We start from the raw sequence: 121896 nt of genomic DNA, 5'->3' as shown, positions 1-121896 counted from the left end.
GTTTGTTCACACACATTTCCCCCTTCGTGCTCTGATGATTTTTAAAGACACAAATAAACCTCAGCTACCTAACAGACACTCAAATCACCTTGTCAGACAGGTTCCTCTTCATTCTAGGTTTGATTCCACAACAACAGACAACTCAAACGTATAAACACTTGATTTTATTGTCAACAGAATAGTTGAATAAAGACGGTAATTATCTTCTTAATAAATGAAGCAGCGGGATATAAAGAGTTGTAATCAGGGTGGCCATAAAGTGCAGGTACAAACACTGAGTAATGACATTACGTGTAGCAGTGTGAACACACACACACACACACAATCATTTAAATTAGAACGGAAGAGTCAAGAAGGCCACACAGCATCCTTAAGGAGACTTTGTGGCCTGCTGACATAACTACTTCCAACAATTTGATTAACTTGCAACCGCAAGATGTAACTGGTCCCCACACATGAATGACAGCACGGGAAGAACATAACACTCGTGGTTACAAATTAATCAAAGTATGGCAACAACGTCTGTCTTGAGTCCACTAATTACTTCTCCGTCTAGAGGCAAGTTTGAGATATTTAAAACTGAAACAAAAACATCACCGATCAGGAGGGCCAGAGGGCGGCAGGCACTATATTTTCATGTTGCCACGCGCGCGTCAGTCCCACTCTCGCCAATGCACGATGGAGGATGTACCTCCATGTGATATCTTCCAGTACAGTATAAACATCCACCGGGCCTCAAGTTAAGAACTGAGAAGATTTTGATGGTCAAAGGTCAAGGTCTGTGTGACAGGCACACATCCTAGATGGACAGAACCATAAATGCAGTATTTCTACTTCAGTAAATTTGGAGCAAGTACTCATTTGTGCGGCGTATTATTGTGATTGAAAATTGGTTTTACACATGCTGACAACCAGAAGTCGTGACACATCTGACAACATGAACTGTGCAGCCTCACGTCACAACACACACGGGGAGAAAACGTTTTTGTTGGTATAAAAACACAACTGGACAACCTGGTGAATTTAATACTTGTGAGACAACATTACAAACGACACAGACAAAACCTTCACACAATTCTTCTTCCGTCTCAAAGCTCCAAACCAAATTACATCATGTGGTTCACACTCTTAGGTGAGTAGCGTATAAAAATAAACTTTATGTCACAAAGTGGAGGTGAGGTGATGAGTGTTTTCACTTGGTACGACAGGAAGGTCATATGGAAGGTAAAAATCCAGCAAAGCAAACCTCCAAAAAGATCTGTTCTCTGTTAAAACTTAAAAATCCCCAACAAAGTGGGATCTGAACTTCCTGCCATCCAGCTAAGATTTGTAGGGAAGACACAGGACACCAGTGAGCTTCTAAAGGAGGGAAACTATTGTGAAGTCAATGTTACTTGGTTTATCCTGGCTAACAAAGTGTTAGCAACTGACACACAAGTTTGCATCTCATCCTTGTTCTCAGATGTGGAGCAGATATTAAGTTGTGTGAATCAAAGTTTAGTGTTTAAACAAAATAAATTCCTGACCAAGATCCTCTAAAACGTTTTGGGAATTACACGCCCCACAACCCTGCTCTCCTCTGTGCTTCATTAGGGAACTAAGACTCATGCTCCTTAGTTTAGCACAACAAGTGGTAGTGGGTGGGAGGTGTTAGCATTCCTCCATCAAAAAAACCTCACTAAAATGGCCGGTAATGTTGGAATCATACCGATAGCCAGAACTACTTTGGCCAAAGGGTGAGGAGGACTACTTGTGGATAAACAGATATCCTGAACCTGATAGCTTCTGCTGGAAGTATGCTAACACTTCCCATCCACTTCCATTCATTCCGCTAAGCTAGCTCGTACTCAACTAATCTCTGATGGTCTGCACAGAAGAGGGAAGCGGCTCTCTACTCCCCTCCGGCTCAGGGGAAAGCTGGCAATAAGAACACTTCATAACAAGTTGGTGTTTTGCTTCGAAGTAACAAACGACAATTTTTTTGTAGTGGGGGAGATTTCGTGGCAGACTGAAATTTAAAAAAATAAAAGTCTGCACTGGATGACATTCACAAAACACTCAATAGTCACTTTCTGCTTGAGAACAGATGCTTGGAAGCATCGTTTCCTGGCCGCTAAAGAACCGCTTCTGACGAACCGTCTCAGCCAGAACTGAACCGCAATGGGCTGACTGACGTTCTCTTATCTTTGTGGGTTTGCACTTGGATATCAGCAAGACGAAAACAAGACTCCACAGAGAGGAGAACGTATACAAGTGTTACAAAAACTATAGTTGGAATTCAGCTGTAAAAAGTATGCAAGTACGTACACTGCTTGTGTGAAAGTAGGAATATTTAACAAAATAGCTCATACAAAACTTCGATACATGAAATTACGTTTAAAGCATAAATTTATGTCTGTGTTTATAAAGAATCAGTAAAGAGTCTGTGTTTCCTTAGGCCTAAATACTTTTATCTGAAAGTAAGAAGTAGAGAAATGGAAACACCTGAACCACTGAACTCGCCTGTTTATCTAAAAGGTAAAATACACCATATGATGTCTCTCTAATATAATCTGGTGATAAACCAGCGATGTTCACATTTTTCCCCAGACAAGAAAGTTTCCTCCACCTGCTGCTCCTTACTTTGGTCTGAGAATCCTACATTTCCCAAAAACCATTTTACTCCTCGTTCAGACACAAACCGCCACTGCAGTCTGGTCCATCGCCTGCTCCTGAGGGCTGTACTACGAAGCAAGATGAGGTCCGCGTTGATACAACATGTCGTCAAATTTCCGGGGAGAAGTCACTTCGCTCTAAACACTCTCCCTCTGAACAGAACCTCATTTCCAGCTCTGAACAGGCTTTGGTCCGGAGCAGGTTGGCTACCATTGGGATCTAATGAGGTTAAATGAGAGCCACTTTCATTAGACGGACAACTCTGGCTTTGCACTCAGCAAACCTTGCTTCGCCATTAACCTGACTTCGTAGTACACTCGTCAGCTGACCAGCAGCTTGTCAGCTGGTCAAACGCCTCATTTTCCACATGCCGACGTCTGGAGTCAGTGATTTTGTATAAAACGTAAACTGCTGCTGTTAGATGATCGAAACGCCCGCTGATCAGCCTGGATGAGAGGTTGTTTCAGACTGTTTTTTCCTGACACCTCGATCTGTGGAATGTCCAACTGAAACACTTCAGACACAGCAGTAGCCTGTTAGCTCCCTTGTTGCTTGTTAGCTTGTATTTTGCTACCACGCTCCCCTTGGTCAATCTGTAATCCATCGCAAAAGTCTTAATATTTCAACATAAAAACAAAGGGAAGGAAGCCACATCAGAGGACCTCCGGCGTATTACAGACTCGCCAGCTCCAGACGTCATATGTGGAAACGAGGAGTTACTCACTTTCTGCTCCATTTTGTTAATCTCATTTAAAGATACTGACATGTAAAAGTCACTATATGTAAACATGAAAGAGATCTGCTTTTTATGCCAAGGATTTAGCTGCACTTAAAATAAAGATGAGAATGTACGTCTCTGTGTGGTCACAGTTAAAGACGAGGATCTTAAAAGATGAACCATCATGTTTCTGTGGCTGAAAAGACCAAAATGCTTCACGTGGAAGACCTGTGTTCAACAAGGTTGTTCGACCATGAGCGGGACATTCAACCCCGACTTGGTGCCTTTCAGCTCCGCTAAAGCAGCAAATCCTTGTAGACACATTAACAGCAGCATAAAAAATTACTGTGTCATCAAGAAACAGCTGCACCACTACATGATGTTTTACCCCGGAAGTTGTTAAAAAAAAAAAAGTTTATGAAAGATCAATTATATCATTTTATGTCAAAAATTAACTTCGGAGAGGGAAAAACAAAAAGTCAGTATCACAGGATCACGTGGCTGACAAAAGCGATATCTGAAAGAGAATTAAAAGTAGAAGCCTCACAAAAATAAGCAGACACTCATTAGAAAGCTGCTCGGGTTTCATGTAGAAACGTTAATGCTGCATGCCCTGATTTACTGTATCAAACCAAAGAGGATGAATCAACTTGAAAGATTACAACACCCATCTTATTTGGAGTAAACAGGATGTACAAAGGTCTGGTTATAGAGGTAATAAAATTAGTTTTCTATAAACGTTTCTTGCAAAATGAGCATGATAACTGATGAGAGAACAGATGAATGAAAAGAAGAACTGGCATTAATAAAACCAAACCCCGGAGAGGCGGGGGAGAAAACACTTGGGTGTGTGCTGCCTGGAGGTTCACTCTTGCACTCGTCACTGGTCCCGAGCTTCATACAGAAGTTTGGCGGCCTGCGGAGGACATGGAGGAAGACGTGTGAAGCAGGACACCATGTCGCCACACTCTCTGTTCTTTCAAATGTCAAGAAATCTAAGACAATACCAGCAGAAATGTTGCATGAATACAAACTTCTGTGTGATTTTGTCCCGTCTCTTTGCTTGACGGGTTATTTTTGTTAAATGAATACTTCATCCATGTATTTTGTCTTTCAAGTACTCACAAAAGGGTGTCTTGAGCTCACAAAGACTTTCCTGCCTGCATCACTTCTTTGTGACTCCAGAATGCAGAACGAGTCAGCTGTGTATGTTTAGCTTGAAGCTAATGGAGACTGACAACTAAGAAAAACTACAGGAAAAAAAACCTGGATCCTACACACTGAAGTACATCAGATAAGCACGGGCAGACACGCTGGGTACGTACGGAGGACACAGGTGAGGTCTGGGGCCAACGTCTGAACAGCGTACGTGAGTACTCGGTTAATGTCACACAACCTAATTCAGTTCAAAACAATACAAACCACAGGCCATTCTGAAGTTCTTCCTGTCTGTAACTGATGTAAACAGAGTTAGCGATTGACCACTCACTGACTAGAAAGGCATCCCTCGCTGTTCCTCTGAGGTCTTTGGCAAACACTGGCAACCTGACCACTCTGGGGGGCACTACTTCTATCGTTTTTGCCAGGAGGTAAAAGCTGTTTTGTACATGGCTGTGATTAGGAAGAAGTTAATTCTGCGAGTGTGGAAACTGGACACTGCTCCCACACATGACTCGTGGTTGGGAGAAACAGTGAAGGCCTGACACTTGGAGAGAAAGAGGTTTTAGAATGAAGACCTGGGACCCGCCGAAGTATTCTACTTCTCTTTACAGTTTTTTTGGTTCAATTCTCTCTCCTGTTGAAATATGTTTATTTATTTACTCATTAACCTTTTTTAGGGCCTGAGCCTAAAGGTACTTCAGGTGGGAGTTAAAGATCGTTCTGACTGGTTCTTCTGCCAGGCGTTCCCAACAAACCCTCACTACTCGTTTGGGCCTGACAGGTCTGCGGGCCCCACGAACCAAGGCCCGGCCACCAGGCGCTCGCCTTCGAGCCCCCACCCCAGGCCTGGCTCCAGGGCGGGGCCCCGGTGCCCCTCCGGGCAGGGTACACCTTGCACTTGGTGTTTCTTCCACGAGGGGGTCTGTTGAACCGTTCTTTGTCTGGCCCTTTGCCTAGGACCAGTCTGCCTTGGGTGACCCTACCAGGGGCAAAATGCCCCCGACAGCATAGCTCCTAGGGTCACTAGGGCACTCAAACTCCTCCACCACGATAAGGTGACGGTTCCAGGAGGAGCCTATTGTGTTTGCTCGTTTTAAATTCTTTTCTCCATTTAATTTCAAAACTGTGGCTACTGGAATTTCAATCTTTTATCTGTTTTATATTTTGAAAGCAATGAACATAGATTCAGAAAAACTACAGCAATAAAAAGAAAAAAACAAACAAACACCAAAACTGACTAAAGCTGTCTGTTTACAACGTCCCAAGTGCATCATGCGGTATAATCCTCGTCTCCTTGATCAATCACTGTCATATTACATTCCCTTACTTTGCATGCGACTGTACGTGACTAAGCATCAGACGTAGTCAGCACAGAGACCGCAGAGCTTCACCTTGTGCATTGCAGCCAGCCATAACGAAGCCACCTTCTTGTCATCCGCTGCCTCCAAACGGAGCTGCTGGGCATCCTGAGAGCCCATTGGCTTGTAGTGGAGGAGCATGCCGCTGGCCCGCGATGTCCCCCCTGCGCGTGCACACACACACACAAACACAAACACACACAAAAAAAACCATTGAGGATGTTTCTTTAAGAACATTTATCCTGTGTTTGTGTTTTGTTTTCAGCTCAGACTGGATGAATATTTTAAGAGAGCAAAAATGTCAAGGAATCACTTCACTCAAATGATTCACCCTCATGAGCTTTGTAACACTGTTCAACCTGGACAGTATCAACAAGCCGCATGTATGCATGCGTCACACTCACACACACACACACACACACACACACACACACACACACACAACAAAGGCATGTCAGAGGATTAAGAATGAATGTAAAGGAGATTAGAGGATTCAAAACAAGAGAACACAAGCCATGAATATCCGTACATGAATCGTCTGTGACACAAAGCAAGGCCAACCCACCAGGCTCAACAAGTCCAAACAACTGTGACCACTGAGCTGGTTAAGTGAGCCGAGGGGTTCCTAATCTAATTACGAGCATGCATTAAAAGATGAGGCTGTGTTGCACCGCAAACGCAGAAGCCAAGAACAAAGTTTGTTTTGTTCGTCCTACAGCCCAAATGCAAAAGATAATCGATTCAAAAGGATAAGCAAACAGAGAAAAGCAGCAAAACTTCACATATTTGAATGCTTTTTTGCTTGAGAAGTAAATCAAGGAATCAAAAAAAAAAAAAAGGTTGATTGACATCAATTGACTAATTTCGCTCTGGTAAACATTATCAAAGCTTCCAGATGGACAATAATAACCAGAACCAAATCAGTGTCATCTTATTGATGATCTTCTGCTACAGAGCAGCGCAGGAATGAACCCACTTCCGTCGTATCACAAGTGAGATTCTTTCCAATGAGTTTTGGATTAAATGCCTGAAATAAGGTCTGTGGTTAACACAAGCTCCACATGTTTCAATGTTATACTCTTAAACACATCAAGCCACACATTTATTTTGCTGGTTTTTATGGGCCTCCAAAGCAGAGGTTGCTTCCCTCTGGCTGGTCAAAGACATTACACACCATGGAGCATGAAGCTTGGATGTGGTGATGCTGAAGTCATGCCTTCATGGTATAGTTTCTTCATAGCATGAAATTAGCTTTGGACCCCTTATGATTACATTTACGCTTTAAAATTCATGAAGGTGTTCTTCAATAGGGAAGATTATTGTGTGTTGAAAAACATTTTTTTGTTTTCCACAGGGTTTCTTTTCTGCAATAATTCAAAATACAGTGTAAAAATCCAACTGGTTTTTGGTCAAGGGAACTCATAGCAATGCTACCTTTCAGTTGGACTACACAAGTACTGTATATTGTCCCTGCGCCGCTCTATAGTGAAAAAAAACAAAACAAGCTAAACAACACCCTGCTGCTTTACACAAATATAAATGAGGGATGTTTTTAGGGAGCATCATGCAGACTGATGTGAATCTGAGAGATGGGATGATGACAAGTAACTCCACACAGATGGAGAGGTTGTGGAGCGCTAACCTTCAGAGATATAGTGACTGTCCAGCAGACTGGTGTAAGTGTGAACGTCATTCTCTGAGCCCAGAGGAAGAAGAAGAGCCAGGCCACCAGAGTCAAAGCAGCAGAGGAGAAAGAGTATTGGTGTTAGTTTAGGGATAATACCAAAAGAACTGTTAGTGGATCCACCTCAAAAAGAAGCTCCAGCACGGTGGGGGTTAAGAAAAGTGCCAACTTTTAGAAATGCTCTTCTATTCCATTGTCTCCGGACAAGGAGATGGATCCCCTTCACTCGTCTTACGCCATTAGAGAACTGAGACCCTCAGACACTAGCTGACTGCTTCACACACTGAAGAGCAGTAGGAGGGAAATGTTGGCATACTTTTGTTACAAGTCACACACTAGATAAGGCTCATGATTTTAGTTTACCCACAAGAAATCCTCCTCATCCTCTCCGACAAAGTTGGCCATGACTAGTTGCAGCAGTTGGTTTTCTAGGCATTAAAACATTTTGTTGGCCGAAGTTACAATGGAGCTTCTGAGGTGCTGCGTCAAATCACTGCGCCCAGTAGGAAAAGTAGTGCCAGCTGGGAGTCTGATTCTAAAACTAAAATGTTCGCAATGTTAAGCCGTTATTTGATAGCGAGTATTTTCCCCAAACAAACTTCTAATAAACTGTTTTGTGAGGATAGTGTATTTGATGACTTTTGACAGAGGTATGCTGACATGTCCCTTCCACCAACATTCATTGTGCTAAGCTAACTAGCAGTCAACGGGTTTCTGAGGGTCTGAGCAGGCTAATCCAGTACCGAGGAGAGGAGGGTCTCTATTTTCTTCTCTGGTTCTGAGGACGATGGACAACAAGCATATTTCCCGAAAAGTTGACAAGCACCTTTATGTTTTCTTTCTGTCACAACATGCAGCTGTAAAGGAAAAAAATAGCTTATACTGGAATGTTATTTATGGAAATATTATTTTGGAAGTTCTAACCTCCTGGACTTGTCCCATCCGTCAAAATCTGCATGCTTGAGATCCGAGACAATTCCACCTCAAAGTGACTTTCACCATCGAGGAACATGTACCTGATATTTGGGGCAGAAGAAGAACAAACATCTGGCTCATGTCTAAACGAACGAATCTGACATGTATAGGATTTCGTAAGGACGACAACTGGGGACAAAGCAATCAGATACAGAGGATGTTGGAATCACTGATGGTTTCAGTCTTTTTGTGGGATTGTTGTAAGAATGTAAAATCTCCAGCCTTAAAGTTTGTGTTCACCACAGCACATTCTTTAGCCAGTCTGTTTTTATAAACGGACTGTATTTATATAGCGCCTTTCGACCTTGGTGGTACACAACGTGCTCTACATTGCTGCCTCATTCTCTCTCACACACACACACACACACACACGCACCCCGCCACCCAAAGGAGCCAACCTGCTCATCAGGAGCAATTCGAGGTTTAGTAGTTTGCTCAAAGAAACTTTGACACTGTCGTAGGGGGAGTGAGAATCAATCCAGCGGTTATTTGACTTCCACCATTTGTCTGACACGTGCTATTGAACACAACATCCACTCAGGCTTTTGAACCGGGTGACTGTTTCCTGTTTCCTCACACAGTCTAGCGAGTCGTCTTTTCACCGTCTGTGGTTCAGTCTTTATTTCATCCAGAGCTAAAACCACAGGATGTACTCTACCTTGTAACGACGCCTTTTCATCATTTTTTCCTCCCAAATCGTGCCATGTTGATCCTACCCTGCATCCAAGCTGTCATGGTTGTTGCATCCTACCTTCTGCCGATCTGACGACCACATGTTTCCTTCGTCACATGTGGAGTTGAGGCAACATCTTTTCACGTGACAACAAGGTTTAATCAGCACATGGGAGGGTCATCCCAGTCCCACCGTCCCCCCCCCCCCCCCCCGAGAACAAGCACCCTGACGCAAATGGAGGCGCAAATGGGGCAAGCAGGACACACAACCTCATCCGGTTGCCCACAGCCAAATGTGTCAGATACCCAACCAAGCCAGAGGCAACACAGGGAACCGATCCAGGAAATGTATGCTTAGGTGGACACAGACCCGAAATCTTCAACCTGTTAAATGTGCTGTAAATAGAGGATTTCAAACTCACCTGTGGTTGTTGGAGAGGCGACACGTCATGGTTTCAGACTTGTCTGAGGTTCCCAGAATCACGACAAAAGTGCCGCCTGGAAACAGAAGACTCAACATGTAATCCAGAGAAAAGGCAGCACATCTAAGATTTTCAAGCATCCTGCAGACCAAATACACAGTGTTACTATATTTTACCATCAGTGGATCTTAAACTGTCAAGAAATTAGTTTTCCAAAGAGTTTCCACATTCCCCAGATTAATAGCAACAGACAAATATTTTCAAGAAAACAGATTCCTGGTTTATAATTTCCACCACCAAGGTGGTCATTCCTGATGCAGTTAGTTTGACAGTCAGCAGGAAGACGTGTCCCTACTCACCTGCCAGGAGGACTTTGAGCTGCTTGTCGTAAAACTCCATCTCCCTCTGTGACACCAGGCTGCACTCAGCGCACTGCCGCACTGGGTCCACAAAACACATGCGGGGCAGCGCCACCTTCTTACTGCAGCACTTGTCGCAGAAACATCTGCCGCAGCGCCGGCAGTGGTGCTGCAGGGAACACGAGTTACAGTCACAAAGATCGTCAGGTTAAACATCATTTGTCTCTCTGAGTTGATCGTGTTGTGAGGCTGGGCTACGTTAGCATTAGCTTGGTTTAGCTCACTTTCTTCAGGTGTCGGGGTAAGAGAGAAGCACGGAGACAAATTCAGCACTGAGGAGCTCAGTGAGTACTTTGATGTCCGTTCAGAAAAGTTGCTACTGAAGCACAGCATCAGCAACACTTCCACGTCACACTATAATTTTGAAATCGTTAAAACATAAATCAAATATTCACATCATTGTAAAAATGAAACTCATGTGACAATAATATGAACTCTAATGTATCACATACGCACCAAGGAGGACCTAATTAGAGAGAAATGGTGCTTGAAAAGTATCATTTACAGAATAAATCATTTTTAGTGAGGTATGTCAGAGGAAGTGCCTGAGCTGCAGTGGGTCTTTAAATGGCGTTTGACTCGCTTATCGAGCTCCAGCGGTTTGATGTCCTGAGTGCTGCAACTTGCTGTCCTTTTTTCCGTTTTATGATGAATCGCAATCAGCGATCAGGTTAGAGCCATTAGCGAGCAAGTATGGGTACTTTACTTTCTCTATAATATCAAAAAATGTGTCAGCTGTTAAAAAAAAAACAAAAAAAAAACTTCTTAATCTCTGGCTAACTGCTAAAGCGAGCTGCACTTTGTGTTTGAGTAAGTGAGACGAGTAAAGCAGACGGACCTGAGCACATATAAATGTTGGCCAGCTGACTTTTACAGATAATACTTTAAAAATGCTCAATACCGGCAGATACTGATGAATATAATCATGCATGCATAATAGTGATAATAAAAAAATACTTTGTTCAGTGTGTTCATAGTGATTGGCTTCATTTGGGAAAAACTGCATTTGTCAAATTCTTTCCCAAAATAAAAGTTTTGAACAGAGAGAGAGAATTTCATATGTTCTTTTTATAAAAAGCTCAAAAGCTGCTGAAGATAATTGAATCAATTGAGTCTTCCAACAAAACTGCAGTTACATTCTGGTTTATCAGCATATCTGCAGTTCCAGCAGTCAATCAAACCAAAGAATTTGCTTTCCAGAGTTGCACTGCGTGCAGGGAAACACTGAACCGGCTGTCTTCCAGCCTCAAGACACAAGACTGATTATGTCACAGTAGTCTCAAAAAGTCGACCGCCACCACAGGCCTCAGTGTGTCTCCTCGCCAAAACAAATGAACCCATGCCCGGAGAAGCGAAAACCATCTCCGCTTTCACGAAATGAAAGCCTGAAATTCCTCTGTAAAAACTTGTCTGGCCTCTTGACAAGAGTCTGGTTGTCCTCGTCATGTATATCTGGGATCTGTTAACACATTCAAAACAAAACAGACCTTTCTTCTGATGAAGTCGAACTTGGTGTCACACTGCATACATCTGGGGCACTGGAGAGAGGAAAAACAGGATGTTACACAACGACGGGATGAGCAACGAGCTTTCAAGATGACAGCAGCTTGAAAAGCAGTCTGACTACAACTCTCAGCGCGTGATTCTGTAGCTCAACTGACGTCATCGGTCGAATGATTAAAACAGACTACGTCTTGTTTCTGTAAGAGTTTCATGTCAACTATCATCTACCAAACTGGCATTTCAGCGACTGTGATGACAGTTGAAGATCCTGTTCTCATGAAATGTTGAGCTACTGATTCAGGAGAGAGGAGAAGCCAGGATTCTTACACAACTCTTATCGTGTTACTTAGTATCTGAACGGTTGACCTGATCGCACTTTCGCTTGTGTTTGTGTAACGAGGAAAACTAGAACTCCTGAGAGGCACGGCGATGTTATCCACATAGCGAAATTCGGCAGATCAACAGGCAGCCTGAGATGAACAATCACACACAGGAACATTGTCTTACATCCATTCAGCGACCCACAAAAGTAATTTCCCAACCAACATCTGCACGTGATTTTACGTCCGAGAAGACAGAAAACTGTTCCATTTCTGTGCGAATGTGGCTGCAGTTGTGAACTTCTTAAAAAAGCCAGTTTGCCTTTTTAAGTAAAGGAGTCATGTTTTTATATTTGCATTCACATTTCAAAAGGAATTGCATCTGACACATTTACCCTGGCACCCACACCTTTCCAGCATTTAACGCATCCAAAACTAAATTCTTTTGGAAAGGCTGTACATGTCATTTCACTTTGAAATCCCCCTGGACTTTGTTTAACCCTGAAAGAAGAGAAATGGTGACTTTTGGAATCCGTTTTGGTTGCAGACCCAAACACTCCCCTTACTGATGTGTGTAATAGAATGGTTTGATTTTTTTTTCTTACCTGTTTACACGTCTTAATGACATTTACGTGTTCGTCTTTTTGACATGTATTCACTTCTTCTTTTCCTATTAATAACTGATGGTGCAGGCTGCAGCATACTCATCAGTATTGCAGTGATTAATCAAGTTGCAGAGGGCACTTATTAACTTTGTTGGCTGTTTGCTGTCAGCAGGGGCAAAGTGTCTCTGGGTCTTTCTGACGGCAGCAAAGACAAACAGAATGTCCAGGGGGAACTGACTTCTCTGCCGTGCAGCAGAGCTAGCAGAGCAGCTCGGCCAGCTAGCTAAACACGACGAGCTAACGTTGGAGGCTGCTGTCACAAAACACACAGCAGCGCCAGTTTAATACTTCAACGAAGTCTAAGGGAGATAACATACGGACAATGTTGGGCTGCGTGTTTCAGGCGCAAAACTAGCTATTTATTTATTTGCCAGCCTTGCTGACCGTGTTTTCCTGCACCGCCCAGTTCGGGGGCCAACTACGTGCGATGTCCAGCAATGTGTCAAGCTGACCGCGGTCAGCTACGACACCGGATGTTCTTGACTGCAAATTGGAAATAAGAGTGACACATAACCGAGAGGGGGCGCATACAGCGACAGATTCAAACTTTAATTCCCATGTCGGCTCACGCATTCAGTATATTTGCTATCTTGGAGCCTTGGTGGCTTTTGTAGCTCTATTTCGAACAACATTAAAGATTATATTTAATATGTACCGTGCCAACTCAAACATAAATAAGAAACAAGTATGTTGCATAAACTCAATTTGCCGAGTATACTGTTCCAGCCAGCGGATTTATTTTGAAATCATCAACCGGAAATGCAAGCGTTCTCTCTGGTTACCTTGTCGCTAGTGTCCGAGCAGCTCTGTTAGCCTCTCACTGTCAAAAAAATCCCGCCGTCGGGCTCACCTCTTTATCCGGGACCCACTGCGGCTCGGACAGGGAGAATGGGCTGTTAAAGGCACCGTTTTCCGGCACCATGCGAAGGCCACTGGGGCTCCGGACCAGCTTCTTCCCATCAGGCACTGAAGACATTTTCCCAACAGCAGCTGTTTTTTCTGTCTCGCTGCTGTACATGCACGACCAGCATGGACACGCCCCCTGCTTGATTGATGGAGCCTTGTGCGAATGAGAGCACAGATTTTATGTGACGTTCAGTGGAGTGTTCGGTTTTTTTTCAGCCACACCCAGAGAATGGAAATCTTTATTTTTGCTGAATTGTTGAGCTTGTTAAACCACATACTCATGGACTGATACAACACAAATATTTATCAAAGTATATTCTTGAATCAGTTTCCACCAGAATATTACTGACTAACATGTGTATGTGAAGCAATCCTCTCAGATTTTTGAACTCATCTCTGGTTTTGGTTAAATGTCAAAAACTTTTCCAGATCTGGAAATTGCTACTTTAAAATCTGGTGATTTCTCCATGTTAGTGGTGATCGCATGAACACCCAAACAGACGCATCAGACTTTATGATGCTTTATTGAACACAAAGGCTGCAATTATTGATGACACCGAGGTACACTTCAAGATTGATTTTAAATTTATGTAATATATAAAATATTTATTAGAAAAAGAGTTATGTTTTCTGTCAGAAAGGGTACAATAATTGCTGCTACTACAACTACCACTGCCAGAGGACGACCACTGTTGCTATTAGCATTAGCACGATTAGTATAAAAATACAGCACTGTAGTTGTATTAGCATTATTCTTAGCATCATGAGTAATGTATTTTTATTCCCTTTAGCATTATGAGTACTGTATTAGTATTGTTTTAGTATTGGCATTATGAGTACTTTAATTGTTTTGGTATTATATTTGTATGGGCATTGTTCACATGATTAGTATAGTCTTGGTATTAGCATGAGTAGTACTTTCTTGGAATTAGTATTAACATTATTATTGTACTATTAAGATTATCAATACTGTTAGCGTATTAGCACTATTAGTTTTATTTTAGCAATATTGTTTTAAAAGTATTAGTAGGGTCCTGTAAAACATCAGTACTAATACTGCATTCATGGTATTTTGTATTAATATATATTTCAATATTTTCATTATGTTCAGGTATGTTGTTGGGTAGTTGTAAATGTTTTTTTTTTTTTTTATCGTGAGCTGCTGTTGTGACCACTCCTCATCCTCTGGTCCCTCTCTCTTTTTCACCCCCACCAGTCGAGGCAGATGGCCGCCCTCACAGAGCCTGGGTCTCCTGGGTGGCTCTGGCCCTGAAAAGGTCATTTTCCTTTGCTGCTGTCGCTCATGGAGAATTGTTTGGTGGCTTTAAAACAAAGACAGTGGTTCTAGAAATACTCACCTGAGGTGTCATGTGATAACTTTGCTGTTACTCTGGTTATGTATGATTAAAGGTGGGTTGACTTGAGGAGGAGCCCTTCCTGACAGAACACCTCTTCTTCTTCTTCTTCTAAACTTCACTCTTGTGCATCTTGTGTCGCTGCACGAAACACAACTAGGATGCCACGCGCAGCAGAGGACGCCACGATACTAAACTCAGCTTCTGCACGTCGGGTCAAAGGGAGAAACACACGACAGGAGAACCTTGAGAACTTGACCATTTTATTTGTCAAATACAGTTAAGCTGTTCAGTAACGTGCTGCTCAAACACTGCTCAAGTAAAAAAAAAAAGGAAAAGGAAAAGGTTGTCGTGGCAGAACATCAGCTTGCAGACAAACGTCCTCAATTACAGTGAAATTAAAGAGTTCAACAAGTTACACATTGTGTAGGTTTGCTGGTTATTTGCAGAAGCATCAGTGCTTTATTTATCTAATTTTCCTCCATACGCTGACCTCGTTCACACCCCGGTCAGAGGAAGAATCCTACACTGAAAACACGTGAATGTTTGGGAGAGCAACAGTTACAGCGGACATGTGAGCGCCAGTCTGACCCAGGAACAGCAGCTGGATGAATTCAACGTACAGTTTGTTTGAAGTTGTCTGTGTCCTACAAATGGAGCACATCCACTCCCCTGTTTAATAACAGTAATAATTTAATAAAACGTATGTTCAGAAGAAAAACGGGACTGCGGAGCGGGTTTTTGTGTGTAAAACTGGACCTCTGGACAGAATTCCTTCATTACTCCGCAGTGTTACAGCTCAAACAAGCTTCTTCCTGGAGCTTCAGGCTCGATCCCACGTCACTACACTGGCTACCAGCTTGAAACATGAACGCCTGAGACGTGCAATCCGCATTCTCATTGAATGTCTGGAGTAGGAGGAGTAAATGGGACGAAATTCCATCTTAATCCGAAGGAAGTGACACAAACCAGTTGATTTATGTTGAGAAAATCGAAGGTCCATGGCTGAGAATACTCTTCCACCAACCCTCCTCACATCAACACCACCCAGAGGTAAAGAGCGAGAATTACAATCTTAATCAGACAAAAAATAAAATAAAATAAAATAAAATTCAAGGACGGAACAAGTTTTTTTTGGTACCCCCACATGTTAACATTCCGCTCAGCAAAATCAGCCATAAAACAATGACAAATAAACGCCTGCAGGTGCGTTACAGGACAGATGAGAAGATTCTCTCCTGTGAGTCTCCTGACACCTGCAGCCTGCCGTCTGCCGAACGGCAACAGACGCACAAGGCCACGGTTACCATGACGATGCTTGTACATGGTGGCGGCGGCGGCGGCACACGCAGCATATGAACACAGCTGACATGGTGCGGATGGAGGGGAGCTCTGTTTTTACATGTTTGGATTGAAATTTTTGTTGTGCTCTGATTATAGAAGGAGAGAGAGAGAGGGAGAGGGAGAGAGAGAGAGAGAAAGAGGGAGAGGGAGAGGGGGAGAGAGAGAGAGAGAGAGAGAGAGAGAGAGAGAGAGAGAGAGAGAGAGAGAGAGAGAGAGAGAGGGGAAATCCTGGCCACAAAACTTTAGTTATAGTTGTCCTGTGACCAAAAGTTGATCAAACTGTGGGAGCCGGTGACATCATCATGCATTTAGTGTCTGATCTGATCTAAATGACCTGCGTGTGACTTTTAAGAATCTCAAGTCGTTTAATGTCAAAAATCTTACCTTGTGTGTGTTTTAGGGCTCACAAATCTTGACATTTTTTTAAACTGCAAATCAAGTTTAAGAAAAACAAACAAACAAACAACCTCATGTTGATATAGTTTATAGTTATATCGCCCCAAAGTTCAAGACAAAAAACTCAAAATGAATGGTGATGACTGCAGATATTTTAATCATTATGGCCTTTTTTTTCTTCTTTTTTTTTTTTTAACCGCTTCTTTGGGTTTGATCGTGTGTAATCTACCTTTAGGAAATGGGACTTAAAAGAAATCGGCTTGTGTGACCCTGTTGGGCCAGACCGTTCTCCCAGTCCATCCACACCACCGGAACCAGTTCATTTATGTGCCTCGTTACTCTGCTGAGCCTCTACAACAACACATCAACGACAACTAACGAGCAGACTGATCAACAGCCAACAGGAAGCTGCAACGCACCCCACTGACCTGTGACATCAACACACACTTCCCCGAGTCTAAAAGGATATTTATACAGACACACACACACACAAAGATCTCTACAACTTTGATTAAATTATTGCCAGCAGTGGAGGAATAAAGAACTATTCAGATGCCAAATCTACAGAAGCGGAGAAAGGAAGTATTTCTCACGACTAAATGAAGTTTTCTCATGACAACAAGTGAATCATCTTCATTCAATCCATCTCCGTTTACGTTCAGGGCCTCCACGTCTCTTATATTATGTTTTGGGAACCGACATTGTTTAAAAGAAGAAAAACAGGGGTGTATAATTACCAGGAATGAAACCTTCATAATGCAACCGTCCATTTTCGACCGCTTAACCGTTAAGGGTTGCGTGTGTGTGTGTGTGTGTGTGTGTGTGTGGGCTGACATTGGGCGAGAGGCGGGGTTCACCCTGGATGGGTCGCCAGTCCGTCACAGGGAGCCTTCATCATAAATTCTGTAATTAGGTCCGGATTTACAAATCAGAATCTCTGAGATTTAAAGCATCATCCAAACAAAAGCATATTGCACACCCCTGGAAAAAAAAGCAACCACGTTCAAACAAGAGAAGACAACACGCCGGCGCAGTAAACGCGGTCGTCACGCGAGACGTCACCATGTGCGCGATTAAATGCGAACTAAGGTCATTTATTTTGAAAGCGCTTTTACGTGAAATCAGCCTTTTTGTATCCCGTTCAAATGTACTTTTTATTAACAGTATTTTGCTATTTGGAACAATTTTTTTTTTTTTTGTGGTTTGATAAATTGTGTAAATATTAAACTTTATCATCTAAGTTTTGATCAGCTGTTAAAACTATTACTAAAACGTGACGTAATTCCAGTTCTAATTAACACTCTGGATCTACTGAGGCGAAACTGACACGGTGTTATACAGTGTTATATAGGCATTCATGAACTACAACCAGATAAATCCTACCATTAGAGACTTATACTTATTTTGGTTAAAGCAAATATATATTTTTTATTTGATATTTACTTTATCCTCTAAAAATGAATGTCCTTCTTGCATGACAATCTTGTCATTAAATAATTTACAGTTTGCATTTTTGTGGTTGCTTTTGCCCCAAAATCCCTTCGCTCACATGGTTAAGTGTTGTCGTGATAAACATCAGGAAGTAAACAACGTCGTAACCTCTCTCCGGCATGGATGATCTGAAAGGTGAAGCGATAGAACGTCAGTGTGGGACACTCCGGCCTCCATCCTGAGAACGTGTCGGTCGACCTTCATGTGCCAATGAACGCGCTGGTTTCTACTTGGTAGCAGCGGACTGTTCAACCTCGACATTTAAGGAGCGAGTGCTGACATTCTCAGTTTCAGACATCGAAAGGAACAGAAACATTAAAACATCACGTAGAACCGCAAATGTAAACATAGAACTTCATAACACAGATAGTTTAGAAGGACAGATGGTCAACTCTCTACTTCCTCAACAGAGCGGTGCAGGAGCCCTGGAACCCAGAAGTAATGGGCCTCGCTGAACGTGCGACTCCCTCGTCTCAAAGTCTGTGGCGCTTTGGTTAAATGCCTTCAATATGTTCACACAAATGTGTTTTAATGCTTTTTTTTCTCTATGAAATAAAATGTCAGTAAACACAGCACAAGTGAATTATTAAGTGTTTATTTGTCTTATTTGTCGTCACCCTCTTAAAATAAAATAAAATAAAATAACTGCCTGGGTCTCTCTTTTTTTTTACTTTTTGTTGCCAGTTGAACAAAAAATGACTCAGGTAATTATTTTAAGAAGGCGACAAAATGGTGGTTGCTAAAAAGAGACGAAACAATATGGCGGACGTCAAACGCAGACGCCTGAGGCCGGTTGCGTCGACTCTGACGTCGTGCGTCCACAGCGTAGGAAGCTAACGGTGACGAAGCAGACCATTTGATGAGGAGGATTTATTTTTTGGCTGTTTTTTAAATCAGGGCAATGTTTTTCAAATTACTCAAACTTGCATTTCATTTTCATTCATTCATTGCTGAGTAGAAGTTTTCTTCTTCCTGGGCCAGGCTTCCCGCCAAGCCTGTGGGACAAATGCTCTCTCGTGATCAGCAGGTGCTAACAGCTAAGTGTTAGCTCAAACATGACCTAGCTTAAATAAAAATTCTACTTTAACATTCACTGAACATGTGGGTTGTAATTATCATCTAATAAGAATGCCTGATCAATGTTTTAAGTGAATTTTTGTTATTTTGGGGTGAGTAGTTTTGTGGTAGTGAGTTTTTAGCCATTAGCCTTGTTGCTGCTGCTTAGCAAAGTTACTGATGCCAGTTTTTTGGAACCGTCGGGGGGGGGGGGGGTTTAGCTTCGCTACCATGTGTGGCGAGCATGGCAGAAAACACACGCCATTGTCTTGTCAAGTAATTGTAAAAAAAAACACACAAAAAAAAAATGGGGAGAGTATATGCTAGATTTCAAATTTGTCAACAAAATTTATGACATAAATGACCTTTTGTTCGTCGCAACCTCCGTTTTATTCCCCCACTGACTGCGATTCATTCTGCTCTGCTTTGAGCGAGTTGACCATCCGTCCTTACACACACTGTGGTCATACCTCCAAAGCTAAATATTCAATAAACACAGGACAGAGCATTTTAGGAAAAATTATTTGTTGTCTTTAGACCAAGAAGTCGTGAAGAGACAGTTTCCTCAGCAGGTTTCCAACCTTCAGTCTGATAGTTTGCAAACCTCAGTGGTTTCAAACTTGCCTGATAAGCTTCTTGTGGCTTTAATATTGCAAAAAAAAAATAAAAAATATATTTATATATATATATATATGTATATATATATATATATATATATATATGTTGTTTTTGGGGTTTTTTTGGATTTTCTCTTTGAACAAACGGTGCATTGAAATATTTTGTTGTATATCAGTTGAGTGGAAATCGGCAGAGGCAACAAGCAAAGCGGGTGTCCGAGCCTACAAACAAGACGTCATTGCTGGACAGAGGAGGCCGAACTGCTCTCATCGGTCAAGTTCAACTGGAAGGAGTGGTGGAAGGTTTCTATAAATATACTCAGCAGACATTTTGTCATCATTGAATCAAGTTTATAAGTATTTTTTTCTGTATGCCAAACATGAAGTTAGCATCAATATGGGTTCCCTGGACTAAAAGCCTGTGGGATTTCTGCCCAGGACTTTAGATTATTACAGGAGAGATAAACTCCATCGCAAACAAAAGTTGACGAGCCTTACATCCTTTGTTCGGTGTAGGTCATCTTCACAAACCAACACTTTTAATGATTTATTTTCTTAGGGGTGCAAAGCTAACGTTATGCTGTGGGATGCATACGACAGGACGCACGACGCCTCCACTAAGCTTTGCACTTCTTTTTTGTTTCGCTTGACAACAGGGATTGTCAACAAACTCTGTTGTGTTATTCAGACACTTTGTTTTCAAGACTCGTAAAAAAGTTTGACATACAGTACACCACGGCGGGATTTATGGTTATGCTTTATGCTGAAGTAACTGATCAATTATTTCAATCTTTTCTTCGTCTGCGGCTGTAAATGAGCCATGCAGGCTACATCGGCTACATTTTCTGTTAACAGTGCAGTTAATTAATGGGGAATTTCTGCAACGCTATGGATAAAAAAAATCTGTTTTTGGACTCAGTGAATGAAGGATGCTGGATAGCGTCACTGCTTGAACACTGACAGGTTCAATTGGTGGCTGAGATGACCAAACAGAGTTAAGGGGGTCCCAGCATCACACCGGAAGTGACCAACATGACCAAAGTCACACAGGATTTGTCACTCTTGATCAGAGCTGTTAATTGCCTGCGTCGAGAGGTCAGACATCTTCCCACTGCAGATGATAGTTGTGTTGTTGTTGTTTAGGCCAGTGAGAAAAGGAGCTAATTCAACTTTAAGTCAGTCGATCAGAGAGCAGCGCGGTGTTGGGCAGCAGCAGCAGCAGCAGGGCTGAACACGCGACGCTGCAGTTGAGCTTGACCAATGGGCTGATTCTTTTCCTGCTTTTGTTCAGAAGTTTTTGCGAAACTGAAACTCTGCCTTCGTTCAAGTGACAGGGTGTCATAAAACATTGGGGGGGGGGGGGGGGGGCATCACTCACACGAACAAAACAATTGTATACAACAAACATTCACACACACACACACACACAGACTTACACACTCAAAAATCCAGCAGGCCACCGTACGTTTCCATTCCTCTGCTCTGCGATATGTATTGATAAAACACCACAAAGAGCGCATATCTTGGAAAGTGCAATGAAAGATTAAAACCTGTACAGCGAGTTGGTGTGAAGTATAAAGTCACACATCTGAAGCTTTCACACACACGTCTATTTACAGCGAAGAGGGTCTGAAGGGTGGATGGGACGGCAAAGCTCTGGAGACCTCTCAGCCTCCGTCCTTCACCTCATCCGGAGTCAAAGACCTTCAACGCGCCAGGTCGGTGTGGCTGGCACTCAGGTCGCGACTTTTTCTCAGACGATTATTTCGTTCCTGGAGGACACGCAGTCAGAGGAAGTGGAATTAGGCACTGAACGATGGATTTGTCAACCAGAGAAATACCACAAAAAGTCAATGGTGAAGAGGTAAAAACACAACAAATGGGATTTTCTACAACAAATTCAAACCTCTATAGCCGACCAGGGGTGCTGTGAGCGAAATGCAGCATCTAGATGTGCTCACAGTGACAATGCTAATGCTAAGTTACACCGTCGGTGATGTTCGCCATTTCCCCAGCTAGCTGCTAATGTCATCGATGTTTGGTTGAATGCATTTTATGATGTCAGGTGGCCAAAAGTCAAAGTCAGGAAATCTGATGACGTTGTTGCTCTGTTGATTTAAAGTTGACACCCAATCGGAGTCTAAAGTTTCGCAACAACAGTGTTGACATAGAGTAATGGAGTTTCTCTGCCCAAACCCTACGTGCGCTAAATGTAGCATTAAAAAAAAAGATTTTGCTGAGGTTCCTCTCATGTGTCTTTGAATTTGATACGGTTCCATTTTAACGACATGAAAGTCTCATTACACATTGGGTTACAGATCTTTGTTCAGCTGCTCAGGATTTTCACACTCAGTTTTACTGCATGAAAATACTACAAAAAAATGATCAAAATATGGTTTAACATGTCACATCTTGAGCTTTATTTTCCATCTGATTGGCGTTTTTATACTCAAAGTAGATTTATAGCATAAAATAAACTGCAAAAGTGAGATTAACTATTCAGGTAATGAAATATGGCAATCAATGACGAAATGTCTTCTGATGTTATATTTTTTGGTATTAGAGAAATTCGGTCGGTGCCGTTAGGACATACGAACACTGTCATTGTGTTTGTTAGTGTAATTTATGAAGTTAGTCACACTCATGAGGTCACAGACAAATACACATTAAAGCCTCTGTGGATGCAGTTTCTAAAGACTCAGGAGGGAGAAAGAAACAAGGCGTCGCAGCAGGTCAAAAACATCTGCAGGAGGGCTTCATGGTTTGGTTCAGCCTGTTGGCGCACGGTCGGGTGGACCGATACTCAGATGAACGGTCAGAGCTCCATATTTTAAATGTACAGAATCATTAAGACTCTGGCTGTGAATTTGCGGCCTGCTTGGACTGATTCAAGGCTGCAGTTTGCCCACCTCATACTGTACACGCACACCTGCTTCTCCCTGGAACTCAGTGAAACAGCAGCTTTTACAGCTGATGTTTTAAGGTGCTGCAGAGCTCCATTTTCAGCTGTGATGCAACACTCACAAGATGATTTCGGTGCAAAATGAGCCTAAAAGTGCAGTTCACCCTGCATCGCTGAGGGTCTCCTGCAAGGGATGTTTGGATGACTTCAACTAAAGATCCTCTCAGGAGGAAGCAAACGTTCTCTCCATTGCAGAAGTTTAACTGTTGGTCGTAGTTTCAGGTTTCCACTTCACGTTTGTGGAGCTCCAACTCGTTGTGACGTCACCAGCCCTCCTTTTAGGTTCACATCGAAAATTCCCATTTAAGGTGAGCGGTCGTCGGTCCGTCATGAAGGACGAAATAAAATAAGACCAATTTCGCGGCTTCACTGGCAGAAAAGGTGGGGAGAAAAATAACAGCGTAGATTTCGTTTTGGTTCGTGTCGAACTGAAAAGAGGTGATTATCGTTGCGCTTCCGGGTGTTTCCCTCAACCACATTTAACCTGACATGTGGAAGTCATCTCATCGTACAATTGACTTCCGAATCCTTCACATTTTTTGAGACCCACTCAGTCAGATTCAAGACCAAAAGACACATTTTACTTCAAATGTAAGACTACAGGAGCCCTGTAGAAAACCCTCAAAATGGCCAGTAAATTCTCTGAGCCCATCAAAACTACTATTTCTTTACAAAGTGACAATTTTGTATTGTTAACTAATCCGAATCAATTAATTACTGGAACAGAAACTTGGGTCATTATTTATAGTACCTGTATATCAGCCTGGCCATTAGTGTTGAGGTCCTCTATCTTTAACTACATTTCTTCTTCCTTTATTAAGTTAATGGCAAATAAAAAATATTACTTAAAGTTACTTTAGGGGGATGTGATTCCTCAACTTTTTCCAAAATATAAGAACATTTAATGAACTTTATTTACACATATTCAATAATTTGTATGTGACAATCGTAACAAAATACGGTTGTTTTTCAGCCTCAGGAACTTTTCGGCATCTCATATGGATGACATTTGAATGTGGCTTTCATAAGACAAAACAGCTTATTACTTTTGTATTCCGTTCCTGTTTTTGGATGATTATTCTCCCTTAAAACATGGATTTTCATTTGCAAAAAGTGAGTGTCAAAATAAAAGTATTCTGTGGCCCACTGGAGGGCGCTCACGGCCCACCCAGGACCATGATCCAGTGGTTGGGAAACACCAGTTAGCCTTGTGGATGTTTATTTTAGTGATTCAGTTTTCCCGCCATCAGAAGAGCAAAAGACAAACCGGCGACCTTCTGCAGATACCTTTGGACCCTGCGTCCTGACATGTGGGCTCCTTACTTGGTAGTGGTCACTGGCAGCGTTGTCCGCCACGTTAAGGACCCCCAGTGAGCTGGCTCGCTTCAAGCTGCACCCACAGCGGCGACATGCAGGGAGATGTCAGTGAGGGGTGGGGTGAGGTGCAGGGTCAGAGGTCAGAGGTGAGGGGGGGTGGAGAGGAGTTTAGCTCAATGGAGGAGGAACACGTGTGTTGGTTAATGACTTCAACAATATTTCCACTCAAAGGTTAGTTTCAGCGTCAGTAGAAAACACAGTCACCTTTTCCCTCATGTTCTCTCTTAACATTACAACATAAAACATAGTTTTTTTTGACTGAATAAAATCATTTATCTTATTTTTAGGTAGTACTGTCAGTGGCTATGGCTGAAACATAGAAGAATGCCAGAAAACAATCCAGAGTTCAGTGAATCAGTGAAGAAAATGTCCACTCTAACAAGAACCTGTCTTCAATGGAAAATATGTTTAGCTTAGCTTTGCACAAACACTGAGGAAAGCTAGCCTGGTTCCGTCATCATTGTTTTTAACTTAAGAAAATGTCCACTCCAGTGGAAGATGTCTGCAAGGGAAAGTTCCACTTTTCTTCTGCTCATGTCCCTCAACTAAATACAGAGCTGGCGCGAGGACGCGTTTAGCCTAGCTTAGCATAAATACTGAGGAATGCTAAACTGGCTCTATTTAGTGTTGGCGTCGCTAAAGCTTGGTGCACTCAGATGTTCGTTGTTGTTAATTCAGTCGTTCATTCGATTTTTTTCTGAGTGCACAATCTGTTTCAACTGACATCAACTGTCACTGGCGAGCATACTCTCGTTTTCATTCATCCAAATTTACCCGCTTTCGTGTTAGCACGGGGCTAACCGGAAGTAGCCAGTGAATCCCACATATGGAACATTTAAGCTTCACATTAAATCTTACTTCATGTGATGGATGGTTCACTGTAGTTGGTTGGGTTATTAACTATTAACTATTCAGACTCAGAGTTAAACAGAGGTATCAATTATTGCTATTAGGTGCCACCAGAATACTTTCAAAACATGACCTAAATTTTTTGTATTTGCTGGTGGAAGAAAGGAAGAAGGAGCGTCCGTTTTAGGAAAAAAAAAAAAAAGTGATGATATCGAACTTATTTCACTGTTATGCACCCCCCCCCCCAAAAAAAACGTACAAAAATAAAAATCACGGTAGGTTGTAGGTTTGTGTCAACATACAGAACTTCAACATAAAATTCCACATTAAAATGGACATTTCTGCAGTGATTCAAGTTGACTGTGACCTGATCGGTCATGAAGGTGATGATGATGGCAGTGACACCGTTGTGTCACTCACCTTAAGGAGCCACAGAAAAGAAAAAACCCACAGAACACGAGAGTGGAAACCAGTGAGCACACAGATGAGGCATGCAAGTCCACATTCACAGGAGAACATTTATTCATAAATAAAATTCAAACAGCATAAAAGTCAGCCATGCAGACAAGTGTTCTTTTCAAAGTAAAATTCACGAATAAAGGAGAAAATAAAAATTCCAAAGCAGAGTCAAACTGAACTATATTTCAAACTCAAATGAAATAAATAGCCCAAAGCCAGAAACTGCAATAAATAGATGTAACTGTGAGTGAACCACATGCACAACAAGCAGAGAGGCATTTCAAAAGCAGACATTAGTAGTTTGTGTCTCCTTGCAGATGTTTGTGTACACGTCAGCCATCACAGCGGGTGAGGAATAGTTGCGTGTTTTCCCATTGCATTGAAACCATTCTGTTCCTGCACTGCTGGCTGCACAGCTTCTGGTGATGCCTTTAGTTTTATGCGCTTTAGGTTTGTTTACCCCAACAGTGAAATCACGACGACTGTACGGCCTTGAGAGGACTGAGTTTAAGTGTCCTACCACGTGGGAGCATTTTACAAGGTTCGTTAAAATTTCATTCCCTTTAGAAGTTTTTCGGTCAAGCAGGGAAACTTATTGCACCTGAAGGTGGACCAGATGTTGCCCTACAGAGGGAAAGCCCTAAATATGTCTTCTGACAACCAAATAAAGGTGAAGAAGGACTTAAATATGCAAGGCACGTGAGTAGATGTGGTCGGCAGCAGCAAGGCTTTAGGAAAGGGCATGAAGGGTATGATGCCAGTGACGCCCAGTGCCAGACGGAGGCCTGGTCACTGCGCTGGGCTCCTGCTGGGAGGAACAGTGGCAGCAGTGGTTTCACAAAGATAAAGACTGAGACTAAACCTTAAAACATTAACAAAGGTTGGAGCCGTGTTTCCTCAGTAACCATCAGTGACCAGCACCAAATAAAACACTAAAAACATATCAGTAGTCTGTCTGTCACCATGACGACACTGTCAACCATTCTCTCCTTGCTTTGAGCAGAGAGGTGTCGGAGCACCGAGTCCTGCCAACATCACAGGGCTGCTTCTCTGAGACTTTTTGAGGACTCGAGGACTAGCGACAAAGCGGCAGGTGGACCCCCGTATGAAGGACAACCTTCCATCATTGCCATGGTCTGGTGCCAGGTGAGAGTGGAGCAGGTTTTCTCTGCTATGAGTCAGGAGGACTCAGGTAGGGCTGGCTGTACATAAAGCCCTCTCTGAGGGTTCAGAGTGTTTCCCTTTTGTTCATCCGCGTGCACATTAGAAGGAATGCATAGTGATTCTGCTCGATAAATCGGTTCCATTTTCCTGTTCAGCAGATCTGGACTTTGATGCCGGTGGTTACAGAGTCACTCGCTGTTTAAAGCAGCGACAGTTGTCTGATGATGCGTGTGAATCCTCACCTTCTCTCCCCTAACCTGGAGGTGAGTGTCTGTGTCCATTTACAACACCTTCATGATTCTGGACTGAACCGAGGTGTTGCAAAACAAGACAGCAGGCCGGTTCTATTTCCCGCCCAATGCAACACCTTGAAAAATGTCTGGATTGGCCCGATACGTCCCTTCTAAAGCATTTGGATATTTTTCTGGTCATAAAACCCTCTCTGACAGCCAAACCAAAACCTAGAAATACGATGCAGCACAGTGAGGTAAAGTATGCAATAGGAGAAAAATGTGTTTGTGCCAGTGGGAGAAAGAAAGAAAGATCATTTCATGTGCAAACAGCCTCAGAGCCACTTCACCACCAGCAAAGTAGAGCTATCCCTTTTGTTTTTGGTTAGTATGCCAACCATCATCGTGCTAAGTGCTGGAGGGCCAGCTCCTTCCTCCGCAGTAAAAAAGGAGTCACCGTGGTCAGTTGAGTGTCTTGGCGTGGGGTGGGTGGGGGTTTGGGGATAGTTACCCGGGGTTTTTGGGCTCACTGTCTCGTGACGACCCACCGCCTTTCAGCTTGCGGACGAGTTTCTCGCTGCTGCGGCGGATCGATGCACGCAGTTTACTGAAGGAGCCGCTCCTCTTCAGGGAGCCAGAGCCGTCCTGATGGGAGACGTCAAAAGGTTACTCTCTCCTCTCTCTCTCTCACACACACACACACACACACACACACACACACACACACACTCATAATTATTCCAACATGCAGATAGTCAACAAGAGAAACCACCGCCTGTGGATTAGTGTTCCACCAAAGCTAAAACATGTCACCTGAAGCAGATTCTGCATGTCACTCAGTTTCTAATCTGTTAAACCGAGTTTAAACTTGGTCAACACCAGCAAACGATCCAAGATGTGCGTTATAAAGACACCGAGGAGCGTATGACTGCTCATGTTGGTGTCATTTTGGACATTTTGTGAAGCTTAATAAGTGCAATTTAGTTTCCAGTGAACAGACTGGTTGTACTTTTCTTTTTCTAAAGAAAAACTATGGAAAGACCAAAACCTACAATGTTGGTCTATCCCTCAATAGCGTCACGCACACTCAAAAATAAGAGATCCCAGTGAGAAGCTCAATGGGTGCACATCTGTACATTTATGTCAATTTTGGGATTTCATGGAATTTCTTGACCACTTCAACTTTAGCTGCTTTAAAAGGGAAAATCCAGGTATTTTTCAACCCGGACCACATTTATCATTTATCAGAAGGGCTGATGGAGACCAAAATTGTTTGAATTGTTCCTAAACTGAAAGAGTCTTGTAGGGGTAATAACTTAAACAGAAGAACAGAGGAAAATTCCTTCACCTTTGGTGCTAAGGAAATATTCATCAGTTAAAAACAAGCACAATCTGGAGTTCATTCGTCTGTCTGAACTACTTTGTTTCACTGGGTGAGGCGTGTCTTGTCACAGGGGCGTGGCTTTGTTAGTGGCCGTGGCTTTGTTAGTGGCCGTCACTGCAACCGCCCGGTGTTCAGAAATCCCCCGACCTCAGTGAGAGGTATAACTCCGATGTTTGGTAAAGCAAAACTAGCTGTTTGCATAGTAGCATAGCGCTCTCTGTCAGTTTAAGAACTCAAATAATATTGGTGCCTGTCATCATTCTGACCCAAAAATAGAGAAATAGTTGAAAAACCAAATATTCCTTTAGGTTCCAAATACTGTCCAGATAATATAGAATTATTATGTACTGCATCACCCATATTGGTCAAACACTGATACACAGACACTCAAATGCAACACAATCAAAAACGAGTTCTCACAATCTCATGTGCGAACACAATGCAGAGATGCAGACGATGTTCACGGCTGAGGGAATCCGTCTCTGTGCGACTAGCGGAGCTTTAAACGAGCTGTTTTTGTTTTAGTGAATCAACCCTCTGAAATAAAAGTGCGCTCCCTCAAAAAACAAGCATTCTGTATTTATGAAGCTGAGAGAAACGGACTGTGCGGCCTGTTGCAAACGGCGTTCTGTAACTTTACTTCTGTAAACGTGAAATATGGCCAAAGGGAGAGCCACTCTGTGTGCCTGAATGCTGAGCATTGCCGTCCTCTCATACAGTCAAAACTGCTTGACCGCTCTTTGTTCACGCCTTTTCTTCTTCCACTACAGGCTCGAGTTTCAGCTATGTACACATTTAAATCAATGATCTTTGCATGAACATGAGATGTTTTTTTTTCTGGTAATTTACAATCAAATCCAGTGAAGGGATCAAAAAAATGAAAGACCGAGACCTCTGGCTTGACAGCAGCTGTCTGGAAGTACTGATTCACATCCTGAAACTCTCGCCTCACAATCCACTGGATGGAGATTTTTGACAATGGCTCAACTGATACTTGACTACCCTCATTTATTTGCATTGAAAATGTGCTTGGATATGATTGGTTAACTCAATAGCAAAGCTTATTTGTGACAGACTACTATTCAAGGTTGTGCTACAAAAGCTGAAGCTAATTTGTAAAATGTAGCCTCATGCTTGGATCAGGTTCTCATTGACTGAGATGAACACTTGCATAACTGTTGTCCATCACACAGCTAGAACAGGAAAGGTGACCAAAAACATCTGTTTACAGACTGGTGAGCTGGGATAATCCACATCTTCATGATCAAGCTGTGTGCTCAGTGACCCACACACTTTGATTCGTGCTAAAAAGTAACAAACTATAGCCTGTGGTGTGACAGGTTGGTCCATTCAGTTGAACCAACACACTCGTACTAGTCCACAATCGTGCAGAATCTGGTATACTTCAATATGCCCCAGAGTTTGTAAAAAGATGCATTTGGTTTGTATTTGGTGGCAAACGAACGGCATCAGCTTCTGGCAAAATGCACGTGGCTGGCTCTTTCTGCATCCTAGAGTCACGATGAAGTAATGCCGGAAGGAAAAATGTTTTGAGAGCTTAAAATAAATGTTTGTGAGGACCTGATAGACCAAAAAAACTCTATTCTGGGTGAAGTACTGCTTTACTAAATGCTGGGTCGTGAAAGCGCTGAAGGAGGTCAGGCTGATGTTGATGTTCTCCAAACTTCCACTTGTCTTCCTGGCTGCTTTACTTCTAGTCATTCAAATAGTTTTGGACGGTTTTGGCGTGTCGCTGGTGAGAGGCATTAATGTTAAGAAAGCACACACAGAAGAAAGAAGGAAGACTCAAAGAGGCGGCAGACGCAGGTTCGTGTGAGTAAAGAGTCGAAGTTTTATTAGAAGTTAAGAAAGACAAACAACTGTAAGATGCACAAACAGGAAAGATCACGCAGGAGATTAGTAGCAGAGATGAGGAGGCTAATTCAGTTCAAACATTTCCAACAAATGCAACATGGTTTGTTCACAGCCCACCCCGCTCCCACCCCCCACCCTGACGTCTATATACACAGTCATATACAGAAGGTGGAACAGGCTGGATGCACAATGGTGGGGCTCCATATCAAACCTCCTGAAAACTCTCTAAACGTCCCTTGCGCTCCATATTTATTCCTGCTGGACGTGTCACAGCGCGCGGAGCCTGTCATCCTAACATGTCCTCCCGATGACATCACACCACTTGTCGGTCACAACAGATGAGCGAAGGAGTGACACACGAATGAGTAATTTCAGAGCAGAGATCTACAAGCAGCTGCGTGTACTCTTGGTGCGTCACGATCATGCTGATGAGCTACACGGATGTTATTTACAGCTTCACTCACTACGAGACGTCAATCACCACTAATGAGACCATGATGAACTATCGAGGTGGAGGGCGGAGAGGCGAGGTGATATCAGAAGAGTTGATCGTGTGATGATGATGACGACATCAGCAGGTTGCTTTTTCCAGTCCAATCACATGTTGTGGGTTTGGTACTGTAGCGAGCAGATTCTTGATAGTCTGACCTCCTTGTGCATTAATCGTGAGCTTAATTCAGACAAACTCAGTGAACGACGCGCTGCGAATGAAACGTTTGACTAGTAACTCTTTCTATCCTGATCTGCTGGAATCAAACTGATCAGTTCTGGTCCATAAATTCACCCCACAAGGCAAATGCTCAAATTGTAGTAAAGCTAGCTTTATTACAGACACTAACAAATATTAATACTTTAATAGCTGTCAACGTGCTTCTTATTATCATCTCCATTCTTCTACAATCTCGTTTGTCTACAAAATGCCAGAATATTGGGATTCCTGGGATGGCATCTCCTACTGACATCAATCCTAATCCTGAAGATATTCTGTTGCCGATCCTGTGTGACGGGGACGAGCTCCAAACCTACATTTTTAATATTGTAATTAAATGAATGTACATGAAGATGAATCACATTTTCAACACCATTTTTTCTGTTGCATTATAGAGCGCCAAAGGCATGAGATATTTTTGTAGTCCAACAGGATATTGTAGTAGTCCAACCAAAGCTCGTTACATTGGATTTTGGATTGGAAAATAAACTCTGAGGCGGACATGAATGAGATTTGCTGGGTTTGTTCAGCAAGATCATCTTCATGGGATGAACACCGCTTCTATGATTTTTTTTTTTAAAATGTAAATGCAATCGTTGGAAGGATGGGGCGAACATTAGGCTGTAAAGGAGCCCCGCGGACGCATGATTTAGCTTCAGACTTTTTCTGTCGTCAGTGTGTTGACATTTAATGCCACAACCTCTGGAGTCTCATTGAGCCGCTCATAATCAACCACCTTTTTTAAATGATGAAAAGCTTGAAAATTCACAAGTGCAGTACCTACTGACATATGTTGTGGCAAAGAACACAACTCTAAAACATCCTCAGCTTGTGTTACGCAAAGACCTTATTTCAGACATTTAATCAAAAACTCACTGACTCAGACACGAGGGAACCAGATGCTCAACGACGCCAAGGTACTTCTGGGTTTTAGGACTCATTCCTGGCCAGCTCCACTACGGGTTTCAGTCCTTGATCTTGCATTTCATTTTATTGTCTGGATATTGTGTTTACTTGTCTGAAAGCTGCATTTGGACTTTTATTGTAACAGCATTTATCGGGCATCATCCCAGTTTACATTTCACTAACAGCTGCAGAGTTTTTGAATTGTCCTCTGTCTCCAGACTGAATGTGTCGCTGTGGGTGTGTCAGGGCCATCGCGTGAAAGCTTCAAAAACGGCCGATTTTAAATAATTACATAATGTTTTTTGTTGTTTTTTTTTGGGGGGACTTTTTTCTTAGAGGTCAAACTGTTTGAATTCTTAGCTGCTTCTGGGATTTTCACATTTTTACAGAGCTGAACTCAGACAAAGCAAATAACTTTGAAGCCAAGCAGAGGGTATTTCTGGAGAGCAGGCCAGAGAGGACAAAGCTGATAAAGGAAAGGGGGGAGCAGAGTTGGTCTCTCCACACAGCTCCTACTACAGGGTTCTACAGCCAACATGGGCGTACCGTTTAAAGAGGGTGGCAGACAGGGAGGAAGAGGAGAAGCTCAGGCTAATGTTAGAGGACAGCAGGAAGAACAGGTTTAATGTTCCCCGGTCGTCTCCCACCCACAGCAAGCACATTGCTTCAAGATGAGAAGAAAGCACAAGGTTTCGACCCAGCCCGTGTTCCCAACCACACAGCAAAGAAAGCAACATTATTGCTCCGGTTTGACCCGGCAAGAGGAATCCCACCAGAGCACCAAGGTGGCGGAGGAGGGAGAGAAAGAGAGAGAGGGAGATGAAGAAAACAGCAAAGCTGAGGGGGTTGAGGCGAGGCATCCGTCACGCAGAAGACAAGTTTTTAGAACCATTACAAGGCATCTGGAGTTATGCCTGCCAGTCAGATGGGAGCAGGAAGAGAGAAAGAGGAAATACAAACCGTGAAAAAGAGACATGGAGGTGAGATTTAGAGGTTGAAATTAAAAGAACAAGGACGAGGAATAGGGAAGAAGAAGTGGAGGATAAATGATTTTGGCGGCGGTTGTCAACAGGCTTCATGAACCAGACACAGTATTTCTTCAACAACTCTGACATCTGCCACCATTACTGCAACGGCAGAGTCAGAGAGTGGCTGTTTAGGTCCCTCAGAGTTGGCAATGTCCACCTGAGCTGCTCTATCTGCTTCGGATTAACACTCAATAAACTCTCAGGACATCTTGGGCTCTGATTGGATGGAATACAACACACAACTGACACGAAATGCTAAAAGTGGGCCAGACTGGAGAAAACTTTAATTTTAGATTGAAGCATTTACTGCAATGACATCTGGATAATTATACAGTCCTGCACTTCATTCACAGGAATGATGATGAGAAGTGGGACGGCACAATGAAAGGACAACCGTGTCATGTCCCATTTCTTTATAACATAAATGATTCTGACTGAAAGACATATATGGCAAATGACATTCATTTGATAGTACGTGGGTAACTATTGTAGTCCAATATACGTCTACACTGGGTAAGTGAACGGAAGTAGTAAACCAGGCTCTCGCATGATGAAATTCTCTCTTTTTTTTGTGAGTTGAGACAGAGGAATGATGTTGAATCTGTCCAGGATTCCAGAAAACTACAATAACATTTCTTTTCTTCATCTCTTCCAACCTAAAACAGCTTCTGGCCAACGGAAAAAAACAACAACACGTGGTTGTCATACTTTTGCAAGTCTTTTTCCACAGTCCAGTCCAGATGGCCCTGAGTCTCGACCACTGACTTGGTAGGTTCCAAACCCCCCAAAACAAACGAAACCAGAAAAAGAGGTGGCTGATCTAGCAGAGAGAAGTCCAGCCAGTCTCTGTGTTTGTCTACAAGAGGAACTGTTCGGATTCCGCCATCATGGCTGATCAAGAACTGCTGAGACAGAAACCTTGATGTATTAATGAATATGTAAGAGGAAGTTTCTCTCATAGTTTCTAAAGTGCTCCTTCCTCTGACGCACCTGTCACAGGCACGAGAGGCAGAGGCTCTCTTTGATACTTTGAGGGCAGAGAGCAGTCAAAAAGAAGCAGGACGGAGAGGGCGAGTTTCTGTCTCTGCTCTCTTCCCTCCTCCTGCCTTCCTGCTGCAGGTGTGAAGGTGGAAATCTAATAAAAGCTCTCATCACATCAGGACACAAAAAACTTCCAGTGGAAAGTGACTGAGGCAAAACGCAAACCTCTATCAAATCTGTTTAGTACTGACTGAGGCAGGTTTAGATTTCAAACCACTTAGGCATGAAATTAAATACTTCTCATATCCATGATTCTAAATATCCATTTTGGGGCGCAGCAGCTGTTCGAGTCTATGAACCTTGAAGTATACTTGGTTCTTCTAATGGCAGGCTAATTATTCAGTACACAGCTTTTCAAAGCCTGAGATGGTGCAGGGGCTCTTTGTGGACGAAGCCTGAAACATCGCATCCAATTGACCCCCCCCCCACATTATTTCGAGTTTACTTTCTGGACGCCTACATTGGATATAAATGTAAGATGAACTTCATAATTCAGTCAATTTCTTATAGATATAAAATTCAGAATCAGAATACTTTACTTTAGTATGACCTGTGGTTTGATTTCAATAAAGATGAACAAGTGTAAGGTCATGTTGAGGAGTCTTCAAGCTTTGGGCAACACCTCACTTTCTCACCATAGACAGAAGTCAGAGAAGTAAAAATCAGACAAGATATGCCACTGAAAATGTAGGCTCAGACCGACTGGGTAGGGCGCATGCCTGAACGGGCCTGAATGTCAACATCTCCAGAGGTAGCGATGGTATTCGTTTGGGTTTGGCAAAGGCCACAAAAAAAAAGACTTTTCTTCAAGGTATCCCATCAGAGGGTGGCGTACGATGATAAGGTCACACTGACAGGCTGGAAATCTCAAGTGCGGTAAACTGTCGATAACAGTGTAATTCACAGTCTTTGCCACTAGGGGGTGCATCTGAAGCGTTCCAAATGTTGAAGAGATACCGTGTCTGGAGGATGGTTAACACGCGTACATCAAGTAGACCCGGGGGAACTGTTGAACACAGGTACATGCAGGTAGCAGAAGCATGAGAGCAGCCAGACAGCTACTGAGTATCTCACTTTGAGGATTTCATCAAAACATTTGAGGGAAGCATGATATTGGATTTTTTTTTTCCATGGAGACAAATTCATTAACATATCAATAACAGTATTGGCACTGCTTGTTTTAGTAAATAATCAGCTTTTTTGAAGCAGGCAAAGACGCCTGGTTAAATTTAGAAATGCTGGCCTTGCATCGTTTGTCCAGTAGAGTGAGCTGTGCTCCTGTGTCAGGTTAATCTGTTCTATACATTCTTTTAATTGGTTGTACATATTTCTAAGTCCCTAAAAGTCCCATGGCTGTCGGGCCCTGACTGATACCGTTATGGATGTCAAGTGGAAAAAACATGATGGATTCCAATGCTGCCATCATGGCCATGAGCTGACAGTTACCAGTAAGGTTATCTGTTTACAGGGTATTCACATTTCCAAGTACAATCTAAATTAAATTGCATCTCTTTGAAAAAAGTAATGTATTTCTTGAGTACCACAACATGGAAAAGTCCGTAAATCATAATTACTACATTGTTTAAAACAAACAAACAAAAAACTTCAGGCCTACATACTAAATAAATACCAATATCTGCTGATTTAAATGCCAACATCGGGTGCGTATTCACATTTTTACTTCCTGTCTGGCTGCAAGCATGTTGACACTGCAGGCGAAGGAAAGGATCACAATCAACCAGGTCACATTTGACATTCTCAGGTGGAAGTTCATCAAATTAAGGGAAAAGAGACACATGCACACACACAAGCACTGTGGACACAGATCAAACACCAACCAAGCGTCCTGAGGACAAAGAAGGAGTACAGTACAGAGCCCATGTTGAGTCAGATGAACACACTGATGTGTCAGAGGAATTATTGATACTGGAAAGAAGACCTGGCTGAGGGGAGCGCTGTAGTGGAGGAGGTGATTTCTGACAGGCAGGTGTGATGGGAAGGTAAACACAGTGATAACACTCTTTCCAAAGAAATGTTGACTTTCTGGGGACATTTTACCTGCCACTTCATTTACTGCTAAATAAAAACACCTTGGAAGGCAAAAATCTCCTATGAACACGTACTTCTCCACACAAACAGGCTCCTTTCCAGCAATAAATGTGCCCAGAGATCAGCTGGTGATGTGAGATTCTCTGAGGGAGGCTGTACATTTATAACTGGCTGACAGGACACAGTGAATAGACACCAAACCTCCCGGAGTCACAACCCAGCAGACAGGGGACTCGCAGGAGATGCTGATTGGTTGTTCAGGGTGCTATGACTACTGTTGCTATGTGAGCAGGCCAGCTCTGGGCGGCAGCAGCAGCAGCAGCAGCAGCAGCAGCAGCAGCCTGCTAGAAATAAGAGGGGGATCCTACATCTACATGTTGTGCCACTGCAGTCATTAGCGGTGGAGGAAATACTGCAGGTACTCAGTTGCAGAGGGAGTTAGATAGCTGGTGTCAAAATGTTAAACAAGCAAGTTTTTAATCGCTGTGAAAGCCTTCTTAAGAGTTAGTTAACACTGCTTCAAAGGAAGAGTTTAGAGGAAAAGGGTTAGGGGTGTGTTTGTTACGTAACTGTAAAACATACTGAAGCACAGAGATCTAATGACAGAGATTTCTCTTGATCTTACTAATCACAGCAGTGATAGCTTCTATGCTACGAAGGAGCTACAGGAGGAGGGAGATTCTGACAGTCAATCAGCATTGTCAGCCCTGTACAAAACAGTATTCACACTCTGTCCATGTGAGACCTTCCTAACCAGAGGAGTTCAATGAGAAATGAGGGAACAGCCGCTGTATCTTTCTCGACAGAAGCCACTAATGACCGTTTAATGAGTGACTCTGTCGATCCTCAGAGTCAAACTAACAAAGTTCTCTTGATGGTGTCACATTAATTCAGAGGAACATACCGTACTGTCATCTTCTGTCAACAGATATGTCGCTGCAAGCTCTGGACGAGGAAAATTCAGCATAGGCTGATATTAGCTGGTATGGTGAACGGCTGGGACGTCAGCATAGTGATGTTTTGGGGTTGTTGTTGTTTTCACATTTGGCATTTAACTCAGGTGTGATGTCGGCCTCCGAGTTCCAAGGTAAAAGGATCGCGGCATGTGGCGTGATACCACAAAAACCTCGCCACGTCAGACTTACTGTGCCTGATCAAATCAAACTCCTTTCAGACAAAGGCTATTCTTAACCAGCTGACATCATGTAGTTACTTCTGCACTGTTGTGTTCTTTACTACATTTCAATCCAAGATGAAATTCAAAGTTGGATGCAGCAGATTTGGACTGTTTTGAAGAAAAGTCTGATTCATTTTTTACAGAGGCACACAAACACATCCCATCCACTACCATTAACTGTGCTGAGCTAACTACCAGTCAGCAGGTCTCTGAGGGTCTCAGCCCCTAATGCAGCACAGAGAAGAGGATCCATCATCTTGTCTGGCTCGGGGGAGGATGGAGAAAAAGCGGATTTCCAGAAGTTGTATCGTGCTGACAGTAGATGAACAGTAGTACATTCATGAGCGTTTACTGATAACTTTCACTGCAGCTTCTATCCAGAAAGATTCAAACTTCGTGTCTGTGTGTCCTGTTTGAAGACTCTGAGTAACGTGTCGAGGGCTGTGTACTGTACTTACCCCATTCCACTCCACGCTCATACTCACTTCCTCGCCACCGTCAGGCCCGCTCTCGTACTTCACCGTGTCAGAGGTCAAACTCTCGCGGCTTCGTTGCTTCTCACGGGCCTCTGGCTCGCTCAAGACCTCGGCCACGCGCTGCTTATGCACATTGTCCAGACCCTGACACGCACACATGCGCGCGCGCGCACACACACACACACACACACACACACACACACACACGCACACACGCACACACGCCAGTCAGCAATAAATGCCACTTCAATAAATCCAATTACAGACTCTATGACTAGCAGTACAAGCAACACACACACACACACACACACACACACACACACTAATTAAAGCTATAGACTTCCACCAGCTGATGGTGGGGATGATGAAGCTGGTTTAGGCCATACATGCTAACATCAGTGCTAACACAAACAGGTTTGGCACCTGTTTCACAGAGTATGGACGCATCATGATGGATTTTGATAGGCCAATATTTTACCACTGATTTGGCAGACGGCCACTATTTATCAGTGTCAATGTGACGAGAGTTTAATTGACTTTTACATTTTTAGAGAGCATGTTGGTCTGGAAAAGCCATCTGCAGAAATCCCGTATGTCTCCCTTCCCTTCCTTTTCCAACACTGAGGAGTGTATTAGTTTCATTGAGAGCAGGTACTGCCAGGTGCAACACGTGGAGTTTTTGTGTTAAAGGCTTACTTCAATCAAATCATTCTAGTGCGTTTTGCCCCTAAAGTGTCTCTAATTGTGCTCAGGTGAAGCATCACATCAAGTTTTCTCAATAAATGACAAAACATTGAAACTGAATACTTAGGAGTTTTATTTTTTTTCTACTGACTGAAATGAAATAAAATACCCCAAAAAAGTATCATGGGTACCATTAGCTGAATCAATTTGACTGAGAATGATACCTCAACATGTACCACAGTGGGACGCCAACCTCAATTTTTTCCTCTCTGACAGAAGCTCTGAGAAATAGTTTCAGATTTTCAGAAAGAAAAAAATATTTTGTTTTCTTGCTGAGAGTTTTTGTAACACGCAGCCAGACAAGTAGAGCATCGAACCATCTAAGAAACCACCACACAGAGGCTTCGTCATCAAGGTAGAATTTCCAGATCTTGATATCCGGTTTCCTGCAGCAAAAGCAGTGTGATGTCTCTTTTTAAAACAAGCAGCTCAAGAAGCCTCTGGTGTACTCAAAGTTGAACAACCTGATACATCTCCATGTTTCCTGTGACTCCTGCTGGTGGTTGAATTATTCAAGAAGGAAAAATACAGACAAACAAGACAAACGCGTACACTGGTAACTGAAACACTGTTTGTACAAAATCCAATTTTTAAAAGAAAATACTTTCTGAAGCGTTTTATTTGTTTCAATTACACAATTAATCAACGAGAATATTTTATAATTTTCACATCCTCTGCCCACGATAACATGAGAATTATGAACAAATATGCCGCAGCTGGAGACGAGAGGAAATAAAATGTTTTTTTTTTATTTGATTAAATCTGATTAAATACAGGCATCGACTCTGAGGCCGTCCCTACTGTTGCAACTAAAGCTGCACCACAGCATCCAGATAAAATAATTAGTGTTGCTGCTGCTTCACTTGATCATTCAGAAGGAAAGCCTAACTCCCTAATTCAGGATTAAAGCTGCAGGGTCTCACAGGAGACACCGTTAAGTCTCCATTAGTAATACACCATCAGACACTTCAAAAAGCAGTACATCTGCACTCTGGTGTAAAAACTGCGACTATATTCTGGATACTGCCTGCAGTGCAGTTCTTAATCGTCAGTAAAGGCTTAGCAGAGCTACTTCATGGTGAAGTGACAATCTCTCTATTTCCCAGCAGCTTTAACACCAGCTTGTGGTGGATGTCTGAAACCCTGCTGGGAGTCCTGTGGTATAAGTCTCATCACCACAATACCACACCTGCTTTCTGGAGCGCATGGCAGCTTCCTCCAGAGTCTCGGCTGCCTCAAACTTGCCCTGCCGCTTGTAGAGGGCACCCAGGTTCTTCAGGGTAGTGGTGACTGTGGGGCTGCAATGGCAAAAGGGTAAAAATCCAGCGGACTATCAGTACTTCATACTTCATGTAAATATTTTTTGTAATTGTCTAATATGATAGGCATGTTAATGTGGCAGCACAGTGATGCAGAGGTCAGCACTGTTGCCTCACAGCAAGAAGGTTCGGGGTTCGAGCCCCGGCTCTGACACGTGATCTTTCTGTGTGGAGTCTGCATGTTCTCCCTGTTCCTGCTGGGTTCTCTCTGGTACTCCAGCTTCCTCCACAGTCCAAAGACATCAAGAGGGGACCAGGTTAATCCAGACTCTAAATTGACCGTAGGTGTGACTGGGAGAGCCAGTGGTTGTCTGTCTCTATGTGTTGGCCCTGTGATGGACTGATGACCTGTCCAGGGTGAACCCGCCTCTCACCTGAAGGCTGCTGGGATAGGCTCCACCCCCCCGGCGAGCCTTAACAGGATTAGCGGTCGAAAATGGATGAATGGATGGAATTATAATTCCACTCCCTCCTTGTAATTATTTGTTTCCCACTTGATGGCATTTAAACCAATAGTCATGTCACAAAAAACCCCCATCAGAATATGTACATGGGATCAAAGTCAGTAGGAACAATTTAGGAGGAAAAAAAAGGTCTTAATTAGATGCAGTTTAGACTTAATTAGACAAAGAGCAAGTCTGGTGAGTAAAAGTGACCTCATCAGTCTTCCCTTATTGTTGCAATAAAGTAATTAAATAATTCTGTTACCTATTTTCAGGGAACCTTAAGAGTTTCAATAAACAAACTGACCTGTCCACCTTGCAAGCCTTGTACCAGCCTCCATATTCACCAAATGGTGAGCCGTCCTTCTGCTTCCCCTGCGAGATAAAACTTTGTCACAAGCATGTTCCAGTTAAGTCTGGACAAGAAATGCGCATCAGTGATCTAATATGTGAAATTAGTCACACAGTTAAAGCTCAACGTGAGCCCAGTTCCAAACCCCAGGGTTTTTAATACCATCAAAGTCAACATGAAGTAGTATTAGTGGTGGGATTATGGTCCAGTCATGAATTTCCTCTTCCAGACAACTTAACTGTCACAACTGTGATTGTGACCTGGGAATGTAAGGTACTTCACTGCAACTGGATGCTCATTACTGCAACTTCATCTGCTAATTAATCAGACACTGAGAGAAGTTAATTCCCTTATTCAACTGTCAGAACAGGTCAGTTCAATGTTACTTATCTGCAGAGTATTATGTTATCTGGGACTGTGGTCAAGACATTCCTTTGTCCTTTTTGCGCATTAGATGTAAAATCTTAATGTGATAAGTAGTTAATTTATCCGATTTTGTTCAAAGAAGCCACTTTTCCACTGCTTGGTACCGACTCCACTCAACTCTCTCTTTCATTGACCATATCTGGAGATAATATCTGGCATCCCCTCCATCCAGCTTCAAAGTGAGCTGAGCGGAAACTAAACAGTGATATGAAAACCTGAGGAACCCTATATGATGAAGAGGGATGCTGACATTTTTTTTTTTTTAGAAAATGTGTAAAACAAGCCTCAATGTTTTTGTGTCCCATGAATGCATCAGGATTGTTCAGTAAGTTACAGGGTATGTGAACATTATCAAACCCTGAAATCAACTAAATATAAGTTGAACTGTCATCAGTTATTATCAGACACGGTGAGATCCATAAAAACTTGATGATTTTCACCTTGCTTTGCTCCTCTCTCTCCTCAGCATGCATCCATATTGGTTTGTTCTCATCTGGAGGGAAACAGGAAGAAGATAAACTCAGATAAACACCAGAGAGAACGTTTGAGAATGTTTTTCAGCTGAAAGGTCATTTCTGACTACATCTGTGTCTTCTACCAATCCAATAACACCAGCCTGAAAATATTAACCTTTAAATAAGTGAAGGAAGGAAAAACTTGCTTGTTTGTGTTGTACATTCAAGTCACTCAGGATCCAAAATGTTCACTTGTGTTGATGCTGCACTTCTTACCGTCGACTGAGCCGAACTCCCTCTCGTGAGCGCGGGTGAGGATTTCTTTGTAAAGAGTCTCAGCCTGCTTGAACTTGCCTTGCTTCAAGTAACAGGACGCCTGGTGGGAACCAAGAAAGGAGGAACCAGAGGTTTAGAGTCAGAAGGACTTTGTACCATGCGAGAATCTATTGTTTGCCTTTCAACCTTTCATAAATCTACCAGTAACACCACTAATGCACATTTTATAGTTCCAAATTGATTATAAATTGCTTTACTGAGCTGGAACATATGAGATTACACGGGGCGGCACGGAAGCCTCTTGCGAGAACCACTCGTGACAAATACAAGTGACTAAAGAGAATTTCTTCTTTCATTCATGCTGAAACAAACAGACAACTGTTTAACTCAGGGGCCTCCCAAGGGGCTCCAGACAATCAGGGGACGTGCCATGAGCGGAGGAGAAAGAATACCAGTTATCAAAGCGTATCATGTAGAACAGCCTTCATGTATGTGATTTCATTCAAGTTTAGTTTAAGGACACCTTCCAAGCGTATGGCGTTCTCTGGAGTCAAGAGGCAGCAATGTCAAAAAACACAGGGATAAATTCAGTTCCTCCGTCTCCGAGAAAACGGGTTTTGAATGCCTAAAATACAGCTAATAAGCTTCAGACATATTTTGTTCTACCGAATATAATAAGTCAATAAAATACCACGCTGATGAATGTCAAAGCCTTTACGTGTATTAAAAACAGCAGACCATAAGCAGGAGAAGAAAAAAATCTGTGGTGACGTTAAAGTCATGTGGCCGCAGAGTAGTTTGTTCAAAACCTTCAGTTTTGAACTTCTAATGACTGAACTTACCATTCAAAAATCATAGAAATGTCGTTCACTGTGACAATGATCTCATAAATTCACCCTAACAGCTTATTTTCTGCAAAAATCAAAAATCCAGTGCAACAACAGCATTGGCTTTTTGTTGAGGGGAACCTATGAGGAGGCCAACTTCTGGGTTGTCCAGCAGAACAACCGCATCCCTGCAGTGCTCTGTTTGAGGAGTCTGGTTTAGTGGTTGACTGATGGAATCCAATATCACCACTATAACCCTATCAGACATCCTGAAACAAAATTATATAATGGTCATTTAACTATAAACTCCTGGATAAACCGATGAACATTTTATCTCTTCAAGAGAAAAAAAAAAGGAACATTATATATATATATATATATATATATATATATATATATATATATATATATATATATATATATATATATATATATATATATATATAAAAATCCAGTCTTGTATTGTCTACCGATCTTCGTTTTGAGTTTTGCGTTTTTTTCGATTTGTGTTGGTTTTAGGAGCTCATGATGGACATTTATTCACATTTTCTAACGGTTATAATGACATGTAAATACATTAAAGCAGCATTATGTAGTTTTGCTGACACCAACAGCCTCTGCTGATGCCAAGTGATCCAATAAAGCTGCAGCACTCTGATCTGTTCATTTGAGGACCAGCACAGAACCGAACTACTTTAATACAATGAGAAGTGAAGCAACTGACTTTCACAACAAGACTGTGGTGAGAGAAAGGGAAACATGTTTTAACATGAATAGGATTTTTGTTTCTAGTTCCGTATCTTATAAAAGGTTTAGCTTCCTCCAAAAAGATCCTCTTTCACTTCTTTTGCCTTTGACATGACATCTATCATGAGAAGTTCTAGTATCTGAGAGCGGCTCATATGCACCATTCTGCTTATCACAAGTCAGCAGTGTACGATCAAAATAGTGCTGTTTAAGCTAAAAATGTTGCTTAATTAATGAAGAATGAAACTAATCTTTATTCATTACCAAACAACTGCAGTATGATTGCCCACCCTCCTCCTCTCACCAGGTTGTTCTTGGTTTTGGCCACGTTGGGGTCGTCAGGTCCCAGTTTGGTCTGGTAGATCTCCAGTGCTCTCATGTAGTAGTACTCCACCTCCTCATACTTGCCCTGGTTCTGACACAGCAGGGCCAGGTTGTTCAGCTGCTTGGCCACATCAGGGTGGTCCTTCCCCAGCACCTGGGACGGAAGCAGGCACAGAGAGGTATAAAAAATCAACACTCCACTCACAGCAACAAACAGTGTCTACCTGGCATGTGCCACCCACCCACTAATATATATATATATATATATATATATATATATATATATATATATATATATATATATATATATATATATATATATATATATATATATATATATATATATATATATATGCTCACTGAGAATAGACATTTTCTGGACTCTATCCCCTTCTTGTTTCATTTTGTTAACCTCTGTGTCATCCTTGTTTCACTTCCACTTCCTGTTCTCAGCCACACCTGGTTGCCATTACTAATCACCCACTCACTACTTATACTCCCAGCATTCCACACCCACTTTGCCAGATTGTCTAAGTTCCAAGCTCTCTCGTGTTCGTCTGGTTGTAATCTAGCTTTCAAAACTCTATTGCTGGGAATGAATATGGACTTGATAGTTCCAGGAGCAGAGGAAAGTCTGTTACATCTTAGTTAGTTCTCTAATTCAACCCAAGAAATATGTGTCCTTTAGGGGAATTTGACCAATTTCAGACTGATGGACTATTGGTCTTGTTGATTTAATAAAGGCTGAGGACAGTAGACAAATCTATCTCTGCAGCAGCAGAATGCATTTAATGCAGCAAAAAAAGGTCCTTTCCACTGAACACCACCACAAGAGCCACTACCTTTCAAAATAGATGTGTTTGCATTAATCTGGATGTACGAGAGTAAGTTACTCCTCAGGGCTGAGAAGGCTTAAAGCCATTCAAGCATGAAAGGGATACTGAGGGAACAGTAAACCCCGTTTCCCCTGCACATACCCTTGTGTTTTACATGCAGATAAATCCACAAAATAACTACATTTGTTCCCTTTACTGTTTCCAGTAGATGAGGAATTGCCTTTCAAATTCTTTTTGGTGCATCACATTCGTCACAATGTCAGTCCACTGGAGTAAACAAACTGTTTCATTGCCTCTGTGGTATACATTGTTGACAGTGAAGCTCTGCCCGCTTGTGTTAATTGTGATGGCAGTTTACTGCGTTTTAGGTTTCTATCAAAGCTGATTGGAGCCGACAAAACCCCGACGTCTACAGTAGGGTCAATCGACCTGGGAGTGAATCCTGATTAAACCCTGATCCCAAAGCCAGATGTTAGCTCTATAGATGGATAGTCTGCAACTACAGTGATGAAAAGGGTAAAGAAGTAGGCACATCCCAAAAAAAAGGCAACTCTGGGTCCAGGACAGAAACAGGAGTCCACACAATAAATAGTGCACCCAGTCAATTTAGTTGTATGTCACCACAGGATATATATTTTAAATTGACTGGGAACCCCTACCTAGTGTGTGGTCTTGTCTGCATCTACGCTAATGTTTTCATCTTTAAAAATGTATATTAGCAATATGTGGAAAATAAGCTGTTATCTCAAAATTTACACGCCTGAAAACTCACGAACATTCCTGTCCACTGGGCATCTGTTTACTGGTGTAAAAAGGGAGCAGAGACTTGTTACGTCGCTCAAGAAAATCCAAGGTATGAAGAACAGACAAAACAGCATCTTTACATGTGGCTGTGGTTCGTCACTGAGGTAGATCACAGCCCATAAAACCGCTAGCAATTTCTCAGAAACTACAACCTCATTGACTCTTTACGGCCTGGAGTAGCCGGACTCTTGCGACTAAGCACAATACTTATGAGCGTAGAAAACAAGGTCAGTCTGCAATTAGTTTGTCACAATTTTCTTTCAGAAAATGGCCATGTGACATGGGGCATGACGAATCAGTGGAAACGTCATGACTGATGAAACCCAATCAGGGAGCAACGTCGTGGCTTCAAAAGATTTTTTGTGCTCGTCCAGACCAAAATGAAATCCAGCAGTTTTTCCACAACCCCCCCCCCCCACACACACACACAAAAAAAACATATTTTTTCTTTCAAAATTCTCTTTGAAAAGAAAAGTTAAATGAAATGTGTAAGTGTGGATGTAGCTCCAGAAAACTGCAGCTTGGGTTTTTATCAAATTGAAGGCAAAAGAAGATCAGAGGAGGAAAGAGGATTGAAAGCAAAAGGAGAGACGGTAGGCTGAGGAAACACCAAAAGGGAAAGACTCAGAGAGCATGGAGGTAAAAAGAGACCGTAAAAGCGAGGGATAAGAACAAAGACAGCTGCTTTTTAAGGAACCGGGGGACGTGAACAGCCAAAGCACAGCACACATTGAAGATCAAAGGTAAACCAAGCAGCCCTTGTTTGTCTTAGGATTCTTTGGGCTTCAGTTTACTGCAGCGAGGTCCATGGGAGGTCTGAGATGAAACCCTCCCGGTGTATTATGGGATGATCTCCCTGCCTGACTGACAGCCTCAGTGCCTCTGATCCATGATGGCGCAGAGCTGTCGGAGCACTGCTACCTTTTCATTTAGCCTCTGCCTCCCACGCTTCCGCCGCAACACATCTGACAGCCTCGCTGTAAACTTCTTTAGCTGGAGAGGATTGTTGTAAGCCGCACACACCAGCAAAGTCTGAATAGCTACAGAATTGATCATCATTCCCTTAAATGCTTGAAGTGCTGCAGTCTGTGGAACTTATTGGAAAGTTCTTGGAAACCCCCTGGTCTAAATTTAAATCTCACCGTGTACTGACTGAATTCAACCATACAGCAGAGAATCCCAGAGTCATGCAGAAATATCCTATCATCACATTATCAACTTATCAAACAATATACGAGCAAACGAAACATTTATCGTAGCTCCCCTTCAGTATCAGTGGTGCTACAAATGAATTTGATTTCCTGAATTTTTGTAAAACAGAGATCAGACGCTAATAGTCACTTCAGGATCAGGGAAGGTAGATCTGAACTTCCCTGCACAAAAATAAAGCACGTTATCAAACAGGAAAAATGCTTGCTGCATACTGCGTGAACAGTATCGAATATTTTAACACATTTCGCTACTAATAGATCAAAAAAATAAAGATTCCCTCACACGTAACCACACTAAGAATGATACAGGTTTTTGGGAAAACATTTTACTATTATTTTGAATTAATGACTAAATGTTCTGATTGGTTCATTTGATTGAAATTCCGCCCCGAGTTTAAGCTACAGTGAAAGTAGTTTGAAGAGCTCAGCTGATCCCCACAAAATCAGAAGCAGAGTTTTCCCAAGTTTCTATAAAAAGGCAAAACTGCAGGAAATACAAATCCTTCTGATTCAGCAGCTTTGCCACAGACACCTTGAACTGCCCCCAATGTGCAGGAAAACACTGCAGCAAATCTTCAAGCTGAAGGAAGCGCATTATCACCTAAGTAGCATACAAAATGAAATAACTCAGCTTAACCAAAGCTGACATCTCATTCTCAGGGAGAGAGAGAGAAGGAGACGCAAAACGGGTAAGTTTGTTCATAGAGAACAGCTGGGGAGCGATATAGAAGAGACTAAAAGCGTCATCTGCTCTCTCTGGAATGATGAGCAGAACCTTTGTACAGTAAACACGAAATGAGAAGTGACACAAAATATTTAAGCCCCATCAGAGAAGGACATGCAGCCACGTACATCTTCTTTAACAATTCCAATCAACTGGGAGAAAGAGTAGAAGAGATTCAAGGGGCCAACACCAACTAGGAAGAGCATCAAGTACGGCAGCAAACACCATCCAAGGGTAGATCCACCCACTGTAATTCATGAGAAGTTTATCAATTTAAAATGATTTCTTCCTCTTTTGTGTTTAGGCTGGGACAACGTATGTAGCCTTAAAGGAAGAGTTACAAATTGTACAGTAACAAACTGTAACAAACTGTAGCTGAACAAACCTAAACTCAGAAAATAAGCATTTTAAAATTTGTCCGCTTCACATCTTGTGCAGCATTGTGGGGAAAATGAGAATACCTTTTACAAAACAGCTAAAAGATGTTGTTGTTTCGACATAATTTTGATGAGTTTATTGTACTTAAGTTACAGTTAAATCTAAGTTGGAAGCAGCAGTCATTCAGACAGTCCCTTGAGACGGCTGCGTGCACCCCTGTGTTTGGTGAGCCTAAGAGATGAATGACCCTGCTAGGAAGGAAGATCTACTGAAAATGCCTCAAAGATCAACCAGCCAATCATGATCACCAGATTGGTGAACCCTAGTGTACAGCATCTACCAATTTTCCCACTCCACTTAAAACTGACTGTCTCAGCAGAGTTGAGCTGTTGAGTTGTTCTAAGCGATACAAGGTGTTGTAACCACCTGTTAGACATTTGTGTAGATTCGCAGACGGCATGTATCCTCAGAGCTTCATACCTTTCACAGACACAGTGGCTGTCTGACTTCTAATTTGAGTCTATAAATCTAATCAAAAAATATATGGAAAGACTTCTAAAGCCAGTGATTTATGAGAAACGCTTCAAGTGAAGTCTTTCAGTTTAGTTAAGTTTACCTGAGTAGAACAGTGAGAGTTGGTCTGAAAGTGAATCTGTGTTTAACAGTGAAAGTATTAAGTCTGATGGAGGAGAAAAGAACCACTAAGCGTTAGCTTTGAAGTACAAGTAGAAGCAGCTGCTTGTCCATACTTTAGCATTTCTATAAATCAGGCTCCTGAGAAGTGGTGTGATAATTTCTCCGTTCTGAGATGCATAGCAATGCAGTGTTGCAGGTTCTGTATTATTATAGAGATGGAACACAATCGATTACTCGCAAATAATGTTATTGTTGATTTTGAAGTTATTAAGCTTCAATTATTTCCAGGAGTTATGATGCATTTAAGTGAGAACATCAGGCCGGGTGCAGGCACAGGCAGGTACAGGTTAGGGGAGATATGGCAGGCAGCAAAGGCAGAGACAAGCAGCACTTGGTAAACAGCATGCTCAGTATACTGAAAGGCATCCAGGCACATTTCATAGTTTATGAAGATCATGCTGTGTGTAAAATATGCTGCAATCGTTAGCTTTTTTCCTCCTTAGCCAACATCGGCAACTATGAAGCATACACAGGGAGCCGGGGCCCCACCAAGCACTGAGGACACGCTGGAAAGCTTTGAGAAGGAGGAAAGAGAGTCTGATGGTGCGTAGCAGTGACAGTGACGATTCACACCCCTCCTCCTGAGTCAAGGTTTTCATGGCGTCTAGTAACAACTGACCCACCTTTTCTCGGATCTCCAGCGCTCTCTTGCACAGAGGCTCTGCTTCCTTGTACTTCCCTCTCTTCCCATAGAGAACTGCCAGGTTATTGAGGGTGGCAGCAACCTGACAGAAGCAAACAAAAAAAAACTTTAGCATTTCAAAATAGTTTTCAGACCTAGCAATGGGTCACAATTATCTTCACCCATGAGTGAAGCGTGTGTGTGCAGAACTCCATCAAGCAGTCTTGATCTGGTGAGCAAGTAATTGACAGATGGGAAGAAGATGTGTGAAAAGAGGAAGTGATTATGGTGGGTTGTGGTTTGATCCTAATCCACAGAATGATGAATCAGTCAGGAGGAGCTGGACTGAAGAGGCCCCAGGCAGTCACCTCTGATTCTGACCAGGCTCTAGCAGCCATGTGGAGACAGAAGGAGGAAGGGGGGGACTGGGAGAGTGGGAGAAGAAGGAGAGCAGTGGAAGAAAATGAGTTGGACAGGAGGGGATTGAGGGCAAACAAGAGGAGAACCTACAGTTTCAAAACTCTTATTCAGAACTCACTTCATGATTGATTTGATTTTGTATGTATATAAAAATCCTGCAGGCTAAAAAGGAGACTTTATATTCCCAGCCTCAAACATACATGATGTTTCATCTAATCAAGACAGGTTGCTATGGAGAAGATGCCATCTGCTGTCCTCGCCAATAACTTTCAGCTGTCTGTCTAGATATTACAGCAGCTAAAGCACCGGTTGTATGCTATGTTGAGTTTTGGACTGACTTGTATTAACCTCCCACTAGTCTGCAAGGTAAATGAGACACTGAGGTGTTGAGTATCAGAGACCCTGTTTACACCTGCTTTTAAAAATGCATCTTGGGATGGACAGCAAACATGGTGCCCTTTACACAGGTGTCTTAAATGCATCTACAAATGTGTCCTGCTTGTGTTCAGAGTTCATTACGACCTGCTCTGCACGTCACTTCCACTACAAGGTTAAAGGGCCCTGTAAACAATATTCACATCAGTCTAGTACCATCACCATAACAACCATCACGCCCTGAATTGATGATACTTTAGTTGAAGAAATTTCCTCGAGGGGATGTTGCATTTATTTGAGGCTACACAAATCTTTTAGTTCATCCTTGAGTCCCAGGGGGCAGTTGCAGCAAATTTGGGGAAATGCCCTCAAGGCATTCCTGAGATATGCGTTAACAATCATGGGACAGATCACGCATATGTGAGGTTGCAGCGACCTTGACCTTTAACCACCTCTTTCCAGTTCATTTTTGTGCCCTAGAGGACATCTTAGCCAAATTTGAGGCAATCCAATTATTCCAGAGATATCCCGTTAAAAAGAATGAGACATACAGATGGACAACCCAAGAGCATAATCCCTGCCATCAATGGCTGTCACTGGTGCGGAGGCATAAGAATCAAGAGTAAACAGAGTTGGATCTAGTTAATGGTCGTCACGGTGACTTTTCTGTAACACCACCAGAATTCAGAAACGGCAAGTTATTTGTCCACAGTTACCCACATCAATTATTCTCTGTCCAGCCCCACCTGGCAGCAAGCTTCTCAAGGGCTGGATACTTCAAAGTACTTTTCAGAGTGTTGGCACAAAGAACAATCTGTCTTCCTGGCTCTGGCATGCAGTTAAAACACCATTTTCATTCGAAGCTTGGGGCCCCTAACTGTTTCCATAAGTGTGTGGCAACTTTTGCCCACTATCAAAAAGTTTGGAGCCTGATTACCTAGCATACTGTGATAATAGTTTTCCTAGCCATGATTCACTAAGCCGAGACCTACAGCTTCACCTCCTGCCCAAACGGCAATGCGTTAAGTATTCCATCTGGAATTACATCAACACAGTGCTGAGTGTTGCCACATTGGGACTGGAGAACAGGTGGCTTACGTCTAATTCGAGGTTTGATAAACAGAACTGAAGATTTAATCTTCTGTCATTAATTTAGAAGTGGGTCTTGATACTGAACATTCAGGGAAGAGAGAAGTGAGTAATCGAGAGCCGAAGAAGAAACAAGGAGAGACAACGAATTTAAAATGAAAATATAGTGAGGGGAAAAACAAGACAGTGAATCACCGTTAAACAACTGGCTCTACAACTACGAATTCCTCTGAATGACAAATCACTGTGAAATCATTTCCACGTGGAGAAGAAGAATCAGAGGCTGGTGGCAGGCTTAGAGGATGGACGTGGGAGGGAGGAATGGGGGGGGGGGGGGGGGGGGGCTAACCTCAGTTTCACAAAGTGGAGAGTGATGGAGGTCCGGACAGCAGAGATGCAGGCCTGCTGGGGTTAACACAGTTAGTCGACCCGCTCTTTGCTAACAGTCTCTGACAAGCAGAGGTTGATGATCTGACAACAGGCCAGGGCCGAGAATGTAAGACTGGTACGATGTTTACATCAAAGGTGTTTGGTAGGACTGGGATTTATCATTGCGATACATGTATACATAGATAGATGTGTTGTGATACGAGCCATAGGCTACATTTACATGGGCAGCCATAATCCGACAATTGACATTATTCCAAATAAGACTATACTTTCATCTAGGTGTTTACATGAGTTGCTTTTACAAAATTCCTTTCGTGTTGCCGTTTACATGCGTCAGAGCAAAGTCTGACTAATGGCTGAAGCCGCCCACCCACATTACATCACTACATCACAGTTTGACCCCAAATTCATTCTGTCATTTTGTGACAGCAGCACACTTTTCACTTTTCTTTTCTCCCGAAAATTGAGCTGAGAGCCAACTTTGTAACCCTTGGTGGTAGCTGGAGCATGCGCCCTAAAGCACCTTGATGGGCATACATGTCAAAAACCTGCTGCAAAAACTCTGATCCAGCAATTTATCAAGATCTATACTCAATTTTGACAGCCCTTGTGTTTGGGAGGGGCGTATACATGTATACACTAGACAGGTGTCAGCTGCAAAACCCTGGCTTCGGTAAACTGGTTAAAGCGCCTGTTATTTAGAGAAGACTGAGCAATTTTAAAGTTTGATGATTAAAAAAATTTTTTTTTTTTCTTTTCTTTTCCCTTACATGGGAAAGTCCCAGTTAAGAACACGACTCTATAACACTCTCCAGTAACTTCCGTGGTGCTTTAATAATGATAACCATCACAAACAGAAACACTTCAACAGGACTTTGTCTAGACTGGTATATTTGCTGTCTGTGTTGTCATATGTGCGCCTGAGAGGCAGCTCAGTAAAATCTTTCTAAATTAATTTTATTGATCCTGCAGGGGAACTAGGACAGAGCAGCAACTAAAACGAAACCCACAGCAGAGTGCAGGGTTATTTAAGAGTGAGAAAGTAGACAATAAATTGATGCTACAGGGTAAATAACTCATCTTATTTTTCCCATTAAAGAAACCACAATGAACTTTCAGTTTGTGTTGACTTTGGTGGCCGAAGGCAGCAATCTTTACCAGGCTAGAGGCCATTTAGGAAAAAAAGACCAGATGTATTTAGTTTGCAGCTCTATGCAAAACGATGAGGTCATGTATATTCATGTGACTATGTGGGCGACATGTCATTTTGTAGTCACATTTACAAGTATCATTAGACAGCAAGTAAAAGCTAGGCGTGAATTGTTCAGTAACGGCCATTTTAACCCGAAGCATACTTTTGGAAGAAATATGTTGATATTGTGAATCTGTTGCTGACAGTTTCATTTGCAATGGAGGCCGTATAAAGCACTGTATTTTTGTCAGCCAACTTGGAAGATACGTCTGTATGGTAAATATGAATCTAAGGCCTGTCGCCAGTCAGCTATAGACAGGAAACAAAAAGAGATTTAGCTTGGCTATTTCCACAGAGTTGAAAAAGTTGGAGAATCTCCCTATCAGCATCATTAAGTGTGACACAAAGTTCCCAGGTAAACTGGTCATTTTTACATTTCATTTTAGATGTGAAACACAAGATAAAAAGGTCATACTCTAGCTTTTTCACCATGTTTCCGCTCTTTGTTCCATGCTAAGCTAAGCCCCTGCTGGCTCTGGAGTGTAATTCTTATTCCCGTCACCATCTTGTTAGCACATTTCTTCTGTTTATATTTAGCCTGTCCACATATTTTCTGCCCCTGACAACAAAGACGATCAACACATGGAACCTTGACGTACTGGATAATGCATTCCGTCATGATTTTGGCGATGACACCGAAATATGTCCTACTCTCTGATGAAAGTGAAACGGCAGGGTTCAATAACTTGATGCAGAGAAAGATGTACGTACTGCAGGATGGTCCCGGCCCAGAGTCTTCTCCCTGATGGCCAGAGCATCATTCAGCAGGTTGGCTGCCTCCTTGTATTTGTTTTGATCCCTGACGGACAGAAGAGCGACATAGATGAATAACAGTCTCACCATACATAAAACATACTTAAGACTTCCACCAAAGGCCCATTTTTTTCAGGTGACATGCTCAAAAGAGCTTTGCTGTAGTTCCCACAGTCAATGCTTCAGATGACAAATGGAGCCACCCATCACTCCCTTGGGGGAACCAAACAGAAGACCTCAGCAGACAATTCAATGGACAAGATTTGTGGAAGTCAAGAACATGTGACCAGCCTGGTAAATACATGTGCAGCTCATTTGTGTCATTCTTTTGTTCTAGTTTGCTCTGTACTGTAAATCTTAGCTTGTGTTTGCTATGTTCACTATGTTGCACGACTGATGTTGAAAGGCATCCAACGATCTGCTGGGGGTCCTATAGGGGCCAGTTACACAACCACTTAGAGGGCGGTTACCTCACCGCCCTCACAAACACGATATACGTGAAATACCAGATTTTTGAAGAAAATGAAGGTGTATAAAGTCCTCCCTGGTTGGGACAAGGGTAAAGACATTCCTCCCAGAGATGCACTGTATAACTACCAAATACCAGCAAACACTCCCAGCATTCATCAGCCCTGGGAAGGCTTGTAAAGTAGGATTTACAAGTCATGATGTAATTCTCCCTGGGATGCAAACAAAAAGGTTCAGACAACTATCTTAACCAGCTGCTGTTTAACATGATCTGTACTCTAAAAAGGTTTTAATCACCTGATATTCCACCAGGGAGATCCTTCAACAATCACATGATCAACCAAGGAGGTCGAGCTTTCAATGACATTTGTCTGTCTGCTGGCAGGATTAACTGAAAACTACAAGGGCAATTTTCACCAAACTTGGTGGAAGGGTTACGATCTATTAAACCAAGTAAAAAAGGTTGTTTTTCACATTGGGTTGGGCTGGGGTTGCCCGGGAGGAGGTACTTTCTCTCAGAGTTCCTTCTACTTTGTAGGTAAGACTGCAATTATGTGTTGAAAATAGCTTCACCGTGATACCACTGAACTGCTGCTCACTTGAAAAAGAAAATAAGCAACAATCATATTGACATTGGAACGCGCTATTAGCTAAAAAAAAAATGCTATTTCGCTTGATGAATACAAAATGCTAACCTACAACCAAAAATTATCAAAAATTGTGAGAGATCTGGATTGTGACAAAAAAAAACCATTTGCATTTTTTAAAAATCTATTTTACAAATGACGTTTCCCATTAAAAAGGAGCGGAACAAGCTTTCAAAATAGTTGGCTCTAGGAACATCTTTTTCCACTGTTGGAAAATATAATATTTTAAAGGAATCCATTTGGGAGGTAGCGATTCAATCAACCAACCTGTAAACAAGAGCGAGGATATTGAGCATGGTGGCCACATCTGGGTGATCGTGTCCAGAGGTCTTCTCCAGGTCTTCCAGTGCCTGTTTGCAGAGAGGCACAGCCACCTCGTATCTGCCCTGGGACGCATACTGGATCACCAGGTTGTGGAGGGTCCTCAGACGGGCTGGGATCTCGTAGCCACCCTGCTGAGCTGCTGCTGCTGCAGCGCTTCCATGAGATGGCTGGACTGGAAATGCAAAAAGAGTAAACAATAATCAACAAAAGAGAGGTGGAGTCATGTTAAAACTTTTTAAAAAGTGGGTTTTTTTTAAATTACAGACAGTTTATGGTTCATGTAACATTTCCTTTATCAATCTATTAATGATTTAATGTATAAAATGCGCATTATAACACACGCATAATAACAAATTTGGAAAGGAAGAGATAACCAGTTCAACAGATAGATGCTGGTAAATCCTACGCACTGCTCCTTTAATTTGGTAATTTTTAAATGGTAAGAAAAAAAGTGTTTCTTCAGTAAACTGACGGATGCAATGTTTTACAAAGTTAAAGGATACTTTAGCTAACACATGTATGATGCACCTGTGATGTCTGAATCTGCATCAACTTAACCTGGTTTCAGAAAACACCTGTTTTACATGTGCAGTGGTATTTGACACCAACAGTTATTTTCTACGCTTTCAGTTGAGAGCAGCCACAACAAACCGATACCAGCTGACTGTTAACTTACGGCTTACAAACACAAGTCTCTATTCTGCTAAAGTGTCAAGTGGCATGCGCCCTATGTTGAACAGGGCTGGAGGATCATGACTGGAATGTCTCTCCCGACATGTCCTCTGTTTGTCTCTCGTGTGTCAGACTGTATGAACCCACGTCTGATTGGGTTTCTCACTCAAGTCGGACAGGTCTATATTTACTCTGAGGGAGTGCTGGTAGGGTTTGGAGTGGGAGACACCAACAGGAGCAGTATCACCGACCACATTCAAGGACCTGTGGGCCATGTGATACCAGGTATGATCAGAAGCACGCACAGCGCCACAGTAGCAATGGTCTTTTTGATACAACAGAAACAGCAGACCCTGTATCAGTGCAGATGGGTCAGCTCACACTGGCTGTGTGGGAGAAGGGCTTTAGGTGAGGTTTTTGTTGATCAGTGGTGAAAATGCTTCGCTCTAGCTCAAGATAGGAACGCACCAACTAGTCTTCTTGCCACACCTCTTCTTCAAATAAACACACCCCTGGGTGCACACACTGGCACAAGTACATTTGATAGTTAGTGATACCCAAATGTGTATTTTTGGCTTTCATATACTCACTAATAGGTGTCTTGGGTCCATACAGTTTTTTCAATGCTGTATTATTTTTGTTCAGACTCCTCAATGCAAAAAGAAAAAGGCATGTATACATAGCTTGAAGCTAACAGCAACTGATGCCTAACAACAACAAAAATGTCTAAAAAGTGTCATAGTTTGTAGTTAAAATGAAGAGTTTATGGATTCCTGAGCAAACAGCTGGATAAAGAAGACGTAAATTATACCGGGTGATGTGCTTGACAGTCTGTGTATTTTCTTTAAAGATTTTTTTTGTTGTTGTTGAAGTTTTGCTGGAGTAGGTTGAAGCTAAATAAATGTGACTCGCTCTTTCTGCATTCTGGAGTCACAAAGAAGTAATGCTGAGGTGAAAAACACGTCTTTGTGAGCTCAAGATACTTATTTGTGTGTACTTGAGAGGCAAAATATACTTTCTGGATGAAGTTTCACTTAATAGACTGTGGAAACAGGAGAGGAAAATAACAAATGTACATAGTCAGAAACTAGCAGTGACACCTGTCCGAACTCTGTGCTGCTTTGTACCAGGTATAAGACGGAGCCCAGAGGGTGCTTGACATTGACTTTACACTTGGTTTTTGGAGTGAGCAGTTTTCATGATGTCTACTTTAATTCTGTCTTTTATACCATGATGGAAGTGTACTACGAAATCTATTGAATAAACCTTAAATTATTAGTTTAACCAATTCATTAACAGACACCAAGCATGTTATCTCCCTTCAGTAACTCACAGAGAGCTCATTTCATGAAGGAAGCGTACATATTTGCACAGGAAAATCACTGTAGTTAAGCCTCAGGCCAATTTGAATAAGGCAGAGCTGTCATCATGATTATCTTCTTCCCGCTGACAGCAATTTACAAAAACCCCACAAGCTTTTTGGGCCGTCTACACTAGCCTGAGGGAGAAAGACATCTAATCCACCTTACTGTTAGCTCAGCATCCCTCTCACAGACACACCATCTCCAGCAGCTCTGGTCCATGCTGAGATGATTAACGCTTGAATGACTTGTTTTGCATATTCACAATTCTTCTTCTCACATCTTCTGTCATATCGCAAATCTCACCTGTCATTAAAAGCACACAAAATTTGGAGCTCTGCAATCGTTTTGTTTATTTACTGTCATTTTTTTATAGCTGTTTCATGGTTATTTGAATTTTTTTATTCCTTAATGTCGTCAGTCAGGCCTTTCTCTAGTTCTTAATCATCTTAAAATTTTTAGAAACAGCCAAAACTGAGAATCCCGTTATTTTTTCATATAATATTAAAGAATATATATTTTACAAAACAGGTAGCACTTATATTTGATTAACCCTGCATTCTAGCTTTAAACCTACACAAAGTAAACAACTAGAAGAGAAAAAAATCACAAAACAAAAATCATAACCAATTTTCTACTAATATTAAAACTTCTTCTAGGTCCAGTTACAAAAAAAAGGGGGATACACAACTTCTTTGCTCTGTTTTCTATTATTCTAAATTGACTCTGAGTTTTGGGTGGTTGGTTGGACAATTCTGCATTTTTCAACATAATTCCCTGCTCCAATAATGAGGGTGAAAAATGTTTCCAAATAACCCTGAAGATAAATGTCATGTTATTGGATTGCCTTACTCATTATTCAGTATCGACCGCCACAGTGACACTCCTGCAAACCTAATCCTTGCCCCACAGAATATGCTGCTTCACTCTGTCCTGCCCACCTTCTGGTCATGTTTCATTCATGAAAATGTTGCATTGAAAATATTAAAGAATGTTTCCTGATATTGTGGGGTAATTGTTTTAATTCACAGAGGAGCCCGAAAACAGATTGCTCTACTTCCTCTGTACTACAACCTCCGCAGAATTATGGCCAAAACAGAGGGAAGTCTGGATCAAAACCTAAAATTACAACTGGGAAACAGAGTAAGGGAGAGGAATTACTACCGGCCACATGATAGGGTCCAGACAAACACAGTGGAAAAGTTGGTTTCTTTAAATGACAAGCTATTCAATAAAAATAAGTGAACATAATTCCTGAGTTATTAGACTCCATGAGGCTGAGCAGCTAACACAGAATATTGTTAGCATACACTCTTGCAGTGGAGAGCAGATCCATTTATATGTGATCTTGCTGCCACATGTCTCCTGTGTAAGAGGGACATCTGGCTCAACCTGTCACCATGCTGCTGTAGACTAAACGCTCTGGCCTGTTTGTAATCCCTAGGACCATCATTACTGATGTGGGCAGTACCAGGATGCAGTACCAATACAATCGATCCCTTGCACAATAACCCTGTTCTACACATGAAAACTTGTTTATATATGCATATTCATTGAATAAATCATTGAATATATCTGAAAATTGTCACCAAAAGAACCAAACCCAAACCAAGTAACCTGCTTCATTACAAGAAACAAACCTTTATCAAAATTTTCAACGTGTAGGTTGCTACTAGTTAACTAGAGCGGAGACTTTAACCATTGAAAAACAGCAGCACACAGAGAGCAAAGTGGGACAGAGAATGCTAAATGAATAGTGAGTTCATACCAGCAACACTGTTCTGCTAAATTAGGCTCACCACAGATGTGGCTCCAAGAACTGTTAGAATACAGAGGAATTGCAAAGATTGTGGTTGTCTGTTCAGGTTTAGGGAAAAGTTGTGTTGGTTCAGATTCAAACAGACAAATGGATATTTAAGCAGTGCTAACTGCTTTTTTTATTCTAAATTGAAGGCCCCAGAGGTCAACCTCGCCTGGCCTAGTGTTCACTCCAAAAACCTTTGAGTCTTTTCATTCATGTGAGAGTGAAGAACGTATATACAGAGGCCTACTTTATTCATGTGCTTTGTCTCTCTTTGTATGAGCAGCTATGTCAGAAACTCAGTTTATGCCAACACCAACATGGTCTTTTACCAAACATTCATGCACCTGACTACAGCCAGGCTAAAAGAACACAGTGTAGAAACGCTGGAACCGGAGAGCATGGATCCAGTGGGAAAATTCTCACTGTGTCTGGCCTCCATCCAGGCTGAACTAAGTCCTGACTAATAGGCCCTTACAGTCAACACAGCTTTACTGTCCAGGATACTAGGTTATTGAGAGGCCATGCCATCAAACACAGAGAGGAGGGACGGACATGAAGAGAGGGAGCAGAGGAAAAACGGGGTTGCCCATGTGTGAAAGTGCTTTAGTAGAAAGAGATGAAGAGACAAAGCTAAAGGGCTAAAGAGCTGTGTTGAAATGCACTGAATGAGCAGAAGAGACTCACCCCCATGTATTCTATGACATATTGAGGAAACCAAACTTTGGAATAATGAATCCATTCCCAAAGAAAGCATCAATTTGATCAAAAAGATATTTCTAAATTGATTGTAACTATCATTAAAAAAAATCTCCTGCTCATATTAGTGTCCCACTAATAACATCATCAATAAATCACAATGCTTTGATTTTTTGGAGGGAAGCTCTTACTGATGTTTTCCATTATTTTACCACTAGTATTATGGATATTTGATCCAACTTTGAGGACTTGACCTTGGTCACATACTTGCTATACTTACTTGCACACTTGCTAAAAGTCTACATTTCAAGGCCAGAAACTTGAGTTCACATTTGGGTTCAAGAATGAAAACTCTCAAGAATCCCCTGGGGGGAGGGAAGGAAGGAAGGTGGAACACTTACTGCCTGGGGCTTGGTCGTCCTGGTCGTCTGGGAAGAGATCATCCAGGGTCTCTTTGCTGGAGTCGGCATCCTTTTCCTCCTGAAAGGAGAGAGGTGAGCGAGGAGGTAAACGACAAAGGGGAGACGAGGGCGCAGGACACAAATTATGTTCCCATTTAATTGTGGAATGAATTTGAAGTGTACAGTGGATATGTCACCAAAAAAAAAGAAATGCAAAATCAACTGGTTTTGAGTGAATAAATTGCACTATATGATGCAGTAAGAGGACGGTAAGGCAAGGCAAGGCAAGGCAATTTTATTTGTATAGCCCATTTTCACAAACAGTTTGTCTCAAAGGGCTTAGAGGGTAGTAGAGCCAACATTATGCACTGTAACGGAGTAGAAGGAGAAGAAGTCTATCAGTGAAAAATAGAGTGAGGTCTTGAGGAAGTTCCCTCAGTTTGTAAAGATGTAATTGTTCCTAATGATCCACTGCATCAAAGCTTATTTGAAAAAGGTGTGTCCATCACTTGTTTTTTTCCAAAAACCCCTTTGACGGGAAAAAGTTTTTAAAATTTTTAAGTTTACATCAATGTCTTCTGATGTGATACTTCAAAATGCAAATAAAAATACATTGTATTGTATAGTATAGTATTGTATTTGTTTAAGATATACAAATACAAGCATACTGGACACTCCATTAAAAAAAAAAAAAATTTAAGTGGAAAACCCACACACCCTCCAGGGGACTAAAGCAGCATTCAATCAGCAACCACTCAGTAAGCACAGCTGGTCATAAGTATCAGGTATATTACTAGTTAACTTTTATTCGAAAGTAATCGTCTACTTTACAATACTGTGGTGTATTTAGAGTATTAAGTAACTGATTGCACGAATTTTTGAGGAGCCCTTCATCTGTCCGTGGAATCTTACTTCCACTATTAGATGTTGAGTCAAACATGTCAAGCATGCTAACAGTTGCTAAAGATGACAATAAGTCTCACCGAGGGGGACAGGTCGTCATCGTACTTCTTCAACTGGTTCATGAACTCTAGGTGCTTCTTCTCCTCCTCCAGCTGGGCCACATTTTGTTCGCTCTTCTGCAGTTTCTGCTGTGTGCCCGCCAGCTCATCCCTCAGCCACTGGTTCTCCTGGCAGAGTCGGCGAACCTGAGCTCGGAGCTTCTGCTTCTCGGACTCAACTGAGCTCAGGTGGCTCGATAGGGCCATCATCACCTGGACAAGGAGGAAATACACACCACATCACATGTTGTGGTAATGATGTACTAATCAGGTTACATGTGTTAGCATCTGTGGGTAATTTACAGACGAGAAACTAGAAAGTTTTTAGAGAGCACATCCCTCCATCAAGGAGACAACATGGATACAGAAGATGAACATGAATGCAAAGAGTAGATATAGTATATAAACACAAATTCGGAGGCAGCTACATACTGTGGAGCAGGGTAATAAAATCACTGGGGCTGGGCCAACCAGAGCTAAAAATGTGCTCGCTAATGTTACTGTGAGGCACTTTGGGTAAAAGCATGCAGCTAATAGCATGTGGGCTAACGTGAATGCCTGAGAGAGGTGTAATTAGACAAAAAGTTTAAGGCATAATGACTCTAGGAGTGTCACAGGAGGAGCATGGAACCCCGGAGAGGCCATAGACAAACTTTTTGTGCACAGAGAGAAAAAAATATATACATTTCGAGGCCACAAGATATCATGGGTTCCAACAATTTGAATGATTCAAGGACATCAAATATACCTTGTTCAAAAATGTAAAATAAGTGGTTTTATCTTTTGTGCCCACAATTTGCTTCTCTTGTAGGTATTCCAGGAGTCTGTAACTTTGCCACAACTTCAAGCTATCAAGAAATCTAGAGGAGGATTTTGTTTGCATTCTGTCCATGCAGTGTGTTGTACACTTTGGTTATACAAAGCCTGAGAGACGGAGATCAGGGGCTGAAGCACCAACAATGACTCATCAGTGACTCACAGGTCCGTGTTTGCAACCTCAACCGTGGCAAAACCAATTGGCGTACATTTCCTTTTTTTGCAAATTTGCATTTTTCAAATGTTTTACATCTATCAGGGAAGCAGGGTTCTGGATTTGGTTTTGTTCTTTTTCCTCAGGAGACTTTCAACAACCCACATTTACACGAGGAGCTTTGCATCATTAACCATGTACAAACTGAACAGAGAAGAATGTCTTCAATAACGGTAACATGGATTATAAACTAACCAGATGAACTGAGCAACTTCTATTTTCTGGTTCTGTAATTATGCTGACTACAACGAGACAAATAAGAGTCTGCTGAAGGATGGCCACACCACAGCATTTCTGAGGTGTCTGCCAATGCTTGAATCCACACCTGCAACACCTCTTGAGGATACTGTTTCTTTACATTAATGAGATTTGCCAGCCAAGGCTCTCTCTCCCAAATAATATTTTTCCGTCGGAGTGAGTTTTGGCAAGACATTGGAGCTAAAATATTCCTGTGCCAGAAAAAGTGTTAAAAACATAGAGCTACTGAGAATAATACTACCTTATTTCACATACACTAGAGAGAAACTTCTGTTCCAGCTCTTACACCTGTCAGAGAGCAAGTGTTTGACACTGCCAGTGGTATCGAGATTTATTACAGTTCATGTCAACTTGCTACCAAGGCTCAATATGTAACCAAGGCAACCCCAGAAACCACGGCAGGAGAAACTGTGCAGGAGTTGAATTCCCAGGTATCTTGAATTATTTAAATCTTCATGGGAAGAGAAATAGTATTGGAGCTACATCAGCTGCAGGCCTGAGATAATAAACAACCGTAAAATACCAATCTTTAGTATAGGGCCGGGATGATTCCACACTATCATCATACTTGGGTGCAATACAAGAATGCAGATAAATATGGCTTCCAGATCAACCTACAGAATATCCCTCCACTGTCTGGTTAGCACGTAGTTTCTGTCAGTCATTCTTCCCTGATGCAGTCTGGGCAATGACAGAGACGTACCTGTGCCTCGCTGAGTCCCAGCTCCAGCATCTCCAGGGACTTGCGGATCATGTGGGACTTCTCCTCCACAAGGACCCCCTCCTCATCCTGCTTCAGGCAGCGAAGTGTGCCCAGCAGGCCCTCCAGGATGGAGTGGTGCTCCTGCTTCAGGGCCTCCAGACCCTGGATCACCTGCTTGGTACGGGAAATGATCTCATCCTGGGACAACTTCTCCCCAGGGTCCTCCTCCTCTTTCACACACACCATGGTGGACATGTCCTCACGCATCCTTCAGAGGAGCAGAAGAGTTCAGTATCACCATAAGTCTATTAACAGCAAAGTAATCAATGCAGGATGTCACCTGATGGACTGGAGAGCAGTAAAACATTACATGGAGTTACATAACACAATAAGACAAAAATCTGTTAAATTGATTTGACTTGGATGTCATCATATAATGCAACATTAGACTGATCAAAACAAGAGGTCAAATATTTCCTCTGAATCCCAATAAAGGCAAAGACACTCAAAGCAGCTTGATTTCAAGTTCTGAGAAAGGAAAAGGAATTCAAAAAGGCCATCATGTGTATGTGTATGTCTGCTGTCGAATTGATTTTAAATGATTTTTGAATGTTTTAATTCATGTTTTCGATTTTTAAACTGATTCTAACTTTCAATTTCTCATTCCCTCTGTAAAGCACTATGAATTGCCCTGTGTCTGAATGGTGCTATACAAATAAATTTGCCTTTGCCTTTGCCTTTATGGCTGTGTAATAAAATCCATACAGCAATATATTCTGTTTGTTTTTTTTATAATGTTGTTATCGTTAGACTTAATTTGTCTGTTGAATTATGAATGTAATGTGATGGACATGGTTTTAGGCTATTAGGTGGTATAAAGAGTATTGCGATTTCGTGATAAAATTGAATTGTGATATTTATCCAACGCAGCTGCACGGTGGTGCAGTGGTCAGCACTGTCGGCTCACAGCAAGAAGGTTCCGGGTTCGAGTCCCGGCTCAGGCACAGAATCTTTCTGTGTGGAGTCTGCATGTTCTCCCACAGTCCAAAGACTATGAGGACTAGGCTGATTGATAGTCTAAATTGACTGCAGGTATGACTGTGAGAGCCAATGGTTGTCTGTCTATATATGTTGGCCCTGCGATGGACTGGCGACCTGTCTAGGTGGTACCCCGCCTCTTGCCTGAAAGCTGATGGGAGGCTCCATCCCGCCTCCTTAACAGGATAAGCTGAAGAAAATGGATGGATGGACATTTATCCGATTGTGAAGTCATTGCCAATACCCAGCCTTATGATACAGCATTTAAGCTCTGAAGTAAATCATTTTCAAGAAGACAAGCCTTATCAAAATGTATTGAATTGTATCTTATCACAATATATTGTGATAAAATGGTATCGTGAGCCAATATCCAGCCCTAACAGAATAAATGAACACAAAAGAGCTTTAATCTTGAGGATTAAATGACCAGAGACACAAACAAAACAAACAGAGGTGATCACATGATATGATCTAAAATGGGGAATCACTGATGCACGAACAAACCTTCAGAGGTGTCAGTCAAAACTGGTCTCATTCCCACTACAGAGCCCTTTGTAGCCCTGCAAGTGATCCATCTCCTTATAATCAATTCCGCTCAGAGTGAGCAACAACGCTAGCAAAAACCAACAACACACAGTCTTTTTGCAGAGGTGGGCATGTCAATATTGCTAGGTTTCATTTGTGGTGTTAACAACCTTTATTAGCAGTTCTCTGTAGCATGTAGCTTGCATTTGTCCATGATCATTAACCACAGACGCAAAGTATTTCCAAATAGCATCTCCTGCTGTTTTCTTCATCCACCAAAACCAGTAGAGGATTCCCTGCACGTGCTGTCTTTTCATCATAGTGAACCTTTCTCAGCTTCCATAAGACAGTACTGCTCACATGCATGTACATGCCTTAAGATACATAAAATATACAAACTTTAAATTTGGTGAGTTGACATATTGAGGACTTACACTTTTGCTAGTTTATTTTTGCCTTTACAAACTGAAGGACATTTTCCTCACAACAATTCTGTACATTTACTGCATTGACGATGTACAATATATAAATATTGGACAGTAGATTGTACATAGTAATTCTATAAATCACGCTGCAAAATTTCAGCATCAGTTGGGCTCTAGTTTATTGTCCCCTGAACGTACAAAATTATAATAATTTCCCAAACATAATATTCATGATTTAAGTTTCTGCCTTAATAATCACCTTCTTAGCCTGCTAATAATTCACATACAGCACAGCCACTTTTTAGTCAAGCAGGAACAGTATAACACATTAGCACAACATTGCAAGTTCCTAACAGTATATTTGACCTTGTCCCTCAACAAACTCTTTATGCACTCCTTGAAAATCCATCCTGATTTTCTTTGCTTTGTATTCATTACGCTCACTCTTAAGAGGATTATGACTGAGCGCTTCGGCAGCACTTGTAGTGAGCTGCCTAATAAATCTCTGCAGGCTCACCAGAGGGAAACTGCAAACACTTAAGTAATACAGATACGCCAACATTGCTTCAAATATCACTGTATGTTTCTGTGATAAATACTTTTGTGATTTAGCTTTCATGTGTTTGTCATCCTTGGTAGATCATTCTCATCTGAACCAGCCTGTCCACCTCAGCCTACTGTAGGATCAGGTGAAGATGAAACATTTGACTTGTCTCACACTGTCTCGCATTTCACATATCGGTTCAAGCGTGGAAGAGAAAACAATGGCTGAAGCCTGCTCTGAGCAGGCGAGGCAGACAGAGGAAGAGTTATGTCCCCTGATCGTTCCATGTGACTCAGCAACCGGCCTGCAGCCTATCAGCTGACAGCAGAGCAGGAAGCTGACGCTGCGTGCAGGACTAGATGGAAAATAGCAGCTTCAGGTGAGCAGAGCTGTGCAGCAATGCCATTATTTCCATTTGGACTAAGACTGCAGCTAAAGCTATTCTTTTAATTATACATTAGCCTGCATATAATTCAGTTATTCTTTGAGTATATTAAACATCAGATAAAAGCCAGATATGTGCTTGTAAAGTTAACATGGTTTTATCAAATAAGACAAAAACAACAAGCAGCAAAATTCTCACCATTAAGTATCATCACTCAATCATTCATTAGTGGATTGGTCAACATATTAGAGCTGGGCACGATCAATAAAGCAATGAATCGGGATTTTTTTTATCATGGCATTGTACCATTATTCAACCCATAGTAAAATTACTATGTTGCAATAGATAGTGTTAAAATACTTTTTTGACAATGTGCAACTTTGCTAATATCGTTCCTGTTTTGGCCATTGAGCTATCAACTACTCTGATGGTGCAGACCAAGTTGTATTTTCAACTTTATTTTGACATTTTATGTAAATTATTTAAGTATTAAAATGTATAATTTCTTACTGGGTTAGGGTTTAGGGTTGACTTGAGACTTAGGATTGGGACTTTGGATTTCTAGGGGTTTGAACATTGTTGGACACACTGAGGATAATCCACACAATTCAACAAAATGTATAACAGGTCGAGTCACTTTCAGACATTTTAATGTGGAAATGTTTGAGAAATGTAGATTAGCTTAGTGACCAAAAATAACATTAACAGGCATCAACCAGTAACCAACCATCTTTAGAGGGTTTTATTATGTAGTGGAGAAGAGATTAACCAGTAAAAGTGGCTTTTGAAATGTAGGAATAATATATTTATGTGGCTTGTGATGTGTAAGATAATGAGGAAAATGCACCACACGTCATTTAACATGTTTTTGCTTCACTACGGCTATGAATAGAGGGACTGCTAAGCTTAAGAAATGAAAACAGCAGGCTTTTTGCACAGCTCACGTGGGTGAAGCCTCTGTTTCAAACTCCAACAAAGCAGATGAACAAGGTCAATTTTTAACCAGACAGAAGCTGCAAAGAACACAACCAACAACTTCTATCACTGGCAGTTGTGTAATACAGAAGTGAAAGTGACAGTAAAAGCCTTCTTTCCTGTTCTGAAACAAATGAGTCTCAGAGCACAAAGCGCCGCAGGCAGAGAAAACTATTTCTGAAGCTAACTTTTGAAATGTAAATAGCTGGTTTGAAGCTGAGCACCCGGGGACACCGCAGCCCTTCATAGCAGCAGGTTACAGCAGCGATATGAAGCTTTAATATCTGTAGGGGAAGTGGGCAGTCAAGGGGGGGTTAGGAAGAGTTGCAGGGGAGGTACAGTAAGTGCTACGTAGTTCTGGGCTTCATGCTTGAGTGTGGAGCCAGCAGCACAGCAGCGAAGAACATTCTTTAGTCAGCGATGTGCGGGCTGATAGTCACTGAGAAGCTATGATTCACCACCACGGTTGAAGCGGGAGAAAGTCTGCAATGCTTCAAGTTTAACTTCCTGGATGTACAAGTGTATGACCCATGCTTTTAAAATGCATCTTGGGCAATTGGATGACAACCACACAGAGGGACATATCACCATTTACACCTCAGATTTTAGATTTTTGCTAGCTATGAAAACAACAAGAACAAGTAAGGTTGGGTATTAGCAAGGAAAATGATACAAAACGATACAAAATGATACGATATGATACGATACGATACGATACGATACGATACAAGGTCATGTAACAATCCTATCACGATATCCCAATATATTGTGATATTCTACAGGAAAAGGTATGGTATCTTGAGTATGTTGGTTGGGCTGCCTGAATATTTCATGACGGTGAGACAACGTTTGCAAAGTACATTTTCTTTGTCCAACTAAATTTTTATCCCCTCCTTTCAAGGATCAGAAGCAAAAGTGCATCTGCTTTAAAATTTCCCAAGCGTTTCAAGTTTCTCTGCCATGTTGGCTTCTGATTGGCCACGTCCTTAACTGCCACATAGCGTCGTAGCTGTGACACCTACCGGAGCGGATATTTTAAATCCGTCTAAAACATAATCATGATGTGACAAACAAAAAATAAAGAAGAATAACAGCTGGAGTTTCAGCAATTGCATGAGAAAAAAGTATTAAGATATGTTGTGATACTGATATTTTCTTCCCAACCCTAGTTTTGAGAGTCAATATACAGTATGTGTACATACTGAAACCAGAACAACCATCATGTCTTGAATTGTTCTTAGGGTCCTTCTAGGCAATACTAAAGGGCACATTATCATCTATAGAGATGGATAGTAACATCAAAGTACAAATACTCTGAGACTGTACTTAAGTAGATTTCCGAACTATCTGCACTATACTTGACTATTTATTTTTCTGGCCAACTTTTTCACTTTTATTTCCTACATTTTAACACAAATATCTGTACTTGTCGTCCTACATAGATTTGATGTATGACAGACAAAAATTAGGTAAAAGACTGAACAAGAGGAACAGACCAATATCACCTGTATGTTTCACCTGCAGTGCAGAGGGGATATGAATAATTTCAGTTCCGTTCCTAAAAAAAGCCTAATTACAGTTTCATTTAGTCGTGTGTAAATTGTCTCACAGATACACTGCACATTTGACACTTAATTTTGTATATTTTATTTATCTTTCTAATTGTTCTGTATTCATTTTATCATTCTATATCCAATAGTTGTATATTTTTAGAAAGTATAAAATAAAACACTCAACAGTTTTTTACTTTTATAATTTTAAGTACATTTGAGACCCTTCTTTACTTCTACTTAGGTGAACAAGTTGAAACAGGTACTCATATTAATCTGAGTACCTTTGCCACATCTGCATTGATACTATGAAACATACATGGTCAAATGTGTCCCAGACCACCTGCAGCAGGTGGTTGAAGTTCCTGAAGCACAACCCCATTAGATGATTGTACACGCTCGCATTTACTGCTGTCCACTTGTGATCTCATCACCCACAAAAGGTTTAGACTGGGTAATATAATGGTGAGCGACCGGTTGGTGTATATATGCTCCCGTCTAATCAAAATTCTCATGAGGTGAACAATCCCAGCTGTTAATTCCAGACCTTCTCCATTATTTTGGGGGTTGGGGGGACCTATGAAGACCTGCTCTATTTCACTGTAGGTTGTATTGGATTAGAATTCATGTATTTATATTGGGGATGTAGACCCCAAGCATCCTTGTTTTGTTTTTTTTGGTTATGGACATTTAATTCATTTCTGTACCCAGCACACACTACCACCAATCTATTCACACAGGAACAGTGTTACATGGAGACCTCCAGTTCTTGTATCTGCTCGTGCCATCCCATATCTAAGGATAAAATTCCACCACAAAGCTGCAGAGCCTTGGCATAGAGACACCACACAATTTCCAGCCTCACCATTGATCAAGACTTTCTTTGCTTGACTACAGCCCTAATATTTCTGTTTAATCTGCAATTCAAATGCTAAAGAAGTAGTTCTAATGGTACATCAATGGGCTTTATTGGGGGCTTGAGTTTAGACTCTGGGAAATCTCAGGAGACCTCTTATACCAACACAGGGAGGCCTGTTTTCTGGTATACTAGATTGAGAAGCTGGCAGGCTAGTTAGCCCTGGCAGCTGAGATCAAGGGTTGACTAAAGAATTCATGACACTACCACCATCAGACCGTGTCACAGAGTTCACACATCACATGTTTGGAGTGCCAATATTCCACTCATGGCCATGTTTTAGGAGACCACACCAAAAAAAAAAAGCCCTGGATGAGGCATATTAACCTCTATCCAGTGTTCCAAAACACAAACACACCCCTCAAGAAGGTTTAACATCTGTACCTGTCAGGGAGCCCATATCCTGAAGTTTGTTGTGTTGTGACTCACTCATTTGAAGTTAATGTAGTATGAAAACAGCATTAATCAACTTTGAAAAAAAAGATGTCTCTTGATTGTGTCTTTTTTTTTTCTTCCTGCAACACATCGTTCTTACTCAACTATAAAACCATTACTAATGTGTCCTATGATGACATTAACCGTTGGCTTCACAGACTCAGGAAGTGGTTCCAAGACAAGTCAGCGGTGAGCCATGACACACCAAGAATGATTGGTATTAATATTATAAAGATTTAATCCTGTGTGGCTGGTAGACATCAGGCACTACACCAGGAGAGCAGAGGAGATGGAACAATGGAAATATCTTTGATGACCGCAGCACAGGAGCAGCTTAATTAACTTGCTGCAGCCTGAGATGACTTCAGGCTGACTTCTGGTGAGCTAACATGTAGACAGTGCCAACGATTTATTTTCATGGGTGAGAGATTCAACTGTTCATCATCTGAATGACTGAAGTCCTTTACAGTGCTCTGATCTACAAAGACAAAAGATACAGAAATATTCACGCACACTGTAAGACTGAACCTGTCGCAAACTTCCGTGTGTAAGACCGTGATACCAAAATCGGACGAGTTCCTGATTACGGTATTTCTTTCATTAGCAGACCAAATAAACCAGGAGTCCCTAAACTTTTCAGTTCAACAACCTCCAAATAAAAATACAAGCATCTCTCTCGCCTATACACGCACGCACACACAGGCTGGGAACCACGGAAATAGAGTGCAAGATTAATTATGCACATTGAAATCTAAATAGCTTGTATTGATTGGTCATTATCATGTTACTTGTACTGTGCTACAGTACAATACTGCCCATTTCAACTGTTTATTATTGACATTGATACATTTCCTCTGGTGATTAGCTTGTTACTGTGGAAAAGATTTGTGTCCAATTCAAGCTGTTACATGATTAAATAGTTGAATGAGCATCTCTTTCCAACTTCAACAAAAAAGTCAACACGACTAACTTAGTGAAGACTGAAATCAACTGCAGGATCTTTGTTGGTGGGCCTAATAGACTTGACAACAGAGTTTAGCGCTATTTAGTCACAGCTTGTGATTCAACTGACTATCTATCTGCAGCCAAAATAAGAATTTAATCTAATATCCGCCTGGTCAAAGTTAATAAGTGTGCATTTATTGTAGTGTTTGGAGATGCACAACATTGGATTTTTGGATAATCAATATTTTACATCTGATGTGGCCAATGGTTGATATTTACAAATGTCAATATCATCTGTATAAAATCCTGTTTTTATGATTTTCGCATATTACATTCACTGAAAACATGTAAACACTGAATTTGGAAAAGCCGATAAATCAGTTACTTACAACACCGCTTCATCTTTATCTATTATTTGACAGAACAAGAGACTTGAGCAAAATGAGTCTGCTCAAACTGATACCAATGTATTGAAAACTGATTCATATCTGCTGATACTGATTCAGGGCCAATATTCTCTTCCCAATATTGTCTTTAAACAATACTTTTGTTAAAAAGTGTACTTTTTCTCTCTTTTACTGTAACTGATAAAGGCGTCGAGCCCAATGTCACCAAGAGGCTGTGACGACCTTCCCTGGATTGTGTGGGAGGAACATGCCGCTGGGCGTTCCTCATGCCTTTTGGGAAACAATTGCACCCAAAGGAAGAAGTCACAGTCAAACTTGGTCTTATAATTAATTTGATTTGAAGATAAGTATCTGTTTCCAGACTATTAGTGGGTATTAAAGCACTACTTCACAAAAAAAAATAATAATTTTGCCTTTCAGTTACTCACAGATAGGTGCCTGGAACGAGCATAAGGCTGGATAAAGACGATGTGGATTATTCTGCAGGTAAGTTTTGATGCTGTTAACCATTTGTCAACATTAGGTTCAAACTAAATCTATGTAGCTGCCCTTTCTGCATTCTGGAGTCACAAAGAAGTCTAGCACATGGGAAATATCTCTTTGTGAGCACAAAAGTACCCTATTTGTGATTACTGAATTGCAAAGTACTCTTTTTGCATTAAGTAGAAAATGATTTGCAGACTGCACCAAAAATGGCATTTTGGAACACATTTAGCTTTCATGACACAATATATCTCCAGCGATGTGTATACTGCTCTAGGCCATATTTTGATGAGACTTTGAAGAATTTTTTTCAGCCCTATCATGCAGCATGAAGCCCAAATCTGCAGCAGCAACTCCAACCACTTCCCACCAGCGGCGACAACTCAGTTACATCCTAACAGATGACTAAGCCAACCTCAAGCTGCCCTAGGGGAGCAGAGGGGCGTTAGCCCGGGGGAGGAGCCCTGCAGGTTGTCATCGCTACTCGTTTGAGTGAACCGCACACGAACGATTGCAGGGCAAACGCAACTCGGGAATACTTCTGTGCATTATTGAGATTGTTGTCGAGCAGTGAGGACTGAGATATTCAAAGGCAACTCTCTGTCTCCTGGTCTCAGATCCCAGCTGGGAGCTCAACACAGGCAGCTTTCACAACTATAATCCCGCTCGGAATATCAATGAAAGACACTAAGACTCACATGATACATCCCACATCCAACAAGTGCACGTGTCCCCGGGTTGACGGTCGTGTAGAGCCGTACCACCGTGCCTGCTGCTTTGTCCCAGATATCTCGCTCGAGAACCGATTTACCTGAAGAACCGGTTGGCAAATAGTTCCCTGTCACTCACCCCAGTGCTAACCCTCAGCTAGCGCCCTCACGGCTGACAGCGATTGTTCTTATCGCGTCTATTTCCTGCAATCAATGTAAATACCGACAACACCAATAAAGAAAGGGATGGGTTTACAATTAGTGTAACAGCCGTGATTGGAACGCTTACTAACTCACAAGATGACACACAAGTAATCACAAGATAAATTACACTGTTCTGAATGAGTTAATAAGCTAATAACAAGTATTCCAAGAAATACACGGAGCCGCTCTTACCGTTCTCTAGGACATCCGTTGCCAATGTGGCTTGACGGTATCTCTCGGTTTCCTCGCTTTTTACTCGTTAAATCAGAGCTTTATTAGATGGGGATGTTGTTCCCTTACCGGTCAGCGTGTGCTTATAACCGTAAACATGTAGCCGCTTCTAGGCGCGAATGAGACTGAATTTCCCCAACTGACCCCGGCCAGGATATGGTCCGCCGACGGAGGTTCACTGTATCGACCGCTGTTAATGATGAGCAGTTAGCTACATAGCTAGCCACTTATCTGCCAAACCCAGATTTTAGTCTGAGCCACACGGGAACAGCCTTCTCTCCTGTGCTCCCATGGCAGGAGCAGGTCCGGGAAACTAACTCGACTGCGGCTTCATGGCGTTGGGTGACAGTTAGTGGCCCATGAAGATGACAGCTCGCGGCTCCGGTCACTGGCTGACTGACGACGCGGGGCGTGAAAATGGCGTTACCCGGCGCCCCCCCACTCTTGCTCGGCAATGATGTCATCCCTGGCCGGATTAAAGGGGAAGCTGTGGTGCAGACTAGCACACTGATTTATTTATTAGTTGGGTGCAATATTTGAACAGTAAAACCTCCATGTGCAGGGCATTGTACTACAGAATCTCTTTGCAAATTAGCCTAAATACTCTAAATTAATATCCTACTCTTTGAAAATGTTCTGCTGGCAGCAGAATTGTGTCTTTAAACTACAAAAACAAATGTGAAATATAATTTTTGGGCCATTCTCACATGATTTTTCACACACACACACACACACACACACACACACACATATATACATATATAAAAATCTATATATTGCAAAGGAGGTCTGATTACTGCCTGTGACAACAAAGTATTTGGGATTTTGCTGCAAATAAAAATGACTGGAGTGGATCAGTTGTGCTGGCTGAAAAACAGTCTTAAAATTGTAAATATTATCTATTGCAATACTCTGCATAGTATAAAGGCATTGAGTTTTTGTGATAATAATAATGGGATGATATCAGATCAATTATTATCCATCCATCCATCCCTTGTCTTCCACTTATTCCTATTAAGGGTTGCGGGGGGGGGGGGGGGGGCTGGAGCCTATCACAGCGGCTACGGGCGAGAGGCAGGGTTCACCCTGGACAGGTCACTAGTCCATCGCAGGGCCAACACAGAGACAAGCAACCATTCACACTCACAGTCACACCTACGGTCAGTGAGTCTGGATTAACCTGGTCCCCTCTTGATGTCTTTGGACTGTGGGAAGAAGGTGGAGTACCAGAGAGAACCCACACAGGTACAGGGAGAACATGGAGACTCCACACAGAAAGATCCTGTGCTCCAGCCATGACTCGAACCCAGAACCTTCTTGCTGTGAGGTGACAGTGCTGACCACTGCACCACCGTGCAGCCATCAATTATTGTTATTAAACATAAAGCATGATTCCGCTAAAGCAATAATACTTTTTATACTGAACCTATTTTATTAATGAAATCTAATGGGATAAAAGTCAAATGTGCACACGCCGCTGTCATCAAATGCAATACAGACACTCAAAATATCACTTGGATTAAAAAGTATTTCTGCTAAACATGGGTCTACCACTAGCAGTAACAACTCAAAAAGTTATGGCTGATATATTAAGTATGCTTTCACTTCATTTGAAGAAATTCCTTGAAGACCTTCTTGAGATATTGCATTCATATGAGGTGACAGAGACCCTTGACCAGCAAAGTTTATCCCAGAGTCCCAGTTTATGTTTGTGCCAAAATCTGGAAAAATTCCTTCAACCTATCTCTGAGACACCCCATTAAGAACAGAACAGGCAGACGTATGAACGGACAATGAAAACATAAAGCCCCTGACCCTCTGCTGTTGTCGGTACAGAGGCATGATCTTTAATTAATCCACACGTCTCACTGAGTGTCTCCTGGCTGCCACATTACAGAATTACTGGAATGTCTGGAGGTAAATAAGACGATATATCAGTGTGTGGTTTGAGTGACATGGTTCTTTAGTTATTATTAATAGTTAAAATCTGCTCCAGAAATGCTTCTCCTTTTTGATTGTTGCTTTTCATTTAAAAAAAAAAGTTCAAATAAAGTTTAAAAATAACATTGTAAAACTAGAAATGCTGAATTTTATTTTTTCTTACTTCATTTACATCCTTAAGAGCCCTTCCAGGGGTATAAGGAACCAAAAAAAGACCTCTACAGCTGACTTTGACCACCAAGATCTTTTCAGCTCATTCTTTCTAGTCCCAGAGGACATTTGTGGAAAAATTAGGAGAAATTCCCTCAAGGCAGTCTTGGTATACCGGGTTGACAAAATGGGACAAAAGTACATACGGTTGGGCAGACTGACAATGCAAAGTCATGATGCCTCCTGCCTACAACCGTCACCACAGCAGAGGCTGAATTACATCTGCCACGTCCTTGACTAGAAATATGGAATTTTGATATGCAAATATTGTTCAGGTCTAAGTCCTGGACACAAGATGTCTCCTACTGATGACTTAGTTGTGATGTCAGTAATTATTTCTTAACTTGCATGTGAAGACAGAGAAAAAAGTTCCCCTGCAGTATCAAACTGTGGAGCTCCAACATCCAAGTGAAAGGGCATTTTAAACTGTTAGGGAAAGTTTTTGCTCTTTTCTTCTAGGCTACTGCAGGAATGATTGAGCAACAGCAGCACAAAAAAATGTGTCACAGAAGAGGAACTATCAGTTGTTTCAACAAGCAAAGCTGTGTTGAAGCAACAGGACATGTTTGGAGCAGGTCAAAACACACTTTGGCACTTTTTTGGCCATTTTAGGGGTTGACTTGAGCGTAGAAGCCCCATTTGTTTAAAACATCCAATAGAATCATTGTCTTTAAATTCATACCAGCTGAACAAGTGTGAGGTGCATGAAGCATGACAAGTCAAACCATGACAGGGAGATTTGTTTATTATCAGGTTTTGGAGGCAGCGCTCCATCTCTTGATAGTTCTCTGCCATGCCTTGTGCAGGGTGACTCGAGCCATGAGGAGGGTGATAGTGAAGTTACGACGATACCACTCCCTGGACAGAAAAGGAGAGGAAAAAGAAGAAGTTAAATTCATCTTTATCAGACTGTTGTGTGCGTAGTTCATATTTGATCAGCTCCACTACGTTTGGCATGGAGGCTCTAGGGGCTACGTGAGTTCTACCAGTGTAAAGGGGAAAAAATTATTCTTAATATTTTTATCCTTTCTCTGCTGACGTCACGGTTGAGCTGATGTTAGAAAAGGCTGAGGACTATGATTGAGCCCCATGCTTCCCTAACTGGGGTATGCAAAGTCACATCATCACCTGAAGTGTCCTTTCAAAATCTTCCATCAATAATAACCAATATTTGATGTGTTTGACACCCATGTTCTGTGGTGAGTCACTCCTATTCTTCCTCTAGTGGGCTGAGCTCTGACCCTGATCCATCTCGCTCCACACACCTAAAGAAACCAAACACTAGCCAATCAGATGGCGGAGTAGGGCTGTGGGCGGGTCCACTGAGGCACACACTTTGTAGCCCTGTGATCACTTCCTCATGGGACAGAAAAAAAATGAGGCTCTTCAAGCCTGAGCCAGGCAAGATGGATCTCCTGTGCTGCATGAGGATGCTGAGACCTGCTAGTTAGCTTAGCACAATGAATGGTAACGGATGGGAAATGTTTGTAGAAGTCAGTGAAAGTCAATCAATATCCAGAACAGTCTTTGCCTGCATTCATACAATCAGGTTTGGGTATCACGTTCACAATCAAACTCAAAATGACAAGATGTTGTAATTTTAGAATCATACACATAGACAGATCAATTTTCCTGACTGGGCGCAATGATTTGACGCAATTGCTGCTAATCATGGCCAACTTTGATTCCTGCTGAACAAACCATCACCCTGAACCTGGTCTATCTGAGGAGTTTTGACAGAGGTAGGCTAGCCTGCCCACCCGTGACTATTCATTGAGCTAAGCCTCCTAGTAGTCAGCTGGTCTCTGAGGTTCTCAGCTCCGTGACGCAGCACAGAGGAAAGGAGATCTGTCCTTTGGTCTGGCATGATGGACCACGAGAGCATTTCCTGAAAAGTTGGTGTGTAACTTTAAGGGATGGAAGGGGAAATTCAGTTGCCTTTCTTTTTCTACCCAAACAAAAAACAATTACAAAAATAACTCTGACACAGTTGTGCAATAAGACTGGGACTTCAAACCCACACAGAAAAAAAAACAAAAAAAAAACACAAGGGTGACATATGTGAGCCGAAAACACAAATTTCTTTATAGAGAATTCACAAATATAAAAACACACCAGCCAATTTGCAATGCTAATTCAAGAAATGCTCTTCAAAGCCTTCTGTTTGTTGTTCTCAGTACATGAGATGCAGCATTAAACCATCGTGGTTAACACCCACAGCTCCCGTGGAGACAGATGCTCCAGCACCATGGGAACAACTGCTGCAACACAACTCACTTGTTATAATTTGCATGTCGTATTCTATTTTTGTCCAGGAAGCTTTTGTAGAACACAGCCATTTCTTCACTGTTCAGGGAGTGCCGGTGTCCTGAGGGGGAGGGAAGGCGCAGCAGACAACATTATATCTCATTAGGATGCATTTTCTTTTTAAATAAGCAGCCAATGCATAAAATAAGTGCTGTTCGCTGTGTTTTTGAATTGTCACTGTTAAAGCAACGTTGTGTGGCTTCTGTGGAGCAGCAGCGGCCTCTGCTGACACAAGTGGTACTGCAGGATTTTACTCATGCAGCATCTACGTCCTGATGACAATCGAGGGAGCAGATATGGATCTCTCCTTGGTCACTTAGACAGAAGGGAGAGAAATGTTTTGCTGAATATTAGATTGATTCCACGGAAATCAATTTTTACCAGGGAACATCGATTCGGTCGAAGATGTCAATCAAAACAAGCAGTTACCTTTATAAATAAACAGAATTTATCTGCAACTAAAAAGATGTGAAATCTGACCCGAATTCTTCAGGGCTTCGAAGCTTCATTGATTGCCATGGCAATCAACTCCCACCTCAGTATTTGATGGGGTTGTATGTTTCTTTTCTTCAGTAGGCCACATCAATCATCCAAAAAAGGCAGCGGTCGTGGCTCAACATTACAAATATTATTCATGAGGAACTGTCATGACTTATTCTTGGACAGAGCTTAAATTTCATAGTTTTCTGAGTCCCAGGTCTCATCTTAAGTCCTGCTGTTGACACGTGGCCTCTCCACAGCCACTACACAGGTCAAAAAAGCCACACATCTGGAACAACTTCCAAATTTGCAGAGACAATCCCCAAAAAGTCGAGTGCCAGGTCTGCCAAAGGAAGGTGGCATGTCACAGATCCACTAGGATTTTGGCTGATCATCCGAAAAAAAGTAAGTCACTGCTGAGCCATCACACTTGCTTGAAATGTCGATGGCTAATGTTTGCTTAGTTAGTGCGGTCTGCATTATATTGTCAGCCCAAGTGACATATGGCAAGGACAGTGCATCAGGGCGCTAGCAAGTAGGAATGAAAGTCAGTGCGCCAACATAAATAATCTCTGGGAATTTATGTGTTCCTAAATGAAATCTGTTAAAGAGTTTGTGTGTAAATGAGTCTTAACTTGGCCTTACCTTGCTTGTCTCTTATAGACAAGCCTTTAGCTTTCAGCTTAGAGATGATGAAAGCATCTTTTTCCTGCAGAGAAGCCATGAAGAAATTTTAAAAAAGACAGGGAAGATGATGAGATGCAGGACTTTGACAGGTCTCAACATGAATGGTTTTCAAAATTGACTTCCCCTGACACAAACTAATTTATCTTCTTCTATAATGACTGGCCCATCCGTAGCCTCGTTCGTAAAAGTTTCCGCAGGGATGTAGAAGGAAGTTGGATGCTCTCTCCTTGGCTACGTTCATCATCACACCCACAAATCAATTAGACTTTCAACTCTTTCTACTGGGTGGGAGAGTTGTTAAGAGTTATTAGCCCTACATGGCCCCGGGCCAGCCTTGAGCCGTGCGAGGGTTTAAACTGCTAATTCTCAGCTCAAGAGGCAACTAACAGAGAGAATGCTGACAAGTGGAACCTGAGTTGGGATCAAAAGTTGAAATCATTTTTTTCAAACTGTTAGTATTTGATTTCGGTACACACAGAAGAAGAATGACAGCTCCTACCGCAAATCTAAATGTTTTCCTCTGAAATGCTGCTCTCTGCTGGTGAAAACTCAAACCTGCATACCACAGAGGAGTCAGCGTTGTGAAAGGCTCACTACTTCCTGCAGTGACACCATGTTATTGATTCAGAAGGCGCAATGAGCTGCTTTTGCAAAAAAAAAAGAACACCTGTTATATATCATACTGTATGTCTTAAAGCTACAGCCCATCATATTTTCATAGGAATGAACATTCCTCCCATTCAAGCCCTCGCCTGATGATGTCTCACCATCATCGCCGGGTGAATCTCTGCATTTCACACAAGATGGAGTTTGTCTGTGGCGACACACTGAGCACGCTCTGTGGGCAGAGCACCAGGGACCGATAGCTACTTCCAGTTAGCACTATGCTCACTGGAATGTGAATAAGTAATTTCATCATGTGGTTCTTTAAGACTCAATAAAGGTTCATCACATTTATCAAATTATCAATCAGAAATCACTTTAATGCCCAAAATACTGCTGGGTCCCTGCTCCACCAGTTCAGTTTGTTGTGTCTACTGTGCAACACCAAACAGAACCAGTGTCTGAAAAAAAAAAAACACATTGCAGTTTTGGGTTTCCTGTTGAAGTGGTTCCTAATATTTTACTTTAGCAAAATAAAAACTTATAGTGAGATTGGAAGTAAATACAATGGTAGTTTTCTTATCGTGTTATCTCAGCATTTGAACAAGCGTTTGTCATTACTTTTTGTCAGCTAACATTAAAACTAGCTTGTTCTGTTGTTTACTTTGATCAGAGTTGATTGTGTAGAGTCCATCCATCCATTTTCTACCTCTTATCCAGTTAAGGGTGGTGCAGGGGGCTGGAGCCTATCCCAGCAGCCTTTAGGTGAGAGGTGGGGTTCACCCTGGACAGGTCACCAGACCATGGCAGGGCCAACACATAGAGACAGACAACCATTGGCTCTCCCAGTCACACCTACGGTCAATTTAGAGTCTGGATTAACCTCATGGGCTGCACGGTGGTGCAGTGGTCAGCACTGTGGCCTCACAGCAAGAAGGTTCTGTGTTTGAGTCCCCGCTCGGGCACGTGATCTTTCTGTGTGGAGTCTGCATGTTCTCCCTGTTCCTGCGTGGGTTCTCTCTGGTACTCCAGCTTCCTCCACAGTCCAAAGACATCAAGAGGGGACGAGGCTGATTGATACTCTAAATTGACCGTAGGTATGAATGTGAGTGTGAATGGTTGTCTGTCTCTATGTGTTGGCCCTGCGATGGACTGGTAACCTGTCCAGGGTGAACCCTGCCTCTCGCCCGTTGACGCTGGGATAGGCTCCACCCCCCGGTGACCCTTAATGTAGGAATAAGCGGAAGACAATGGATGGATGGATTGATTAACCTCGTCCCCTCTTGATGTCTTTGGACTGTGGGAAGAAGCCGGAGTACCGGAGAGAACCCAAGCAGGAACAGGGAGAACATGCAGACTCCACACAGAAAGATCCCGTGTTCCAAACGGGGCTCGAACCCGAATCCACTGAACACGTTTTTTGGGTTCTGACGCTGTTTTCATTTACAATTCTACAATTTCATTTAGCAGACGCTTTTGTCCAAAGCGACGTACAACACAAGCAAGAATTCAGACTTAAGGAAAAACCCATAGGAAGCGCAAAAGTGCTTCAGTTGTGATTTGGTCACAGGTACTGCCATCTAGTGGCAGAAGAAGTGTCGCACCCCCCCTCCTTTTTTTTTTTTTTTTGGACAAACATACAACATCACACAACACAGTTAGTGCTACATAATCACTAAGTGCTGGGTCTTGGACCCTCTGACTTATTCTACCCCAAAGAGGAGAAGAGTCAGGTTCAGTGCCTCGGTGCTCTCTGAACAACTGAGTCTTCAATTGTCTCTTAAAAGTAGAGAGGGACTCAGCAGAACGCACAGAGTTGGGTAGTTCGTTCCACCATTTGGGAACAATGGAAGAGAAGAGTCTGGCTAGGGATTTGGAGCAGCGCTGGGCTGGAAGCACCAGGCGTCTTTCGCATGCAGAGCGTAGTGGGCGAGAAGGAGAGTAGACCTGGATCAGGGATTCCAGGTAGGCTGGAGCCGTTCTTGTGACTGTTTTGTAAGCCAAGAGAAGTGCCTTGAATTTGATCCTGGCTGCCACTGGAAGCCAGTGAAGAGAAACCAGCAGTGGGGTGACATGTGCCCTTTTGGGCTGGTTGAAGACCAGACGTGCTGCTGCATTCTGGATCATCTGCAGAGGCTTGAATGAGCCTGCAGGGAGGCCTGCCAGAAGAGAGTTGCAGTAGTCAATGCGTGAGATGACAAGAGCCTGAACCAGAAGCTGTGTGGTCTGTTGGGTCAGGAAGGGTCTGATCTTCCTGATGTTGTAGAGGGCATCACGGCAAGACTGAGAAACTGAGGCCACATGAACCTTAAAGGTCAGCTGGTCATCAATCATGACACCCACGTTTCTGGCTGAGTTTGTGGGCACAACCACAATGCTGCTCTTTTTATCAACGAGACATGAGGTGTTGGTGAGTTGGAGTTTGGCACTCACTGAATTCACAGGCTCAGTTTTCAAACACACCTGATGTAGCTGACACTGCATTTCTTCAAAAGAGAGGTTCATTTAATGTGTCAGAAAGCCGTAAATTGTTGAACGCCTCAGTGCGCATTAACATTAATTTCCTTCATGCATTGTTTCTAATGAAGAGCACATTTGAACCTTGCTGAAGGAGATGTTCTGCTCGGTCCAGAACTTGTGGTTCCAGTCCTCCGTCTCCTGCCTCAGGCACCGCACACGTTTCTCCAGCTCTGTCTCGTTCTCAGAGATGTGGTAGACAATCGGCCGCAGGTTTGACAGAGGGTTGGGTGGACCGACCCAGTCGTGTGTGGAGTCAGGCGTCGGTCGAAAATTTGATCTCTGTGTACAAATACACACCAGATCAATAAATTGATTGTACTATAACTCACAACTCAGAAATGTTCAGGTGTTTTCATGAAGTTTATGATGCTGGGGAGTTACTGGTTCCATTTGTTCCTTCGTCTGTTTTTAGGATTACACAAAACTACCCCGTGATCTGGGTCACAGGGTAGATCCAGGAACCTTAATCTAAAATCATCTGAAAATCAAAAATTAGCTGAGATACTCAACAGAAATATAATAATACAATACTCTGGGAAGGGCACAATGTGACAAATTTACATAACTTGGTAAACTTTTCATAAATACTCCACCCACCCACACACACACACACACACACACACGGATATCACGTGACCTCCGAGCTTCCGTGGAACCTGGTTATCTTTTCTATCCAGCCTGCAAGATGAGAAAAACAGCAGCAACTCCAAGACCACAAAACAGGTAGAAAATGAATTTGGTTTATAATCGTGACACTGATCAGAGTAGAAGTAGTGTAATCTATGAAGTTACAATTACTGAGTTAGGATAGCTTGTACCTATTCATGGTCCTAAAATGAGAATAAATTTCGAGTGAAAAGGGAAAAAAAAGTTACATTCATAATTCCATTTTCAAGATGTTCAATCAGATTGAGAACGTAACTTTAATTACACAAATTTCAAACGGAATCTTGTCAGCTGTGAATTAATCAAGGCAGTAGTGACAGGTGTGTGAAGGAATTCCACTTTCTGATTCTTCAAAATGGAACATTATTACTACAATTTCTTATTTTTGTATTCTCATAACAAAAAAATTCCAACATGTAATCCGGAGCTGAACGACGATGAAAACATATATTAATGTGATTATTTTTGACTGATATTGCAGTGCCACAACACCTCAAAGTCCATGTTACTTTTTCGACTTATTGTTCCGCCCTAAAACCCGCCTGGTTACACCTGACACATCTACTTTATGGTATTAAACACACACACACACACACACACACACACACACACACACACACACACACACACACACACACACTTGAACAGTGGTAAAACTGAGCTATCAGTAAGGCCTTGAAGGCGTCACAGAACACAAACGTCTCATCAAATCACCAGCTCGGTGATATCTGAAGGAGGTGAACATTAATGGCTCCAACAACAACAAAATGTTATCAAGTACCGTGATTCACAGCACGGACCTTGGGTGATTTGCATCGCTGAGGTGCGGGTTTGGAGGCGCACCGCCGGCTAACGCTGACCGGGACTACGAAGCCGTTCGAGCGGAGAGCAGCTGGGAGGGTAAACGGACAGAAGAGCCTCCATGTCGAACATCCCGCTGCTGTGGAAGCCATTAAACCTACTAAAGTGTCTCGAACACTACTGTGCCGAGCAGCTTTCTCACGAAGTCAACCCAACAATATTTGTCCTACTGTTACGAACCGTCGGGTCACATGTTCAACAGTAAAAGGGTGCGCTCTAGAAACTCACCGAGAAAGCCCGGACGATGGGCGTGGTCTCATAGTTCAACAGTAACGGAGGCGTTCAAAATATGTAGTAGCTATCGATAAGATAAATTAAAATGATTCAGCACAATGCTTTGGACATAAACCACTGTACGTAGGTATTAAAAACTGGTGTTTATTGTTTATTGTTATTGTTGTTTTCGTTCCTAAATTTTGTTGCAGTTTTGAAATTCTGCTCCCGATTAGTGTAAGTTCTATGTTGCATGTGAAATTGTATTTCTACTACTACTGCTACTACTACTACTACTACTACGACTAATAATGATAATAATAATAAGTAGTGGTGGTGGTGGTACAAATAGTCGTCATCACCCTTGTGATAACTTAAACTGAAATGCCGCAAATAGTTCTCCTCCCTCAAAGTTGAAAATGGAGGTGAAATATATAGAAATAAATGAATAAAATAAAGGGGCGGCTTGGCCGTCTAGCAACCAAAGGGTCGTTGGTTCCATCCCCACTTCCCCCGGTGATCATGCAGGGATTCTGAGCCCTAATTGGATACAATACTCTAAAGGTCGTAAGTACAGTAAGCAACTTGAATAAAGGCACTTACTTTCTACCATAGATTAATCCGTGCTTCAGTAACAGTCCAACAACATAAGCGGAATGTTTATTTTGCTGTAATTCTATTAGTATTTGTATTTTTAAACTGGATACGACCAAATAAGCAACTTGCGTCTCCCGGGACGTCGGCGTACATAAATGAAGCGCCAACAATGTTGGACAAACAAAACTTACACTTCGTTTCAACCCGTTAAACTGGCAGTCAGCAAGATAAGAGATTCGTCTGCTTTCGTCCACGTCACTATCAATATATTAAATGCCAAAGAAGTATTAATTATCACATGTAGTTTAGGAAAAATGCCGGTGTTGACGTTTTCTTTTACTCCAGCGGACGACGAGACACTCCGGGTTAGTTCGTACTCGCAGGCAGCAAAGTAAAGAAGGTAGCTAGGTAGGCTAATGTTGAGCTTAAATCGAAGGGGCTGCGTACTTTTGTCAAACTGTTCAGATGGCTGTACGCTGGCTATGCAGGTAAGTTAAGAAAAGTAACCATGGCTAGTGTGTTTAGAGCAAAAAGTCCAAGTTATGACTCAAGGTGGGGCAGAGTCAGGTGATCATCGCTAGCTTAGCTCGGCACACACAATGGCTTTCATGGGGCAGCAGCGGACGTGGACGGCAGCTGCTTTGATGGATTAAGCGTGTATGAGGTGTTGTGCGGGTGTTATTTAAGTTTATAAAACAAGTTGTTGTTTTTTGTAAAGCGAGGGTCGGTCGAGGAAGCCCCTCTGGTGGTCTGTGGGAGGGGCGATATCAGCCCGACCGCAGTCATCCAGTCGTGAGGTGCTGAGGCTGACCGGAGCATCATCACTCCCGACGAAATCGCCTTCATTTTTGGCTTTTTCCATTTGCCACGTCCCCCTACGAACTCCCTGCTCTGGCTGATGGAAACAGACATCCGTGAAAATGTGCGCGAATGTGTTTGGAGTTTTGAAAAGGTGAGAAATAATGCTGCAAAAGCTGGTGCTGCTGGCGTGTGTGAGGGAGGATGCAGCTGGAGATGTGCAGGTGTGGTATTCGGTTGTCACTGCTGGTGTGGATTTGCTTATTCTCACAAGGGTCGGTAGATACCGTACAACCGTGTCTTCTGTGGGGATGACATAATGCGCCACGCCGTGCAGGAGCATGGAGCTGGGAAGGTGCTTGAATGGTTTGAGGAAGGCGGTGCTCGCTGGCCGTTACCTCCAGCTCAGATCTGTGGTGTATCATGTTGTGTGACTCACGGGAAGGAAGAGTGACTCCTGCTTACGAGCCTCAGTGCTTTAAGAACACCACATCAGACACTGCCTGGAGCCTTTTCCTTGTCTTTCTTGTGGAGTAAACTGAGGGATGAGGCGTTTGCCAAACTGGGCTGGATTTTGTTGAGATTATCCTAATAAATACTCAGATTTGGCCCGGCATGCGTTCATCCACTGATCTGGAAATACCCAGCCCCTCGCCTTCTTACATAAAAGTACTTTAGGGAATGCTGATACATAATCCCTTCTATTCTAACGAGGGTCAATGATGCTCTGAATATCAAATATCACATTTTTTTTGTCTGGCAGCATTCACATTCAGAAATCACTCCATGCTTTCGGGCACCGCGCTCTGTTGTAAGAACTACAATCTGCTCCTTTACTTAATCCTGTGTGTCACCACAGACATCAGCAAGGAAACAAACCACCTAAAAATTGTGACTCGAAAGACGCATAACATTGAAATTATGGCTCGTTTCTGTTTTTCTTCTGCCTTTAGAGCAACACTTTCTGGTGTTATATTGGCTTGAATCAATATCCTTATGATATTAATTATTTCTATTTCATATTTGTATTTATTTTTTAAAAAATATGTCTTTTAGGCTCCTGTTCCTCCCTGTAATTCATTCGCTAATTCTTGTGGAAAAGTTGAGCTGTTTACCCATCAAACTAACCCATGCATGTGGATCTGATGCCCGCATCATAGGCAGGTAGGGAGCTGGAGGCTTGGGATGCTACGCTGGGGCTCTAAATGCTGAAGTAAATGGCAACATTTTTTTTGTCTTCTACCCCAGAAAAAGGCTTGTTATCAATTTTCATGGATACAAAGATTTTTTTTTTTCATTTATCTTTTTGGGCTGTCAAGCAAACTTCTTGCAGTTTTTTTTTTTTTTTTTTTCAAACGCACCATTACCTGGTGGCCAGGTGCAAGACCACCCCATATTGGCTTTATTAGGGCCTGAGCCTGAAGGTACTTCATTAATTATTATTATTTTACCAGAAAACTAAATAAAATTCCTGTCATCTGCTGAAAATTTAATGTAACTAATATTATTATTCGTCCTAATTTTTGTACATAAATTAGGCCAGTTGGAATTTTAATTTAAAAACATTATATGATAGAAAATTCACAAAATGTCCGTCTAGGAGCACTTCCTGGACTCAGTGACTGCTTGTTTGAGGTGCTCTTTGGATGGGGAAACTTACGATGAAACAGGCTTGAATCGGCACCAAGCCACTACAATAAAGGCTTTTTAAACTTTTGCTAAATGAGAGTGCCTTGGAGTTCTTCTTGCTGTTTCATATGTTGGACAATATTCTGGCTCAGCATGAACCCTAATCACAGTTCTTCCTAGGATAATGGAAAGAGGCAGCAACTACAGGAGTAGCAAAATCATCCAAGGTGGAAATCTTAGCGATTGCAGCCTCAGCGTAGACACATGCTGGTGGGATGAGCTGACAGCGTCATGTCACGGCGCTCTGGGTTGAGCTGTGGAGGAGTTGGGGACCTGAAACCTTAGGCATGCAGAGTTGTATAACCTCTAGGTAAAAATGTCATAAAATAGTCTTTTCGTCTGAAGAAGTGATTCAAAACGTGCCGCTGAACATTTAAACTGCGGTTTTGGTTCTCCTTCCTTATTTTTTAGGAGCCTGTCTGGTTCTTTTAGCCTACGATCTCTGTTTCCACGATGGCTGCTGAGTGGTGAGTCGTACCTAGAAGGACTTTGATGTACGCTGGGCATTAGAGGATGATTCGAAGATTAGTAGGGGTTTGTCTGCTCTTTCTTTTGCGTGGCTCAGGTCAGTGCCCAGGCCAGAATGTCACTCAAGGATTTTGTTCTCTAAGAGCTGCAAAGGTAGCACTCTGGGGGGCCTGTGATGAGTGAAATATCTTTCAGGTTCCTTGTGGCACATTGTGCTCTGGTTACTGTTCATCATCCGATTCAGTTGATTGTATCAAGCGCAGAGTTATTTTGACCTCTATTTACTGGCACCAGGTTTCAGTGACTCTTAATTGCTGCAATTATTTTGACATTATTTCGTACAAATAATTGAACACGGACTTTTACTAGCAGCTGTTTTCATGTTGAGTGATCAGTCACTTTCTGGAGAAAAGCAGCAAATCTCCTCGTGGATGAAGCTGGATTGAAGCTCTTAATTGATCATCAGAATCGTTACAATGTCTGGCGCTAATGAGAACTCTTGTTGTCACGTAGTTGAATTCGGAACGCTTGGCACAGCTTGAGGCACCTGTTTGACCGCATCCTCTACACGTAGGAGCAGATCCACAGACAGGTTTTTACATTTGCGATGTTGGGTCAGCTGCATTGAGTTTCTCCTCAGTATTTAAAGCTTGACGGGCAGGCAGCGTCTTGTGGATTAGAGGTTTATACTCCTCCTGTCAGCAACAAGCCTGAAAGGAAAGCACAGCGATCCTTCGAATGGTTGTCATGTGGGTGTTCTTGTCAAGACCAAATGTAGGTTAACCTCATTCATTGTCTTGCATGCTTGTAAGGGTAGAATTAGAATCAGAATCAATGTATTACGGGATGTGGCCATTTGCTCTTGGATTGTCTTTCGTTGGTTTATCTTCAGATTGATCATCCGTTAAGTCGAACAAGAAATGAGGGCAGACGTGACAAACAAGGTCAAGGTCAGTCGGACCGCGACCAGTGTCTGCCTGTTTCTGTCAATCGATATACTCAAGTGCATATGGAGGGACACTTCGCTGTCTCTCCTCGGAAATTGTAGTTTGCTGTAATGCCAAATACTGCTTTGATTCAGCGTGAGGTTAGTCGCTCAACACCTGTGGGACAAACCCTGCAAATGCGTTGTCATCGGTAGTCAAGTTAACATGTAAGTCGTCACATCATCTTTGACCTGTGTTTGTCAACTCTGTCGCACCACAACGATTGAGTCTCTACTGATTCGTCTCACTTAAGTAGAGAGAAGTCACCGGACTGCGACCAACAGGGCGAAACACAGACCTTCCATTTAAGAAGAACATCATGGGAATAATTAGATTTAATGGGTGACACACCGATTATGAAATTCTGGGTCGCTATTAAGACAGATGTTTCAAATAATAACTCGTCTGATAGCCGATGTCAGCACTCATCATGTCTCTGTTTGTTTTTCCAAATAATTTCGACCTAATTCTTCTTTTTCCTTTGCGTCTCGGTGAGGTCTGACCCTGAAGACTGTCAATCACGTTTGCTCTGCTATTCACAGATGTGTTGATGCTTTGCTGCCGGTAGACTTCTGCAGGAAAAGTACTTTTGTTCTCACACGCCAGCACAGGAATGTCACAGCATTCATATGCTAAAGTGCATGTGACAGTGAGGCTTCATTAATAGCATTTATGTCCGGTGACATTGTTGAAAATTCCTCTGGACTCCATGGAGAATTTTAAATGTTTGGCTGATGTTACTGAGCCTGACTCGTCTGCCAGCCTCTTTGGCAGATATCCAGACATTAGCTGGAGGTCCTATTCAACCATTATGAGAATCAAAAAAGAAACTTCAGAAGGAGTCTATTCATTGTGTTCAGTAGAGGACAATGTTAGCTCCCCGCCCTGTTCCTCTGACACGCTCTTTCTCGCTGCTTTGAGATGTTGCTCATTGTTCTAACTTGCGTACATACTGGCTTTTTTGCAGCCTGTTTGGGAAGCCCTTTGATGGCGGGAAGAGGATGGACCATGGCGGTCCACAGCAGCAGCCACAACATCCAATGGAGCAGCAGCAGCAGGCGTATCATCCGCAGCACCCTGCTATGATGCGTCTGTACGAGGTCCAGAAGGAGGTGGCGTCTCTGGGGCCTCAAGTCTGCACCTTCAGCGGCTTGCAGAATGATCGTGAGTACAAGCGGCTGGAGCGTGACCTGACGCGGATGCTGCTGGAGGTGGACCAGGTGGACACAGAGGGCAAAATGGAGCTGCAGGGGGCACGAAAGCGGGCAGCACAGGAGGTGGAGGGTCTTCTGCGATATTTAGAGGAGAACGCCACCCACCCATCCCGCCTGGCCATTGAGGAGCTGAGCAATGAGGCACGGAGGCTGGTGGATGAGCGTGTGGTGGAACCCCAACGCTCTGGTGGAGTCACTGAGATCAGTGATGAGTTGGTGGATGCGCTGCAGGAGCTTATCCTGAGGCTCACCCAGGTCAAGACCGAAGGGAGGGTGCCACTCCGTAAGGCGCGGTACCGGGCGCTGACACGTCTGTGTGCTGTACAGGATGTAATCGAAGGGCGCACACAGCAGCAGACCCTCTCCCTGCCCCTGTCAGGTGAGACCCACGAGGCCGTGCACTGCATCAACCAGGTGATGGTGAAGGTGAGCGTGGCGCGCAGTCAGCTGGTGGCTCTGCTGATGGGCCTCAGCGGGAGAGACAGTTGTGCACACCTGTCACGCATCCTGACGGAGATGCAGGTGGAGCTGGATGCTCTGGATGTTTCTGGGAATGCAGCAATCAGAAATTACAGGAAACAGGTGGTGGAGGAGATAAATGGGCTTCTGAAACATCTGGACCTGGAGGTGGAGGGAGACGACACGCGCAGGTACGCATCACTCTCAGGGGGCATATGAGCCGATTTTGCCTGAGGCTAGAAATGTTCATTCGGGATTCATCTGTAGATTGTTCTATTAACTACGTTTTGAAAAATGTGACTACAGAAATGTTAATTTTGATTAATGAAATATAGAAAATGTAACCTGTTAAAACATGAAGTCGCCCTAAGTGTTTGGATCAGATCTGGCTTATTTACAACTTTTTTAAAATCCTAAATATTGTGTTTTGTTTCTCCTGGTTATTATTGTCTTAAGATTGTTTGTTTTATGAATCAAAGATCAAAAATGTTAAATTCACTTGCAACGACTACTTAAGTCCCTCTGCAACAGGTGAAATGCTGCCTGAGGAGGGGTTCTAGCACGCAGCGAGACATAAATGGCTGATCAAACCTTGTGTTTCCTGTCTCCTGAGATCCCTTTAATCTGCCCCTGGACTGTTGTCTGTTCTGAAGGCAGCATCCGTTACCCATAAATCTGTGTGAAAGCATCTGCCAAAACAAGCTAAAATGGCTGACCAGACTCTCCAGTAGGGGAGGTATCAAACGCTAGAGGCTGGACGGGCAACAAAGTATTGTCAAAGGAACTGAGAGATTTTGCCATGTCAGTTTTATTGCACATCCCTAAATATAGCAAACATTAGCAGGTTGGTTGACGTCACGCTTGATGTTTAACAGCGTGTTGGTAATCACACACTAATATCAATGCTATTCTAAAAGGTTTTTTTGAACCGAGCGTTGACAAAAGAGGCCATCGGTGTCAATGTAGACCACAAAGCACCAACCTATCAATATTGGCATTTGAGCAGTTGGACTTGGAACCAGATCAATTTTTTGGCAATTTTGCAGTTCTTATCAGAAGAATAGTTTCTGGTTCCTCTGTCTGTTTCAGTGATCAGATCATTTCAGTGCAGGGGCAGAAGTTCACCACGATCTAACAAGAGGCTCCTGTACTTGACAGTTTCGGCTGTGTGCATCACCACCTGCTTTGAATAATGAACTAAAGGAAGATTGTTGTTAAATTCTGATTTGAACTACTCAGCACAGAAACAGTCAGAGGTGAACCAGGTTCACAGTACCATAGATGCTTTCTGCTGGCATTATCATACACCCACTGAGTACTCCCTATGAAGAACATCAGCCTGGAGTAATGAGTCAAGTGTTGTACTTCATAACAGTAAAAATGAACTCACTGGTGTCTCAATGGAACAGCAAACGTGAGGATGACCTTATAAAGTTAATTTGCTCGCAATTATCCAGAACAATTCTGGATAAACCAGCAGTGTTTTAGATCTTTTACCTTTATCCTTCCGACATGTGGAACTAAGGAATACTTCACACTACTGGTTTAAGGGATAGGGACGTGGGAGGACAGTGAGACAAAACGACAGTTTTCCCCAAGAAATGAATCTCCTGCACTCTGTCTTAAAGAGAAAATTTGGAAAAAAAAAATCACAATTTCCAAGAGCCCAAATGGACATGTTCTGAGTGCTCCTTTTGTCCATCTAACAGTCCAAAACCCAAATACTCCTCAATTTTTGACAGAAATGACAAAAGAGCAGCAAATCCAAATATTTAAGAATCTGGAACCAGGAAATGTTTGACGTTTGTCCTTGTAAAAAATAAAAAGTGGAACCATAAATCTCTTATCAGTTTTGTTGCAGATCAATTTTCTTTCCGTCAACTAATGAATCAGTCGATTAGTTGTTGTAGATCTAACAGAGAAAGGTAAAGATGGTGTGCTGAAGCTTTTTTCTTTTTTCTTTTTTCTTTTTTTAAACACGCTCATAGTGCTCAAGTGTCCTTTGACCACTGGATAGTTTGCTCTCACGTCTTTAGTCATAAAGATCTCAAAGTCAGTGCCCTTAAATGATAACCTGACAAAAACCACATCGTGATGATACTTACCACACTTTCAAGGTGCTTTTGTTTTGGCGGTAGGCTTTCCATCCTCTATGAATTTGGGATTTAGTGTGTTGGTGTGATGGAGCTGCTTCGCCTCCTCCGCTCCACCACCAGCTTGGCACAGCTGGGGCTTCTCATGGTCACACTGCAGACATTTTCCCTCCAGACTCAAAAGCACTGCTGGTACTAAATTATTGTTCGGGGGTAGTATTGATTGATTCTAGCATCTGTTATCAGCTCCACTTATGAACATGCTGTTATGAAAAGCTGATAAGTATGTGCTTGGCTCATGAAGGATTTGGCAACCATGTCATTATGTAAGTATGCTGATGAGTTGGGCAGGTTGTGCAGTGTTGCCAGCCAACATGGGGGCCACTGGTTCAGTTCTTGGAGTTGCCTCTCATTTAGTTTGGCATCTGCACGAACACAATTGGCCCCGTCTACGAGTGTGAAGCTGAATGAGGGTATGGTCCTGGTCACTGCGCTAGCGCCTCCTCTGGTTAGTTGGCGCACCTGAAAGTCTTTACTGTCAGGTGAAAAGCTGTAGGAAGGAAAATATCCCAGTTGTGATACTGTGACATAATTGCTGCTGTTCGACCCTCATACGCCTGATTTGTTGTAAAGGAGGCACTTGGCAAACCAGTAATTCCGTATTTGTTTCTTCAGATATGACTTGGCGCAGAACAACTCCATCCGTGAGATTGAGGCTGTACGAGCTCACGTTTCCCACCTACGAGAAGGCGTCCTGAGGCACTGCATGATGGGCGACGTCGGATACAGACCCAAAGCTGACCTGCAGGGCCTCCTAACGCACCTAGACCAGGTGGACACAGCAAAGAACCCATGCATCAGAGAGGCCCGTCGCCGTGCTGTGGTGGAGGTCCAGGCCATCATCACCTTCCTGGACCTCCGTGAGGCCTTGGCTCGCCGCCAGCCGGGCCCCAGCGAGCACCCATCACACCGAGCTGTGTGGCTGGTCTTGGGGAGCCTGTCAGACCTCCAGGCCCAAGTGCTGGGCTTCGACGGCAAGCGGGCTGACAAGAGCTACATGATGCTTGAGGAGCTGTTGACCAAACAGCTGCTGGCGTTGGACGCTGTGGACCCGCAGGGTGACGAGGTGACGAAGATGGCGCGGAAGCAGGCGGTGAAGTTTGCCCAGAACATTCTCAACTATCTGGACATGAAGACAGATGAATGGGAGTATTGACAGAGGTAGCCATTTTGTTAGGTGAGTGATGGGACATCGCTGCAGCAACGACAGGAGCTGATTATCGTTCGTGAGCTGTAAATATTGACTCAAATCCCCAGAATGCACTGCAGCAGCGCATTTTTTTTTTGTCTCGTTGTGGTACTTGTGGCTGACCCTGCTGAAGTCAACGAAAAAGAGAACTCCTTTTGTGAAACACTGATTTTATTTTTTAAATTTTTGTTTGGAATCTCCAGTATGTATGCATATTTGTGTGTGTGTGTGTGTGTGTGTGTGTTTGTGCGCGCGGGTGTGTGTGTTTGTGCGCATGCGCGCGTGTGTGTGTGTGTGTGTGTGTGTGTGTGTGGTCTGTTGTCATTGTATTAGTGTGTGGATACAGAAGCCTGCTGCTGAAGCACTGACAACACCTGCTACAGCCTCTCATCCTCCAGACTGGACTTGATATTGATAACTCACTCAAGTGTGATGAATGGCTCCGCAGTGGCGTCCCCGTGTGACCTGATTAGCTCCAGTTGTTAGATGAGACAGCCAATTCATGTGTTAAATACAGTGACCTAATTTGGGAGAGTCGCCCACCGCTACTTTGAGAGGAAGGCTGATGCATTTGATTTTATATATATATATATATATATATAAAATTTTTTTATTTTTTTTTTTAGAAGTCACATGAAAGGTGGAATCGCTCATGAAGCCAGTTGATGTGTTTCAACAGATGTAATCAGAGGGAGAGCAGTGGCAGGTGACGATGCGAGCAGAGGTCACCCTCCACTCCTGTGTGACCCTGTTCATCAGCTCAGCATTTTTCCATGTCTCTGGTAGCTCTCCAATATCAACCCTCAAAAACCTGGAAGCAGCAGCTGTTTTGGCTGCCAGACTAAAGCAACCAGGACGGTAAAATCTGAACGGGATGTTTATCTCGCCAGCCAGGAACAGGATGCTCGGCAGAGAACAGGATCCCTGAAAAGATGAAAGTACCTTTCCCTGTTGCGCCTTGTGTAGCCGTTCGTCTGTAATGTGTCTCAAATGTTTGTTGTGACTGTGTAGCATCACGCTAGGCTATAAATGGATCAGGTTTGAATTCCAAGATAGAGCGGAGGTGGTGGAATTTTACTGCTGCTGCTGCTGTTGCTGCTTTGGATGTTTGTTTCTACCCACCGCTTTTAACTGGCGGAGGCCTGCGACTGTTAGAGGTCCCCGGGGAGAGGAAGAGGAAGAGGAAGGGAGGTTAAGGCGGTAATATCCAGTGGATTGACACATCAAGGCTGAAGCTCACAGGGCCGACAGTCAGGTCCTGTGTGGTGAAGAGTATTGAAGATGATGGCAGTTGACCGAGCCTTCTAGAAACTAGACGGCGGGAGGGAGGCAAAGGACTAGTCTGAATCTCTGTGCCTTTATTTTCATTCTTCCCTTTGACGGCAGCCTTCTAGTGCAGCGACTGAATAAGGATGGTCTCTCTCTGATATTTATCGATGCACAAGCACTGACTGAATGTGTTAATGAAGAGCACCTTGGCCATTACCGCCACAAGACATTTGCACTACTTGTCAGAAATTGAGGCTGTTTCAAAAATCAACATATATTCTTGGATTTCTTGGAACTTCAAAGGAGTGGGTGTGGTATTGTAGTCAGTAATTTGCGGCGACACTGATAACTCTCCTTGCAACAACATGAGTCACTGTGCTTTCACACTGCAAACAGCCTCGCTGACGGGGCCGCTCTTGTGCTCTGAAGGCATCTGGGCCGCAGAAACCAAAAATAAATAAATAAATGAAATAAAACGACTGTCAAAACAAACCAGTCAGCCAGTCAGAGTCATTCCTAGCTCGTGACCTCCAGAAAGACATACAACTATTCCTATAGGCCCTGAAGTCAAATCTGGAAGTTGATTTTAAATAGAATAGAAAATATTTATAATACTAAGGTTGCCCTCATTGATTCTTCTTATCAGTTCTTTGATGATATCTGTTCCACAGCTGCTCTGAAACATGGCTTCTTAAAGGAAGTTCATCTTTAAGGGACTTGCCTGGTTGTCATAGAAACAATGTTTAAAGCTGCTGTAGAGTGTGTCTTTATATTTAAGTTATCCAATATCTATATTTTCCAACAAACCCAAACCAACAGATGATTCCTGCTCGACTCTGCCATTTCAGCTACGTGGTATTTTAGTGTTGTTCAGCTCCAGGCTTTGTTGCTTTTCGTAGCTTTATTGACACTAACTTTCCCGTTTAGGTTCTCATTAGCATTATTTGTGACTGTGGCAGGAAGCAGTTTTCAGCAAAGTGCTCCAGCTGTGTATAAATTCAACCAGCATTCGTCAAAAGGTAAAGAGGCAAAGCCAGCAGCTAGCTGGATAATTCCCCCAGTGGAAGGTGGAGACCAAAATGGAGCCGAAGAAGAATGTCTATTCGATTAATAGCCAGAAACCTCCAAGGCGGCACTGGAACACCTCACTCAGATCTATCAAATCTCAGTCTGAATGCACTTGGCATTAAAATGAAAACCTCCTTAGAGACTCAAATTTTATACCGAGACTGAACCGAAACATGAAAAAGGCTTTTTGTGGTCCCATCAACTCCATTATGAACGTTCAACTGGAGGCGTTGCCCACCTTTGCATCAGAAGTTGAAGATGCCGGGTCAGCGTTGTGTTGAGCTTAATACGCTGCCTCCAGGTCTCTTCAATCAGTCGTTGCTGCTGTAGGACTGAAATCTGGGACTCATTTTAAAGAACAACATTTGTATCAGAACATGAAAGACAACATGGCTGAGAAATTGTTCGATTACATGGAAAACTGTAGAAATCCGAACACTCGTATTGCTCAGACAACTTGGCACGAGTAAAAACCCTCGATCGGGTACAACTGGCTGACGAGGTGCCGCGTCCAGGCATCATCTCACCGCCTGTTGGTAGTTTGCAGTGTGAACGCATGCTAAGGAGTCAAATATTTAAACATTCAGAATTGACTGCAGCTCCAGTAATGAGGTAAATCTGTGGGACTCTGTAGCTTTCCCACAAGTTGTCTTGAATATCTCTGCTCTTTACAATAAAAAAACATGTCCCAGTGAACTGCCACAGACCCTTGAGTCTGCGTATAGCTGCACCTGTCAGCCTCTGGGGGTGTGAGCTGACTGGTGGGGTCAAATTAGATGAAACAATGTTCATTAGACATCATCAGCCTGCTCGGCTGTTGTGGCAACAGATGCTTTCTCACAGTGAACCTTATGCTTATGCTCTCGCAGACCAAACCAACCCGGACATACCTTAAGTTCACTTGATCTTTTTTGTATGCAGTAATATTTAAAGATGTATGTTTCATCTCTGCATTTATGTACATTGCTTCCTTTTTAGGCATTAGTTTGAAGGATTTATCATAAGTTTTGCACTGTATAAAAATATTATCTGTCTTCACTCTGACATCAGAGTTGCTGCTTTTTCTTTCTTTCTTTGCGCCCCCCCCCCCCCCCCCCCAGTATTAGTGGCGCCTACTTAAGAGGTAGATTTATATTTAAAGGAGTATGTAAGGCTGTGAGGTAAAGCACCTTCTTTTTTAATGTTTGGCTTAAGGGTATTAAGGTGAAAACACACCAGAACAACGCCAACCACGACGGACTGTTGCAGCGCCCCTCATCACATGTGTCTGGGCTAAAAAGTCGCTCTTGAACACTGCAAAGACTCAGCAGAAGGTCCACCAGCGCGTATGTTCTGAGAGGGAATAACCCTCCATACCAGCAGGTGGCAGTATGTGTCATTCAAAACAGGAATCTAGAAAGCCTGGGGGAGCAGCGTTTGTCGACCACTCTTGTCCATTTTTGTCCCAGGAGGGCCACAGATGTGGACCATCAGTCCGACTGTTGTCTCACTGTGTCACAGTCTTAAGAAGCTGGATCAGCAAGATTTAACCAAGAAATCATCAAACATGATCCATGCTGATGATCTTGTCCCAAATATCACCACTGCGCCTGTAATAGCGTGTTGCTTGTATATAGGAAATGGTCCCCAGTACACCATCAAACCAGTCTGAGTTATAACGCTGAGGACTGGAACCAACTGTATAATAAAATCCAATTTGTTGCATTTTGTACATGTGCTTGACTCCCGAATATTTTTCTGTATTTACATGCGAAAGGATGATGCTTTGTTGTTTGTACAGAAGCCAGGTGTCAGTGAGGTCCACAGAGAGTCATTGGAAAGGACAAGGCCAGCAATAATGTCCATATTGTAAATGTGAACAAATCCCATGTAAAGACTCAAACCAGCAAATGTCTGATTCTAGTATTTTTTTCAGCCTGGGTTCTATTTTCAGAGGTCTTTGGCTCAAAATGATTGATGCGGACCAAAATAATCTGAAGCGTTCAAGTACTGAGCAAGAACTAAACTTTTAGCTGGACGGACTTTTACACGGACCATTGCGAAGTGTGGTATTGCAGATGTTTGGCACCAGACTGTCATAAATCGTGTTGGTCATTTAATTGTCAAGCTCATTTTAGTCGCGTGACGAGTAACGGTTGCAATAATTTTGGTTCCTGTCGACCATTTTGAACCAAACACAGGTAGAAACAGGATTCGTTTTGGAAAACGTGCCTCTTTCTTTCTCCTCTCTCAGTGCTCACAACTGTGCGAGTGTTGTTGTTGTGTTTTTTTAACTGAAAAACAGAGCCAATGAACACCTCCCTATACGCGAGTCATTTGAGCCAGGAGTCAATGCAGATTAAGCCGGTTGTCAGCAGGTCTCGGGTCTCAGAGGGTTGTTTGACCTGTCAGAAAGGGGCTTTACACCCAGTTCCCAGTAAATTACTGGGAAAACCTACCAAGCACCATTAGTAATTTCCACTGTTATGACACTCAGCTCCACTCATACTGGGCCTTTAGGAGGGAAAATGATCAGAACAGATTTCCCAGAAAATTGATTCTGGCTCTCATTCACACATGACTCCTTTAAGGGAAAATGCTGGAACTTTTCTGGGAAAGGCTGCATGTGTGAATAAGGCTCACCATTTGTTTCGACAAAGCAGCGGTAATTTGCTAAAAGAGGTGTGAGCTGTAGTTATTGGTTAATGCTTCTCAACAGGAGAAACTGTGTGGGACTATTTTCCTGGGTGGATTAATCCACATTTAGAGCTCTTATGAGCCTGTCTGACTGCGGGATGCTGAATGTGGAACGGAGATAAACTGGAGTTCACCATAACGAAGGAACAAGTCAACCAGCGTCAGTGAGCTCTGTGGCACACAGGAACATCAGGCTTTAGATTCACAAGACAGAACTCGTTTAAAAAAAAAAAATCGACTCCTGGCTTTGGTCTTTGGATGGGAATTGTTGACAGTATAAACAAAAAATATCTCCAGATTCACCTTTTTAAAACCTGATAAATCAGAATTAACCTTGGACCTGTTCAGACATCTTTTTACATGGCAGTTGTTTCCTCAATCAAGTGACATCAATCAAATATTTATAGGAAACCAAGCTGAAAGGCAGTGTTGGTTTGAAATGTCTGCGTCACTATTAAACTCCAGCTGCACGTGCGTCTCTGTGCATGCAGCTGAAGCGCTAACAGCTGCTCAGGGTCGTCTGGAGTGTCTCAACCAGGCGGCACTGGAGTCCATTAGTCTAAAAGATTCAGATGCAGGAGGTGTTTGAAAGGTGGCTGTCCGACGTCTGTCAGCCCTTCACAGGACAAACTCAGAATGGGTTGAGTGACTGACAGATTTGAGGAGGAACAAATGTTTTTGACTTAGTTGAATGTACAACAGTCATTGGGGAATGTTTTGTCCATTTTCATTGACCCAGAGTTAATTTCAGTGAGGAGAAATTGTTGTTGAGGAAGAATGACGACGGCAGAAGAAAGAGTTTAAATCTATTCCACCATGACTGCAGCTTATAAACACGATATCTATTCCACACTAAAAATAACTGATAGAGATGAATAGAGTGCTGCAGGGATGAAATATTTTCAGAGGTCACCCTGGAAGTTGGCATCAGCGCAGATTTCCTTGATCAAAAGCTAATTGAATTTTTACACTGGATTATTTTGAATCATTGCTGAAAATAAACTGTCACACAGGTGCTTGAGATTTAATGTACGTTTGTTTCTCAGCAAGCTGATATTCACAAATAAACACCACTTTTATATTTTGGAAGTGGCAGTGCAGTGGCTACAACTAAAGAGCTAACGCTATGCTATGAACAAACTGCAGCTCAGACGCACGACGTCATTACATTTGTGTGATTTAATGTCCACAACAGCTTCTGGTGTCTCTTTTAGCCACGTTTTTTTTTTTTCATATTCTGCTGCTATTAATGTTTTTCGTACATAAGTAGCAAAAGAGTGTGGTATTTTCTGACATATTAACTCACTCGTACCAAACATTAAACTGTGCTCAGCTCATTTCAACATCATACTTGATTTCAGGCACTTAAACGAAAACCCATTGACTTGGACACGAGGGAAGCGGCTGTTCAACAATACCAACTTATTTCCAGGTTTTAGAACTCATTCCTGCATCCCGCTATCTTTGTGACTTCAGCTTCATTTCAAGTCACACTACACTGGTGTAATTGGGTCTCATATGGTGAATCATAAACACAAGTGAGAGACGGAGCAGCTGGAAATCTAGGATGGTTGAAAGGAGACGCAATCTTCCTTATTGAGCAACAGCAAAAAAGTTTTTCTGTCCTCAAGTCTTAGTTATTGCTGCTTTGCCTTTTTCTCCACAAGTGACAGGATTGTGTTCAGTGGTGGACAAAGTTTATGGTCCTCTCCAAACCAAGTATACGTCTGAAGTCCTCTTCAACTGCATTGATTGTGACAGGCTTTTGCTGTTTCTCCTTGATGCTTGTACAAAAAAAAAGCACACTGGGACTGAAAAAAACTTCTGTGTGAATGCTTCCTGGATGGTTGTGATTTGAATTTGTATTCCCACTGCAAAATAAAGACGGTGTGTCTTTATCAGTGTTGAGAGTGCCTTTTTTATTTTCCTTTTCCTGGGTCTGACAGCTCTCCAGAGAACACGTGAAGACCTGACAGAGTTTTACAGGCGATTACGGGCTCGACAAACTTTTTAAAATGCCTACTCAGGGTTATTTTAAGAATACATACAGCATCACTCAGGGAAGCTGGATAAAAGACACTTCATGCGCCACAAAATCCCTTCCTGCTGTAGATGTGCATTAAAGTTTTAGCTAACGCTCGAGAGAGCTGATGGTGGGAGAGGGAACCAGAGGGCACTTTGATCTGACATGTGGCTGTGGTAGGAATCAAACCTGTGAACTCGTGCGTGTAGTGGTCCAGCTACACTGAGACTTTGAGAGTTTAATCATCAAATGTCGATCCTGCGTAAGCAAATTTATTTCTATCATTTTTTTCTAAACTCTAGGGGGCACTGCACATAAGACAGACACATTTTTAACTCTGTCAATGTGAAGGTTCTTTGGTAAGTCTGAATTCAACATAGTGCTTCAGGGTTTAAGTGTCTTTGTAGGGCAACCTTGAAGTTGGCATCGCCATGGGTTACCTCCCCCAAGGCCAGCAGTACGGTTAAATTAGGTTTTATTGTGCTGAAAATTGGCTCTGTGTCAAACCGTCTATTAGGCTTTACACACACACACACACAAATATGTGTGTGTATATATATTTATTTATTTATATATACACATATACAAATATACTCATATTACACATATACAGTATATTGATACATATACTACATAAGTGTACACACATATATAGATAGAGAAATATTGATATTTATGTCGATATATCTATCTATAATCTATCTACCTATACTTATAAATACATACATATGTATATTTTATGTCAACATACATGCACACTTACTCCCGGTCATCACTGCTCGTGGCGTTTTAGTTCTCCTTTTTTTCTTGTATTAATTTGAGTCGTTTCTTACCACAAGTCTACGAAGCTGAGAGCAAAGAACCAAGTGGAACCACGTCCATGTCAAGGACAGATATCACTAAATGTAGGTGTCACACATCCCTTCATGACCATTGAAACAGAGAGTAAAGAGTGGAAGTGACATCACCTTTCAGGAAATGGCCAATCAATCAGCAAGACACCGCAGGGAATCGAACCCCGTCCCAGTAAACCAGGAGTACCATTACCAGTGCCTTTTTGCTTTTTGATGCTACATGAAAGGGAAAGCAAAACCTGCATGAGCAACAGCATATGAGAGCCAGCATTGCATTTTGTGGCATCCTGACTACAATGAGCTTTGAAAGCCCGATTCACACTGGACCAGTAGAACCAGGAGACCTCAGGTGTTGGAGAAACCTCGGTGTCTTGATGGGCGCAGAAAAGAAACGTCTGTGTTACACCGCCTGACTTTACCCCCCAAAAAAACGCAGTAGAGACCAAAGTGACAAATACTGATCTATTTCTCCTCCAAAACAGGAGAGGAAGAAATGGATCAGTAAAGTGGAATGTTGGTCTGAGCACAAAGTACAGCAGGACCTCTCCTGTACAGAGTGAGACTGGAAGCATAATTTACATTCAAACCACTAAAATACCGACGGCTACCAGACTACAATTATTATACGACGTCGACGAGTGGCAAAATATGGTGGGATTAAAATTCCAAATGATTAAAAGTATCATAAACCGATAAAACTGGTAATACTGATCACACTGGTTATACTGGTTCCATGGAATAGAGCTGAATCCTGCAAAGACTGCAGGTCACGTTCTGTAACTGAGCCAATTCATGTTCTACTTCTAAATGCTGTTGTGATGCAGGAAACGAAACCACATGAGAGAAAATGATTCCCTCCCTCTTACCTTCCCTCTCCCTGAGCTGGTAGGAGAGGATGATGCAGGAAAAGTGCGTCCATGCTTCACTCAACACAAAGGGTTTTTCACTCTGAAATGATAAGAACAGATGCTAATGCTAGGCTAATTAGCATGACCTATTTAGCCTACAATCAAACATGACAACAGCTTTACGGTCAATAGTGTCATTTAAATTTAACCACTGACAAAAGTCAAAAACAGGGAAGTTAAAATGATGTGTTTTTTTTGCCTCACATTCATTTTAAAACATTAAACCATAGATAGACTAATCCAGTTTGCTGATCCTGCCCTGAACGGACTTGGAAATGTGACACAAAGGTATTTTAACAATATAATGCAGTAAAATAACTCTTCTTCATCCAACAAAAAGCATCTTTCAAACTAAAATGTTAAGTCAAGATGTACAAAAGTGTTTATTCTTTTTCTAGCAAAAGACATTTCTTTTAAATCAAGTGCTAAGCTGCATGCTAATGCTAGGCTAAACATCTTAGCCAGTTGACCCCAGGATGAAAGGTGAAAGCAGCTGAACTCACCTGGATAGACCAGGAGTCCTCCTCACCGTTGCCTGAGTGGAAGCCATTTGGTCCAAGCAGGATTCAAGCCTGAAAGACAACAGTCCAACACCTTCACATCAGCACTGATGAACACGAACCAATCAAAGTGGTGCGCTGGGCTGCTGGTGATGGGGCCTACTTGGTGGCTTCCTGTTAGAAATGGATGCTGGAGGATTTGGTCCGGCGTGATGCGGCGTTCAGGATCCACCTCCAGCATCTGACTGAGCAGGTCCAGGAAGTCTGCCAGGCCATCCAGGTCCTGGCCCTCCAAGAACATCTGTGTGGCAACAGAATAAAACTTAAAGGTTAGGAACTCAGAGACGGTTGTGTTGTATGTTCTCGTGCTCTGGTGCAGCCCACCATAACCAGATCCATCAGGGTCCTCATGGGGTCAGGAACCTCCACGTGTGGCTACAGAAAAGACATTTTTCAGTTAGGACATGAGAGCTAAATGCAGGCTGACAGACTGAAGAACCTCATGGAGGGATGAAGTCCTTCTCAGTTGCTGGAATTACCTTTGCTGTCCACTGCTTGAAGACTCCTTCCTCACCCTGGGCATAAAAATAGTAGAGGGTGTAGAGGCCGAGGTGGAGGACGCTGTCGGGTGGCTGCCCCGCTGTCCTCAGGATGTACTCCATCTGAAGGAAGGACACAATGAGAGCACCAGGTTTTACCTCCATTTGTTGCTTTACACAAAAGAATACTTGAAATAAGTGACCCATCTCTCGCTCACTACTCCTCTTTACGTCACCATTGCTTGTTGTGAATTTCCAAGTGTAGCACTGCACCATACTGACCATTTCAGCCTCACTGTGCCCAGGGAAGAGTGGGATCCCAGTCAGCAGCTCTGCAGCAATGCACCCCAGAGACCACACATCGATGGCCTCGTTAAACGGGGCTCCAAGGAGGATCTCAGGAGCTCTGACGAGAGGAAGAGAACCACAACATGACTCCTGTTCTCACCACTGACAGAAGAAAATGGAGGTTCCAGTGTCTCTGTTACTAACCTGTACCACAACGTCTGCAGCTCCGCTCCGATGTGGCTCGCTGAGACCTGAAACGCCAACCCAAAGTCAATGAGCTTGACTTTGAGCGGCTGCCTGACATGGTCCACCATCATGATGTTCTCTGGTTTCATGTCGGCATGGACGATTCTCTGGCTCCGCAGAAAAAGGAGCGCCGTTGCGAGCTGAAACCATAAAAAATAGAAACCTTGAAGTCAGCTTCACTGCAGTGGAACGTCATCAACATGTGATGGAGGATCGTTTTTACACAGTGGAAAATGTAACATTGTGTATTTAAAACATATTTTGGCAGTTGACAACGAAGCCTGGCGTGATTGTAGTTTTTAATGAGAGAATACAAATGAAGTGATGCAGGACAACCCAACACCTGCAGTTTCACACTGCAAATAATGACTGAGTCAACTTTAGCATCTACTTCCATTGATTAGAATCCACCAATTTATCCTCTCCCTGATGGAACCACTTGGCTTCATACTCAGCAAAATACACCTGAACATTTAGTTCTTAAAATGAAAACTTTTAGTCTTCTATTTTCCCACCTTAGTTGGTAAGTTCAGCTAAAAACTGTGGAAACACACCTGATGGAGGATGGGGCTGATCTCTCTGAGTGAGAGAGCCCGGCGCCGCCCCAGGAATTCAAAGAGGCTGATGTCCAGTCTCTCAAACTCCATGCAGAACGCTCCCTCGTGGATGAACGACCCGTTCCATCCAACAATGTTGAAATTATTGCCGTTGTTGCTCATCAATAATCTCAGCATCTTCTCCTGTTAAAGGTATGAGAGAGAGAGAGAAAACAACCTGTATTGGAATGTGGTGGATTTTCACAGCCATGGAAGTTAAATACTGTTCAAAGAAACTTGTGTTCACCTCCTCTTTTGCCGCCAGGATGTTCTTTTTGTCCCGGATCCGTTTTACTGCGACCATTTTGTCTGTGTCGCTCCTCCAACATTCGGCAACTTCCCCAAAAGCGCCAGCCCCCAAGATTTTCTCCACAGTGTACACAGAGGATTCAGTAAAAATGATATCCCCCAGTCTGAAACCAGGGTTCAGTTCTCCCATGATGGAATATTCTGTTGAGAAAACAGAGAAAATATAACATTCGAGTCTTTATAAATCTCTGAAATGTTCATTTCTGGTTCGTCTCTCTGACTTTTCACTTTGAAGCAGCAGACGTACAACAAAGTCTTGACCGTCAGAAAGCCATGTTACTGAAAGTCCTGTGTCAGGGTCAGTCAATCAACACTTGCTTCAACCTTAAAAACCTCCAATGCAGGAACAACATGGTGGTTGTGTCAGCAAGTGGGACTGTCAGTGACCTTGACTTCAAACATCAACAGACCTCCAGACAGACTGACTGAAGCATTCACGTGTTTTTAACCCAACAAAACCTCAAAGCAGGACAAAGTTACATTGAAAATGGTCTGTCAGATAATTGTTGATGAAATTAAAGTGAATTATTCAGAGAAAAACCTAGAAAAAACCATCAGTCGGTTGTTAGCCGAGCGGCATGCTAACGCTAACAAAGCGCGCTAACGAGGAGTGCTAGCTAAATTAACAAACACACAAATAAAAATAATACACTCATATGAAGATAAAAAACTGTGTTGGTGCTATTCACACACCCAGATTCATGTCAGAAATGATACCACAGTATGTTTCTTTACATGCAGTTTTCCAAATTCTTGATTTTTAAAATGCAGATACATTTGATAATGACACAAACCCACAGGAAGAATAAAACACAGATCTCCGACGACATTTTTTTCAAAAGCTAACAATTAGAGTTCTCAACTTTAAAGCTTCAGTTTTTAATGAAATTAAAGTAAATTATTCACAGCCAACGCAGTAAAAGAGACCGGTAGCTTGCTAGCAGTGAGGCATGCTAACGCTAGCGGACATGCTAGTGGGGGTGCTGCTAAACCAACAATCTATTTCCCCCCCTGAAGAAAACCCATCAGACAGTTTACTACTAGATGTTGAAGATTTACTGAACTCACCAAATGACAGCTGCTGGTAGAAGGTGTTGTGTTGATGTCTCAAGTGTTTAATGAAGCTGATTCTTGACCAAGAGACAGCAGGTTGCTGTCTGGAGTCCAGGAACCAACTAACTGATCAAGTGACTGGACGGCTTTATGCTGTCAATCACAATGACGTCACCCCTTCATGTCTTTCATGTTGTGCAGTCATGGAAATTCAAATAATAGCTTCCTGTAATTTGAAAAAAGCCTCATCACCAACACACCAATTAGTTATTTTTCAATTCAAATTGAACAAATATTATAATAAAAGAAGATAAACTTTATTCATCCTGGACTCTGGAAATTCTGTTGTTACAGCAGCATTGGGGAGAAAAAAGACAGACAAAAGTGCAACACAAATCAATCTTTAATGAGATAAATAGAAGAGTTAAAACATCTGTATTTCAAAATGTATAAAAAATAAAATAAGCAGCATAAGTATGTACACAACTGCTATTTTTCAGATTGCACATATAATATAAATACAATATAATACAATCTAATTCTTGTATGTAACAAAAGTATTCCCACACTCTGTCCAACCTCAACAGTATCTTGACGCTTCAGTCCTAGACCTTCTTCAGGCTACCAGTTCTTGTGAATGGAAATCTGCCTGAGAGCAACGACTACAAGCCAGCAACCAATCACATCACTCTCATGTAGATGAGCCCAACAAGCTACTGGAGACATTCAGAGACAATAAAAAACAAACCATACAACAGAGTCCAATTAGTTCATATCTAACTTTCCCAGTTCAAATCTAACTTTCCCAGTTCAAATCTAACTTTCCCAGTTCAAATCTAAAAGAAGGAAAAGTCAATAAATTTTAACATCTAGGACGTTTCAACCCAGGCTTAAAAAGATTTGATGGAGTGCAGTTCTTCCTGTATGAATGGACACAATGGATGGATGGATGATGGATGGATGGATGATGGATGGATGGATGGATGGATGATGGATGGATGGATGGATGATGGATGGATGGATGATGGATGGATGATGGATGGATGGATGGATGGATGGATGATGGACGGATGGATGGATGATGGATGTATGGATGATGGATGGATGATGGATGGATGACTGATGGATGGATGGATGATGGATGATGATGGATGGATGGATGTTGCACAGAAAATTAAATTAGATAAATAGAAAGTTTAAAAATGTTTATGTATAAGAGTATAAAAATGACAATAAGCAGCATAAGGATCTGCAAAACTGCTAATTTTTGTATTGCACACAATATAAATAATGAAAATATATAAATATAATGATGTAAGTTAACATTCTACATTAAATTGAAGATTAGAAGCATCATTTTTCTCACATACATCACACGTGACATACAGGATGTTTGTGAACATGCATTTCTTTTTTTTATATGTTGATCTTTTTTTTTTAAATTCTCAGTTGTTGGCACCTTTACAAAAACTCTGTCCTCTTTTTTTTTGTCTAGGATGTCACTGGCTGACGTGTGTTCAACACCGATGTACTGGCGTTGTCAAATCAGTGGTGGTGCTGGACCCAAATACAGAGATGGAGGAAAGCAGGCAGGACTGCAGGAAATGAAAGATGTTTATATTACAAAATATATAAAATACAAACTGGAAACTAAACTTTGAAACTGTGGCAGGAATCTGTTTCAACCTTCAGGTTTGATAAAAGTCCCAGCTTGACGACATCTACAGGTCAGGACCAGGAGAGCGAGGGCCTGTTAGCACTGCTCGTGGCGTTCTAGTTCTCCTTTTTTTCTTGTATTAATTTGAGTCATTTCTTACCACAAGTCTACGAGGCTGAGAGCAAAGAACCAAGTGGAACCACGTCCATGTCAAGGAGAGATATCACTAAATGTAGGTGTCACACATCCCTTCATGACCATTGAAACAGAGAGCAAAGAGTGGAAGTGACATCACCTTTCAGGAAATGGCCAATCAATCAGCAAGGCACCGCAGGGAATCGAACCCCGTCCCAGTAAACCAGGAGTACCATTACCAGTGCCTTTTTGCTTTTTGATGCTACATGAAAGGGAAAGCAAAACCTGCATGAGCAACAGCATATGAGAGCCAGCATTGCATTTTGTGGCATCCTGACTACAATGAGCTTTGAAAGCCCGATTCACACTGGACCAGTAGAACCAGAAGACCTCAGGTGTTGGAGAAACCTTGGTGTCTTGATGGGCGCAGAGAAGAAACCTCGGTGTTACACCGCCTGACTTTACCCCCCAAAAAAACGCAGTAGAGACCAAAGTGACAAATACTGATCTATTTCTCCTCCAAAACAGGAGAGGAAGAAATGGATCAGTAAAGTGGAATGTTGGTCTGAGCACAAAGTACAGCAGGACCTCTCCTGTACAGAGTGAGACTGGCAGCATAATTTACATTCAAACCACTAAAATACCGACGGCTACCAGACTACAATTATTATACGACGTCGACGAGTGGCAAAATACGGTGGGATTAAAATTCCAAATGATTAAAAGTATCATAAACCGATAAAACTGGTAATAATGATCACACTGGTTATACTGGTTCCATGGAATAGAGCTGAATCCTGCAAAGACTGCAGGTCACGTTCTGTAACTGAGCCAATTCATGTTCTACTTCTAAATGCTGTTGTGATGCAGGAAACGAAACCACATGAGAGAAAATGATTCCCTCCCTCTTACCTTCCCTCTCCCTGAGCTGGTAGGAGAGGATGATGCAGGAAAAGTGCGTCCATGCTTCACTCAACGCAAAGGGTTTTTCACTCTGAAATGATAAGAACAGATGCTAATGCTAGGCTAATTAGCATGACCTATTTAGCCTACAATCAAACATGACAACAGCTTTACGGTCAATAGTGTCATTTAAATTTAACCACTGACAAAAGTCAAAAACAGGGAAGTTAAAATGATGTGGATTTTTTGCCTCACATTCATTTTAAAACATAAAACCATTGATAGACTAATCCAGTTTGCTGATTCTGCCCTGAATGGACTTGGAAATGTGACACAAAGGTATTTTAACAATATAATGCAGTAAAATAACTCTTCTTCATCCAACAAAAGCATCTTTCAAACTAAAATGTTAAGTCAAGATGGACAAAAGTGTTTATTCTTTTTCTAGCAAAAGACATTTCTTTTAAATCAAGTGCTAAGCTGCATGCTAATGCTAGGCTAAACATCTTAGCCAGTTGACCCCAGGATGAAAGGTGAAAGCAGCTGAACTCACCTGGATAGACCAGGAGTCCTCCTCACCGTTGCCTGAGTGGAAGCCATTTGGTCCAAGCAGGATTCAAGCCTGAAAGACAACAGTCCAACACCTTCACATCAGCACTGATGAACACGAACCAATCAAAGTGGTGCGCTGGGCTGCTGGTGATGGGGCCTACTTGGTGGCTTCCTGTTAGAAATGGATGCTGGAGGATTTGGTCCGGCGTGATGCGGCGTTCAGGATCCACCTCCAGCATCTGACTGAGCAGGTCCAGGAAGTCTGCCAGGTCATCCAGGTCCTGGCCCTCCAAGAACATCTGTGTGGCAACAGAATAAAACATAAAGGTTAGGAACTCAGAGACGGTTGTGTTGTATGTTCTCGTGCTCTGGTGCAGCCCACCATAACCAGATCCATCAGGGTCCTCATGGGGTCAGGAACCTCCACGTGTGGCTACAGAAAAGACATTTTTCAGTTAGGACATGAGAGCTAAATGCAGGCTGACGGACTGAAGGACCTCATGGAGGGATGAAGTCCTTCTCAGTTGCTGGAATTACCTTTGCTGTCCACTGCTTGAAGACTCCTTCCTCACCCTGGGCATAAAAATAGTAGAGGGTGTAGAGGCCGAGGTGGAGGACGCTGTCGGGTGGCTGCCCCGCTGTCCTCAGGATGTACTCCATCTGAAGGAAGGACACAATGAGAGCACCAGGTTTTACCTCCATTTGTTGCTTTACACAAAAGAATACTTGAAATAAGTGACCCATCTCTCGCTCACTACTCCTCTTTACATCACCATTGCTTGTTGTGAATTTCCAAGTGTAGCACTGCACCATACTGACCATTTCAGCCTCACTGTGCCCAGGGAAGAGTGGGATCCCAGTCAGCAGCTCTGCAGCAATGCACCCCAGAGACCACACATCGATGGCCTCGTTAAACGGGGCTCCAAGGAGGATCTCAGGAGCTCTGACGAGAGGAAGAGAACCACAACATGACTCCCGTTCTCATCACTGACAGAAGAAAATGGAGGTTCCAGTGTCTCTGTTACTAACCTGTACCACAGCGTCTGCAGCTCCGCTCCGATGTGGCTCACTGAGACCTGAAACGCCAACCCAAAGTCAATGAGCTTGACTTTGAGCGGCTGCCTGACATGGTCCACCATCATGATGTTCTCTGGTTTCATGTCGGCATGGACGATTCTCTGACTCCGCAGAAAAAGGAGCGCCGTTGCGAGCTGAAACCATAAAAAATAGAAACCTTGAAGTCAGCTTCACTGCAGTGGAACGTCATCAACATGTGATGGAGGATCGTTTTTACACAGTGGAAAATGTAACATTGTGTATTTAAAACATATTTTGGCAGTTGACTACGAAGGCTGGCATGATTGTAGTTTTTAATGAGTGAATACAAATGAAGTGATGCAGGACAACCCAACACCTGCAGTTTCACACTGCAAATAATGACTGAGTCAACTTTAGCATCTACTTCCATTGATTAGAATCCACCAATTTATCCTCTTCCTGATGGAACCACTTGGCTTCATACTCAGCAAAATACACCTGAACATTTAGTTCTTAAAATGAAAACTTTTCTCTTCTATTTTCCCACTTTAGTTGGTAAGTTAAGCTAAAAACTGTGGAAACACACCTGATGGAGGATGGGGCTGATCTCTCTGAGTGAGAGAGCCCGGCGCCGCCCCAGGAATTCAAAGAGGCTGATGTCCAGTCTCTCAAACTCCATGCAGAACGCTCCCTCGTGGATGAACGACCCGTTCCATCCAACAATGTTGAAATTATTGCCGTTGTTGCTCATCAATAATCTCAGCATCTTCTCCTGTTAAAGGTATGAGAGAGAGAGAGAAAACAACCTGTATTGGAATGTGGTGGATTTTCACAGCCATGGAAGTTAAATACTGTTCAAAGAAACTTGTGTTCACCTCCTCTTTTGCCGCCAGGATGTTCTTTTTGTCCCGGATCCGTTTTACTGCGACCATTTTGTCTGTGTCGCTCCTCCAACATTCGGCAACTTCCCCAAAAGCGCCAGCCCCCAAGATTTTCTCCACAGTGTACACAGAGGATTCAGTAAAAATGATATCCCCCAGTCTGAATCCGGGGTTCAGTTCTCCCATGATGGAATATTCTGTTGAGAAAACAGAGAAAATATAACATTCGAGTCTTTATAAATCTCTGAAATGTTCATTTCTGGTTCGTCTCTCTGACTTTTCTCTTTGAAGCAGCAGACGTACAACAAAGTCTTGACCGTCAGAAAGCCATGTTACTGAAAGTCCTGTGTCAGGGTCAGTCAATCAACACTTGCTTCAACCTTAAAAACCTCCAATGGAGGAACAACATGGTGGTTGTGTCAGCAAGTGGGACTGTCAGTGACCTTGACTTCAAACATCAACAGACCTCCAGACAGACTGACTGAAGCATTCACGTGTTTTTAACCCAACAAAACCTCAAAGCAGGACAAAGTTACATTGAAAATGGTCTGTCAGATAATTGTTGATGAAATTAAAGTGAATTATTGAGAGGAAAACCTAGAAAAAACCATCAGTCGGTTGCTAGCCGAGCGGCATGCTAACGCTAACAAAGCGCGCTAACGAGGAGTGCTAGCTAAATTAACAAACACACAAATAAAAATAATACACTCATATGAAGATAAAAAACTGTGTTGGTACTATTCACACACCCAGATTCATGTCAGAAATGATACCACAGTATGTTTCTTTACATGCAGTTTTCCCATTTCTTGATTTTTAAAATGCAGATACATTTGATAATGACACAAACCCACAGCAAGAATAAAACACAGATCTCCGACGACATTTTTTTCAAAAGCTAACAATTAGAGTTCTCAACTTTAAAGCTTCAGTTTTTAATGAAATTAAAGTAAATTATTCACAGCCAACGCAGTAAAAGAGACCGGTAGCTTGCTAGCAGTGAGGCTTGCTAACGCTAGCGGACATGCTAGTGGGGGTGCTGCTAAACCAACAATCTATTTCCCCCCCTGAAGAAAACCCATCAGACAGTTTACTACTAGATGTTGAAGATTTACTGAACTCACCAAATGACAGCTGCTGGTAGAAGGTGTTGTGTTGATGTCTCAAGTGTTTAATGAAGCTGATTCTTGACCAAGAGACAGCAGGTTGCTGTCTGGAGTCCAGGAACCAACTAACTGATCAAGTGACTGGACGGCTTTATGCTGTCAATCACAATGACGTCAATCCCTTAATATCTTTGATGTTGTGCAGCAATGGAAATTCAAATAATAGCTTCCTGTAATTTGAAAAAAGCCTCATCACCAACACACCAATTAGTTATTTTTCAATTCAAATTGAACAAATATTATAATAAAAGAAGATAAACTTTATTCATCCTGGACTCTGGAAATTCTGTTGTTACAGCAGCATTGGGGAGAAAAAAGACAGACAAAAGTGCAACACAAATCAATCTTTAATGAGATAAATCGAAGAGTTAAAACATCTGTATTTCAAAATGTATAAAAAATAAAATAAGCAGCATAAGTATATACACAGCTGCTATTTTTCAGATTGCACATATAATATAAATACAATATAATACAATCTAATTCTTGTATGTAACAAAAGTATTCCCACACTCTGTCCAACCTCAACAGTATCTTGACGCTTCAGTCCTAGACCTTCTTCAGGCTACCAGTTCTTGTGAATGGAAATCTGCCTGAGAGCAACGACTACAAGCCAGCAACCAATCACATCACTCTCATGTAAATGAGCCCAACAAGCTACTGGAGACATTCAGAGACAATAAAAAACAAACCATACAACAGAGTCCAATTAGTTCATATCTAACTTTCCCAGTTCAAATCTAACTTTCCCAGTTCAAATCTAAAAGAAGGAAAAGTCAATAAATTGTAACATCTTGGACGTTTCAACCCAGGCCTAAAAAGATTTGATGGAGTGCAGTTCTTCCTGTATGAATGGACACAATGGATGGATGGATGATGGATGGATGGATGATGGATGGATGGATGGATGGATGATGGATGGATGGATGATGGATGGATGATGGATGGATGGATGGATGGATGGATGGATGGATGGATGGATGATGGATGGATGGATGATGGATGGATGATGGACGGATGGATGGATGATGGATGTATGGATGATGGATGGATGATGGATGGATGACTGATGGATGGATGGATGATGGATGATGATGGATGGATGGATGTTGCACAGAAAATTAAATTAGATAAATAGAAAGTTTAAAAATGTTTATGTATAAGAGTATAAAAATGACAATAAGCAGCATAAGGATCTGCAAAACTGCTAATTTTTGTATTGCACACAATATAAATAATGAAAATATATAAATATAATGATGTAAGTTAACATTCTACATTAAATTGAAGATTAGAAGCATCATTTTTCTCACATACATCACACGTGACATACAGGATGTTTGTGAACATGCATTTCTTTTTTTTATATGTTGATCTTTTTTTTTAAATTCTCAGTTGTTGGCACCTTTACAAAAACTCTGTCCTCTTTTTTTTTGTCTAGGATGTCACTGGCTGACGTGTGTTCAACACCGATGTACTGGCGTTGTCAAATCAGTGGTGGTGCTGGACCCAAATACAGAGATGGAGGAAAGCAGGCAGGACTGCAGGAAATGAAAGATGTTTATATTACAAAATATATAAAATACAAACTGGAAACTAAACTTTGAAACTGTGGCAGGAATCTGTTTCAACCTTCAGGTTTGATAAAAGTCCCAGCCTGACGACATCTACAGGTCAGGACCAGGAGAGCGAGGGCCTGTTAGCACTGCTCGTGGCGTTCTAGTTCTCCTTTTTTTCTTGTATTAATTCCAGTCGTTTCTTACCACAAGTCTACGAAGCTGAGAGCAAAGAACCAAGTGGAACCACGTCCATGTCAAGGACAGATATCACTAAATGTAGGTGTCACACATCCCTTCATGACCATAGAAACAGAGAGGAAAGAGTGGAAGTGACATCACCTTTCAGGAAATGGCCAATCAATCAGCAAGACACCGCAGGGAATCGAACCCCGTCCCAGTAAACCGGGAGTACCATTACCAGTGCCTTTTTGCTTTTTGATGCTACATGAAAGGGAAAGCAAAACCTGCATGAGCAACAGCATATGAGAGCCAGCATTGCATTTTGTGGCATCCTGACTACAATGAGCTTTGAAAGCCCGATTCACACTGGACCAGTAGAACCAGGAGACCTCAGGTGTTGGAGAAACCTCGGTGTCTTGATGGGCGCAGAGAAGAAACCTCGGTGTTACACCGCCTGACTTTACCCCCCCAAAAAAACGCAGTAGAGACCAAAGTGACAAATACTGATCTATTTCTCCTCCAAAACAGGAGAGGAAGAAATGGATCAGTAAAGTGGAATGTTGGTCTGAGCACAAAGTACAGCAGGACCTCTCCTGTACAGAGTGAGACTGGCAGCATAATTTACATTCAAACCACTAAAATACCGACGGCTACCAGACTACAATTATTATACGACGTCGACGAGTGGCAAAATATGGTGGGATTAAAATTCCAAATGATTAAAAGTATCATAAACCGATAAAACTGGTAATACTGATCACACTGGTTATACTGGTTCCATGGAATAGAGCTGAATCCTGCAAAGACTGCAGGTCACGTTCTGTAACTGAGCCAATTCATGTTCTACTTCTAAATGCTGTTGTGATGCAGGAAACGAAACCACATGAGAGAAAATGATTCCCTCCCTCTTACCTTCCCTCTCCCTGAGCTGGTAGGAGAGGATGATGCAGGAAAAGTGCGTCCATGCTTCACTCAACGCAAAGGGTTTTTCACTCTGAAATGATAAGAACAGATGCTAATGCTAGGCTAATTAGCATGACCTATTTAGCCTACAATCAAACATGACAAAAGCTTTGCAGTCAATAGTGTTATTTAAATTTAACCACTGACAAAAGTCAAAAACAGGGAAGTTAAAATGATGTGGATTTTTTGCCTCACATTCATTTTAAAACATAAAACCATTGATAGACTAATCCAGTTTGCTGATCCTGCCCTGAATGGACTTGGAAATGTGACACAAAGGTATTTTAACAATATAATGCAGTAAAATAACTCTTCTTCATCCAACAAAGCATCTTTCAAACTAAAATGTTAAGTCAAGATGGACAAAAGTGTTTATTCTTTTTCTAGCAAAAGACATTTCTTTTAAATCAAGTGCTAAGCTGCATGCTAATGCTAGGCTAAACATCTTAGCCAGTTGACCCCAGGATGAAAGGTGAAAGCAGCTGAACTCACCTGGATAGACCAGGAGTCCTCCTCACCGTTGCCTGAGTGGAAGCCATTTGGTCCAAGCAGGATTCAAGCCTGAAAGACAACAGTCCAACACCTTCACATCAGCACTGATGAACACGGACCAATCAAAGTGGTGCGCTGGGCTGCTGGTGATGGGGCCTACTTGGTGGCTTCCTGTTAGAAATGGATGCTGGAGGATTTGGTCCGGCGTGATGCGGCGTTCAGGATCCACCTCCAGCATCTGACTGAGCAGGTCCAGGAAGTCTGCCAGGTCATCCAGGTCCTGGCCCTCCAAGAACATCTGTGTGGCAACAGAATCAAACATAAAGGTTAGGAACTCAGAGACGGTTGTGTTGTATGTTCTCGTGCTCTGGTGCAGCCCACCATAACCAGATCCATCAGGGTCCTCATGGGGTCAGGAACCTCCACGTGTGGCTACAGAAAAGACATTTTTCAGTTAGCACATGAGAGCTAAATGCAGGCTGACGGACTGAAGGACCTCATGGAGGGATGAAGTCCTTCTCAGTTGCTGGAATTACCTTTGCTGTCCACTGCTTGAAGACTCCTTCCTCACCCTGGGCATAAAAATAGTAGAGGGTGTAGAGGCCGAGTTGGAGGACGCTGTCGGGTGGCTGCCCCGCTGTCCTCAGGATGTACTCCATCTGAAGGAAGGACACAATGAGAGCACCAGGTTTTACCTCCATTTGTTGCTTTACACAAAAGAATACTTGAAATAAGTGACCCATCTCTCGCTCACTACTCCTCTTTACGTCACCATTGCTTGTTGTGAATTTCCAAGTGTAGCACTGCACCATACTGACCATTTCAGCCTCACTGTGCCCAGGGAAGAGTGGGATCCCAGTCAGCAGCTCTGCAGCAATGCACCCCAGAGACCACACATCGATGGCCTCGTTAAACGGGGCTCCAAGGAGGATCTCAGGAGCTCTGACGAGAGGAAGAGAACCACAACATGACTCCTGTTCTCACCACTGACAGAAGAAAATGGAGGTTCCAGTGTCTCTGTTACTAACCTGTACCACAACGTCTGCAGCTCCGCTCCGATGTGGCTCGCTGAGACCTGAAACGCCAACCCAAAGTCAATGAGCTTGACTTTGAGCGGCTGCCTGACATGGTCCACCATCATGATGTTCTCTGGTTTCATGTCGGCATGGACGATTCTCTGGCTCCGCAGAAAAAGGAGCGCCGTTGCGAGCTGAAACCATAAAAAATAGAAACCTTGAAGTCAGCTTCACTGCAGTGGAACGTCATCAACATGTGATGGAGGATCGTTTTTACACAGTGGAAAATGTAACATTGTGTATTTAAAACATATTTTGGCAGTTGACAACGAAGCCTGGCGTGATTGTAGTTTTTAATGAGAGAATACAAATGAAGTGATGCAGGACAACCCAACACCTGCAGTTTCACACTGCAAATAATGACTGAGTCAACTTTAGCATCTACTTCCATTGATTAGAATCCACCAATTTATCCTCTCCCTGATGGAACCACTTGGCTTCATACTCAGCAAAATACACCTGAACATTTAGTTCTTAAAATGAAAACTTTTAGTCTTCTATTTTCCCACTTTAGTTGGTAAGTTAAGCTAAAAACTGTGGAAACACACCTGATGGAGGATGGGGCTGATCTCTCTGAGTGAGAGAGCCCGGCGCCGCCCCAGGAATTCAAAGAGGCTGATGTCCAGTCTCTCAAACTCCATGCAGAACGCTCCCTCGTGGATGAACGACCCGTTCCATCCAACAATGTTGAAATTATTGCCGTTGTTGCTCATCAATAATCTCAGCATCTTCTCCTGTTAAAGGTATGAGAGAGAGAGAGAAAACAACCTGTATTGGAATGTGGTGGATTTTCAGAGCCATGGAAGTTAAATACTGTTCAAAGAAACTTGTGTTCACCTCCTCTTTTGCCGCCAGGATGTTCTTTTTGTCCCGGATCCGTTTTACTGCGACCATTTTGTCTGTGTCGCTCCTCCAACATTCGGCAACTTCCCCAAAAGCGCCAGCCCCCAAGATTTTCTCCACAGTGTACACAGAGGATTCAGTAAAAATGATATCCCCCAGTCTGAATCCGGGGTTCAGTTCTCCCATAATGGAAAATTCTGTTGAGAAAACAGAGAAAATATAACATTCAGGTCTTTATAAATCCCTGAAATGTTCATTTCTGGTTCGTCTCTGACTTTTCTCTTTGAAGCAGCAGACGTACAACAAAGTCTTGACCGTCAGAAAGCCATGTTACTGAAAGTCCTGTGTCAGGGTCAGTCAATCAACACTTGCTTCAACCTTAAAAACCTCCAATGGAGGAACAACATGGTGGTTGTGTCAGCAAGTGGGACTGTCAGTGACCTTGACTTTTGACGTCAAACATCAACAGACCTCCAGACAGACTGACTTAAGCATTCACGTGTTTTTAACCCAACAAAACCTCAAAGCAGGACAAAGTTACATTGAAAGTGGTCTGTCAGATAATTGTTGATGAAATTAAAGTGAATTATTGAGAGGAAAACCTAGAAAAAACCATCAGTCGGTTGCTAGCCGAGCGGCATGCTAACGCTAACAAAGCGCGCTAACGAGGAGTGCTAGCTAAATTAACAAACACACAAATAAAAATAATACACTCATATGAAGATAAAAACTGTGTTGGTACTATTGATACACCCAGATTCATGTCAGAAATGATACCACAGTATGTTTCTTTACATGCAGTTTTCCCATTTCTTGAATTTTAAAACGCAGATACATTTGATAGACACAAACCCACAGCAAGAATAAAACACAGATCCGCGACTTTTTTTTTTTCCAAAAGTCCACAATTCAAGTTCTTAACTTTAAAGCTTCAGTTTTTAATGAAATTAAAGTAAATTATTCAAAGTCAACGCAGTAAGAGACCGGTAGCTTGCTAGCAGTGAGGCTTGCTAACGCTAGCGGACATGCTAGTGGGGAGTGCTGCTAAACCAACAATCTATTTCCCCCCCCTGAAGAAAACCCATCACACAGTTTACTACTAGATGTTGAAGATTTACTGAACTCACCAAATGACAGCTGCTGGTAGAAGGTGTTGTGTTGATGTCTCAAGTGTTTAATGAAGCTGATTCTTGACCAAGAGACAGCAGGTTGCTGTCTGGAGTCCAGGAACCAACTAACTGATCAAGTGACTGGACGGCTTTATGCTGTCAATCACAATGACGTCACCCCTTCATATCTTTGATGTTGTGCAGCAATGGAAATTCAAATAATAGCTTCCTGTAATTTGAAAAAAGCCTCATCACCAACACACCAATTAGTTATTTTTCAATTCAAATTGAACAAATATTATAATAAAAGAAGATAAACTTTCTTCATCCTGGACACTGGAAATTCTGTCCTTACAGCAGCATTGGGGGGAAAAAAGACAGAAAAAAGTGCAACACAAATCAATCTTTAATGAGATAAATCGAAAAGTTAAAACATCTGTATTTCAAAATGTATAGAAATAAAATAAGCAGCATAAGTATATTCACAGCTGCTATTTTTCAGATTGCACATATAATATAAATACAATATAATACAAAATAATTCTTGTATGTAACAAAAGTATTCCCACACTCTGTCCAACCTCAACAGTATCTTGACGCTTCAGTCCCAGACCTTCTTCAGGCTACCAGTTCTTGTGAATGGAAATCTGCCTGAGAGCAACGACTACAAGCCAGCAACCAATCACATCAATCTCATGTAGATGAGCCCAACAAGCTACTGGAGACATTCAGAGACAATAAAAAACAAACCATACAACAGAGTCCTATTAGTTCAAATCTAACTTTCCCAGTTCAAATCTAACTTTCCCAGTTCAAATCTAACAGAAGGAAAAGTCAATAAATTTTAACATCTTGGACGTTTCAACCCAGGCTTAAAAAGATTTGATGGAGTGCAGTTCTTCCTGTATGAATGGACACAATGGATGGATGGATGATGGATGGATGGATGGATGGATGATGGATGGATGGATGGATGATGGATGGATGGATAGATGATGGATGGATGTTGCACAGAAAATTTAATTAGATAAATAGAAAGGTTAAAAATGTTTATGTATAAGAGTATAAAAATGACAATAAGCAGCATAAGGATCTGCAAAACTGCTAATTTTTGTATTGCACACAATATAAATAATGAAAATATATAAATATAATGATGTAAGTTAACATTCTACATTAAATTGAAGATTAGAAGCATCATTTTTCTCACATGCATCACACGTGACATACAGGATGTTTGTGAACATGCATTTCTTTTTTTTATATGTTGATCTTTTTTTTTTTTAATTCTCAGTTGTTGGCACCTTTACAAAAACTCTGTCCACTATTTTTTGTCTAGGATGTCACTGGCTGACGTGTGTTCAACACCGATGTACTGGCGTTGTCAAATCAGTGGTGGTGCTGGACCCAAATACAGAGATGGAGGAAAGCAGGCAGGACTGCAGGAAATGAAAGATGTTTCTATTACAAAATATATAAAATACAAACTGGAAACTAAACTATGAAACTGTGGCAGGAATCTGTTTCAACCTTCAGGTTTGATAAAAGTCCCAGCCTGACGACATCTACAGGTCAGGACCAGGAGAGCGAGGGCCTGTTAGCACTGCTCGTGGCGTTCTAGTTCTCCTTTTTTTCTTGTATTAATTTGAGTCGTTTCTTACCACAAGTCTACGAAGCTGAGAGCAAAGAACCAAGTGGAACCACGTCCATGTCAAGGACAGATATCACTAAATGTAGGTGTCACACATCCCTTCATGACCATAGAAACAGAGAGGAAAGAGTGGAAGTGACATCACCTCTCAGGAAATAGCCAATCAATCAGCAAGACACCGCAGGGAATCGAACCCCGTCCCAGTAAACCGGGAGTACCATTACCAGTGCCTTTTTGCTTTTTGATGCTACATGAAAGGGAAAGCAAAACCTGCATGAGCAACAGCATATGAGAGCCAGCATTGCATTTTGTGGCATCCTGACTACAATGAGCTTTGAAAGCCCGATTCACACTGGACCAGTAGAACCAGGAGACCTCAGGTGTTGGAGAAACCTCGGTGTCTTGATGGGCGCAGAAAAGAAACGTCTGTGTTACACCGCCTGACTTTACCCCCCAAAAAAACGCAGTAGAGACCAAAGTGACAAATACTGATCTATTTCTCCTCCAAAACAGGTGAGGAAGAAATGGATCAGTAAAGTGGAATGTTGGTCTGAGCACAAAGTACAGCAGGACCTCTCCTGTACAGAGTGAGACTGGCAGCATAATTTACATTCACACCACTAAAATACCGACGGCTACCAGACTACAATTATTATACGACGTCGACGAGTGGCAAAATATGGTGGGATTAAAATTCCAAATGATTAAAAGTATCATAAACCGATAAAACTGGTAATAATGATCACACTGGTTATACTGGTTCCATGGAATAGAGCTGAATCCTGCAAAGACTGCAGGTCACGTTCTGTAACTGAGCCAATTCATGTTCTACTTCTAAATGCTGTTGTGATGCAGGAAACGAAACCACATGAGAGAAAATGATTCCCTCCCTCTTACCTTCCCTCTCCCTGAGCTGGTAGGAGAGGATGATGCAGGAAAAGTGCGTCCATGCTTCACTCAACGCAAAGGGTTTTTCACTCTGAAATGATAAGAACAGATGCTAATGCTAGGCTAATTAGCATGACCTATTTAGCCTACAATCAAACATGACAACAGCTTTACAGTCAATAGTGTCATTTAAATTTAACCACTGACAAAAGTCAAAAACAGGGAAGTTAAAATGATGTGTTTTCTTTGCCTCACATTCATTTTAAAACATTAAACCATAGATAGACTAATCCAGTTTGCTGATCCTGCCCTGAACGGACTTGGAAATGTGACACAAAGGTATTTTAACAATATAATGCCGTAAAATAACTCTTCTTCATCCAACAAAAGCATCTTTCAAACTAAAATGTTAAGTCAAGATGGACAAAAGTGTTTATTCTTTTTCTAGCAAAAGACATTTCTTTTAAATCAAGTGCTAAGCTGCATGCTAATGCTAGGTTAATCAGCTTGAACAGTTGACCCCAGGATGAAAGGTGAAAGCAGCTGAACTCACCTGGATAGACCAGGAGTCCTCCTCACCGTTGCCTGAGTGGAAGCCATTTGGTCCAAGCAGGATTCAAGCCTGAAAGACAACAGTCCAGCACCTTCACATCAGCACTGATGAACACGGACCAATCAAAGTGGTGCGCTGGGCTGCTGGTGATGGGGCCTACTTGGTGCCTTCCTGTTAGAAATGGATGCTGGAGGATTTGGTCCGGCGTGATGCGGCGTTCAGGATCCACCTCCAGCATCTGACTGAGCAGGTCCAGGAAGTCTGCCAGGTCATCCAGGTCCTGGCCCTCCAAGAACATCTGTGTAGCAACAGAATAAAACTTAAAGGTTAGGAACTCAGAGACGGTTGTGTTGTATGTTCTCGTGCTCTGGTGCAGCCCACCATAACCAGATCCATCAGGGTCCTCATGGGGTCAGGAACCTCCACGTGTGGCTACAGAAAAGACATTTTTCAGTTAGCACATGAGAGCTAAATGCAGGCTGACGGACTGAAGGACCTCATGGAGGGATGAAGTCCTTCTCAGTTGCTGGAATTACCTTTGCTGTCCACTGCTTGAAGACTCCTTCCTCACCCTGGGCATAAAAATAGTAGAGGGTGTAGAGGCCGAGGTGGAGGACGCTGTCGGGTGGCTGCCCCGCTGTTCTCAGGATGTACTCCATCTGAAGGAAGGACACAATGAGAGCACCAGGTTTTACCTCCATTTGTTGCTTTACACAAAAGAATACTTGAAATAAGTGACCCATCTCTCGCTCACTACTCCTCTTTACGTCACCATTGCTTGTTGTGAATTTCCAAGTGTAGCACTGCACCATACTGACCATTTCAGCCTCACTGTGCCCAGGGAAGAGTGGGATCCCAGTCAGCAGCTCTGCAGCAATGCACCCCAGAGACCACACATCGATGGCCTCGTTAAACGGGGCTCCAAGGAGGATCTCAGGAGCTCTGACGAGAGGAAGAGAACCACAACATGACTCCTGTTCTCACCACTGACAGAAGAAAATGGAGGTTCCAGTGTCTCTGTTACTAACCTGTACCACAGCGTCTGCAGCTCCGCTCCGATGTGGCTCGCTGAGACCTGAAACGCCAACCCAAAGTCAATGAGCTTGACTTTGAGCGGCTGCCTGACATGGTCCACCATCATGATGTTCTCTGGTTTCATGTCGGCATGGACGATTCTCTGGCTCCGCAGAAAAAGGAGCGCCGTTGCGAGCTGAAACCATGAAAAATAGAAACCTTGAAGTCAGCTTCACTGCAGTGGAACGTCATCAACATGTGATGGAGGATCGTTTTTACACAGTGGAAAATGTAACATTGTGTATTTAAAACATATTTTGGCAGTTGACAACGAAGCCTGGCGTGATTGTAGTTTTTAATGAGAGAATACAAATGAAGTGATGCAGGACAACCCAACACCTGCAGTTTCACACTGCAAATAATGACTGAGTCAACTTTAGCATCTACTTCCATTGATTAGAATCCACCAATTTATCCTCTCCCTGATGGAATCACTTGGCTTCATACTCAGCAAAATACACCTGAACATTTAGTTCTTAAAATGAAAACTTTTAGTCTTCTATTTTCCCACTTTAGTTGGTAAGTTAAGCTAAAAACTGTGGAAACACACCTGATGGAGGATGGGGCTGATCTCTCTGAGTGAGAGAGCCCGGCGCCGCCCCAGGAATTCAAAGAGGCTGATGTCCAGTCTCTCAAACTCCATGCAGAACGCTCCCTCGTGGATGAACGACCCGTTCCATCCAACAATGTTGAAATTATTGCCGTTGTTGCTCATCAATAATCTCAGCATCTTCTCCTGTTAAAGGTATGAGAGAGAGAGAGAAAACAACCTGTATTGGAATGTGGTGGATTTTCACAGCCA

The 121896-nt window shown here is 42.4% G+C and overlaps 8 protein-coding genes and 1 long non-coding RNA gene across 18 annotated transcripts in view; 2 read left to right on the top strand and 7 right to left on the bottom strand.

Annotated features, from left to right (window-relative positions):
• Positions 1-1293: 1293 nt before the first annotated feature.
• On the bottom strand, positions 1294-13600 carry zfyve21 (zinc finger, FYVE domain containing 21). Of its 2 annotated transcripts, XM_086181793.1 has the most exons (8): positions 13403-13600; positions 11552-11602; positions 10005-10173; positions 9646-9721; positions 8501-8592; positions 7535-7588; positions 5926-6056; positions 1294-4289 (listed from the first exon to the last, which is right to left on the bottom strand). In XM_086181793.1, exons 1-8 carry the CDS (start codon positions 13568-13570, stop codon positions 4254-4256), a joined length of 777 nt encoding a protein of 258 aa, XP_086037919.1. In that variant the 5' UTR covers positions 13571-13600; the 3' UTR covers positions 1294-4253. The 2 variants fall into 2 exon arrangements, with proteins under 2 accessions (XP_086037919.1, XP_086037920.1); XM_086181794.1 differs by lacking the exon at positions 7535-7588 and having other exon boundaries at positions 13403-13598.
• LOC147246108 (uncharacterized) lies at positions 13348-15315 on the top strand. The gene is made up of 3 exons (XR_015109663.1): positions 13348-14019; positions 14675-14735; positions 14869-15315. It is a non-coding gene; the product is annotated as an uncharacterized LOC147246108 (long non-coding RNA).
• Positions 15316-16318: 1003 nt separating this feature from the next.
• On the bottom strand, positions 16319-72441 carry klc1a (kinesin light chain 1a). Of its 6 annotated transcripts, none has more exons than XM_086181783.1 (16): positions 71966-72441; positions 62232-62499; positions 60223-60453; positions 59240-59318; positions 54249-54477; positions 52825-52912; positions 48589-48690; positions 43297-43470; positions 41419-41518; positions 41128-41180; positions 40217-40284; positions 39337-39445; positions 37386-37547; positions 27270-27403; positions 23967-24069; positions 16319-21489 (listed from the first exon to the last, which is right to left on the bottom strand). In XM_086181783.1, the coding sequence occupies exons 2-16, from the start codon at positions 62496-62498 to the stop codon at positions 21424-21426; spliced, it is 1965 nt and encodes a 654-aa protein (XP_086037909.1). In that variant the 5' UTR covers position 62499; positions 71966-72441; the 3' UTR covers positions 16319-21423. The 6 variants fall into 6 exon arrangements, with proteins under 6 accessions (XP_086037909.1, XP_086037910.1, XP_086037911.1 ...); XM_086181784.1 differs by having other exon boundaries at positions 24003-24069; XM_086181785.1 differs by lacking the exon at positions 23967-24069.
• A 2423-nt stretch (positions 72442-74864) lies between these two features.
• coa8 (cytochrome c oxidase assembly factor 8) lies at positions 74865-82494 on the bottom strand. The gene is made up of 5 exons (XM_086181795.1): positions 82219-82494; positions 80834-81031; positions 77588-77651; positions 76433-76523; positions 74865-75013 (listed from the first exon to the last, which is right to left on the bottom strand). The coding sequence occupies exons 1-5, from the start codon at positions 82369-82371 to the stop codon at positions 74905-74907; spliced, it is 615 nt and encodes a 204-aa protein (XP_086037921.1). The 5' UTR covers positions 82372-82494; the 3' UTR covers positions 74865-74904.
• On the top strand, positions 81396-98941 carry bag5 (BCL2 associated athanogene 5). 4 transcript variants are annotated; one of them, XM_086181789.1, is made up of 3 exons: positions 81396-81475; positions 87998-88894; positions 91472-98941. In XM_086181789.1, exons 1-3 carry the CDS (start codon positions 81438-81440, stop codon positions 92010-92012), a joined length of 1476 nt encoding a protein of 491 aa, XP_086037915.1. In that variant the 5' UTR covers positions 81396-81437; the 3' UTR covers positions 92013-98941. The 4 variants fall into 4 exon arrangements, with proteins under 4 accessions (XP_086037915.1, XP_086037918.1, XP_086037917.1 ...); XM_086181792.1 differs by lacking the exon at positions 81396-81475 and adding an exon at positions 83002-83454; XM_086181791.1 differs by lacking the exon at positions 81396-81475 and adding an exon at positions 83003-83577.
• A 2468-nt stretch (positions 98942-101409) lies between these two features.
• On the bottom strand, positions 101410-103316 carry LOC147246104 (homeodomain-interacting protein kinase 1-like). The gene is made up of 8 exons (XM_086183456.1): positions 103260-103316; positions 102971-103156; positions 102375-102556; positions 102165-102288; positions 101883-102005; positions 101728-101778; positions 101507-101644; positions 101410-101415 (listed from the first exon to the last, which is right to left on the bottom strand). Exons 1-8 carry the CDS (start codon positions 103314-103316, stop codon positions 101410-101412), a joined length of 867 nt encoding a protein of 288 aa, XP_086039582.1.
• Positions 103317-107685: 4369 nt separating this feature from the next.
• On the bottom strand, positions 107686-109726 carry LOC147246103 (homeodomain-interacting protein kinase 1-like). The gene is made up of 8 exons (XM_086183455.1): positions 109535-109726; positions 109246-109431; positions 108651-108832; positions 108441-108564; positions 108159-108281; positions 108004-108054; positions 107783-107920; positions 107686-107691 (listed from the first exon to the last, which is right to left on the bottom strand). Exons 1-8 carry the CDS (start codon positions 109724-109726, stop codon positions 107686-107688), a joined length of 1002 nt encoding a protein of 333 aa, XP_086039581.1.
• Positions 109727-113963: 4237 nt separating this feature from the next.
• LOC147246102 (homeodomain-interacting protein kinase 2-like) lies at positions 113964-116005 on the bottom strand. The gene is made up of 8 exons (XM_086183454.1): positions 115814-116005; positions 115525-115671; positions 114929-115110; positions 114719-114842; positions 114437-114559; positions 114282-114332; positions 114061-114198; positions 113964-113969 (listed from the first exon to the last, which is right to left on the bottom strand). Exons 1-8 carry the CDS (start codon positions 116003-116005, stop codon positions 113964-113966), a joined length of 963 nt encoding a protein of 320 aa, XP_086039580.1.
• A 4078-nt stretch (positions 116006-120083) lies between these two features.
• Positions 120084-121896, bottom strand: part of LOC147246101 (homeodomain-interacting protein kinase 2-like) — a 2042-nt gene continuing 229 nt past the window's right edge. The window contains exons 2-8 of the mRNA XM_086183453.1: positions 121645-121830; positions 121049-121230; positions 120839-120962; positions 120557-120679; positions 120402-120452; positions 120181-120318; positions 120084-120089 (exon numbers count right to left, since the gene is read on the bottom strand). Of these exons, the coding sequence (XP_086039579.1) occupies positions 120084-120089; positions 120181-120318; positions 120402-120452; positions 120557-120679; positions 120839-120962; positions 121049-121230; positions 121645-121830 (810 nt within the window). The remainder of the gene's footprint in view (positions 120090-120180; positions 120319-120401; positions 120453-120556; positions 120680-120838; positions 120963-121048; positions 121231-121644; positions 121831-121896) is intronic.

This window comes from Aulostomus chinensis, chromosome 17 (genome assembly GCF_037954235.1).
Source record: "Aulostomus chinensis isolate RoL2024-O1b breed Wild chromosome 17, RoL_Achi_v1.0, whole genome shotgun sequence".
Taxonomy (NCBI): Eukaryota; Metazoa; Chordata; class Actinopteri; order Syngnathiformes; family Aulostomidae; genus Aulostomus; species Aulostomus chinensis.
The sequence above is the reverse complement of the archived record's forward strand: the minus strand, read 5'-3'. Positions and strand labels throughout refer to the sequence as shown.

Bases quoted from the DNA above. Each gene is read 5' to 3' on its own strand.
- zfyve21 (XM_086181793.1), bottom strand. From the start codon at position 13,570: ATGTACAGCAGCGAGACAGAAAAAACAGCTGCTGTTGGGAAAATGTCT. The intron at 11,603-13,402 runs GTGAGCCCGACG...TCCTCTCTCCAG, and splicing joins AGTGGGTCCCGGATAAAGAG to TGCCCCAGATGTATGCAGTG. The intron at 4,290-5,925 runs GTGAAGCTCTGC...TGTCCTCCGCAG, and splicing joins GGCTGGCTGCAATGCACAAG to GCCGCCAAACTTCTGTATGA.
- klc1a (XM_086181783.1), bottom strand. From the start codon at position 62,498: ATGCGTGAGGACATGTCCACCATGGTGTGTGTGAAAGAGGAGGAGGAC. The intron at 59,319-60,222 runs GTGAGACTTATT...CTCTCCTTTCAG, and splicing joins ATGACGACCTGTCCCCCTCG to GAGGAAAAGGATGCCGACTC. The intron at 40,285-41,127 runs GTGAAAATCATC...TTTATCTCGCAG, and splicing joins AGAGAGAGGAGCAAAGCAAG to GGGAAGCAGAAGGACGGCTC.
- bag5 (XM_086181789.1), top strand. From the start codon at position 81,438: ATGAGAAAAACAGCAGCAACTCCAAGACCACAAAACAG. The intron at 81,476-87,997 runs GTAGAAAATGAA...GCTTTTTTGCAG, and splicing joins ACTCCAAGACCACAAAACAG to CCTGTTTGGGAAGCCCTTTG. The intron at 88,895-91,471 runs GTACGCATCACT...TTGTTTCTTCAG, and splicing joins GAGGGAGACGACACGCGCAG to ATATGACTTGGCGCAGAACA.
- coa8 (XM_086181795.1), bottom strand. From the start codon at position 82,371: ATGGCTTCCACAGCAGCGGGATGTTCGACATGGAGGCTCTTCTGTCCG. The intron at 81,032-82,218 runs GTCCGTGCTGTG...ATTTGTACACAG, and splicing joins AGCGATGCAAATCACCCAAG to AGATCAAATTTTCGACCGAC. The intron at 75,014-76,432 runs GTGAGTTGTGTT...TTTTCTGTCCAG, and splicing joins CGACATGCAAATTATAACAA to GGAGTGGTATCGTCGTAACT.
- LOC147246104 (XM_086183456.1), bottom strand. From the start codon at position 103,316: ATGGTCGCAGTAAAACGGATCCGGGACAAAAAGAACATCCTGGCGGCA. The intron at 102,557-102,970 runs GTGTGTTTCCAC...TTATGGTTTCAG, and splicing joins TCAGCCCCATCCTCCATCAG to CTCGCAACGGCGCTCCTTTT. The intron at 101,645-101,727 runs GTGGGCTGCACC...GTTGCCACACAG, and splicing joins CCCTGATGGATCTGGTTATG to ATGTTCTTGGAGGGCCAGGA.
- LOC147246103 (XM_086183455.1), bottom strand. From the start codon at position 109,726: ATGGGAGAACTGAACCCCGGATTCAGACTGGGGGATATCATTTTTACT. The intron at 109,432-109,534 runs GTGAACACAAGT...TACCTTTAACAG, and splicing joins TCCTGGCGGCAAAAGAGGAG to GAGAAGATGCTGAGATTATT. The intron at 108,565-108,650 runs GTTAGTAACAGA...TCCTCTCGTCAG, and splicing joins CTGCAGACGCTGTGGTACAG to AGCTCCTGAGATCCTCCTTG.
- LOC147246102 (XM_086183454.1), bottom strand. From the start codon at position 116,005: ATGGGAGAACTGAACCCCGGATTCAGACTGGGGGATATCATTTTTACT. The intron at 115,672-115,813 runs GTGAACACAAGT...AACAACGGCAAT, and splicing joins TCCTGGCGGCAAAAGAGGAG to AATTTCAACATTGTTGGATG. The intron at 114,843-114,928 runs GTTAGTAACAGA...TCCTCTCGTCAG, and splicing joins CTGCAGACGTTGTGGTACAG to AGCTCCTGAGATCCTCCTTG.